Below are 144,179 nucleotides of genomic sequence, written 5' to 3'. Positions count from 1 at the left end.
TGTATCCCAGGGTGTTGTGGGAGGCTAGGGAGGAAATTGCGGGTCCCCTAACTGAGATATTTGAATCATCGGCAGCCACAGGTGAGGTGCCTGAAGATTGGAGAGTGGCGAATGTTGTGCCCTTGTTTAAGAAGGGCAGCAGGGAAAAGCCTGGGAACTACAGACCGGTGAGCCTAACGTCTGTAGTAGGTAAGTTGCTAGAAGGTATTCTGAGAGACAGGATCTACAAGCATTTAGAGAGGCAAGGACTGATTCGGGGCAGTCAGCATGGCTTTGTGCGTGGAAAATCATGTCTCACAAATTTGATTGAGTTTTTTGAGGGGGTGACCAAGAAGGTAGATGAGGGCAGTGCAGTAGACGTTGTCTACATGGACTTTAGCAAAGCCTTTGACAAGGTACCGAATGGTAGGTTGTTGCAGAAGGTTAAAGCTCACGGGACCCAGGGTGAGGTTGCCAATTGGATTCAAAATTGGCTGGACGACAGAAGGCAGAGGGTGGTTGTAGAGGGTTGTTTTTCAAACTGGAGGCCTGTGACCAGTGGTGTGCCTCAGGGATCGGTGCTGAGTCCACTGTTATTTGTGATTTATATTAATGATTTGGATGAGAATTTAGGAGGCATGGTTAGTAAGTTTGCAGATGACACCAAGATTGGTGGCACAGTGGATAGTGAAGAAGGTTATCTAGGATTGCAACGGGATCTTGATCAATTAGGCCAGTGGGCCGACGAATGGCAGATGGAGTTTAATTTAGATAAATGTGAGGTGATGCATTTTGGCAGATCGAATCAGGCCAGGACCTACTCAGTTAATGGTATGGCGTTGGGGAGAGTTATAGAACAAAGAGATCTAGGAGTACAGGTTCATAGCTCCTTGAAGGTGGAGTCGCAGGTGGACAGGGTGGTGAAGAAGGCATTCGGCATGCTTGGTTTCATTGGTCAGAACATTGAATATAGGAGTTGGGACGTCTTGTTGAAGTTGTACAAGACATTGGTACGGCCACACTTGGAATACTGTGTGCAGTTCTGGTCACCCTATTATAGGAAGGATATTATTAAACTAGAAAGAGTGCAGAAAAGATTTACTAGGATGTTGCCGGGACTTGATGGTTTGAGTTATAAGGAGAGGCTGGATAGACTGGGACTTTTTTCCTTGGAGCGTAGGAGGCTCTGGGGTGATCTTATAGAGGTTTATAAAATAATGAGGGGCATAGATAAGGTAGATAGTCAACATCTTTTTCCAAAGGTAGGGGAGTCTAAAACTAGAGGGCATAGGTTTAAGGTGAGAGGGGAGAGATTCAGAAGGGCCCAGAGGGGCAATTTCTTCACTCAGAGGGTAGTGAGTGTCTGGAATGGGCTGCCAGAGGTAGTAGCAGAGGCGGGTACAATTGTGTCTTTTAAAAAACATTTAGATAGTTACATGGGTAAGATGGGTATAGAGGGTTATGGGCCAAGTGCGGGCAACTGGGACTAGCTTAATGGTAAAAACTGGGCGGCATGGACTGGTTGGGCCGAAGGGCCTGTTTCCATGCTGTAAACTTCTATAATAAGGATCTGTTTCTGATTGTTCATATTAAACTAGGCCACCAATTAGAGGACATGCCTTGCTCATTAAGGAGTTCAGGGGTTATTGGAAGAAGGCAGGAGAATGGGGATTCGGAACATATCGGCCAGGACTTAATGGCGGAGCAGTCTCGATGGGTCGAATGGCCTAATTCTGCTCCTATATCTTATGGACACATGGAACCTGTTTGTCTCTGTTTACATTAACCTAGAACCTGACTCTGTGTCTATTAATTTAAACCTGTCTCTGTATTAAATTAGACACAGCCTCAGTTCTGCATTGGGCCATATCTCTGTTCATATTAGATTGGGCCCGGCCTCAGTATTTGCTGCGGTACACCATGCACAATAATGTCGAAAGTGGCTGGGGTGGAAATTGTGAAGAGAAAGAAAAACTGAGGTAACAGTAATAATGTAAAATTCTTCAGCGAGCAATGCTGATCTATGCCCAGATAAACGTCGCCATCTGTCTTGTCAGCACCCTAGTCGTGTGTACATACAACCGCAGATCTCCCTGATCTTCTTGCAGCCATTTCAAATTGTGCAACTTAACTTCTATTGCCTGGGCCTAGTGCAATAAACTAAGGGAATGGACCAGTTGTAATTGTGCAACATAAGCAAAGGACCATTAGATAAATAACTGAGTACTTAATGTTACAGCAACATTCATTCTCTTCACAACGGCCACACAGTAGCTGCAGTGTGTAACATCGACAGGATGCACTGCAACAACTCGCCAAGAATTCTTCAACAGCACCTTCCATACCCGAGACCTCCGAGAATCACAAGGGCAACAAGCACATGAGAACATAATACGCTGCATCCTCCTACACATACAGCTCTCTGGGTAGAAATTGGTCTTGGGCATTGGCAAAGAAGAAATGCCAACTGAAATCTAATTCCGCTAACTGCACTGAAAATGAATATCAAATGTTGCATTGCACACACTGTAGACACTATACATCCCGTTTCAGGCTGTTGCCATATACTGATTTCTTGTCCAAAATATGTATGTAATATATTATATTTCCATCTCAAAGACATGTGGAATAATGCGCCCACAGTTAAAAACAGAGGTATCATCTGGTGCATTAATAAAAGTGAGCACGTCTCGGAAAAAATAGGCAGATTCAGGATCAAATATAGAATCCCTATAGGGCAGAAGGTCACTCGGCTCATAGCATCTGCACCGACCTATGAAAGATCACCCTCCCCCATTCCCCCGCCCTTGCACCATGACCTGCGCAATTTAGAATGGCCAATAAACTTAACCGCCGCATCTTTGGACTATGGGAGGAAACCGGAGCACCCCGGAGGAAAGCCACTCAGACACAGGGAGAAAGTGCAAACTCGGCACGATAGTCAAGAATTGAACCCTGGAGCTATGAGGCAGCAGTGCTAACCTCTGCGCCACCGTCCCGCCGGTAACATAAGCAGAGACTGGGTCTAGTGCAATCTAAACTGAGTTCTGGTCTAGCGGAGTGTCGACTGATACAAATTGAGACACAAACAATGCAGCAATAAGAAGGATATTGTACAATACAAGAATAACAGGCAGGGCCTAGTGTTATATAAACAGGGACATGGGCAGGTGTAGCATTAACTAAAGCAGGATTTACTTTATTAGAATCTAACTATCTAGTAGAGTAATAATTGAGACAGAACCACATGTGATGCAAACAGAATGTTGTTCCAGTTTACGATGCACAGATAAACGTTCTGATGCAGTAACGATTGTGACGCATTTCTTGCCAGATTAACCTAGACATGGATCAGTGCATCATAATTAATGATTTGTGATATAAACAGGATGTGGGCTGGTATATTAACAACTGATATTCAGCCGAGTGCAGGACAACTGAGAGAGAGCCTGTTGCAATGTGATAGAGACACGGCCGAGTTACTTTATACCGAGGCGGGGGCTGGGTGAATGTAAGCTGAGAGATATGTTTAAAATGATTTAATAGGATCTTGGCGTCACCAGTAACGTCAACATTTGATGCCAATTCCTAATTGCCCTTGAGAATGTGGTGTTGAACCCTCTTATTGAACCATTGCATCCCATCCTGAGCAAGTGCTGATCGGAAGGGATTCCAGGATTTTGACCAGTGACAGTGAAGGAACAGAAACATAGTTCCCATCAAGATGGTGTGTGGCTTGGCGGGGAACTTGCAAGGCCTACTGTTGCAATGCATCGGTCGGGCCTGGTCCTTTTAGATGGCTGAGTTTGTGGGTTTGGAAGGTGCTATAGAAGGAGGCAGTTGCTGCAGTAGATTCTTGAATATCGTTCACGCTGCTAGAATTGTACACCCGTGATTCAAGGAGTGAATGTTTAAGCTGGTCGATGGGGTGTTGTCGAGACGGCTGCTTTGTCCTGGATGGCGTCGCGATTCTCTCGAGTTGCTTGAGGGGCACATGTGAGACAAATGGAGAACATTCAGTTAAACTCCCGACTTCTGCCTTACGATGATGGATCTGGGTTAGGAGGTCAGGAGGTGAGATACTCACCGCAGAATTTCCAGCCACTGAGCTGCTCTTGTAGCCATATTATTTAAAAGAGTCTTCCAATTCAGCTATTAATCAATGAAAATCCAGAGGATGTTGATAGTGGGGGATTCAATCACGGTAGTGTCATTTAAAATCCAGGGGAGATGGTTAGAATCTCCCTTTTTGGGATGGTCATTGCCTGACACTTGTCAGCCCAAGCCTGAATGTTGTCCAAGTCTTGTTGTATATGAAGACAGACTGCTTCAGTATTAGAGGAGTCGAATATGGTGCAGAACATTTAGTAATCATCAGCGAACATCCCACTTCTGACCTTATGATGAATTGAGAAGCTAGGGCCGGGGACATTATGCTATGGAGACTATATGTGACAGGGTGATCCTTGACACTCCTCATGAAGTTGCTGATGATCGAATGCGGACTGACAGGGAAATAATTAGCCGGGTTGGATTTTTCATGCCTTTTGTGGACGGGTCATGTTTGGCAATGTTATACATTGTTGGGTACATGCCAGTGCTGTACCTGTACTGGAGGAACTTGTCTGGGGCGCATCCAGTTCTGGAGCACAAACCTTCAATATTGCTGCTGGAATGTTGCCAGGGATAATGCATTTGCAGCGCCGTCTGCCATTTCTTGATATCGTGTGGAGTGAATCAAATTTCCTGAAGACTGACACCCATGATGATGCAGACCACTGGAGGAGGCCGAGATGGACCATCCTCTCGGCACCTCTGGCAGAAACTTTCAGTCTTGTTTTTTGCTCTGACGTGCTGGGGTCCCCCATCATTGAAGAGGGAAATTTTATTGATGCTCCTATTCCGGCTACTTGTTTATTTATTCATTAATATTCAGGACTGGATGTGGCAAAACTGCAGAGATCGATCCTGTAAATTGAAAATAGGATCACATTGATTGTGTGATACAAACATTGACAAGTACTGGTGCCGTATTAATTTAGACAGACTGTTGTGTATTATAAACAAAGACAGAGTCTAGTCTGACAAAAATACAGATGAAGTCCAATTTAAAATTAGCAGAGACAGCAGTAATTATTGAGGCAATGTCTGCTTCATGTAATGCAAGGCATCTCGATTTAAATTCCATCTGCTGGCCAAAAGTTGCAATTGCAGTTACTGTGAAAATGTCGCTGTCAGGTATAATCCATGATGTTGATGTATCCATAATCCATTTCCACAAATGTAATATCGCATCGCCTTCTGCGGGAGGTGCCAACATTTAAATTGTAACTAATTGCAGGTGTCGCTGACTGATTCTCCCACATTGAGATCAGCACCAGAGCAAAGCGGCTCGATTCCTGGTCATGCATTTTTGTTCATCTTTGTTAAATAGAGAAATGTTTACCTGGGCGCTGGATGGAGTCTATGGGAAATGTAACATTCATCTGACAAACATAGTGTTGGGGAGAGTTTATTGATTCATTATACCACCTGGAAAATGGTTGGGGCCATTGTCTCCGAAGCTTCCCAGGAAGTTAACATGGGATTTTAATTTTAAAGGTGAAATGTGGGTGTGCGTGTAAGACAGAGAGAATGCGTGTGTGAGAGACTGTGTGTGTGTGTGTGTATTTGTGTGAAACACATGTTGCGTACAACTAAATTTCACAAAGGCCGCGGCATACTTCTATTTCCAATCGATACACAGCAAATGTTTCCACAAATGTTGCACCTGAAGCTCCCAATTGTCACCTGGGTTGTCATTTTCTCGGTTTGTGTCTATTTCAAGCTGCTAAATCCACTGGTCCTGGTGGTTCACACCAGCACACCGGAGGTGTCGCCATTTTTTTCAGTTTGCAGCTGGTGACTCCCAATTGTTTTTTTAAAAATATATTTTATTCAAATTTTTTGGCCAACCATAACAACAGTACATTGTGTATCTTTTACACAGTAATATAACAATATAAATAACAATGGCCAGTTTTTTAAACAAGAAATAAATAATGTATAAACAACATCAAAATTAAAAAAACAAAACCTTGTCCCAAATAAATACCCTCCAAAAAATACAATTCAGCCGTCCAGTATACAATTACCTATAACAACAACCTATACATATTATACTTATACACTAACATCCCTGAGAGTCCTTCTGGTTCCTCCCCCCCCCCCCCCCCCCCCGGGTTGCTGCTACTGTCTTCTTCTTTTCCATTCCCTCTATCTTTCTGTGAGGTATTCGACGAACGGTTGCCACCACCTGGTGAACCCTTGAGCCGATCCCCTTAGGACGAACTTAATCCGTTCCAGCTTTATAAACCCTGCCATGTCATTTATCCAGGTCTCCACACCCGGGGGCTTGGCTTCCTTCCACATCAACAGTATCCTGCACCGGGCTACTAGGGATGCAAAGGCCAAAACATCAGCCTCTTTCACCTCCTGCACTCCCGGCTCTTCTGCAACCCCGAATATAGCCAACCCCCAGCTTGGTTCGACCTGGACCCCCACCACCTTCGAAAGCACCTTTGTCACCCCCACCCAAAACCCCTGTAGTGCCGGACATGACCAGAACATGTGGGTGTGATTCGCTGGGCTTCTCGAGCATCTCGCACACCTATCCTCTACTCCAAAAAATTTACTGAGCCGTGCTCCAGTCATATGCGCCCTGTGTAACACCTTAAATTGTATCAGGCTTAGCCTGGCACACGAGGACGATGAGTTTACCCTACTTAGGGCATCAGCCCACAGCCCCTCCTCAATCTCCTCCCCCAGCTCTTCTTCCCATTTCCCTTTCAGCTCATCTACCATAATCTCCCCCTCGTCCCTCATTTCCCTATATATGTCTGATACCTTACCGTCCCCCACCCATGTCTTTGAGATCACTCTGTCCTGCACCTCCTGCGTTGGGAGCTGCGGGAATTCCCTCACCTGTTGCCTCGCAAAAGCCCTCAGTTGCATATACTGGAATGTATTCCCCTGGGGCAACCCATATTTTTCGGTCAGCGCTCCCAGAATTGCAAATGTCCCATCTACAAACAGATCTCTCAATTGTGTTACTACTGCTCTTTGCCATGTTCCAAATCCCCCATCCATTCTCCCTGGAGCAAACCTATGGTTATTTCTTATTGGGGACCACACCGAGGCTCCCGTCTTTCCCCTATGCCGTCTCCACTGCCCCCAAATTTTCAATGTAGCCACCACTACCACCGGGCTTGTGGTGTATTTCTTCGGTGAGAACAGCAATGGCGCCGTCACCATAGCTTGTAGGCTAGTCCCCCTGCAGGATGCCCTCTCCAATCTCTTCCATGCCGCTCCCTCCTATTCTCCCATCCACTTACATACCATTGAGATATTGGCGGCCCAGTAGTACTCACTTAGGCTCGGTAGTGCCAGCCCCCCCCCCCCTATCCCTACTACGCTGCAAAAATCCCTTCCTCACTCTCGGGGTCTTCCCGGCCCACACAAAACTCATGATACTCTTCTCAATCCTTTTGAAAAAAGCCTTCGTGATCACCACCGGGGGGCACTGAAACACGAAGAGGAATCTCGGGAGGACCACCATTTTAACCGCCTGCACCCTCCCTGCCAGTGACAGGGATACCATGTCCCATCTCTTGAAGTCCTCCTCCATCTGTTCCACCAACCGCGTTAAATTTAACCTATGTAATGTACCCCAATTCTTGGCTATCTGGATCCCCAAGTAGCGAAAGTCCCTTGTTACCTTCCTCAGCGGTAAGTCCTCTATTTCTCTGCTCTGCTCCCCTGGGTGCACCACAAACAACTCACTTTTCCCCATGTTCAGTTTATATCCTGTAAATTCTCCAAACTCCCCAAGTATCCGCATTATCTCTGGCATCCCCTCCGCCGGGTCCGCCACATACAACAACAAATCGTCCGCATACAGAGATACCCGGTGTTCTTCTCCTCCCCTGAGTACTCCCCTCCACTTCCTGGAACCCCTCAATGCTATTGCCAGGGGCTCTATCGCCAGTGCAAACAATAATGGGGACAGAGGACATCCCTGCCTCGTCCCTCTATGGAGCCGAAAATATGCAGACCACCGTCCATTCGTGACCACGCTCGCCATCGGGGCCCTATACAGCAGCTGTATCCATCTAATATACTCATCTCCAAAGCCAAATCTCCTCAACACCTCCCACAAATAATCCCACTCCACTCTATCAAATGCTTTCTCGGCATCCATCGCCACCACTATCTCCGCTTCCCCCTCTGGTGGGGGCATCATCATTACCCCTAGCAGCCCCCGTATATTCGTATTCAGCTGTCTCCCCTTCACAAACCCAGTTTGGTCCTCATGGACCACCCCCGGGACACAATCTTCTATCCTCATTGCCATTACCTTGGCCAGAATCTTAGCGTCTACGTTCAGGAGGGAAATAGGCCTATAGGACCCGCATTGCAGCGGGTCTTTTTCCTTCTTTAGGAGAAGCGATATCGTTGCCTCTGACATAGTCGGGGGCAGCTGTCCCCTTTCCCTCGCCTCATTAAAAGTTCTCATCAGTAGCGGGGCGAGCAAGTCCACATATTTCCTGTAAAATTCAACTGGGAATCCATCCGGTCCCGGGGCCTTCCCCGCCTGCATGCTCCTAATTCCTTTCACTACTTCCTCCATTTCGATCTGTGCTCCCAGTCCCACCCTCTCCTGCTCCTCCACCTTAGGAAATTCCAGCTGGTCCAGAAAACACATCATTCTCTCCTTCCCATCCGGGGGCTGAGCTTCATATAATCTTTCATAGAATGCCTTGAACACTCCATTCACTCTCTCCGCTCCCCGCTCCATCTCTCCTTCCTCGTCCCTCACTCCCCCTATTTCCCTCGCTGCTCCCCTTTTCCTCAATTGGTGGGCCAGCTCGCCTTCTCCCCATATTCGTACTGTACACCCTGTGCCTTCCTCCACTGTGCCTCTGCAGTACCCGTTGTCAGCAAATCAAATTCTACATGTAGCCTTTGCCTTTCCCTGTACAGTCCCTCCTCCGGTGCCTCCGCATATTGCCTGTCCACCCTCAGAAGTTCTTGCAGCAACCGCTCCCGTTCCCTACTCTCCTGCTTTCCTTTATGTGTCCTGATTGATATCAGCTCCCCTCTAACCACTGCCTTCAGCGCCTCCCAGACCACTCCCACCTGTACCTCCCCATTGTCATTGAGTTCCAAGTACTTTTCAATACACCCCCTCACCCTTAGACACACACCCTCATCCGCCATTAGTCCCATGTCCATTTTCCAGGGTGGACACCGTTCTTTTTCCTCCCCTATCTCCAAGTCCACCCAGTGTGGAGCGTGATCCGAAATAGCTATCGCCGTATACTCCATCCCCCTCACCTTCAGGATCAACGCCCTTCCCAAAACAAAAAAGTCTATTCGCGAATAAACTTTGTGGACATAGGAGAAAAACGAAAACTCCTTGCTCCTAGGTCTGCTAAATCTCCATGGGTCTACTCCTCCCATCTGCTCCATAAAGTCTTTAAGCACCTTGGCTGCTGCCGGCCTCCTTCCAGTCCTGGACCTCGATCTGTCCAGCCCTGGTTCCAGCACCGTGTTAAAATCTCCCCCCATTACCAACTTCCCCACCTCTAGGTCCGGGATACGTCCTAACATGCGCCTCATAAAGTTGGCATCATCCCAGTTCGGGGCATATACGTTCACCAAGACCACCGCCTCCCCCTGTAATTTGCCACTCACCATCACGTATCTGCCCCCACTATCCGCCACCATGGTCTTTGCCTCAAACATTACCCGCTTCCCCACTAATATAGCCACCCCCCTGTTTTTCGCATGTAGCCCCGAATGAAACACCTGCCCCACCCATCCTTTGCGTAGTCTAACCTGGTCTATCAGTTTCAAATGCGTCTCCTGTAACATAACCACATCTGCCTTGAGTTTCTTAAGGTGTGCGAGTACCCGTGCCCTCTTTATCGGCCTGTTCAGCCCTCTCACATTCCACGTGATCAGCCGGGTTGGGGGGCTCTTTACCCCCCCCCCCCTTGTCAATTAGCCATCCCCTTTTATCCAGCTCCTCACCCGGTTCCCACGCAGCTGTGTCCCCCCCAGGCAGTGCCCTCCCGCCCCGCCCACCCCACCCCATACCAGCTCCCCCTTCTCCCCAGCAGCAGCAACCCAGTAAATCCCCCTCCCACCCCCTCCGCTAGATCCCCCACTAGCGTAGTTACACCCCCCATGTTGCTCCCAGAAGTCAGCAAACTCTGGCCGACCTCGGCTACCCCCCGTGACCTCGGCTCGCACCGTGCGACGCCCCCTCCTTCCTGCACCCCTATTCCCGCCATAATTATCATAGCGCAGGAACAAAACCCGCGCTTCCCTTTTGGCCCCGCCCCCAATGGCCAACGCCCCCAGCTCCTCCACCTCCCTTCCTCCCTCCCCCACAACCTGTGGAAGAGAGAAAAGTTACCGGGTCGCAGGATTAACAACATAAAAATCATCTATCCCCCTTTTTTCCCCCCTCTTCGCCCCCCATACTCACCCCACCACTTTGTCTCAAACTTTCTTTTTTAATAACCCGCTTATTCCAATTTCTCTTCAACAATAAATGTCCACGCCTCATCCGCCGTTTCAAAGTAGTGGTGCTTCCCTTGATATGTGACCCACAGTCTTGCCGGCTGCAGCATTCCAAATTTAATCTTCTTTTTATGAAGCACCGCCTTGGCCCGATTCAAGCTCGCCCTCCTTCTCGCCACCTCCGCACTCCAGTCTTGATATACGCGGATCACTGCATTCTCCCACCTACTGCTCCGAGTTTTCTTTGCCCATCTGAGGACCATCTCTCTGTCCTTAAAACGGAGGAATCTCACCACTATGGCTCTGGGAATTTCTCCTGCTCTCGGTCCTCGCGCCATCACTCGGTATGCTCCCTCCACCTCCAACGGACCCGTCGGGGCCTCCGCTCCCATTAACGAGTGCAGCATCGTGCTCACATATGCCCCGGCATCCGCCCCTTCTGCACCTTCAGGAAGACCAAAAATCCTTAAATTCTTCCTCCTCGCATTATTCTCCAGCACCTCCAGCCTTTCCACACATCGTTTATGGTGTGCCTCGTGCATCTCCGTCTTCACCACCAGGCCCTGTATATCGTCCTCGTTCTCGGCAGCCTTTGCCTTCACGACCCGAAGCTCCCGCTCCTGGGTCTTTTGCTCGTCTTTTAGCCCTTCAATCGCCTGTAATATCGGGGCCAACAGCTCCTTCTTCATCTCCTTTTTAAGCTCTTCCACGCAGCGTTTCAAAAACTCGTGTTGTTCAGGGCCCCATATTAAACTGCCACCTTCCGACGCCATCTTGGTTTTTGCTTGCCTTCCTTGCCGCTGCTCTAGAGGATCCACCGCAATCCGGCCACTTTCCTCTCCTTTTTCCATCCGTATCCAGGGGGGATTCCCTTCTGGTTTACTGCACAGTACTTTTAGCCGTTAAAATTGCCGTTGGGGCTCTTATTAAGAGCCCAAAAGTCCGTTCCACCGGGAGCTGCCGAAACGTGCGACTTAGCTGGTCATCGCCGCACCCGGAAGTCGGTGACTCCCAAGTGTGATGATCAATGTTTAGGTTTAGGGACATTATGTCACACTTGGAAGAATCATTGAAGCGAAATATCGGGCTTCCCACTGGGTGCGTGGCTCCGGCTACTTCGCAAAGTGGAAATTCCTTGGTCGTGTGACCATGTCCCATTTAGGGACCATACTGCAAATGTGCAATCCACCTATTTTTAATTGTTTTGGAGAGACTTGGAAGCTCTGTCTTTGAGAGAACTGCCGCATTTCTGATTTTGTCCCGCCAGTAAATATCCATAATGCATTGCGGACAACAAAGATGAAATTGGCTGAGCTATTTTTCTTGACAGCTGTAAGTCTTTGTTTCACAGCCATACAAGGTTCTGAGAGCTCGGGCCTTATAAACCATCAGCTTGCTCCAAAGGGTCAGCTTGATATTATTCCATGGACATTCAATGAGTAAAACAAAGGTCGGATCTGCTTTCCCCATGTCAGCATCACATTCTACTTCAAGGCAGCCTCTCAGCGCGGAAACTCGGCAGCAGATATTATCGCCTGCTCTTATTTTGTGTGACCATTGGCGAAAGTGCAACACCTTGTCCCACGACCACGGTTTTCCTCATACTACTCATTGGTAAGGAAGAACAAGTTACAGGCACCGGAGACATAGTTTCTGTAGATGAAGTTTTGTTTGGATGATTCCGCGTAGAGGAATTCTCTGTGGAGGATGTATTGTGATTATGTCTCCGTTTTGATGACTGGAAGGTTGTAGAGGTTGCAGCCTGGCCTAGTGTGCAAGTGGACTTCATCCATATCTTCAGGGAAGGCGAAGATCAGCAGGATGCTGTCCAATAAAGTTGGGTGTGGGACACGGTCCTCTTTCATTCAATTATTCACTTAGAATCTGTCGGAAGTGGAATCATCAATCTGTACAGTGTTTTGCCAGGGAAAGAGTGAATGAAACAGTGGAGCTTTAGCAGACAGCCAAATGTCTCCAAATCGTATAGTCCCTGCTCTGCTGACGGTGTCGAAAGTTTATTGAGATTGATGAAAGTAAGGTGAAGAGGTAGACGTGTGGCAGAGGGAGCAGATCATGTCCAGAGTAAATCTTGCGACATGAATACCGCACCTTGCTTCCAGCTACATTCGGCCTGCAAGCAGATGAAGTGTTTAAAGTGTGAAACTAGCAGAGGCCTTCCCAGTGCTGCTATGAATGAGATATGTCAATAGTTGCTGCAGTTTCCTCTGCCCACTTTGCTTTCACATATTGGTTATGATTTTACATCATGAATCTCCTGTGGGATGGTTTATATTTTCCAGCAGAGAAGGAGAAGGCCATAAATGTTCAGAAACATAGTAATTATATTCACAGTTTTTCATTTATTTATGAACATAAATAATTAGATTCACCAACTACCATCGTTTCACAAAGATTACAACAGTTTTAAATTAAGTTATACGGTGTGGCCGTCGCAGGCTCGCCATGATTTATTGTCCATCGCTAATTACCCTTCACAAAGTGGCGGTGAACTGCGTGTTTGAACCTCTGCCGTCACTCCAGTGCAGGCACACCGACGATGCTGTTAGGGAGGGAGTTCTAGTCATTTGAACCAGCGACAGCGAAGATTCGGCGATATATTTCCAAGTCCGGATAGTCAGTGATTTGGAGCGGAATGTCCAGGTGGTGATGGTAGAAATGAAAATGTCTGTACCTAATGTGACGTTATTGCACCTTTAAATCCCGATTTGTTATTACACTGTTTTGGAAAGTAATTCAAAGTCTGCAGCTGTCCACTGAGTTTCGCGGTATTTCTGTTTTCACATTAATACGTTTTTAGTCTGGTGTCTTCATTAATTTGGGTGAGGACATCTTGAGTGACTTATTGTACATGAAATGACGACATGTTCCAAATATTACCGTCCCTCCTCAACCTAATCATGTTCCAGCTTTCTGTCATTGAGATGAAGATTCACCATCAGCAGAGAAGAACACCAGCACCACAGGAGTATCTCCAGTTTCCTCCTAGTAACGCCCAGCTGGTCTGTTCCCAATAGTCTGGGGATGGAATTCACACAGAAAATCTTCAGCCACCGATTGTATCACTCTGACGCAAATTATAAAGGACCAGCTTTAATTTGTGAAGTCATCAAGCGCAAAACTGAGAATGTAGAACAGCATCTTTCAGGACCATCTATCCATCCATCCATCAACCCCATTCACTGATTCCTCAATCAACATATTTAGGCATCCAACCAACATCCATCCCTACATCAAAGCAGTAATCCTTTTATCTTTTGGTTGGGTGGTGGGGGAGTATTAATGCCATTGAACCAATAATGCAAAGGCTCAGGCTAATTCTGTGGGAACTCGCGAACAAATCCTACCATGGCCGATGGGGGAATTTGAGTTCAATTAATAAATCTGGAATATAGACTAACTGTGTCCATGGAATCCCCTCTACTTCATCAATGAAGGAAATGTGACATCCCTCCCTGGTCTCACCTACATGTGGCTCCAGTCAGACAGCAACATGTCTGACTCTTCAGTTCCTTCTGAGCTGCCCCAGCAAACCACTCAGTTCAACAGCAATTAGGGACAGGGAACACATGGTGGTCTTGCCAGTGAGTCCCACATTCCATGGAAGCATGTAGGAAAAAAGACAGAATATCCATGTTGATCTGTTACAAATGTCTGATAGTCTAATTGTATTTCTATCCATCATCACAATGTTATGAGATGTGGGAGAGATTTCCAGCCGGCTGTTGTTGCTAAGAGGGACAAGAAAAGCTGGATAACTCTCCTTTCCTGAGATGGGAACAGTTCAGATAGGTTCGCAATTTAAAACGTAAAATGATCTCCAGTACTGTTGCTGGGTAGATTTGTTTATAAATAGTCCTCATTGACAATGTTAAGAGTTTGAAGTTGGCTTGCAGCCAAACGGTCAGTACTGAGGAAACAGATCTCTGAAGAAAAATCCAGATGCTTCCTGTAAACAACTTTGAACATTCGAGCCTGCCTGCTGCAGGCGGCTGGATTGCTGCCAAATACTGTGTGGGGCAGATTAGCCTGAATATTAATGGACAAATTGGGATTTATCCATTCAAACAATAAATGTTTCAGTCGCACATGAAGTAAACGTTTTAAATGGTGTTCCATCTAAATAAATATATTCAGTGAATGCTGTGATCACGCTGAGGTGAGACGCGATCGGAACATTGTAAACTGACCAGATGCTATCTAATTTATATTAGTTCCGAGTAAAGGTCACTGTAGTTATTGAAGTCCGTTTGTTAAGAACCTAATGAAGTGAGAGTGAGTGGTGTTGATGGACCCAATCCACAAGCCCAATAAGACGAGGTACTTAAATAAAATCATAAAACTGCCTTGAACCCGCCTGAATTCCTGGAATATTCTCCGAGTTGTTGACTTCATTTAAACGGAGGCGTCTCTTATACCTGATCAGCACCGTGTTCTGTGCAGTTTAATTTGTGCTGATTTCCATTATTATTTAACAGTCCCTCTCATTGCTGCCAATGAGTGGAGAAATGACCAGTTCATGACCTGCTTCAGTGGAAGATAAAACATTTATTCTTGTGATATTGTGTAATATTCCGCAAAATCCTGATATCCTGTGTTCCCAACATAGCGAATGTTAGACAGCCGGTGGTCAGTGAAATTAGCGGCATTGCTTTGGATGCTGAAGGATGACTTTGCTGATCGCCCTATCCGTTCTGATTCATTCTGTCAAATGTTAATGTCAATTTTATGTTTGCAAGCGGGTTTCTTTTACCGCTAATGTTCACAGGACTGTCTGAGGCTCAGGGGCAGTTCCAGAAATGTAAGGAGAGTCATTGTGTAATGTTAGAGCCTTGTCTGCAGACCCGCAATGCTCAGTGATAGCCATCCGCACTGCAAATGGAATCACCTTGTTCATTCCCGCATTCCGACATAAATCGTCAACAATTCCTCTGATAAATGATACATGTTTACAAATGGAATAGGGACCCGGAGTGTTGCAAATCAGACTGACATACAACTTATTCCCTGACAAAATAATTAGTCTTTTTAAGATCATCTCAATATATTGGAGTAGAAATAAAGGGACTGAATTTGCAATGGAATCGTTATTTTCTTAACAGATGAGCAAACGTAATTTCGCAATGGGGACATTATAAAGAATCGATTCAGAGAAACAAATATCCCGCTACAGATAAATGTCTATTTAATAATAACCCATAGTAAATCTCCGGGTCCATTCTGTAGGGGGGGGGGGGGGGGGGTCCGGGGGGGGGGGGGGGGGGGGTGGAAGGTGGGACGTGGATCCAGTCGCCGCCTCCACCAGGGAATCAACAGGCGGCGCCTGGAAACCCGCCCCCTTCTGCCGGGTATTTAAATGCCGCTCACTGGGACCCGAATCCAACAGTCCGGGAGCTGGTTTGTTCACTGAGTTCCTGACACAACCATTTCCCCCAAATGACCAGAAGGATGAGGTGGGCCATTTCTCTCAGTTTGTTGCTGACTTTCTTATCCCGTGAGTAGTTTTTATTGTCCAAGTCTCTCACTGTTACTGTCTCAGTGTTAGTCTCTCTCTGGAATGTTCCAGAGTCACCAATCATTTCACCAGCATTAATCCTCGGGCTTTTTGATATATTTTTACAGGTGTCCAGTCGGAGGTTGTGTTGACTCAGCCGGGGGCAGAGAGCGGGCGTCCCGGAGGCTCCCTGAGACTGACCTGTAAAACCAGCGGCTTCGATCTCAACAGCTACTACATGCACTGGGTCCGCCAGGTTCCCGGACAGGGGCTGGAGTGGCTGGCTGCCTACTATACTTCATCCTATCAGTACTACGCCTCAGCGATTCAAGGCCGATTCACTGCGTCCAAAGACCTTTCAAACAGCATCTTCGCTTTGGCCATGACGAACCTGAAGACAGAAGACACCGCCATCTATTACTGTGCAGGAGACCACAGCGAGAGGAACCAGGGCTGGACCCGCACAAGAACAGCTCGAGGGGGAATTCAGCAACTTTCATCTTAACCTGAAGGTCAGTACTTGTTTTAAATGTGATGTTAATATCAGCGAGCCAGACCCCAAGCCGTCCGCTACAAAACCAATCTGGAGAAAATGTAATCGTAAAATCTAACAAACCAACCTACTTAATGTGGTGAGACTTTAGTTGTGTTTATCTTCTCTGTTAGCAGTTTTAGCAATTATAGGTCTGGATATAATGTTTTCTTGAATATGTCTGTTACACAGAGGAGACCTTTGTGCATTGTGTTTTGTGAAATGTTGCATGAATTCTAAACGAAGCATCTATTTGAAGTGAATATTGAGCGGCAGGACTGAACAGAGAGTGAGTGCAGTTTTTGTGCGGGTGTCTGTCACTGTGACTACAGCAGTGGGTCACGGTGCTGTCCACAGCGACATCCTCATACAAAAACCTCAGTGAAAGAGTTTGTCCAAATTGGTGATCAGGGCCACAGCAGGATTGTCAACTTAAATGAGGCTTAAATAAAACTCAATATTAGTTTGTAAAAAGGTATAAAAATCTTCCACTTTATCATTGTTGACCGACACGCGAAATGTGCCCAGAAGGTTTAAAAGTGTTCCGATCCTCTTTATAAATGTAATGACCAGGACAAGCTGAAATAACTCACAGATTCGCTCTTGGAAGAGACAGAGTTAGTTTTTTGAACGCGCAGTGAAATTAAATCTCTGTATTTTACAGTTAACAGTCTGCCGCAGTATTTGACACGCTGGGTCTCACTGTGATAACTGGAGCACAGCAGTTACTGTCAATACAAAAAGCCCCTCAGCACTAATTAACTGAGGCTGGCTCAGTGGTCGCTTTTACAATCCAACTTTATTCACAGTGAAGTATTATTCATGTCCAGCACTGACAAAATGACAATAATTAATATGGAAATCTGTGATAATTCTTCACTCATTAGTTAGTGATTTCAATAACATGTTCATGTGTTACTCTGAAATATAAAACATTAGGGTCATTTCTGAACAGCAAGCGATATCCACAAATGCAATTCTAATTTACTGAAAATTCATTACAAGTTTACTTTGCCGCTGGTTTGTGAATATTTAAAATAATGGTGTATTTCTGTCTATTTTGTGCAGGTGCGGTTATTGTACGGAGCTGCCCAGGGAATGTGACACTGTGACATCATGGGCTACTGGGGACAGGGGACCATGGTGACGGTGACTGCAGGTAAGAACCATTCCATTATTTATGAACTGTTTTACTTGAGTCTTTATTTTATTTATTTATTTCTATTTTAACTATGCATTCGTTCACTGAATTGCGGGTTTGCTGGATTCTGTATTGAGATTTTGTTGCAATGTTTCATGTGATTCTGCTGAAAAATGAATTATTCTGCCTCTTGACAAAAGGTGCTGCTGAGGGATTCAGTCCCTGCATGTTATGATTTGATGTTTATTTGCTGAGGATACTGTGGCCGGGTTACTTTAAATACCTAACGCCTGTTAAACAGTTTGGTATTTCTGCAATGTTTAATCTCGGTGACACCTGGTGGCTGCAGATTTTACCGCCTCCTGCACAAGTGTTAGAAATCTACCCAATATTCACAAAATATGCTGAATTATCTGTGTCAATTTATTGAACACTTCCCGCATATTGACAATGCTGATGATATTCTTCCATATTTCTGTTTGTTTTAATTGTTCATTCACTTGCTGAAAGGCGGATTTGGTGGGTTCTAGATATAAATTTTCTTGAAATGCTGTTTGATTCTATTGAAAGTGTTTGAAGAATTGAGCTGGTTCTCCATGAGACGAGTTTCAGCCCCTCGGTGATGTAATTTGGTGTTTTCTGCTGAGGAGATTGTGTCTGGGTGATTTTGAATGAGTAAAGTTTGTGAAACGTTTCTGGCGTTTCTATATTCTTTAAACTCGGTGATATTGAGCGTTTCCATGTTTTGTAATTGAATGAAAATAAGACACGTGTTTGAAACTGCTTGGCACACGATTGTGGGTGGACAACGGTCAGGATTTTAGAGTTTTTTAAAAGTGATGATTGCAGATTAAACTAAGCCACAGTTTTAAATGCTCTTTCCGAACATAATTTGTTCCTGCAATCACAGCCTGGCTTTTCTTCAATGTTCCATCTTGGTGGGATTGATGGATGCAGCTTTTATCTCTCCTGTCAACTGTTGAAATGCGTTTGAAATATGGTCCAACATGAATAAAATGTGGTAAAGTTTCAAAAATATTTTGGACATACCCCACCTGCTCACAGTGATATTACTGTTGTTCTGTATTTCTATTTAGTTTGATAATTCATACATTTGGTGCCGAACTGATTTGCTGGATTCGATATTCAGATGTTTTTGAAATGTTACGTTTGATTCTGTTGAATGTAGAATTGAGCTGCTTCTCAATGAAACGGGTTCAGTCCTCACGATGAGTTTTGGTGTTTTGCTGCTGAGGAGATGGTGTGTCTGGGTGACTTTGAATAAGTACAATTTGTGAAGCGGTTTTCGGTTTCTACGTTGTTTCTGCATTGTTCAAACTGGGTGACATTGAGCAGTTACACGTTTTCTGGTTAAATGTAAAAAGGTTTGCGCGTTTGAATCTCCTTGAAACACAATTGTGGGGAGTAAACGTGGCCGGTTTCGAAAATAAAGAAAGGAATTAAAGATTTGATAGACATTTTTAAATTTTACCTACTGATTACTGATTAAACTAAACCATGGCGTCATTAAGAACGCAATTCGTTACTGCAGTCTGAAACTATTTAATTAAACCGTTTTCAAATTCGTGAGTAAAATTAATATAACTTAAACAATTATAATGCGGTATTATCACCATATTATCCAAATATGTTTCCATATTAATATCATTAATCATCAATCTCCTTCCACAATTCTGCTGTGCTTTGCACACCATCAGCATGACCGGAAAAGTTTGTAGGCTGGGAATATTTTGTGATTATTTATGAAACTGTTTTAATAATAACATACTGATTCTACAGCACTGTTCAATTACACAAGATATATTTGAATTAATTTTTATTTCTCTGATTACGTTTGCAGTTACTTAAATAGGAGTTTTATATCGCAGTTTGGCAATTTATGTATCCGGTTATAGTATTATTTATGTGCAGCAGCAAGAATATTAATTATCTCTTCAACGTCATTTGTAGTTGTCTCTAACCTAATCATAAAGAGTTTTCTCAGAGGTGGAAGTCGCTGACAGTGCAGGAATTGTTCTTATGATTTTATCTGAATTGTAGGAATGTCCAGACTGCACAGTGCTGGAGCTTGACAAGTAAAAGCTTGAAATTCAAAGAGATTAATTTAATTACAAAAAGAGAATATTAGCTTTGCAAAAAATAATAACATCCTGTCTCGCAGAGCTGTGCTGTACACAATATAACATTATTGAAATAAAACAAATTATACAATCGAAGAATAGATTATATCTGAGCCTCAAGCTTATTTCTTCTTAACTCGTAAATTGAACAAAAACATTTCTCCATCATTTTCTAGATATTACACATGTCTGAATTATTCCATCCGATAATTTGAAGTTTAATATTTAATTAAATCCAAATATTTATCAAATTTCAGGCAGGAGCAGGTTTTGAATTGCAGAGAACCATGTTTTATTATTTATATTATAGAGTACAAATCAGCTGACAGGTCAACTAATTGACAATTGGCAATAACTTGCAATGCGACTTTAGTACTAACTAATTCAACATAAATTAACTGCTACAATTGAGTAGCATACTGGCGTGTTATATCAAAGCTATTGGAGAATGTTTAATTGCCCTGAAAATAATTTAGAAAACAATACATTTATTTGCTCCGGTTGATGAGGTGGCCCGCCTCCATTGTTTTGTTGATTGTATTTAATTAAGACATTGGATCAAATCGGGTAATCAGTTTCCAATGTGAATGTTTCCTGGTTTGTTTATTTCTTATCAAACACTGGATCTCTGTCACAGACATTAAACTCCCCTCAATCTGTTCTATTTAATGTGTTCATTCTCAGTGAAAATACATTCTGCCCAGTTCAGACAGGAGAAATAGCTGAAAGGCGAAGGGAGTTTGAAATTTATATCAGTTTAATTTCACAGTGGTTATTAATTTCATTTGTCGTAAGTTGACCATTTATCAATTAGAATCAAGCAGTTTGAATGATTCGATCCCCTGTGTTTCAGAGTGAAATTTGACACACTAGGTACACTCTCATCCGCACACTGTTTCTCCCTCACACACTCCCTCTCTCCCAGAAACCCGGACTATTCCTCAAACACACAGACACTCTCTCTCACAGACACTCTCACATACACGATAGCTCTTCAAAAACACACAGTCTCTCTCACACACATACTCGGTCACACACGCATTGCCTCACACACTCATTCTCTTACATACTCTCTGTCTCCAACTTTCTCTCTCTCCAACTCTCCCTCACACACCAACAGACTGTCACTCGCTCTCTCACAGACACAGGCACATTATCCCTCTCTCTCTTTCAGACAATCTCCCTCTCTCACACTCTCACACACACTCTCTCTTACACGTTTTACCAATCTCACTCACATACACAATCATTCACAGACACACACTCTCGCACACATGCACTCTCGCACACATTATCTCTTGCACACACGCTCGTTCACACACATGCCCTGTCACACACATCTCTCCAACACAAAAACGCTCCTCACATACAGGCTCTCTGACACATCCGTTCTCTCACACATACACTCTCTCACACATACACTCTCTCTGACATGCATGGTCTCTTGCAGGCATGCTCTCTCACACACATGCTCTCACACACACGCTCTCTCACACACACACAGCCTCTCGCTCACACATGCTCTCTTGTACTCCTGCTCTCTCACACATATATCCTCTCTTGCATACATGCTCTCTCATACACATGCGCTCTGATACTCACACTCTCTCGCACATTCACTCACTTGCTCACTCACACTCATGCTCGTTTACACACATGCTCTCTCACACACATGCTTTCTCACACACTTGCTCTGTTGCACACATGCTCTCACACCCATGTACTCTCCCACACATGCTTTCTCACACACACTCTCTCAATCACATATCTCTCACACTCACGCTCTCTTGCACACACGCTCCCTGACACACATGCCCTCTCACTCACATGCTCTCTCATACACTTGCTCTCTCACATACACACTCTCTCATACACTCACTCTCGACACTCATGCTCTCACACACACACACTCTGACACACACGCTCACACCCACACACTCTCTCTCATTCTCTCTTGCACACACGCACTCTGACACACCTCATGGTCTCTCTCGTACTCATGATTTCTCGCACACATGCTCTCTCACACATGCTGTCTCACAGTCATGCTCTCTCACACACATGTTCTTTTGCACACATGCTGTCTCATGCACACGTTCTCTCACACACATGCTCTCTCACACATATGCTCTCTTGCACACATGCTCTCTCACACATATGGTCTGTTACACACTCACACACATGTGTTCTCACACACATGATCTCTCGCACACATGCTCTCACATACATGCTGTCTCACTCACATGCTTTGGTGCATACATGCTCTCTCACACACATGCTCTCTTGTGAAAGCACTCTTTCACTCACATGCTGTCTCACACACACAATTTTGCACATGCAGTCTCTCTCCTGTGCACACTATTTTGCTCCCTCACACACACAGATATCCTGTCGCTCGCAGAAATACACACAATCGCGCTCTCAAACACAGATATTCTCTCACACACAGATACTCTCTTGCACACACACACTCACACGTGTACTCTCTCTCTCCCACTCTCTTGATCCATCTCTCGCAGAAACAATCACACGCATGCATGCAGACACATGCATACACACAGTCACGGGCTCTCACATACCCAAATTCTCCCTCACACACACACACACACACACTCAGACACGCACACACTTTCAGATACACAGGTGAGAGCGACTGAACAAACATCAATAATAATAATCATTATTATTGTCACAAGTAGGCTTACATTAACACTGCAATGAAGTTACTGTGAAAAGCCCCCAGTCACCACACTCTGGCGCCTGTTCGGATACACAGAGGGAGAATTCGGAATATCCAAACCACCGAACAGGTCGATTTTCGGGACTTGTGAGAGGAAACCGGATCACTCGGAGAAAACCCACCCAGACTCCGGGGAGAACGTGCAGACTCCGCACAGGCAATGACCCAAGTGGGAATCGAACCCGGGTCCCTGGTGCTGTGAAGCAACAGGGTTAACCACTGTGCTGCCGTGCCGCCAAATCAAGGCAGCATTGAAACGTGAGACCTCAAGCAGCCCAAACAAAGAATGAATGGATGGGAATCAGGGGAAGAATCTCCGCTGGTTGGAGTCACAACCAGCACCAAGGTGGATGGATTCCATTGCTGGAGGCCAATCAGCTCAGTTCTAGGACATCACTGCGAGACTTCTTCAGGGCAGTGTCCGAGGTCCAACCATCTTCAGCTTGTTCATCAATGACCTTCTTTCCATCATCAGGTCTGAACAGGGGTTGTTGGCAGATGATTGCATCATGCTCAGCACAATTTGCAACTGTGCAGTCACTAAATAAACCTGTAAATAAAGCAACATGGAGGCTCTATGCGGTTCTGGCTGACAAGTGGTAAGTAACAGTCAAGTCACCCAATTGAAGGCAATGCCCACCTCCAGTAAGAACAGATCTAACCACCGCCCCTTGACATTGACTGGCATTACCATCATTGAAAACCACTAACAACCTCCTGGTGATCAACATGGACCAGAAAGTGATCTGGGCGAGTCATAGAAATTTTGAGGCCAGAAGAACAGATCAAAGGTGAAAACCCATCTTCTGACTCCCCAAAGCCTGTCGACTGTCTAAAGATCCGCTGCAGAAGCTCATCGTGTCTCCGTAGGCAGCATTTTCCAAACCGATGACAGCGGCCATTTGGACAAGGACAATAGACACATGGGAACATCACCAACTGGAAGGTCCCCTCCTCACCATTCACCATCATGACTATGTAATATATCTCCGTTCCTGCACTGCCGCTGGTTCAACATCATGTATCGGACTCGGGAAAACACCACATGGACTGCAATGGTTAAAGAAGGAAGCTCAGCATCTTCTCAAAGTCAATGAGGGATGGAAGATAAATGCAGGCCGAGCGTACATCACAAGAATGAATAAACACAACACACTCTCTCTGACACAATATGACAAGACTTTTACGGGCACAAAAATCCCATTTGCAAAATGAAAATCCGTTAAGTCGCAGGAATGTTCATTGTCCCAGTTCTAAATTGTTTTCTCACTCAACTTTTTTCAGCACCACGCACTCACCCACTCTAACTCATCAACCCTAAATCACACATCCCCACTCACTCATCCTCTTTCAGCAAAGTGCATTCACCCACTCTAACACATCAACCCTCACTCACACACGCTCACCCTTTCACACACACACCCTCATTCACACACCCTCACTCACACACCCTCACTCACACACCCTCACTCACACACCCTCACTCACACACCCTCACAAACACACCTTCACTCACACCCTCACTCACACACCCTCACAAACACACCTTCACTCACACCCTCACTCACACACCCTCACTCACACACCCTCACTCACACACCCTCACTCACACACCCTCACAAACACACCCTCACAAACACACCCTCACTCTCACACCCTCACTCACACACCCTCACTCACACACCCTCACTCACACAACCTCACTCACACACCCTCACACACCCTCACTCACACACCCTCAATCATACACCCTCACACACACACACCCTCACTCACACACCCTCACTCACACACCCTCATTCACACACCCTCATTCACACACCATCTCACACACCCTCTCTCACACACACCGTCACTCACTCTCATACCCTCACTCTCACACACCCTCACTCACACACCCTCACTCACACACCCTTACTCATACACCCGCAGTCACACACACCCTCATACACCCTCACTAACCCACCCTCCCACACACACACCGTCTCACACCCTCACTCACACACCCTCTCACACAACCTCACTCACACACCCTCTCACACACAGACTCACACAACCTCACTCGCACGCCCTCACTTACACCCTCATTCACACGCCCTCACTCACACACCCTCACTCACACACCCTCACTCACACACCCTCACTCACACAACCTCACTCACACAACCTCACTCACACAACCTCACTCACACACACACCCTCACACAACCTCACACACACACCCTCACTCACAAACCCTCGCTCACACACCCTCACTCACACACCCTCATACACCCACACTCACATACCCTCACTCACACAACCTCACTCGCACACCCTCACTCACACACCCTCACTCACACACCCTCACTCACACACACCATCACTCACACACCCTCACTCTCATACCCTCACTCACACACCCTCTCACACACCCTCACTTACACATCCTCTCACACACCCTCACTCTCACACTCTCACTCACACACCCTCACTCACACACCCTCACACACACACAAACTCACACACCCTCTCACACACCATCTCACACACCCTCTTACACACCCTCTCACACACACACACACTCACAGCTCCCACTCTCCCACCCACACACACCCTCACTCACCCACCCACATTCATTCGCCCTCACTCATACACCCTCACTCACACACCCTCACTCACACACCCTCATACACCCACACTCACATACCCTCACTCACACACCCTCACTCACACACCCTCACTCACACACACTCACTCACACACCGTCACTCTCATACCCTCACTCACACAACCCTCACTCTCTCATCCTCACTCACACGCCAAACTTACACCTTCATTCACACGCCCTCACTCACACACCCTCGCGCACACACCCTCACTCTCACACCTTCACTCACACACCTTCACTCACACACCCTCACTCAAACAACCTCACTCACACACCCTCACACACACACCCTCATTCACACACCCTCACTCACACACAACCTCATTCACACACCCTCACTCACATACCCTCACTCACCCACCCTCACTCACACACCCTCAAACACACGCCCTCAAACACACGCCCTCACTCACACACCCTCACTCACACAACCTCACTCACACACCCTCATTCACACACATTCATTCACACACCCTCACACACACACCCTCACTCACACACCCTCATACACCCACACTGACATACACTCACTCACACACCCTCACTCACACATCCTCACTCGCACACCCTCTCACACACACCGTCACTCACACACCCTCACTCTCATACACTCACTCACACACCCTCACTCACACACCCTCACTCACACACCCTCACACACACACTCTCATAGATCTCACTCACTCAACCACCCACATTCATTCACCCTCACTCAAAGTCTCACTCACACACCCTCACTCACAAACCCTCACTCACACACCCTCTCACACACACAGTCACTCACACACCATCACTCTCATACACTCACTCACACAACCTCACTCATACGCCCTCACTTACACCCTCATTCACACACCATCACTCACACGCCCTCACTCACACACCCTTACATATACACCCTCACTCACACCCTCACTCACACCCTCACTCACACACTCTCAATCACACACCCTCACTCCCACACCCTCACTCACACACCCTCACTCACACCCTCACTCACACAACCTGACTCACACACCCTCACACACACACCCTCACTCACACACCCTCACTCACACACCCTCAATCATACACCGTCACTCACACACCCTCACACACACACCCTCACTCACACACCCTCACTCACACAACCTCACTCATACACCCTCATTCACACACCGTCACTAACACACCCTCACTCACACACCCTCACTCACACACCCTCACTCACACACCCTCATTCACACACCCTCACACACACACCCTCACACACACCCTCACTCATACACCTGAAGTCACACACGTCCTCATACACCCTCACTAACCCGCACTTTCACACACACATTCACACACACCGTCTCACTCCCCCACTCACACACCCTCGCTCACATACCCTCTCACACAACCTCACTCACACACCCTCTCACACACGCTCTCACACACAGACTCACACAACCTCTCTCACACGCCCTCACTCACACCCTCACTCATACACCCTCTCACACACACCCTCATACACCCTCACTCACACGCCCTCACCAACACGCCCTCACTCACACACCCTCACAAACACACCTTCACTCACACCCTCACTCACACACCCTCACAAACACACCTTCACTCACACCCTCACTCACACACCCTCACACACCCTCACTCACACACCCTCACAAACACACCCTCACAAACACACCCTCACTCTCACACCCTCACTCACACACCCTCACTCACACACCCTCACTCACACACCCTCACTCACACAACCTCACTCACACACCCTCACTCACACACCCTCACACACCCTCACTCACACACCCTCAATCATACACCCTCACACACACACACCCTCACTCACACACCCGCACTCACACACCCTCACTCACACACCCTCATTCACACACCCTCATTCACACACCATCTCACACACCCTCTCTCACACACACCGTCACTCACTCTCATACCCTCACTCTCACACACCCTCACTCACACACCCTCACTCACACACCCTCACTCATACACCCGCAGTCACACACACCCTCATACACCCTCACTAACCCACCCTCCCACACACACACCGTCTCACACCCTCACTCACACACCCTCTCACACAACCTCACTCACACACCCTCTCACACACAGACTCACACAACCTCACTCGCACGCCCTCACTTACACCCTCATTTACACGCCCTCACTCACACACCCTCACTCACACACCCTCACTCACACAACCTCACTCACACAACCTCACTCACGCAACCTCACTCACACAACCTCACTCACACACACACCCTCACACAACCTCACACACACACCCTCACTCACAAACCCTCGCTCACACACCCTCACTCACACACCCTCATACACCCACACTCACATACCCTCACTCACACACCCTCACTCGCACACCCTCACTCACACACCCTCACTCACACACCCTCACTCACACACACCATCACTCACACACCCTCACTCTCATACCCTCACTCACACACCCTCTCACACACCCTCACTTACACATCCTCTCACACACCCTCACTCACACACTCTCACTCACACACCCTCACTCACACACCCTCACACACACACAAACTCACACACCCTCTCACACACCATCTCACACACCCTCTTACACACCCTCTCACACACACACACACTCACAGCTCCCACTCTCCCACCCACACACACCCTCACTCACCCACCCACATTCATTCGCCCTCACTCATACACCCTCACTCACACACCCTCACTCACACACCCTCATACACCCACACTCACATACCCTCACTCACACACCCTCACTCACACACCCTCACTCACACACACTCACTCACACACCGTCACTCTCATACCCTCACTCACACAACCCTCACTCTCTCATCCTCACTCACACGCCAAACTTACACCTTCATTCACACGCCCTCACTCACACACCCTCGCGCACACACCCTCACTCTCACACCTTCACTCACACACCTTCACTCACACACCCTCACTCAAACAACCTCACTCACACACCCTCACACACACACCCTCATTCACACACCCTCACTCACACACAACCTCATTCACACACCCTCACTCACATACCCTCACTCACCCACCCTCACTCACACGCCCTCAAACACACGCCCTCACTCACACACCCTCACTCACACAACCTCACTCACACACCCTCATTCACACACATTCATTCACACACCCTCACACACACACCCTCACTCACACACCCTCATACACCCACACTGACATACACTCACTCACACACCCTCACTCACACATCCTCACTCGCACACCCTCTCACACACACCGTCACTCACACACCCTCACTCTCATACACTCACTCACACACCCTCACTCACACACCCTCACTCACACACCCTCACACACACACTCTCATAGATCTCACTCACTCAACCACCCACAGTCATTCACCCTCACTCAAAGTCTCACTCACACACCCTCACTCACAAACCCTCACTCACACACCCTCTCACACACACAGTCACTCACACACCATCACTCTCATACACTCACACACACAACCTCACTCATACGCCCTCACTTACACCCTCATTCACACACCATCACTCACACGCCCTCACTCACACACCCTTACATATACACCCTCACTCACACCCTCACTCACACCCTCACTCACACACTCTCAATCACACACCCTCACTCCCACACCCTCACTCACACACCCTCACTCACACCCTCACTCACACAACCTGACTCACACACCCTCACACACACACCCTCACTCACACACCCTCACTCACACACCCTCAATCATACACCGTCACTCACACACCCTCACACACACACCCTCACTCACACACCCTCACTCACACAACCTCACTCATACACCCTCATTCACACACCGTCACTAACACACCCTCACTCACACACCCTCACTCACACACCCTCACTCACACACCCTCATTCACACACCCTCACACACACACCCTCACACACACCCTCACTCATACACCTGAAGTCACACACGTCCTCATACACCCTCACTAACCCGCACTTTCACACACACATTCACACACACCGTCTCACTCCCCCACTCACACACCCTCGCTCACATACCCTCTCACACAACCTCACTCACACACCCTCTCACACACGCTCTCACACACAGACTCACACAACCTCTCTCACACGCCCTCACTCACACCCTCACTCATACACCCTCTCACACACACCCTCATACACCCTCACTCACACGCCCTCACCAACACGCCCTCACTCACACGCCCTCACTCACACGCCCTCACTCACACACCCTCACTCACACACCCTCACTCACACACCCTCACTCACACACCCTCACTCACACACCCTCACACACACACCCTCACTCATACACCCTCAGTCACACACACCCTCAGTCACACACCCTCATACACCCTCACCATCCCACCCTCTCACACACACATTAACACACACACCGTCTCACACTACACTCACACACCCTCTCACACAACCTCACTCTCACACACCTTCATTCACACACCCTCACTCTCACACACCCTCACTCTCACACACCATCACTCACACACCCTCGCACACTCACCCTCACTTACACACCCTCACACACACACCCTCACACACACACCCTCACTCACACACCCTCACTCACACACCCTCACTCACACACCCTCACTCACACACCCTCACTCACACACCCTCACTCACACACCCTCACACACCCTCACACACACATCCTCATTCACACACCCTCACTCACACACCCTCACTCACACACCCTCACTCACACAACCTCACTCACACAACCTGACTCACACACATACCCTCACACACACGCCCTCACTCACACGCCCTCACTCACACGCCCTCACTTACACACCCTCACTCACACACCCTCACTCACACACACAAACTCACACACACAAACTCACTCACACACCCTCACTCACACACCCTCACTCAAACACCCTCACGCACACACCTAAACTCACACACACAAACTCACTCACACACCCGCACTCACACACCCTCACTCACACACCCTCACTCACGCACCCTCACTCACACACCCTCACTCACACACCCTCACTCACACACCCTCTCACACACACACACACTCACAGCTCTCACTCACGCACCCACATTCATTCGCCCTCGCTCACTCACCCACATTCATTCGCCCTCACTCATACACCCTCACTCACACACCCTCACTCACACACCTTCACTCACTCACCCTCACTCACACAACCTCACTCACACACCCTCACACACACACCCTCATTCACACACCCTCACACACACACCCTCACTCACACACCCTCACTCACACACCTTCACTCACTCACCCTCACTCACACACCCTCACTCACACACCCTCACACACACACCCTCATACACACACCCACACTCACACGCCCTCACTCACACACCCTCATACACCCACACTCACATGCCCTCACTCACACACCCTCACACACAAACCCTCACTCACACACCCTCACTCACACACCCTCACTCACTCACACACACTCACTCACTCACACACCCTCACTCACTCACACACCCTCACTCACTCACACACCCTCACTCACACACAACCTTATTCACACACCCTCACTCACATACACTCACTCTCCCACCCTCACTCACACACCCTCAAACACACACCCTCACTCACACACCCTCACACACCCTCACTCACACACCCTCACTGACACACCGTCACTCACACACCCTCACTCACACACCCTCACTCACACACCCTCACTCACACACCCACACTCACACACCTTCACTCACACACCCTCACTAACACACCCTCACTAACACACCCTCACACACCCTCACTCACACACCCTCACTCACACACCCTCATTCACACACCCTCACTCACACACCCTCACTCACACACCCTCACTCACACACCCTCAAACACACACCCTCAAACACACACCCTCACTCACACACCCTCAAACACACACCCTCACTCACACACCCTCACTCACACACCCTCACTCACACACCCTCACTCACACACCCTCACTCACACACCCTCACTCACACACCCTCACTCACACACCCTCACTCACACACCCACACTCACACACCTTCACTCACACACCCTCACTCACACACACCGTCACTCACACACACGAACTCACACACACAAACTCACACACCCTCACTCACACACCCTCACTCACACACCCTCACTCACACACCCTCACTCACACACCCTCACTCAGACACTCTCACTCACACACTCTCACTCACACACCCTCACTCACACACCCTCACTCACACACACCCTCACTCACACACCCTCAGACACACACCCTCACTCACACACCCTCACTCTCACACACTCACTCACACACTCACACTCACACACCCTCACTCACACACTCTCACTCACACACCGTCACTCACACACCCTCACTCTCACACCCTCACTCACACACTCACACTCACACACCCTCACACACACACCCTCACTCTCACACCCTCACTCACACACTCACACTCACACACCCTCACTCACACACTCTCACTCACACACCCTCACACACACACACACCCTCACTCACACACCCTCACTCTCACACCCTCACTCACACACTCACACTCACACACCCTCACTCAAACACTCTCACTCACACACCCTCACTCACACACTCTCACTCACACACCCTCACTCTCACACCCTCACTCACACACTCACACTCACACACCCTCACTCACACACTCTCACTCACACACCCTCACTCACACACCCTCACTCACACACCCTCACTCACACACCCTCACTCACACACTCACACTCACACACCCTCACTCACACACTCTCACTCACACACTCTCACTCACACACCCTCACTCACACACCCTCACAAACACACCCTCACTCGCACTCCCTCACTCACACACCCTCATCACACACCCTCACTCACACACCCTCACTCACACACCCTCACACACCCTGACTCACACACCCTCACTCACACACCCTCACTCACACACCCTCACTCACCCACCCTCACTGACCCACCCTCACTCACACACCCTCAAACACACACCCTCACTCACACACCCTCACACACCCTGACTCACACCCTCACTCACACACCCTCAAACACACACCCTCACTCACACACCCTCACTCACACACCCTCACTCACACACCCTCACTCACACACCCTCACTCACATACTCTCACTCACACACCCTCACTCACACACCCTCACTCACACACTCACACTCACACACCCTCACTCACACACCCTCACTCTCACACCCTCACTCACACACTCACACTCACACACCCTCACTCACACACTCTCACTCACACACCCTCACACACACACACTCTCACACTCACACACCCTCACACACACACCCTCACTCACACACTCTCACTCACACACCCTCACTCACACACTCTCACTCACACACCCTCACTCACACACTCTCACTCACACACCCTCACTCTCACACCCTCACTCACACACTCACACTCACACACCCTCACTCACACACTCTCACTCACACACCCTCACTCTCACACCCTCACACACACAGCCTCACTCACACACCCTCACTCACACACCCTCACTCACACACCCTCACAAACACACCCTCACAAACACACCCTCACTCACACTCCCTCACTCACACACCCTCACTCACACACCCTCACTCACACACCCTGACTCACACACCCTCACTCACACACCCTCACTCACACACCCTCACTCACACACCCCCACTCACACACCCTCACTCACACAGCTCACTCACATACCCTCACTCACACACCCTCACTCACACACCCTCACACACTCACACTCACACACCATCACTCAAACACTCTCACTCACACACCCTCACTCACACACCCTCACTCACACACTCTCACTCACACACCCTCACTCACTCACTCTCACTCACACACCCTCACTCACACACCCTCACTCACACACCCTCACTCACACACCCTCACTCACACATCCTCACTCACATACCCTCACTCACACACCCTCACTCACACACTCACACACCCTCACTCACACACTCTCACTCACACTCCCTCACTCACACACCCTCACTCACATATCCTCACTCACACACCCTCACTCACACACCCTCACTCACACATCCTCACTCACATACCCTCACTCACACACCCTCACTCACACACTCACACTCACACAACCTCACTCTCACACCCTCACTCACACACCCTCACACACACACCCTCACTCACACACCCTCACACACACACCCTCACAAACACACCCTCACTCACACACCCTGACTCACACACCCTCACTCACTCACCCTCACTCACACACCCTCACTCACACACCTTCACACACACACCCTCACTCACACACCCTCACTCACACACCCTGACTCACACACCCTGACTCACACACCCTCACTCACACACCCTCACTCACACACCCCACTCACATACCCTATCTCACACACCCTCACTCACACACCCTCACTCACACACCCTCACTCACACACCCTCACTCACACACTCTCACTCACACACTCTCACTGACACACCCTCACTCGCACACCCTCACTCACACACCATCACTCACACACCATCACTCACACACCCTCTCTCACACACCCTCACACACACTCTCACACACACACACTCACACACACACCCTCACTCACACACCCTCACTCACACACACTCACTCACACACCCTCACACACACACCCTCACTCACACACCCTCACTCACACACACTCACTCACACACCCTCACTCACACACCCTCACTCACTCACCCTCATTCACTCACCCTCACACATACACCCTCACTCACACACCCTCACTCACACACCCTCACACACACACCCTCACTCATACACCCTCAGTCACACACACCCTCAGTCACACACCCTCATACACCCTCACTAACCCACCCTCTCACACACACATTCACACACACACCGTCTCACACTACACTCACACACCCTCTCACACAACCTCACTCTCACACACCCTCACACACACACCCTCATTCACACACCCACACTCACACACCCTCACTCACACAACCTGACTCACACACATACCCTCACACACACGCCCTCACTCACACGCCCTCACTCACACACCCTCACTCACACGCACAAACACACACACACAAACTCACTCACACAAACTCACTCACACACCCTCACTCACACACCCTCACTCACACACCCTCACTCACACACACAAACTCACACACACAAACTCACTCACACACCCTCACTCACACACCCTCTCTCACACACCCTCACTCACACACCCTCACTCACACACCCTCACTCACACACCCTCACTCACACACCCTCTCACACACATACACTCAGAGCTCTCACTCACGCACCCACTTTCATTCGCCCTCACTCACTCACCCACATTCATTCGCCCTCACTCATACACCCTCACTCACACACCCTCACTCACACACCTTCACTCACTCACCCTCACTCACACAACCTCACTCACACACCCTCACTCACACACCTTCACTCACTCACCCTCACTCACACACCCTCTCTCACACACCCTCACACACACACCCTCACACACACACCCTCACTCACACACCCTCACTCACACACCCTCATACACCCACACTCACATGCCCTCACTCACACACCCTCACTCACACACCCTCAAACACACACCCTCACTCACACACCCTCACACACCCTCACTCATACACACTCACTCAAACACCCTGACTCACACACCCTCACTCACACACCCTCACTCACACACCCTCACTCACACACCCTCACTCACACACCCTCACTCACACACCCTCACTCACACACCCACACTCACACACCTTCACTCACACACCCTCATCACACACCCTCATCACACACCCTCACTCACACACCCTTACTCACACACCCTTACTCACACACCCTTAAACACACACCCTCACTCACACACCCTCACACACCCTGACTCACACACCCTGACTCACACACCCTCACTCACACACCCTGACTCACACACCCTCACTCACACACCCTCACTCACACACCCTCACTCACACACCCTCACTCACACACCCTCACTCACATACCCTCACTCACACACCCTCACTCACACACCCTCACTCACACACACCGTCACTCACACACACGAACTCACACACACAAGCTCACACACCCTCACTCACACACCCTCACTCACACACCCTCACTCACACACCCTCACTCACACACTCTCACTCACACACTCTCACTCACAGACCCTCACTCACACAACCTCACTCACACACCCTCACTCACACACCCTCACACTCACACCCTCACACACACACCCTCACTCACACACCCTCACTCACACACCCTCGCACACACACCCTCACTCACACACCCTCACTCTCACACCCTCACTCACACACTCACACTCACACACCCTCACACACACACTCTCACTCACACACCCTCACTCACACACCCTCACTCACACACACTCACTCTCACACCCTCACTCACAAACTCACACTCACACCCCCTCACTCACACACCCTCACTCTCACACCCTCACTCACACACTCTCACTCACACACCCTCACTCACACACTCTCACTCACACACCCTCACTCTCACACACTCACTCACACACTCACACTCACACACCCTCACTCACACACTCTCACTCACACACCCTCACTCACACACCCTCACTCACACACCCTCACTCACACACCCTCACACACACAGCCTCACTCCCACACTCTCACTCACACACCCTCACTCACACACCCTCACAAACACACCCTCACTCACACTCCCTGACTCACACACCCTCATCACACACCCTCATCACACACCCTCACTCACACACCCTCACACACCCTGACTCACACACCCTCACTCACACACCCTCACTCACACACCCTCACTCACACACCCTCACTCACCCACCCTCACTCACACACCCTCAAACACACACCCTGACTCACACACCCTCACTCACACACCCTCAAACACACACCCTCACTCACACACCCTCACACACCCTGACTCACACACCCTCACTCATTCCCTCACTCACACACCCTCACTCACACACCCTCACTCACACACCCTCACTCACATACCCTCACTCACACACCCTCACTCACATACCCTCACTCACACACTCACACACCCTCACTCACACAGCCTCACTCTCACACCCTCACTCACACACTCACACTCACACACCCTCACTCTCACACCCTCACTCACACACCCTCACACACACACCCTCACTCACACACCCTCACACACACACCCTCACAAACACTCCCTCACTCACACACCCTGACTCACACACCCTCACTCACTCACCCTCACACACACACCCTCACTCACACACCCTGACTCACACACCCTCACTCACACACCCTCACTCACACACCCTCACTCACACACCCTCACTCACATACCCTCACTCACACACCCTCACTCACACACCCTCACTCACACACCCTCACTCACACACTCTCACTCACACACTCTCACTCACACACCCTCACTTGCACACCCTCACTCACACACCCTCACTCACACACCCTCACTCACACACCCTCACTCACACACCCTCACACACACCCTCACACACACCCTCACACACACTCTCACACACACACCCTCACACACACACCCTCACTCACACACCCTCACTCACACACACTCACTCACACACCCTCACACACACACCCTCACACACACACCCTCACTCACACACCCTCACTCACACACCCTCACTCACACACCCTCACTCACACACCCTCACTCACTCACCCTCACTCACTCACCCTCACACATACACCCTCACTCACACACCCTCACTCACACACCCTCACACACACCCTCACACACACCCTCACACACACTCTCACACACACACCCTCACACACACACCCTCACTCACACACCCTCACTCACACACACTCACTCACACACCCTCACACACACACCCTCACTCACACACCCTCACTCACACACCCTCACTCACACACCCTCACTCACTCACCCTCACTCACTCACCCTCACACATACACCCTCACTCACACACCCTCACTCACACACCCTCATACACCCACACTCACATGCCCTCACTCACACACCCTCACTCACTCACACACCCTCACTCACTCACACACCCTCACTCAGTCACACACCCTCACTCACACACAACCTTATTCACACACCCTCACTCACATACACTCACTCACCCACCCTCACTCACACACCCTCAAACACACACCCTCACTCACACACCCTCACTCACACACCCTCACTCACACACCCTCACTCACACAGCCTCACTCACACACCCTCACTCACACACCCTCACTCACACACCCTCACTCACACACCCACACTCACACACCTTCACTCACACACCCTCATCACACACCCTCATCACACACCCTCACTCACACACCCTCACACGGCCTGACTCACACACCCTCACTCACACACCCTCACTCACACACCCTCACTCACACACCCTCACTCACACACCCTCACTCACACACCCTCACTCAGCCACCCTCACTCACACACCCTCAAACACACACCCTCACTCACACACCCTCACTCACACACCCTCAAACACACACCCTCACTCACACACCCTCACTCACACACCCTTACTCACACACCCTTACTCACACACCCTTAAACACCCACCCTCACTCACACACCCTGACTCACACACCCTGACTCACACACCCTGACTCACACACCCTCACTCACACACCCTCACTCACACACCCTCACTCACACACCCTCACTCACACACCCTCACTCACACACCCTCACTCACATACCCTCACTCACACACACTCACTCACACACCCTCACTCACACACACCGTCACTCACACACACGAACTCACACACACAAGCTCACACACCCTCACTCACACACTCTCACTCACACACCCTCACTCACACACCCTCGCACACACACACCCTCACTCACACACCCTCACTCTCACACCCTCACTCACACACTCACACTCACACACCCTCACTCACACACTCTCACTCACACACCCTCACTCACACACCCTCACTCACACACACTCACTATCACACCCTCACTCACAAACTCACACTCACACCCCCTCACTCACACACCCTCACTCTCACACCCTCACTCACACACTCTCACTCACACACCCTCACTCACACACTCTCACTCACACACCCTCACTCTCACACACTCACTCACACACTCACACTCACACACCCTCACTCACACACTCTCACTCACACACCCTCACTCACACACCCTCACTCACACACCCTCACTCACACACCCTCACACACACAGCCTCACTCCCACACTCTCACTCACACACCCTCACTCACACACCTTCACAAACACACCCTCACTCACACTCCCTGACTCACACTCCCTGACTCACACACCCTCATCACACACCCTCATCACACACCCTCACTCACACACCCTCACACACCCTGACTCACACACCCTCACTCACACACCCTCACTCACACACCCTCACTCACCCACCCTCACTCACACACCCTCAAACACACACCCTGATTCACACACCCTCACTCACACACCCTCAAACACACACCCTCACTCACACACACTCACACACCCTCACTCACACACCCTCACTCACACACCCTCACTCACATACCCTCACTCACACACCCTCACTCACATACCATCACTCACACACTCACACACACTCACTCACACACCCTCACTCTCACACCCTCACTCACACACTCACACTCACACACCCTCACTCACACACTCTCACTCACACACCCTCACACACACACACCCTCACTCACACACCCTCACTCTCACACCCTCACTCACACACTCACACTCACACACCCTCACTCACACACTCTCACTCACACACCCTCACTCACACACTCTCACTCACACACCCTCACTCTCACAGCCTCACTCACACACTCACACACCCTCACTCACACACTCTCACTCACACACCCTCACTCACACACCCTCACTCACACACCCTCACTCACACACCCTCACTCACACAGCCTCACTCACACACCCTCACTCACACACCCTCACAAACACACCCTCACTCACACTCCCTCACTCACACACCCTCACTCACACACACTCACTCACACACCATGACTCACACACCCTCACTCACACACACTCACTCACACACCCTCACTCACACACCCTCACTCACACACCCTCACTCACACACCCTCACTCACACAGCTCACTCACATACCCTCACTCACACACCCTCACTCACACACCCTCACTCACACACCCTCGCACACACACACCCTCACTCACACACCCTCACTCTCACACCCTCACTCACACACTCACACTCACACACCCTCACTCACACACTCTCACTCACACACCCTCACTCACACACCCTCACTCACACACACTCACTATCACACCCTCACTCACAAACTCACACTCACACCCCCTCACTCACACACCCTCACTCTCACACCCTCACTCACACACTCTCACTCACACACCCTCACTCACACACTCTCACTCACACACCCTCACTCTCACACACTCACTCACACACTCACACTCACACACCCTCACTCACACACTCTCACTCACACACCCTCACTCACACACCCTCACTCACACACCCTCACTCACACACCCTCACACACACAGCCTCACTCCCACACTCTCACTCACACACCCTCACTCACACACCTTCACAAACACACCCTCACTCACACTCCCTGACTCACACTCCCTGACTCACACACCCTCATCACACACCCTCATCACACACCCTCACTCACACACCCTCACACACCCTGACTCACACACCCTCACTCACACACCCTCACTCACACACCCTCACTCACCCACCCTCACTCACACACCCTCAAACACACACCCTGATTCACACACCCTCACTCACACACCCTCAAACACACACCCTCACTCACACACACTCACACACCCTCACTCACACACCCTCACTCACACACCCTCACTCACATACCCTCACTCACACACCCTCACTCACATACCATCACTCACACACTCACACACCCTCACTCACACACCCTCACTCTCACACCCTCACTCACACACTCACACTCACACACCCTCACTCACACACTCTCACTCACACACCCTCACACACACACACCCTCACTCACACACCCTCACTCTCACACCCTCACTCACACACTCACACTCACACACCCTCACTCACACACTCTCACTCACACACCCTCACTCACACACTCTCACTCACACACCCTCACTCTCACAGCCTCACTCACACACTCACACACCCTCACTCACACACTCTCACTCACACACCCTCACTCACACACCCTCACTCACACACCCTCACTCACACACCCTCACTCACACAGCCTCACTCACACACCCTCACTCACACACCCTCACAAACACACCCTCACTCACACTCCCTCACTCACACACCCTCACTCACACACACTCACTCACACACCATGACTCACACACCCTCACTCACACACACTCACTCACACACCCTCACTCACACACCCTCACACACACACCCTCACACACACACCCTCACTCACACACACTCACTCACACACCCTCACTCACACACCCTCACTCACACACCCTCACTCACACACCCTCACTCACACAGCTCACTCACATACCCTCACTCACACACCCTCACTCACACACCCTCACTCACACACCCTCACTCACACACCCTCACTCACACACCCTCACTCACACACCCTCACTCACACACCCTCACTCACATACCCTCACTCACACACCCTCACTCACACACTCACACTCACACACCCTCACTCACACTCCCTCACTCACACACACTCACTCACACACCCTCACTCACACACCATCACTCAAACACTCTCACTCACACACCCTCACTCACACACCCTCACTCACACACTCACACTCACACACCCTCACTCACACACCCTCACTCACACAGCTCACTCACATACCCTCACTCACACACCCTCACTCACACACCCTCACTCACACACCCTCACTCACACACCCTCACTCACACACCATCACTCAAACACTCTCACTCACACACCCTCACTCACACACCCTCACTCACACACTCACACTCACACACCCTCACTCACACACTCTCACTCACACACCCTCACTCACACACCCTCACTCACACACCCTCACTCACACACCCTCACTCACACATCCTCACTCACATACCCTCACTCACACACCCTCACTCACACACTCACACTCACACACCCTCACTCACACTCCCTCACTCACACACCCTCACTCACATATCCTCACTCACACACCCTCACTCACACACCCTCACTCACACACCCTCACTCACACACCCTCACTCACACACCCTCACTCACTCACCCTCACTCACCCTCACTCACCCACCCTCACTCACACACCCTCACTCACACACCCTCACTCACACACCCTCACTCACACACCCTCACTCACACACCCACACAGACACCCTCACTCACACACCCTCACTCACACACCCTCACTCACACACCCTCACTCACACACCCTCACACACACCCTCACACACACCCTCACACACACCCTCACTCACACACCCTCACTCACACACCCTCACTCACACACCCTAACTGGACTGTAACGTACACAGCTCAGTTAGCTGGATTGTGACGTACACAGCTCAGTTAGCTGGATTGTGATGTACACAGCTCAGTTAGCTGGATTGTGACGTACACAGCTCAGTTAGCTGGATTGTGATGTACACAGCTCTGCTAGCTGGATTGTGACGTACACAGCTCAGTTAGCTGGATTGTGATGTACACAGCTCTGCTAGCTGGATTGTGACGTCCACAGCTCAGTGAGCTGGACTGTGGCGTACACAGCTCAGTTAGCTGGATTGTGACGTACACAGCTCAGTTAGCTGGATTGTGACGCACACAGCTCAGTTAGCTGGATTGTGACGTACACAGCTCAGTTAGCTGGATTGTGACGTACACAGCTCAGTTAGCTGGATTGTGACGTACACAGCTCAGTTAGCTGGATTGTGACGTACACAGCTCTGTTAGCTGGATTGTGACGTACACAGCTCAGTTAGCTGGATTGTGACGTACACAGCTCAGTTCGCTGGAGTGTGACGTACACAGCTCAGTTAGCTGGATTGTGACGTACACAGCTCAGTTAGCTGGATTGTGACGTACACAGCTCAGTTAGCTGGATTGTGACGTACACAGCTCAGTTAGCTGGATTGTGACGTACACAGCTCAGTTAGCTGGATTGTGACGTACACAGCTCAGCTAGCTGGATTGTGACGTACACAGCTCAGTTAGCTGGATTGTGACATACACAGCTCAGATAGCTGGATTGTGACGTACACAGCTCAGATAGCTGCATTGTGACGTACACAGCTCAGCTAGCTGGATTGTGACGTACAGAGCTCAGTTAGCTGGATTGTGACATACACAGCTCAGATAGCTGGATTGTGATGTACACAGCTCAGATAGCTGGATTGTGACGTACACAGCTCAGTTAGCTGGATTGTGACGTACACAGCTCAGTTAGCTGGATTGTCACGTACACAGCTCAGTTAGCTGGATTGTGACGTACACAGCTCAGTTAGCTGGATTGTGACGTAGACAGCTCAGTTAGCTGGATTCTGACGTACACAGCTCAGTTAGCTGGATTGTGGCGTACACAGCTCAGTTAGCTGGATTGTGACGTAGACAGCTCAGTTAGCTGGATTCTGACGTACACAGCTCAGTTAGCTGGATTGTGATGTACACAGCTCAGTTAGCTGGATTGTGATGTACACAGCTCAGTGAGCTGAATTGTGACGTACACAGCTCAGCTAGCTGGATTGTGACGTACACAGCTCAGTTAGCTGGATTGTGATGTACACAGCTCAGTGAGCTGAATTGTGACGTACACAGCTCAGTTAGCTGGATTGTGATGTACACAGCTCAGTGAGCTGGATTGTGATGTACACAGCTCAGTTAGCTGGATTGTGACGTACACAGCTCAGTTAGCTGGATTGTGATGTACACAGCTCAGTGAGCTGGATTGTGACGTACACAGCTCAGTTAGCTGGATTGTGACATACACAGCTCAGTGAGCTGGATTGTGACGTACACAGCTCAGTTAGCTGGATTGTGATGTACACAGCTCAGTTAGCTGGATTGTGACGTACACAGCTCAGTTAGCTGGAGTGTGACGTACACAGCTCAGTTAGCTGAATTGTGAGGTACACAGCTCAGTTAGCTGGATTGTGACGTACACAGCTCAGTGAGCTGGATTGTGATGTACACAGCTCAGTTAGCCGGATTGTGACGTACACAGCTCAGTTAGCTGGATTGTGACGTACACAGCTCAGTTAGCCGGATTGTGACGTACACAGCTCAGTTAGCTGGATTGTGATGTACACAGCTCAGTTAGCTGGATTGTGACGTACACAGCTCAGTTAGCTGGATTGTGACGTACACAGCTCAGTTCGCTGGATTGTGACGTACACAGCTCAGTTAGCTGGATTGTGACGTACACAGCTCAGTTAGCTGGAGTGTGACGTACACAGCTCAGTTAGCTGGATTGTGATGTACACAGCTCAGTGAGCTGGATTGTGATGTACACAGCTCAGTTAGCTGGATTGTGACGTACACAGCTCAGTTAGCTGAATTGTGACGTACACAGCTCAGTTAGCTGGATTGTGACGTACACAGCTCAGTTAGCTGAATTGTGAGGTACACAGCTCAGTTAGCTGGATTGTGATGTACACAGCTCAGTTAGCTGGATTGTGACGTACACAGCTCAGTGAGCTGGATTGTGACGTACACAGCTCAGTTAGCTGGATTGTGACGTACACAGCTCAGTGAGCTGGATTGTGATGTACACAGCTCAGTTAGCTGGATTGTGACGTACACGGCTCAGTTAGCTGGATTGTGACGTACACAGCTCAGTTAGCTGGATTGTGACGTACACAGCTCAGTTAGCTGGATTGTGACGTACACAGCTCAGCTAGCTGGATTGTGACGTACACAGCTCAGTTAGCTGGATTGTGACGTAGACAGCTCAGTTAGCTGGATTGTGACATACACAGCTCAGTGAGCTGGATTGGGACGTACACAGCTCAGTGAGCTGGATTCTGACGTACACAGCTCAGTTAGCTGGATTGTGGCGTACACAGCTCAGTTAGCTGGATTGTGACGTACACGGCTCAGTTAGCTGGATTGTGACGTACACAGCTCAGTTAGCTGGATTGTGATGTACACAGCTCAGTTAGCTGGATTGTGATGTACACAGCTCAGTTCGCTGGATTGTGACGTACACAGCTCAGTTAGCTGGATTGTGACGTACACAGCTCTGTTAGCTGGATTGTGACGTACACAGCTCAGTTAGCTGGATTGTGACGTACAGAGCTCAGTTAGCTGGATTGTGACGTACACAGCTCAGTTAGCTGGATTGTGACGTAGACAGCTCAGTTAGCTGGATTGTGACGTACACAGCTCAGCTAGCTGGATTGTGACGTACACAGCTCAGTTAGCTGGACTGTGACGTACACAGCTCAGTGAGCTGGATTGTGACGTACACAGCTCAGTTAGCTGGATTGTGACATACACAGCTCAGTTAGCTGGATTGTGACGTACACAGCTCAGTGAGCTGGATTGTGGCGTACACAGCTCAGTTAGCTGGATTGTGACGTACACAGCTCTGTTAGCTGGATTGTGACGTACACAGCTCAGTTAGCTGGATTGTGACATACACAGCTCAGATAGCTGGATTGTGTTGTACACAGCTCAGATAGCTGGATTGTGACGTACACAGCTCAGCTAGCTGGATTGTGACGTACACAGCTCAGTTAGCTGGATTGTGATGTACACAGCTCAGTGAGCTGAATTGTGACGTACACAGCTCAGTTAGCTGGATTGTGATGTACACAGCTCAGATAGCTGGATTGTGACATACACAGCTCAGATAGCTGGATTGTGACGTACACAGCTCAGATAGCTGCATTGTGACGTACACAGCTCAGTGAGCTGGATTGTGGCGTACACAGCTCAGTTAGCTGGATTGTGACGTACACAGCTCTGTTAGCTGGATTGTGACGTACACAGCTCAGTTAGCTGGATTGTGACATACACAGCTCAGATAGCTGGATTGTGATGTACACAGCTCAGATAGCTGGATTGTGACGTACACAGCTCAGTTAGCTGGATTGTGACGTACACAGCTCAGTTAGCTGGATTGTGACGTACACAGCTCAGTTAGCTGGATTGTGACGTACACAGCTCAGTTAGCTGGATTGTGACGTAGACAGCTCAGTTAGCTGGATTCTGACGTACACAGCTCAGTTAGCTGGATTGTGGCGTACACAGCTCAGTTAGCTGGATTGTGACGTACACAGCTCAGTTAGCTGGATTGTGATGTACACAGCTCAGTTAGCTGGATTGTGATGTACACAGCTCAGTGAGCTGAATTGTGACGTACACAGCTCAGCTAGCTGGATTGTGACGTACACAGCTCAGTTAGCTGGATTGTGATGTACACAGCTCAGTGAGCTGAATTGTGACGTACACAGCTCAGTTAGCTGGATTGTGATGTACACAGCTCAGTGAGCTGGATTGTGATGTACACAGCTCAGTTAGCTGGATTGTGACGTACACAGCTCAGTTAGCTGGATTGTGATGTACACAGCTCAGTGAGCTGGATTGTGACGTACACAGCTCAGTTAGCTGGATTGTGACATACACAGCTCAGTGAGCTGGATTGTGACGTACACAGCTCAGTTAGCTGGATTGTGACGTACACAGCTCAGTTAGCTGGAGTGTGACGTACACAGCTCAGTTAGCTGAATTGTGACGTACACAGCTCAGTTAGCTGGATTGTGACGTGCACAGCTCAGTTCGCTGGACTGTGACGTACACAGCTCAGTTAGCTGAATTGTGACGTACACAGCTCAGTTAGCTGGATTGTGACGTACACAGCTCAGTTAGCTGGATTGTGACGTACACAGCTCAGTTAGCTGGATTGTGACGTACACAGCTCAATTAGCTGGATTGTGACGTACACAGCTCAGTTAGCTGGATTGTGACGTACACAGCTCAGTTCGCTGGATTGTGACGTACACAGCTCAGTTAGCTGAATTGTGAGGTACACAGCTCAGTTAGCTGAATTGTGACGTACACAGCTCAGTGAGCTGGATTGTGACGTACACAGCTCAGTTAGCTGGATTGTGACGTACACAGCTCAGTCAGCTGGATTGTGACGTACACAGCTCAGTTAGCTGGACTGTGGCGTACACAGCTCAGTTAGCTGGATTGTGACGTACACAGCTCAGTTAGCTGGATTGTGACGTACACAGCTCAGTGAGCTGGATTGTGCCGTACACAGCTCAGTTAGCTGGATTGTGACGTACTCAGCTCAGTTAGGTGGACTGTGACGTACACAGCTCAGTTAGCTGGATTGTGACGTACACAGCTCAGTTAGCTGGATTGTCACGTGCACAGCTCAGTTCGCTGGATTGTGACGTACACAGCTCAGTTAGCTGGATTGTCATGTACACAGCTCAGTTAGCTGGATTGTGACGTACACGGCTCAGTTAGCTGGATTGTGACGTACACAGCCCAGTTAGCTGGATTGTGACGTACACAGCTCAGTTAGCTGGATTGTGAAGTACACAGCTCAGTTAGCTGGATTGTGATGTACACAGCTCAGTTAGCTGGATTGTGACGTACACAGCTCAGTTAGCTGGATTGTGATGTACACAGCTCAGTTAGCTGGATTGTGATGTACACAGCCCAGTTAGCTGAATTGTGACGTACACAGCTCAGTTAGCTGGATTGTGATGTACACAGCTCAGTTAGCTGGATTGTGACGTACACAGCGCAGTGAGCTGGATTGTGATGTACACAGCTCAGTTAGCTGGATTGTGACGTACACAGCTCAGTTAGCTGGATTGTGACGGACACGGCTCAGTTCGCTGAATTGTGACGTACACAGCTCAGATAGCTGGATTGTGAGGTACACAGCTCAGATAGCTGGATTGTGACGTACACAGCTCAGTGAGCTGGATTGTGACGTACACAGCTCAGTTAGCTGGATTGTGACGTACACAGCTCAGTTAGCTGGACTGTGACGTACACAGCTCAGTTAGCTGGATTGTGACGTACACTGCTCAGATAGCTGGATTGTGACGTACACAGCTCAGTTAGCTGGACTGTGACGTACACAGCTCAGTTCGCTGAATTGTGAGGTACACAGCTCAGATAGCTGGATTGTGACGTACACAGCTCAGTGAGCTGGATTGTGACGTACACAGCTCAGTTAGCTGGATTGTGACGTACACAGCTCAGTGAGCTGGATTCTGACGTGCACAGCTCAGTTAGCTGGATTGTGACGTACACAGCTCAGTTAGCTGGACTGTGACGTACACAGCTCAGTTAGCTGGATTGTGACGTACACAGCTCAGTTAGCTGGACTGTGACGTACACAGCTCAGTTAGCTGGATTGTGATGTACACAGCTCAGTTAGCTGGATTGTGACGTACACAGCTCAGTTAGCTGGATTGTGACGTACACTGCTCAGATAGCTGGATTGTGACGTGCACAGCTCAGATAGCTGGTTTGTGACGTACACAGCTCAGTTAGCTGGACTGTGACGTACACAGCTCAGTTAGCTGGATTGTGACGTACACAGCTCAGTTAGCTGGATTGTGACGTACACAGCTCAGTTAGCTGGACTGTGACGTACACAGCTCAGTTAGCTGGATTGTGACGTACACAGCTCAGTTAGCTGGACTGTGACGTACACAGCTCAGTTAGCTGGATTGTGATGTACACAGCTCAGTTAGCTGGATTGTGACGTACACAGCTCAGTTAGCTGGATTGTGACGTACACTGCTCAGATAGCTGGATTGTGACGTGCACAGCTCAGATAGCTGGTTTGTGACGTACACAGCTCAGTTAGCTGGACTGTGACGTACACAGCTCAGTTAGCTGGATTGTGACGTACACAGCTCAGTTAGCTGGATTGTGACGTACACAGCTCAGTTAGCTGGACTGTGACGTACACAGCTCAGTTAGCTGGATTGTGACATACACTGCTCAGATAGCTGGATTGTGACGTACACAGCTCAGTTAGCTGGACTGTGACGTACACCGCTCAGTTAGCTGGATTGTGACGTACAGAGCTCAGTGAGCTGGATTGTGACGTACACAGCTCAGTTAGCTGGATTGTGACGTACACAGCTCAGTTAGCTGGATTGTGACGTACACAGCTCAGTTAGCTGGATTGTGATGTACACAGCTCAGTTAGCTGATTGTGACGTACACAGCTCAGTTAGCTGGATTTTGACGTACACAGCTCAGTGAGCTGGATTGTGACGTACACAGCTCAGTTAGCTGGATTGTGACGTACACAGCTCAGTGAGCTGGATTGTGACGTACACAGCCCAGTTAGCTGGATTGTGACGTACAGAGCTCAGTTAGCTGGATTGTGACGTACACAGCTCAGTTAGCTGGATTGTGATGTACACAGCTCAGTTAGCTGGATTGTGACCTACGCAGCTCAGTTAGCTGGATTGTGACGTACAGAGCTCAGTTAGCTGGATTGTGACGTACACAGCTCAGTTAGCTGATTGTGACGTACACAGCTCAGTTAGCTGGATTGTGACGTACACAGCTCAGTGAGCTGGATTGTGATGTCCACAGCTCAGTTAGCTGGATTGTGACCTACGCAGCTCAGTTAGCTGGATTGTGACGTACACAGCTCAGTTAGCTGGGCGGCTGGTTCGTGATGGAAAGCGACCCCAACAGCGCGGGTTCAATTGCTGTATCGGCTGAGGTTCTCATGAAGACCACCATTCTCAAACTTGCCCCTCATCTGAGATGTGCTGACCCTCAGGTCAAATCACCACAAGTCAGCTCTGAAAAGGAGAGCAGTCTCTGTGATTATGGCGACATTTACATTTTATTTTACATGATGGCTGAAATAATGGGGAAAACCCTCTGCTCCTCTCATTCAATTCAATGAAAGTTACATCATTCAGGTGGCATCAAAATGCTATTTTTTGTCATGTGATAGAGATGGAGAGAGAGATGTGAGTTTCTATTGAGGGGCCATAGAGATGGTGATCCCCAAATGATAGACGCTGAAATGTGGATGTAACGTTTAATGAGAAAATATTCGGATAAACGCATGGTCACATTTTGAAGTGCTTGTTAACTTATACATCACAAATAACAGAGTCTAACTTGTTGAATGGACCATTCTCCCCCAGCGACACCGTCTCCGCCCACTCTCTACAGCCTGGTCTCCTGTCAGCAACACAACAGTGACGGCTCCGTGACCTTCGGCTGTTTGGCGATGGACTACTCCCCAGAAATCACCAGCCTTACCTGGAAGAAAGATGGGCAGCTGATCACCACTGGAGTTAAGAAATACCCGTCAGTGAGAAACAAGAAGGGAACCTACACCCTGAGCAGTCAGTTAACCATCACCGAGTCAGAGGGGGGATGCAGCGAAATCAGCTGTGAGGTTCGACACAGCGGCTCAGACAAGAGCATTGGAATGGAATGTAAGTGTTGTGGAATCTGTGAGAAACAGACGCTTTGATTACTTTATTTACATCTTTGGTCATAACACATTTATGGTTCTCTGCATAGTTCTGATTCCTGCGAGAAATAGTGACCACAGAGAAACTGTTAAAATACAATTAGTAATTTTATTGATTACATCTTCTTCAAGAAATGTCTAACTTGTGTTTCTTGAAGGTGGAGTCAACACTCCAAATGTTCTCCTCACCGTGAGTTCCAATGAAGAAATCTCAAGACAGAAATTTGCAACCATGGTCTGTTCAATCAACGATTTCCATCCAAAGTCAATGACGGTGAAGTGGCTGAAGAATGGACAAGCCATGGGTTCAGGATTTGTCACCTCGCCCCCCTGTGAAGTGAATGGGAACTTCTCGGCGAGCAGTCGGCTGACAGTCTCCGCTGGGGAATGGTTCAGCAAAGCGGTCTATACCTGCCAGGTCACTCATCAAGAGGTCACACAAAGTCAAAATATCACTGCGTCTGGTAAGAGACACAAACAGAGGAAACAATAAATCATCCTGCACTCTGATGTTAATCCAAATCAGGAATTTACTGAAGTTAGTGTAAAGCACAGAACAACTTCTAATTTACTGCCATGTAGTTTGTGTTTCATTCTGATGTAAGAGCTGCATGAGGGTTGCTTATCATTCACGATTTTATGAATATAGAAATAAATTTATCCCTATAATTTGAAGTAATTTAGTGAGTGAGGTGAATGAATGAAATGAAAATCGCTTATTGTCACAAGTAGGCTTCAAATGAAGTTACTGTGAAAAGCCCTTGGTCGCCACATTCCGGCGCCTGTTCGGGGAGGCTGGTATGGGAATTGGACCCGCGCTGGTGGCCTGTCTTGGTCTGCTTTAAAAGCCAGCGATTTAGCCCCGTGCTAAACCAGCCCCTGGTGGACTTGATACCAGCTTTATCCTGAGACGGCTGATTATATTTGAGAGTCAGTGGGTGTCTCAAACACTTAACTGATAACAGCTCCGGGGGAAAGCGTTGGAAAGTTCATCCAACCTATTTATGGATCAGCCTCCAGTACTTCGTTCCTGAGATCAGGAATGGAATACTTATATTGGGAATGCTGAAATACTGATTCGTTCGAACGATATCGGGGCTGACTGTATTTCACAATGAGAATAGTTTTCACAAACCAAACTGATTTTCCATTGCGTATAGAAGATTAAAGGCGGTCTTTAGAGGTTGATGTTTCGAAGTTGATTCATTCCCATTTAGAGTTCAGGCTGAATCCTGCTGTCCTGATTCTGAAGATCAAACTTGGGTTGATTTCCACTTTTTTCATTCGCAGATCCTTCCCTTTGCACTGATGCCTCAGTAACAATACTGCCACCACAAATAGAACAGGTCTTATTGGAGGCGACAGTAACCTTAACCTGCGTCATTTCGAATGCTCCTTATGGAGTCAACGTGTCCTGGAGTGAAGCGAAGAAGCCGCTGAAATCAGAGATTGCCGACCAGCCTGGGGCAGATACTGAAAGCGTGGTCAGCAAATTAAACATCTCGACACAAGCCTGGCTGAGTGGTGCTGTGTTTGACTGTGTGGCGAGCCATCAGGACCTGCCAACTCCTTTAAGAATTTCAATCCACAAAAAAATAGGTGGGTAGAGAGATTGAAGCAATAAGTGAGTCATTGTGTCTATTTCTAGTGTCAGTGCAGCGGTCAGTATTTAGCATTCAGGGTATTTATGGTCCATTCTGATTGGGAATTCCACTAACTAAATACTCTGGGCGATTAGCGTTTAAGGGGGAAATTGATATGCAGATGAACGAACAATGAATTGAAAGCAGTGATATTGGGTTTAGATGGAGCGAGACCATAGACCACAAGACTGAGGAACAGACGTTGGCCATTGGGCCCATCAACACCGGTCCAGCCTGCAGTGAGGTCATGACTGATCTGATGTGATAACCTTCAATTCCTCTTTCCCAACTTATCCCCATATCTCTTGACGCATTCACAGATTTAAAGTATGTCTCCCTCAACCTTGAACATACTGAACAACCCAGAATCTACAGCCCCCCGGGTTAAATAATTCCACAGCTTCCCTACTCTCTGAGAGAGGAAATTCCACCTCATCTCTGTCTGAAATGGGCGAACCCTCACTTTGTGATCATGCACGCTGGTCCTAGACGCTCCCACACGGGAAAACAACCCCTCAGCATCTATCCTAAGGAGCTCCCTGAGAATCTTTCATGTCTCAATTAGGTGGCCTTCATTCCTCTAAACTCCAATAAGTACAGCCCAGCCTACTTAACCTCAGCTCATAAGAAAATCCCTCCATACTCGGGATCAACCACGTGATCCTTCTCTGGACTGCCTTCAAAACCAATCTGTCTTCCTTAGATAAGGGCGCCGAGACTGTTCAAAGTATAACAGGTGCAGTCTAACTAATGCCTTGTATAGTTTTAGCCAGACTTCCCCATGTTTATATTCTATTCCCTTTGAAATAAATGTCAACATTCAATTTGTCTCCATATTACCTGCAGAACTTGCTTTGTGTGGTTTTTGCACGAGGACCCCCAATTCCCCCGTTACTTCAGAATTCTACAGTCTTTCTCCATCTGAATAATATTCCGTTATGTACTTCCTCCTACCAAAGTGTCTAACCTCACATTCTCGGTCCCTCTGTGTATTTTCTGTGATCCTCACCACTTGCCTTTCTACCTATTTTTTGTCATCTGCAAACGTGGGAATAGTACATACATTTATTAAACACAGTTTTGAAATCCATGTATATTACATCTACTGGCTCCCCTCTCTCTCGCCTTCTCGTTATCACCTCAAATAAGGGCAATAAATTTGTCAGCATGATTTACCCTTCACGAGGCCGCGCTGACTCTGTTGATTATATTGAGTATTTCTAAATGCTGAGCGATTGGATCCGTTATAATGGACTCGAACCGTTTCCCACTGACAGATGTTAAGGTCACTGGCCTATAGTTACCTGTTTTTGATTCCCTCCCTTTTCAATAAGGGTGTTACATTGGCAGTTTCCCAATCCTCTTGGGGTAAGGTGGGAGGAGCCTGGTGTGGAGCTTATACACCAGCACAGAACAGTCGGGCCGAATGGTCCGTTCCCCTGCTATCCACATTCTGAAACTTTCGAATCCAATATCCGTAAATTCTCAGGGAAAAGGATTGTGTCCACCTCAGCTCCGAGCTGGGAAACCGGACAGATCCCAAAGTGGAAAATGGAAACCTTTAAAATCCAACATAAAACACATTTCTCTCACATCTAACCCGCGGTTCCATTGTCTCCAGAATTCCCCATTTTATTGACATTTATTGTACATTTTCTGCAGATCCCAATCCGCGGGAACCGTCCGTCTCTGTCCTCCTGCCCTCGGCTGAAGACGTCTCCGCTCAGAGATTCGTCTCCCTCAGCTGCTTAGTGAGAGGTTTCTCCCCCCGAGAGATCTTCGTCAAGTGGACCGTCAATGACAAGCCGGTGAATGCCGGGAACTACAAGAACACCGAGGTGATGGCGGAGAACGGCAATAGCTCCTTCTTCATGTACAGCCTGTTATCCATTGCAGCGGAGGAGTGGGCCAGCGGCGCTTCTTACTCCTGTGTGGTGGGACATGAAGCCATCCCCTTGAAGATCATCAACAGAACGGTTGATAAATCCAGCGGTAAACCCAGTTTTGTGAACATTTCCCTCGCTCTGATGGACACCGTTAATTCATGTCAATGAGAATCTATCAATTGCATTTCGAACTAAATAAAAAAATTAAAAAGTTTTTTTTCCTCCAATTGTGATTTAAATGCACAGCCGCTTAATTAATGGAGCTTCCACTTTGCTGATATTAGATCTGTTCAATGAGACCCGGATTTCTACAGGTCTCAGCCCCAAGTCTCATACAACCAGAGCTCCCAGCTCAGATACACCCTGGGTTGGAGACAGAGTAAAATTCATTCATTGCAGGATTCACAAAATATATTCATTGACTTTCTTCCCGCTGAGGAGAAATCGGACACTTTCCCATTTCAGACAGACAAACACATCACATTTAGATCTCGGTGTTCCTGCTTCTCCCATTGCCCATCCCTTTAAAATTGATGTCAGCTTAAAATTGCTGCATCACACCCACTGGGAACTGAATTGATAATCAAACAGAAACAAGGACCAACAATCACCCATCACGGAGAGGGGAAAGAGAAATTGTTAATCCATTATATCTCCACCTTTCCTACAAAATCAGGAGGAGCCCCCAGTTAATCCACTGTCCCCTCACCTCCCCAACAGAGACAGGAGGAGGCTCATTAGTTAATGCACTCTCCTGCCACTTCCTCAAAAGAGAGAGGAAGGGGCATCAATTAATCCACTGCAACCACACTTCCCAAAACAGAGAGGGGGAGGGGTTATAGTTAATCCACTGCACTGCACCCCCACTTCTCCAACAGAGTGTGGAATGGACGTTAGCTAATGCCCTGCACCCCAACTCCCTAACAAAGAGGAAGGGACTTAGTGAACCCACTATACCCCTCACTTCCACACCAAAGCATGGGGGGCAGTAGTTAATCCAGTGTATCACAACGCCCCAACAAATAGTGCGAGAGGAGCATTAATTAACCCTGTACCCCCATTTTCCCACCAAAGAGCTGGGGCATTAGTTAATTCACTGTACAGCCGCTTCCAACAAAGAGAGGGGTAGGGCCTAAATAAATGCACTGTCCGCCCACTTCCCCAACAGAGAGAGGGGGATGGGCAATATCAACCCATTTTACCTCCACTTTCCCGACCAAAAGAGGAGGAAGGTGATGAGTGAACTCTCTGTATCTCCACCTCCTCAGCAGGGGGAACCCAAAGAGAATTTGTTCAGCTGGCCAGAGAGGGAGAGACTATTAAATCACTATCCACCTACTCCCCAAGCAGGGAATTTGGGAGTGGATGTGTCTCTACACTAAGGACTCAGTTACTGACATTACAAGACGGCTTGTAGCTTACTGGCTGAAGATTTTAAAAGCCCATCATGCTAAAGATGTTCTTAAACTATCTATGCACGCAACAAATTTTTGTTTAGCACCCTTGTTCCTCTTATCCATATGCAACAACTGATTTCCCAAAATCCAAATCCAGATGGTGATTAAATTCTGCCTGGGTTTTCGCTGTTCTCTCCTGAGACACTTCCTTGTATTTTTGCATTCGGTCAATGATGTCAGCTTGCAACTCACAGAAAACACATTTATAAGCAGAAAGTTCAACATATTCTACATCGGTACCAATAATACCCACAACTGGCAAAGCTACAGGCAGCTGATACAAATACACAGACAGATAAAGACACAAACACTAAACATACAGGCACACGTACACACACCCACAACCATATACATAGCACACATAGACACAAACACACACATAGATGTACACATAGAAACACATGCATACATATACACATAAACGAACAAAAATTTACAAACATGCACATAAACACAAACAAGCACACGTTTATGTACACAGAGACACTCGTGTACACACACACACAAATCCACACACACAGGCCGGCATGCACAAACATCCACGTGTCCACACAGATACGCAAATATGCAAACACAAACATATAAAACCATACACGCAGACTGACACAAGAATATGAAACACAACTGTGAGCAATAACATATACATAATAGTAAAAATAATGTTTATTGTCACAAGTTGGCTTACATTAACACTGCAAGAAGTTACTGTGAAAAAACGCTAGTCGCCACACTCTTGGCACCTGTTCGGGTAGACAGAGGAAGAATTCAAAATGTCCAAATTACCTCACAAGCACATCTTTTGGGACTTGTGGGAGGAAACCGGAGCACCCGGACGAAACCCACACGGACACAGGGAGAACGTGCAGACTCCGCACAGATAGTAACCCAAGCCAGGAATCGAACCTGGGACTCTGGCGCTGTGAAGCAACAGTGCTAACCACTGTGCTACCGTGCCGCCCGTAATCGCACAATTTCACAATGACAGAAATATTTCCATTAAAACAGAGACAATAATCCACATTAACACACTAATGGGCACATGTAGTTACATATTAACAGATTCGTACACAGGTTCATACAAACACACATTAGTGCACATGGAGGCATCAATACACAGCAATAGATAGTTATAAACAAACATCAACGCATAAATAGCACTGCTGCCTCACAGCGCCATAAACCCGGGTTCAATTCCAGCCTCGGGTGATTGTCCGTGTTGAGTTTCCACGATCTCCCGTGTTTCCTCCCGGTGCTCCAGTTTCCTCCCACAGTCCAAAGATGTGCAGGTTAGGTGGATTAGCCATGCTATATCACCCCTTCGCGCCCAAAACGTTAGGTGGTGCTACGAGGTTCTGGGGATAAGGCAGGGCGTGCACCGTGCACCTCGGTAGGGTGTTCTTTCGGAGGGTCGGTGCAGACTCAATAGGCCGAATGGCCTCGTTCTCCACTGTAGGGATTATATGATGATGATTCTGTGATGAAATACACGCATTGACACACACACACGCATTTATCCAGGCACAAACATTAAGACACTGGCATGCATGATGAACGCAAAAAGACACATTAACACATATATTACTGGACAGGGAAGTATAAACACATATTAACACAGGCAATAATATATAAACATAGATTTCAACACATACAATATAACACTCATATATACACATTGACAGAAGACAAACAAAGTTCACACACAGGCGCTGACACACAAATACACAGGCCAATACTCATTGACACGATGAACACACAGTGAACCTACACAGACATCTGGACACACAACAGAGGAGTAAATCAAAACACGGAATTTCGCATCTACACAGACACAAAAGATAAAGAACAAACACAAACTTCAGGCAATGGCGGCACGGTGGCATAGTGGTTAGCGCTGCTGCCTCACGCCACCATGGACCTGGGGTTGATCCCGCTCCTGGGTCTGTGTCCCAGTGGAGTTTTCACATTCTCCCCATGACCAGTGGGTCTCACCCCGACAACCCAAAGTTGTGCAGGGTAGGTGGATTGGCCAGGCTAAATTGCCCCTTAATTAGAAAAAAAAAGTTAAAGACATCAATTTCTGAGTGTCACGAACTCAACAGTAGATATGCAATGACAAATATATTAAAGAATGAATTAGCAGCGGGAGAAAATGAAACGAGAATATTAAAAATAAATCCTGGATTAATAAGCAATCTGATTATATTTATTTGCTCTATCCTCATAGATACCACAGACCACACCTGGACTGAAGACGATGAGGATGATAACGGGAACATCTGGACAACCGCTTCCACATTCATCACCCTATTCTTCCTGAGCATTTCCTACAGCGCTGCAGTCACTCTGGTGAAGGTGAGAAGATTCAATCCACTCACACTTCAAACTGACAGAAGCCGTTTCAAAAATCTCTAAATGTTTGATTGATTAAAAACTCTAACATCAATGTCCCAGATCATAAACATCTGCTTCATCATTTTCTCTCTCTTTTACAGATCAAGTGATCGGTTAACTTTCGGACGCTGTAGACTTTCCCCAGCTGTTTATTATGATCTGTGTGTGACAGAAATACAATATCTCCTCTTGGTGACTAACAGTAAAATCTTCTCAGTTTATTATTCTGCATCTGTAACTGAGACAATCATGGACAGTTTTTCTGTTTCCCAGTTTGAAATGTACGAGATAATTTTGGCTGTAATGTAATTGTAGCTAATAATTTCCCTCAATATCATGTCTAAATAAAGTAACTTATCTCGTTCCTTACTCATATCTTTGGCCTTTCCTTTACATTGAGCTCCTGTTCTCTCTTTCTGGTGTCTGTTACAGTTGTACATACATTTGGCAGCTCAGAGGGCATGTGTTCTGTTCTCACTGTGACCCTCAATCGTTATGTTTCCTTTCGTCAACTTCAAAATAAACTTTTGTGGAATATTTTCTCTGAAATTTTAATAAATATTGAATGAAAAATGAAGAAAATAAGACTTGTCTGAATCCTTTCTCTCAGGCCAATCGGCACCGCTCCATTTCCCCGATTACACAGTTTTCTCCCCTTTCCCAGACAGATATTTCTCACCAGTCCTGTCTGGGATGTGTCTGAACTCAAGGCCCCTCCGTGAAAGAGCCACTGCGCCACCAAGCGGCCCATCCGGGTAAACACACCTTCACCTTTGCCTTTTTCTGGTTAAACTCCAGCGACAGGATGATTGCACAGCTAAAGAATTCCACAGATTCACTGCGCTCTGAGAGAAGAAATGTCGCTTCATGTCTGTCTTAAATTTGAGACCCCTTACTTTGAGATTATGCCCTCTGGTCCTGGACTCTCCCACAGGAGGAAACGTCCTCTCAGCGTCTACCCTGTCAACCCCCCTGAGAATGCTTATGTCTCAAAAAGGTCACCTCTCATTCGTCTCAACTCCAATGAGTACAGGCCCAAACAACTCAACCTCTTCTAATCAGAAAATCTCTCCATATCCGGGACTAACCTTTCGTTAATTGGATTAGGCCAGTTTTCAGAGGCTAGATTCACAGTATAAAAGTGACCCACCGACTGTGCTGAATTTGGTGCATTTGAGTGCTATAGTGAGAGTTTGGTGACTGAGGGAGTTGGGTGAGGAGGGAGTAAGGTGCTCCTTTTATTTTGTTTCTTACATTTCCTCAAAGAGCGAGAAGGGAGCCAGGAGTTTACAGAGAGTGCAACTGACTGGGAGCAGAGTCGGAGGGCGGAGGTCCAGTTGGTCCACAGGGCAGCTATATTCTGTACGGTAAGAGGGGATGGAGGCTAGGCCAGTTGCATGCTCCTCCTGTAGGATGTGGGTGGTGAGGGATACCACCAGTGTCCCCGCTGACTATACCTGCGGGAAGTGCACCCAACTCCAGCTCCTTGGAGACCGTGTTAGGGAACTGGAGCTGGAGCTGGATGAACTTCGGATCATCCGGGAGGCAGAGGGGGTTATAGAGAAGAATTACAGGGAGGTAACCACAACCAAGGTACAGGACAAGAGTAGCTGGGTTACAGTCAGGGGAAAGGAAACAAACAGGCAGACAGTGCAGGGATCCCTCGTGGCTGTTCCCCTTCAAAACAAGTATACCGTTTTGGATGCTGTTGGGGGGGGGGGGGGGGGGGGGGGGGTGACCTACCGGGGGAAGGCCCTAGCGGCCAGGTCTCTGGCACTGAGTCTGACTCTGGGGCTCAGAAGGGAAGGGGGGAGAATGGAAAAGCAATAGTAATAGGAGATTCAATGGTTAGGGAAATACATAGGAGATTCTGTGGTCGCGAGCGAGAATCCCGGAAGGTATATTGCCTCCTGGTTGCCAGGGCCAGGGATGTCGCGGATCGTGTCTTCAGGATCCTTAAAGGGGAGGGGGAGCAGCCAGAAGTCGTGGTGCACATTGGTACCAAGGACGTAGGTAGGAAAAGGGATGTGGAGGTAATAAACAAGTTTAGGGAGTTAGGCTGGAAGTTAAAAGCCAGGACAGACAGAGTTGTCATCTCTGGTTTGTTGCCGGTGCCACGTGATAGCGAGGCTAGGAATAGGGAGGGAGCGCAGTTGAACACATGGCTGCAGGAATGGTGTTTGAGGGAGAGCTTCAGGTATTTGGATAATTGGAGTGCATTCTGGGGAAGGTGGGACCTGTACAAGCAGGACGGGTTGCATCTGAACCAGAGGGGCACCAATATCCTGGGAGGGAGGTTTTCTAGGACTCTTCGGGAGGGTTTAACCTAATTTGGCAGGGGAATGGGAACCGGATTTGTAGTCCAGCAACTAAGTTAGCCGATATTCAGGACGCAAAAACGTGTAGTGAGGCAGTGGGGAAGGGAACACTGACAAAGGAGAGTACTTGCAGGCACGGAGATGGGTTGAAGTGTGTATACTTCAACGCAAGAAGCATCAGGAATAAGGTGAACTTCAGGCATGGATCGGTACTTGGGACTACGATGTGGTGGCCATCAAGGAAACTTGGTAGAAGAGGGGCAGAAATGGTTGTTGGAGGTCCCTGGTTATAGATGTTTCAATAAGATTCGGGAGGGTGGTAAAAGAGGTGGGGGGGGACTGGCATTGTTAATTAGAGATAGTATAACAGCTGCAGAAAGGCAGTTCGAGGAGTATCTACCTACTGAGGCAGTATGGGTTGAAGTCAGAAATAGGAAAGGAGCAGTCACCTTGTTGGGAGTTTTCTATAGGCCCCCCAATAGTAGCAGAGATGTGGAGGAACAGATTGGGAAACAGATTTTGGAAAGGTGCAGAAGTCACAGGGTAGTAGTCATGGGTGACTTCAACTTCCCAAACATTGAGTGGAAACTCTTTAGATTAAATAGTTTGGATGGGGTGGTGTTTGTGCAGTGTGTCCAGGAAGCTTTTCTAACACAGTACGTAGATTGTCCGACCAGAGGGGAGGCCATATTGGATTTGATTCCTGGTAATGAACCAGGGCAAGTGCTAGATTTGTTAGTGGGGGAGCATTTTGGAGATAGTGACCACAATTCTGTGACTTTCACTGTAGTAATGGAGAGGGATAGGTGCGTGCAACAGGGCAAGGTGTACAATTGGGGGAAGGGTAAATTCGATGTTGTCAGACAAGAACTGAAGTACATAAGTTGGGAACATAGGCTGTCAGGGAAGGACACAAGTGAAATGTGGAACTTGTTCAAGGAACAGGTACTACGTGTCCTTGATATGTATGTCCCTGTCAGGCAGGGAAGAGATGGTCGAGTGAGGAAACCACAGTTGACAAGAGAGGTTGAATGTCTTGTTAAGAGGAAGAAGGAGACTTATGTAAGGCTGAGGATACAAGATAGCCAGGAGGGAACTGAAGAAAGGGATGAGGAGAGCTAAGAGAGGGCATGAACAATCTTTGGCGGGTAGGATCAAGAAAAACCCCAAGATCTTTTACACATTTGTGAGAAATATGAGAATGACTAGAGCGAGGGTAGGTCCGATCAAGGATAGTAGCGGGAGATTGTGTATTGAGTCTGAAGAGATAGGAGAGATCTTGAACGTGTACCTTTTTGCAGTATTTACAAATGAGAGGGGCCATATTGTTGGAGAGGACAGTGTGAAACAGACTGGTAAGCTCGAGGAAATACTTGTTAGGAAGGAAGATGTGTTGGGCATTTTGAAAAACTTGAGGATAGACAAGTCCCCCGGGCCTGACGGGATATATCCAAGGATTCTATGGAAAGCAAGAGATGAAATTGCAGAGCCATTGGCAATGATCTTTTCGTCCTCACTGTCAACAGGGGTGGTACCAGGGGATTGGAGAGTGGCGAATGCCGTGCCCCTGTTCAAAAAAGGGAATAGGGACAACCCTGGGAATTACAGGCCAGTTAGTCTTACTTCGGTGGTAGGCAAAGTAATGGAAAGGGTATTGAGGGATAGGATTTCTGAGCATCTGGAAAGACACTGCTTGATTAGGAATAGTCAGCACGGATTTGTGAGGGGTAGGTCTTGCCTTACAAGTCTTATTGAATTCTTTGAGGAGGTGACCAAGCATGTGGATGAAGGTAAAGCAGTGGATGTAGCGTACATGGATTTTAGTAAGGCATTTGATAAGGTTCCCATGATAGGCTTATGCAGAAAGGAAGGAGGCATGGGATAGCGGGAAATTTGGCCAATTGCATAACGAACTGGCTAACCGCTAGAAGTCAGAGAGTGGTGGGGGATGGCAAATATTCAGCCTGGATCCCAGTTGCCAGTGGCGTACCGCAGGGATCAGTTCTGGATCCTCTGCTGTTTGTGATTTTCATTAATTACTTGGATGAGGGAGTTGAAGGGTTGGTCAGTAAATTTGCAGACGATATGAAGATTGGTGGAGTTGTGGATAGTGAGGAGGGCTGTTGTCGGCTGCAAAGAGACATAGATAGGATGCAGAGCTGGGCTGAGAAGTGGCAGATGGAGTTTAACCCTGAAAAGTGTGAGGTTGCCCATTTTGGAAGGACAAATATGAATGCGGAATATAGGGTTAACGGTAGGGTTCTTGGCAATGTAGGGGAGCAGAGATCTTGGGTTCATACATCTTTGAAAGTTGCCACTCAAGTGGATAGAGCTGTGAGGAAGGTCTATGGTGTGCTAGCGTTCATTAACAGAGGGATTGAATTTAAGAGCCGTGCGGTGATGATGCAGCTGTACAAAACCTTGGTAAGGCCACATTTGGAGTACTGTGTACAGTTCTGGTCACCTCATTTTAGGAAGGATGTGGAAGCTTTGGAAAAGGTGCAAAGGAGATTTACCAGGATGTTGCCTGGAATGGAAAGTATGTCATACGAGGAAAGGTTGAGGGTGCTAGGCCTTTACTCATTAGAATGGAGAAGGATGAGGGGCGACTTGATAGAGGTTTATAAGATGATATGGGGAATAGATAGAGTAGACAGTCAGAGACTTTTTCCCCGGGTTGAACAAACCATTACAAGGGGACATAAATTTAAGGTGAATGGTGGAATATATAGGGCGGATGTCAGAGGTAGGTTCTTTACCCATAGAGTAGTGGGGGCATGGAATGCACTGCCTGTGGAAGTAGTTGAGTCGGAAACATTAGGAACCTTCAAGCGGCTATTGGATAGGTACATGGATCACGGTAGAATGATATAGTGTAGATTAATTTGTTCTTAAGGGTAGCACGGTAGCATTGTGGATAGCACAATTGCTTCACAGCTCCAGGATCCCAGGTTCGATTACAGCTTGGGTCACTGTCTGTGCGGAGTCTGCACCTCCTCCCCGTGTGTGCGTGGGTTTCCTCCGGGTGCTCCGGTTTCCTCCCACAGTCCAAAGATGTGCAGGTTAGGTGGATTGGCCATGATAAATTGCCCTTAGTGTCCAAAATTGCCCTTAGTGTTGGGTGGGGTCACTGGGTTATGGGGATAGGGTGGAGGTGTTGACCTTGGGTAGGGTGCTCTTTCCAAGAGCCGGTGCAGACATGATGGCCTTCGTCTGCACTGTAAATTCTACGATAATCTATGATTAATCTAGGACAAAGGTTCGGCACAATATCGTGGGCCGAAGGGCCTGTTCTGTGCTGTATTTTTCTCTGTTCTATGTTCTAACCTAGTGAACCTTCTCTGGACTGTCTCCAATGCCCGCATATCTTTCCTCAGGAAAGGGGACTAATGTTGTTCACAGTATTCCAAGTGTGGTCTAACTATTGCCTTGTATAATTTCAGCTGGACTTCTCTATTTTTATGCTGCATTCCCTTTGAAATAAAGGCCAACCTTCCATTTACCTTCCCAATGACCTGCTGAACCTACACGCTAGCTTTTGTGATTAATGCCCGAGGACCCCCAGGTCCCTCTGTGCTGCAGTTTTCTGTCATCTTTCTCACTTTAAATAATATTCAGCTCCTTTATTCTTCCCATCAAAGTGCATACATTTTCGTTTCCCTACATTATATTCCATTTCTCAAATTTTTGCCCACTCAACTAACCTGTTTATAGCCGTGTGTAGACTTCCCACCTATTTTTGTGTCAACCACAAAGTTTGCAAAAGTGCATTCGCTTCCCTTGTCCAAGTCATTAATATATATGGTAAATAACTGTGGCCCCAGTATGGATCCCAGCGGCACTCCGCTAGTTATGTTGCCATTCTGAAAATGCCCCCTTATCCCAATTTTCTGTCTTTTATAATAATAATAATTATTGTCACAAGTAGGCTTCCATTAACATTGCAATGAAGTTACTGTGAAAAACCCCGAGTCGCCACACACCGACGCCTGTTCGGGTACACTGAGGGAGAATTCAGAATGTCCAATTCACCTAACAACCACGTCTTCGGGACTTGTGGGAGGAAACCGGAGCACCTGGAGGAAACCCACGGAGACACGGAGAGAACGTGCATTATCATGGTCAGTTCCCCAACACTATGAGCTCTTATCTTATTATGTAGCCGGTTGTGTGGTACCTTATCAAACACTTTTTGCAAATCCAAGTATATTAGATCTACTGGCTCCCCGTCATCTATCCTGCTTGTTACCACCTCAAAAATTTCTAACAAATGTTTCAAACATGATTTCCCCTTCATTAAGCCATGCTGACTCTGATGATATTATGCTTTTCAAAATGTTCTGCTATTACATCCTTTATAATGGACTCTTAACATTTTCCCGATGACAGATGTTAAGTTTATTGGCCTATCGTTATTGGTTTTTGTCTCCCTCCTTTATTAAATAAAGATGTTGCATGAGCAGTTTTCCAATCCTTCGGGACTTTTCAAGAATTTGACCAGGGCATCCACTATCTCTGCAGCTACTTCCTTTACTATCCTGGGATGCAACCCATCAGGCCGGGAACATAGCAGACTTTTGCTCCATTAGTTTCCGAATACTTTTTCTCTGGTGTAGTTATTGTGTTTATTGCCTTCCCCTTTTGCCTTTGATTATTTAGTATTTGTGGAATGCTATTACTGTCTCCTACCGTGAAGACTGACTCACAGTATTTATTTAACTCCTCTGCCATTTCCTGACTCCCATCATTATTTCCGCAGTCTCATTCTCTCAGGAACCGACGTCCACTTCAGTGCCTCTCTTCATTTTTAAGAAATTAAGGAAACTCTTGCTGTCCATTTCTATATTACTTCCTAGTTTATCCTCATGGTATATGTCCTCCCTGTTTTTGCTCATCTCCTGTTTTTTTTCTGAAAACTTTCCCAAACCTCTGGGAATATATTTGCCAAGATACATTTTGACTTTGAGTTTAACACTATATTTAACTTGGCAGCGCTGTCTCACAGATTAGTTAAGCAACAACCTGACATAGTCATACTCACAGAATCATACCTTACAGACAATGTCCCAGACAGCACTGTTACCATTCCTGGGTATGTCCTGTTTCACCGGTAGGACAGATCCAGCAGAGACAGCAGCACAGTGGTATACATTCAGGAAGGAGATGCCCTGGGGGTCTTCAACATGGACTCTGTTGAGAACAGGAAGACAACATGAAGTCCCACGGCTGCAGGTTAAATATGGGCAACATACCGGCCACCATCCGCTGATTACAATGTACCGGCCACCATCCGCTGATGAACGATGTACGCCTCCATGTTGAACACCACTTGGAGGAAGCACTGAGGGTGGCAAGGGAGCAGATTATGCTCTGGGAGGGGTACTTCAATATCCATCACTAAGAGTGTCTTGGTAGTACCACCACAGACCGAGCTGGCCGGGCCCTAAAGGACATAGCCGCTAGACTGGGACTGCAGCAGGCGGTGAGGGGACCAACCAGAGGGAAGAACATATTTGACCTCATCCTCACCAATCCGCCTGCTGCAGATGCATCTGTCCATGACAGTATCAGTAGAAGTGACCACCGCACAGTCCTTGTGGTGACAAAGTCCCGTCTTCACATTGAGGATATACTCTCCATCGTGTTGTGTGGCATTACCACTGTGCTAAATGGTATAGATTTCAAACAGATCTTGAAACTCAAAACTGGGCGTCTATGAGGCTATGTGGGCCATCAGCAGCAGCAGAATTGTATTCAACCACAACCTGCCACCCTCATGGCCACCACTCTACCATTACCACCAAGCCAGGGGATCAACACTGGTTCTATGAAGAGTGCAGGAGAGCATGCCAGGAACAACATTCGACATACCAAAAAATGAGGTGTCAATCTGGTGAAGCTACAACACAGGACTTCTTGTGTGCCAAACAGCATAAGCTACAAGTAATAGACAGAGCTAAACGGTTCCATAACGAACACATCAGGTCCAAACTCTGCAGTTCTGCCACATCCAGTCACGTATGGTTGTGGACAATTAAACAATTCACTGGAGGAGGAGGCTCCACAAATATCCCCATCCTCAATGATGGAGGAGCGAAGCACATATGTGCTAGAGGCAAGGCTGAAGCATTTACAACACCATCAGCCAGAAGTACCGACTGGATGATCCATCTCAGTCTCCTTCGGAGGTCCCCAGCATCATAGATGTCAGTTTTCAGCCGATAAATTCACTCCACGTGATATGAAGAAACGGCTGAAGGCACTGAATACTGCAAAGGCTATGGGCTCTGACAATATAGGGACAATATTACTGATGTCTTGTGCTCCTGAACTTGCCGCACCCCTAGCCAAGCTGTCCCAGCACAACTAGAACACTGGCATCTACACTGTCGAAAATTGCCCAGGTGTGTCCTGTACACAACATGACAAATGCAACCCAGCCAATTATCACACTGTCAATCTACTCTCCATGATCAGCAAAATGATGGAAGGAGTCATCAGTAGTGCGATCAAGTGGCACTTACTCAGCAATACCCTTCTCTCGGATGCTCAGTTTGGGTTCCGCCAGGGTCAATCTGCTCCTAACCTCATTACAACCTTGGTTCAAACATGGACACAAGAGTTGAATGCGAGAGGTGAGAATGACTGCTCTTGACATCAAGGCAGCATTTGATAGAGTATGGCATCAAGGAGCTCTAGGTAAACTAGAGTCAATGGGAATCAGGGGAAAAACTCTCCACTTACTGGAGTCATATCTGGCACAAAGGAAAATGGTTGTGGTGTTTGGAGGTCAATCATCTCAGCTCCAGGACATCACTGCAGGAGTCCCTCAGGGTAGTGTCCTAGGCCCAATCATCTTCCCAGGTCCACAGGTCATTATCCTGGGTATCTGGAGCATTAGTCCAGCGACAAGACCACTACGCCAACATCTCCCCTATACACCACCTCTGAAACTGGGGTAACTGAGTGAATCGCTTCTCACACATGAAGCAAATGAATGGTCTCTCCCCAGTGTGAACCCACTGGTGATTCAGCAGGATGGATGACTGAGTGAATCTCTTCCCACACACAGAGTAGTGAATGGTCTCTTCCCGGTGGAATCTGGTGTTTCAGCAGGCTGAATGATTGAGTGAATCCCTTCCCAGACACAAAGCAGCTGAATGGTCTCTCCCCAGTGTGAATTTGGTGGTGTTTCAGTAGGCTGAATGAGTGAATCACTTCCCGCACACGGAGCAGGTGAATGGCCTCTCCCCACTGTGAATTCGCTGGTGAGTCAGCAAAAGCTTGTTACTTTTAAAGCTCTTTTCCCAGCTGGAGCATTTAAACGGCCTCAAGTCAGAGTGAAGAAGTCGGTTTGAAGTGAGGTCAGTTAGTTGACAATCCCTTCCCACAAATAGAGCAGATGAACAGTTTCTCGCCGGTGCGAGTTCTCTGGTGTTTATGTAAGTTGGATAGCTGAGTGAATCCTTGACCACATTCTGAGCAGATGAATGGCCTCCCCCGGTGTGACTCCATTGATGAATTTCCAGCACAGACAGGGATCTGAATCTCTTCCCACAATCCCCACATTTCCACGGTTTCTCCATGGTGCCAGTGTCCTTGTGTCTGTCCAGATTGGCTTCAAGAAGACCACCATCATACCGGTGCCAAAGAAGAACCAGGCAGCGTGCCTCAATGACTACCGTCCTGTGGCCCTGACTTCAGTCATAATGAAGTATTTCGACAGGTTGGTCATGAAGCGCATCACCTCCATACTCCCAGAACGCCTTGATCCACTGCAATTCGCATACCGCCACAACCGGTCCACAGCAGATGCCATTTCTCTGGCCCTACACTCATCCCTAGAGCATCTCGACAGCAAGGACTCCGACATCAGACTCCTATTTATTGACTACATATCCGCCTTCAACACCATAATCCCAGCCAAGCTCATATCAAAGCTCCAAAACCGACAGTCTATCCCTCAATGCCAGCAAAACTAAAGAGCTGGTCATTGGCTGCAGGAAGCAAAGTACTGTACACACACCCCTGTCAGCATCAACGGGGCCGAGGTGGAGATGGTTAGCAGTTTCAAATTCCTATGGGTGCACATCTCAAAAAATCTGTCCTGGTCCACCCATGTTGACGCTACCACCAAGAAAGCACAACAGCGCCTAAACGTCCTCAGGAAACTAAGGAAATTCAGCATGTCCACATTAACTCTTGACAACCTTTGCAGATGCACCATAGAAAGCATCCTATCGGGCTGCATCACAGCCTGGTATGGCAACAGCTCGGCCCAAGATCGCAAGAAACTTCAGAGAGTCGTGAACATAGCTCAGTCCATCACACAAACCTGCCTCCCATCCATTGACTCCATCTACACCTCTCATGGCCTGGGGAAAGCGGGCAGCATAATCAAAGACCCCTCCCACCCGGCTTACTCACTCTTCCAACTCCTTCCATCGGGCAGGAGATACAGTAGGCTGAGAACACGCACGGAGAGACTCAAAAACAGCCCCTTCCCGCTGTTTTTTTAAAATAACATTTTATTGAAGTATTTTTTGGTATTGTAACAACAAAATAAACAATGTACATGAAACTATATACATAGTGCAAAAGCTGTTACCCTCCCTTCCAGGTCCCACCTTTAATAACCCCCTACTTTAAGCTAAACTAACCCCCCCCCCCCCCCCCCCCCACACCTTCTGCTGATGATCAATTTTCCACGAAGAAGTCGACGAACGGTTGCCACCTCCGGGTGAACCCTAACATTGACCCTCTCAAGGCGAACTTGATTTTCTCCAAACAGAGAAAGCTAGCCATGTCCGATAGCCAGGTCTCTGACTTCGGGGGCTTTGAGTCCCTCCAAGCTAATAATATCCGTCTCCGGGCAACCAGGGTAGCAAAGGCCAGAACGTCTGCCTCTTTCTCCTCCTGGATTCCTGGGTCTTCTGACATTCCGAAAATCGCCACCTCTGGACTCAATGCCACCCTTGTTTTTAACACCCTGATCATGACATCTGCAAACCCCTGCCAAAATACCCTCAGCTTCAGACATGTCCAGAACATGTGGACATGGTTCGCTGGTCCTCCCGCACATTTTGTACACCTCTCTCCCACCCCCAAAAATATGCTCATCCAGGCCCGACTGAACGAACTTGAATTGTATCAGGCTGAGCCTGGCGCATGTTGTGGACGCATTGACTCTACTCAACGCATCCACCCATAGACCATCCTTTATCTCACCTCCCAGCTTCTCCTCCCACTTGCGCCTCAGCTCCTCGGTCTGCATCTCCTCTGACCCCATAAGTTCCTTGTAAATGTCAGAGACGCTCCCTTCACCTACCCATCCTCTGGAAAGTACCCTGTCCTGAATTCCCCTTAGCGGTAGGAGCAGGAAGGTTGACACCTCTTTACGTAGTAAGTCCCCCACCTGCAGATACCTGAATTCGTATCCCCTCACCAACCCAAACTTCTCCTCCAGTGCCATCATACTCGGAAAGCTCCGCTCTATAAACAAATCCCCCATCCTCTCAATCCCTGCTCTCCGCCATATCCGGAACCCCCAATCCATACATCCCGGGGCAAACCGGTGATTATTACAGATTGGGGACCAGACCGATGCTCCCTCTGCTCCCACATGTCTCCTCCATTGCCCCCGGACTCTCAGGGCCACCACCACCACGGGGCTGGTGGAGTATCGTGCCGATGGGAATGACAGAGGCACAGTTACCAATGCCCCCAGACTGGTGCCCTTGCATGAAGCCACCTCCATACGCTCCCATGCCCACCCCTCCCCCACCACCCACTTCCTGATCATGGCTATATTCGCCGCCCAGTAATAGTTACTAAAGTTTGGCAGCGCCAGCCCGCCCTCTCCCCGACTCCACTCAAGCATTACCTTCCTTACTCGTGGGGTCTTGCCAGTGATCACTTTGTTGACCCGTTTAAAAAAGGACCGCGGAATAAAAATTGGGAGACATTGAAACGCGAACAGGAATCTTGGGAGGACTGTCATCTTCACCGTCTGCACCCTCCCAGCCAGTGACGACGGAAGCGCGTCCCACCTTCAGAAATCATCCTTCATTTGGTCTACTCGCCGGGCCAAATTTAATTTATGCAGCCGGTCTCATTCCCGCGCCACTTTGATGGTTAAGTACCTAAAGCTTCCCCCTACTAATCTAAACGGCAGCTCCCCCAATCGCCTCTCCTGTCCCCTTGTCTGGACCACAAACATCTCACTTTTCCCCATATTTAACTTGTACCCCGAAAACCAGCTAAATTCCCGAGAATCCTCATAATTTCTTCCATCCCCTCTATTGGGTCCGATACATACAGAAGCAGGTCGTCTGCATAGAGCAAGACTCTGTGCTCCACCCCCACCCCACCCCCCCTCCCGGACCAGCCCCTTCCAGCCCCTAGAGGCTTTCAGAGCAATCGCCAGTGGCTCTTTTGCCAGCGCAAACAACAGTGGGGAAAGGGGGCATCTCTGTCTCGCCCCTCTGTGCAGACTAAAATAGTCCGATGTTGTCCTATTCATCCATACACTTGCCACAGGAGCCTTATACAGCAACCTGACCCAGTCAATAAAACCCCGCCCAAATCCAAACCGTCCCAGTACCTCCCACAGATAATCCCATCAAAGATTACCTGATCAAAGACCTTTTCTACATCCATTGCGATCACTACCTCCAACTCCCTACCTTCCGGGGGAATCATGATCACGTTTAACAACCTTCTTACATTGGCCACCAACTGCCTACCCTTAACAAACCTCGTCTGGTCCTCCCCAATAACGTCAGGAACTCAATCCTCAATCCCGGAGGACAAAACTTTGGCCAGCAATCTGGCATCTACATTCAACAGGGAGATAGGCCTATAGGATCCACACAGCTCCGGGTTCTTGTCCCGCTTAAGGATCAGCGAAATCGTGGCCTGTGACAACGTCGGGGGCAGCACCCCTCTTTCCTTTGTCTCATTGAACATCCTCAACAACACCGGCCCCAATATCCCAGTGAATCTTTTATAAACCTCCACTGGGTACCCGTCCGGCCCCAGGGCTTTACCCGACTGCATGGCCTTCAAGCCCTCCACTATCTCTTCCAGCCCGATCGGGGCCCCCAGCCCTTCTACCACCTCCCCGTCCACCTTTGGGAAATTCAGCCCCTCCGAGAAGTGCCTCATCCCCTCCGGCCCCGTAGGGGGTTCTGACCTATACAGCCTACTGTAGAAATCCCTAAATGCCTTATTCACCCCTGCCGAATCTCCAACCAGGTTCCCATCTCCGTCATTTACTTTCCCTATCTCCCTGGCTGCCTCCCCCTTTCTAAGCTGCTGTGCACGCATTCTACTGGCCTTCTCTCCAGACCCATAGATCGCCACCCTCGCCTTTCTCAGCTGCTCCACCGCCCTCCCTGTGGTTAACAAGCCAAACTCCGATGTAGCCTCCGCAATTCCTTTAAAAGCCCTGCCTCTGGGGTCTCCGCCTACCTCCTATTGATCTGTAGTATCTCCTTTACCAGTCGGCCCGTCTCTGCCCTGTCCACCTTCTCCCTCTGGTCTGCGATTGTGATCAGCGAGTACCCCGTGTCCACCACCCCTGTCAATAAGGCCCTACTCACCTACTCAAAAACAAAGAAGTCAATCCGGGAGTACACTCTGTGCACGTGTGAGTAGAAGGAGAACTCCTTCACCCTCGGCTGCCCAAATCTCCATTTGGCACGTACATATTTACTAATACCACCTGCACCCCCTCCAGTTTCCCACGGACCATAATGTATCGACCTCCCACATCTGAGACTATTCTACCCGCCTCAAACACCAACCGCTTATTGATCAGGATCGCGACCCCTCCAGTCTCTGAGTCTCGTCCCGAGTGGAAGGCCTGGTTGACCCAGCCTTTCCTCAACCTAATCTGATCAGTTACTCTAAGGTGCATCTCCCGCAACATTACCACATCCACCTTCAGTCCCCTAAGATGCGCGAACACACATGCCCTCTTGACCGGTCCATATAACCCTCGAACATTCCAGGTGATCAACCTAGTTGGGGGGCTCATTGCCCCCCCTTTCACCGATCAGCCATCCCCTTTTTTGGGCCCACCTGCAGCCCATGCTCCGCACCTCCACCAGCCCGCCCCCAGACAGCCTCCACCCCCAACCTCCTCTCTGTCCCTTAGCCCAAATCCCTCCTTCGTCAGCAGAACATTCACCCCCTCCCTCCCCCTAGTAACAACACTCTGTAACCCAAACCCTTTAATAAACCGAACATATGCAACCCCCCCCCCCCACTGCGCTTCCATGAGCAAGCCCACCCAGCTCGCTTGGTGGCCCCCATCCCTGGCGCTGGATAGTCTCCCACCTATTGTTCCCTCACCACCCTCCCCTCACTCATACAAACTAACTCCAACATCATACAATCCCCACACAATTGCCCGACAGAAAACACCAAAATCTAAAGAAGCAGACCTCCATCCCCCAACAGTGCAAATGAAAACCTTAACTCACTCAGCTCTACCGCTGGTCCCAAATCAATGCAAAATGCATTACAAACAGCTTCCAGAAATAAGAAACTTTTTTAAAAAAAAGAACAGAAAAACCAAAAAAAAACATGAACATTGCAGCAAAGTTCAAAAGTTTTCGGTCCACCACCAGTCCTTTCCTTTTCACGAAGTCCAGCACGTCCTCAGGTGACTCAAAATAAAAGTGCTGCTCCTCATGCATGACCCAAAGATGGGCTGGAGACAACAGTTTGAACTTCACCTTTTTCTTAAACCTGATCTGGTTGAAGCCTGCTCTTCTCCTGGCCACCTCCACACTCAGGTCCTGATAGATCCGCAGGATACTGTTATCCCACTTACAGCTCCGTGTCTGCTTGGCCCACTGTAGAATGCGCTCCTTATCCAAGTACCTGTGGAATCTCACGACCATTGCCCTCAGGGGGTCTCCCATTCATGGCTTCCTCGCGAGCGCTCTGTGAGCCCTGTCCACCTCCAAGGGTCGGGGGAATGCCCCATCCCCCAGCAGCTTCTCAAACATGTCCGTGATGTATGCCCCAGCGTCCGCTCCTTCAGACCCCTCCGGGAGCCCAACAATTCTCAATTTCTGCCGGCGAGACCTATTCTCTTGGTCCTCCACCTTCTCCAGGGGCTTCTTCTGCTGGTCTCTCAGCATCCCCACCTCCAACTCCACCGCAGTTTGATGTTCCTCCTGCTCAGCCAGTGCCTTCTCTGCCTTCTGGATCGCCCAATCTTGGGCGTCCAATCTAAGCTCCAGCCGCTCAATTGACTCTTTTATTGGGTCCAAGGTGTCCAGTTTCTGCTTAGCAAGGCCTTCCTGAATAACTTGCATCAGCTGCTCCAGAGGCTGCTGGGTCGACAAACCAGAGGTCCGGTCCTCCGCCATGCTGTCTCCTGCTGCAGCTTCAGCCCAAGCCTTCTCTGTCTTTCTGTTTCTGCCTTGATGAGCACGTCTAGTCCTTCTCTCCATGCACCAATGTGGGAATTCAGTACACAATTGCCTCTGTCATCAGTTTTACAATTCAAGTCCGGTAGAAAATTGGGGGAAAAGGCCCAAAATGCTGACTCGAGTGGGAGCCAGCAAATGTGTGACTTACTTCTTCATAGCCGCCCCCAGAAGTCCTCTTCTTCCCGCTGTTACCAGACTCCTAAACAACCCTCTTATGGACTGACCTCATTGACACTACACCTCTGTATGCTTCATCCGATGCCGGTGCTTACACAGTTAAATTGTGTGCCTTGTGTTGCCCTATTATGTATTTTCTTTTATTCCCTTTTCTTTTCAAGTACTCAATGATCTGTTGAGCTGCTCGCAGAAAAATACTTTTCATTGTATCTCGGTACACGTGACAATAAACAAATCCAATCCAATCCAACCCAATGATCAGTTGAATCCGAGTCCACACACAGAACACGTGTACAGTCTTTCCTTGCTGTGAATGGTGTGATGTTCTTTCAGGCTGTGAAACTGGTTAAATCTCTTTCCACAGTCAGTTCACTGGAACTTTCTCACTCGGGTATCGCACTGATATTTGAAATCTTTGCCCACAGACAGAACAGACAACACATTGAAAGTTTGTGCTTTTTAGGTCGTAATGAATTGAATGACACTGTCAGATCTCAATATGATGTTTGGTTTGAGTTGCCCAGCTGCCAAACCTCCCATTTTAATGCTCTGAAAAAGAGGTTTCCAAAAATGATCACTGTACGAATAGGATAGAAATTCACAACAGATCATTCTAGTTTCTATAGAACCTTCTTTCCTCTCTTGCTCTCCCCAAGCATGTGGTCCAGTCAAATAAAAAGACCAAAATCAGCTAGAAATCCCAACAAAACTGTAGGGAACCTTCCTAACTGAACCAGAATATTGTTCCCAGTGTCTCTGAAACAGCTGTCCGCTGAGGTGTGGTTGTGGAAGGTGTCAAGCATTCCACTGGTTGTGGGAGGTGTCAAGCATTCCGGTGGATACCGCATGCTCCCTCTGCAGAGCCACTGGGAATAGACAAAACCACGCAACACAGTCGGCGCCAGAGTAACCACCCACCCACCTCCAAGGTCCTCACCCAGCTACAATTCACTGTTTTAACCAGGCCCAAGATTAGATTCAAGATCTTACGCTCAGCACAAGAATACTAGATATTATAGATTGTAAGATCCACAAACTCTGCCAAGATGGCTGCAACTTAACAGGTTATTATGGGCATTGAACTGTGGGCAATATTCGATTCTGTGACCAATAATTAGTTCAACACAGATCTGAATAAGGAAACTTTGAGCCACCTGTGAAGTTTAAATGTCTCGTTGTGTCAGGATGAACCAGCATTTGAGGAATATGAAATCTCTGGACTGTTTGTCTCCAAGTGCCGTATTGAACACAGGAGAATGAGCTCGAATTGGGATAGAGATAAGCGTGAGTGAGCATCGTAAACTGCTATTGTATCGGAGTGTTCTGGGTCCCAGAGTTTTAACTCTGCAGTTAATTGTCAGGGATGCAGTATAATAAACCCTGAACAAAGCAAATGTGTGTGTGAGAAGCATCTGAAGCACCAGGAACCAGCTGAACCAGCAGAGCTGAATGTCTCCCAGTGCAGCCACAGTACTGAACTTATTTCAGCTTCCAAGTCCACCTGAGAACCAACCTCCTGGCGATTCATCAACAAGAAGCTTCAGAGCCTCATGAGAATTATTTGTTTCTAAAAACCCTTGGCTCCAACTAAAGGACCAGCTCAACAAGAAGACAACAGACCTGCAGCGATATAAAGATTGCAGTCTACATTCCATTTTGATCATTACAGCTTCAACTTGATCTGTACCTAATTTCTGTGTATGTGTCAGTGAGTGTGAAATAGACGAGAAACTGAGATGTTCAAACATCCAGGAAATTGTGTGATAATAAATAACCTCCTTTCCTTTAAAAAATCACCAGTAAGCTTGCTGCTGAAATGTATTTTAAATAAAGAAATATCACTCTGAGGGGACGAAAATATCACACAAACATCCTGATAATGAACTGGAAAGGACCACGAAATGTAATCAAACGCTGTATAACCCCCTTCAGGTAGCTATATAGATGCTGCAGCCTCTCACACTGAATGTATCCGTGATTCAGGCTACAAAGATCAGCTGGAGCCTGGGAGTGGGTGAAACTGAGTAAAAACCTGTTTCGCTGCCTTTTTCTCACCGGCACTAGGACCCGGCTGGGAACAGAAACCTTCAGGCCCCGCCCACTAGCTGTTGCGTCAACAAGACGCCAGCGCATGCGCTCTGTTTCCCCAAGATGGCGGCTGTGAACCAGGGCCTGGTCCCGGGAGAGAGCTGACCGGCGGTGATGTGACCTGAGGATCACCGCACCTCAGGCAAGGGGCCAGGTTGGGAAGGCGGTGCCTTCAGGAATAACTGGGAAGGTGATGTTTGGTCAGTTGCTGCAGTCTGTGTAGTGAAGGTGCTGTCACAGTGGTGTGAGGTGAGGAAGTACAGGATTATCACCCAGCAATGATCAATTAAGGGGAATGTAAATCCAGCTCCGGCTGCTTTCAGATTGGAAAGGGAGCTAAGGTGTGTCCTCAGAGCTGGTGAGTGTTGTGGCTTTGGCAGTTTCTCTATAGACTGAGGGCTGAGCGGTGACAGGCCCGGGTTACCGGCCGCCATCTTTACAGAGGACAAGGAGCCGCAGGGCGCATGCGCTGCGAGCCTGGACCGGATGCCAACTCTCCCGGATTCACTGACTGGAGTCTCCAGGATTTTTTTTTTCTCATAAATTTAGTATATCCAATTAATTTTATCCAATTAAGGGACAATTTTGTCTGGCCAATCCACCGACCCTGCACATCTTTGGGTTGTGGGGGCAAAACCCACATAAACATGGGGAGAATGTGCAAACTCCACACAGACAGTGACCCAGAGCAGGGATCGAAGCAAGGGTCCTCAGCGCCGTGAGCCATCAGGGATAGCCCACTGTGCTGCCCCCAAATTTTATTTTGATCATTTGTGGAAGTCACTGGCTGGGTCAACATTTATTGCCCATCCCTAATTTCCCTTGAACTGAGTGGCTTGCTCGGCCATCTCGGAGGGCATTTAAAGAGTCAACCACATTGCTGTGGTTTGGAATCGTGTCAGCCAGACGAGGTAAGGATAGATTATTTCCTTCACTGAAGGACATGAGTGGACGGATGTGTCTTTACAACAATTGACAATGGTTTCATGGTCATCAGTAGACTTGCAATGAATTCAAATTTTACCTTCAGTCTCGGTGAGATTCATACTTAGGAAATCATGAGGACAGTGGAAAATATTTTTGGATCTTTGGAAAATGATTAGGATAGTAAAAAATATTTTTTTGAACATTTCTCTTCAGCGGATATAAATTATTGAAAATGGGATAAAGGTTGATTGGCTGACAGTCAAACACTGTCCTGTGAGGTAATTAGTCCTTTTGCTTCCCAATTGGCCGAGGAAGGCAGTGTGTCACAAGGATGGATGTGTTGACCGATTAATGGCTGGAGGATGGGGGCACGTCATGTGATCAAACCTCCAGGAATACATTTAATCAAAGTTGGCGAGGAGAGAATGTTGTGAATTTCTATCTTAAACTGACAGTGAGGTTTCTGTAAATTTACAGGATACTGGAATTGGAGGTTTAACAGACGGGAAACGCAAACCAAACGTCACATTGCAATCTGACAGAGTCACTCGGTTCATCAGAACCTGAATATCAGCAGCATCTGGGTGTGGAAGGTAAAAGGTTTGTCTGTTCTGTCTGTGAGGGAAGATTTCAGGTCTCCGTGTGATTAGAAAAGCCCCGAGAGTCACAAACCCTGGTTCGACCAAACCTGGAGAACTGTGTTCAGTTCTGGACAACAAACCTGAGGAAGGATAGAATGGCCTTGGAGGGAGTGCAGCACAGATTTATCTGAACCCCCGGGGTTAAATTACAAAACTAGATTGCACAAAAAAATCTGTAATTGTGGGACAGAGAAAAGCATTCGGTCCATGCCAGCTCTCTAATCGACATGGTAGCACCATTGCTTCACAGCGCCAGGGAACCCGATTTCTTTCCCGGCTTGGGTCACTGAATGGGTGGAGTCTGCACGTTCTCCCCGTGTCTGCGTGGGTTTCCTCCGGGTGCTCCGGTTTCCTCCCACAAGTCCCAGAAGATGTGCTTGCTAGGTGAATTGGACATTCTGAATTCTCCCTCTGTCTACCCAAAAGGTGCCAGAATGTGGCGACAAGGGGCTTTTCACAGGAACTTCATTGCAGTGTTAATGTAAGCCTACTTAGAACATAGAACAGTACAGCACAGAACAGGCCCTTCGGCCCTCGATGTTGTGCCGAGCATTGTCCAAAACCAAGATCAAGCTATCCCACTCCCTGTCATTCTGGTGTGCTCCATGTGCCTATCCAATAACCACTTGAAAGTTCCTAAAGTGTCCGACTCCACTATCACAGCAGGCAGTCCATTCCACCCCCGAACCACTGAGTAAAGAACCTACCTCAGAAATCCCTCCTATATCTCCAACCCTGAATCTTATAGTTATACCCGTTGTAACAGCTACCTCCACCCGAGGAAATAGTCTCTGAACGTCCACTCTATCTGTCCCCCTGATCATCTTATAAACCTCCATTAAGTCACCTCTCATCCTCCTCCACTCCAAAGAGAAAAGCCTTAGCTCCCTCAACCTTTCCTCATAAGACCTATTCTGCAAACCAGGCAGCATCCTGGTAAAATCTCCTTTGCACCCTTTCCAATGCTTCCACATCCTTCCTATAATGATGTGACCAGAACTGCACACAATACTCCAAATGTGGTCTCACACAATCATGTATAGTTGCAGCATAACCCCGCGGCTCTTAAACTCAAGCCCCCTTTAATAAACGTTAACACACTATAAGCCTTCTTCACTGCTCTATCCATTTGAGTGGCAACCTTCAGAGATCTGTGGACATGAACCCCAAGATCTCTCTGTTCCTCCACATTCCTCAGAACCCTGTCATTGACCCTGTAATCCGCATTCAAATTTTTTCTACCAAAATGGATCACCTTGCACTTATCAGGGTAAAACTCCATCTGCCATTTTTCAGCCCAGCTCTGCATCCTATTAATGTCTCTTTGCAGCCGACAACAGTCCTCCACCTCATCCACTACTCCACCAATCTTGGTGTCATCAGCAAATTTACTGACCCACCCTTCAGCCCCCTCCTCCAAGTCATTGATAAAAATCACAAATAGCAGAGGACCCAGCACTGATCCCTGTGGTACACCGCTGGTAACTGGTCTCCAGTCTAAACATTTTCCATCCACCACCACCCTCTGTCTTCTATGTGATAGCCAGTTACTTATCCAATTGGCTAAATTTCCCTCCATCCGACACCTCCTTACTTTCTTCATGAGCCGACCATGGGGAACCTTATCAACGCCTTACTAAAATCCATGGAAACAACATCAACTGCTCTACCTTCATCTACACACTTCGTTACCTCCTCAAAGAATTCAATCAAATTTGTGAGGCAAGACCTACCCTTCATGAATCCGTGTTGACTATCCCAGATTAAGCTGCATCTTTCCAAATGGTTAAAAATCCTATCCTTCAGGACCTTTTCCATTATCTTACCGACCACCGAAGTAAGACTAACTGGTCTATAATTACCAGGGTCATTCCTGTTCCCTTTCTTGAACAGAGGAACAACATTCGACACTCTCTGGCACTATCCCTGTGGACAGTGAGGACCCAAAGATCAAAGCCAAAGGCTCTGCAATCTCATCCCTTGCCTCCCAAAGAATCCTTGGATATATCCCATCTAGACCAAGGGACTTGTCGACCCTCAGGTTTTTCAAAATTGCAAATACATTCTTCCTCATCTACCTCCTCCAGCCTACCCGCCTGTATCACACACTCATCCCCAAAAACATGGTCCCTCTCCTTTGTGAACACTGAAGAAAAGTATTCATTCAACGCCCCTCCTATCTCTTCTGACTCCATGCACAAGTTCCCACTACTGTCCTTGACAGGCCCTACCGTCACCCTTATTTCTCACATAAGAGTAAAATGCCTTGGGGTTTCCTTGATACAACCCGCCAAGGACTTCTCATGCCCCCTCCTAGCTCTCTTAAGCCCTTTTTTCAGCTCATTCCTTGCTACCTTATAACTCTCAAGCGACCCTACTAAACCTTGTTTTCTCATCCTTACATACTCTTCCTTTTTCCTCTTGACAAGACATTCAACCTCTTTTGTGAACCATGGTTCCCTCACACGGCCATTTTCACCCTGCCTGACAGGGACATGCCTATCAAGGACACGCAGTATTTGTTCCTTGAACAAGCTCCACTTTTCATTTGTGCCTTTCCCTGACAGTTTCTGTTCCCATCTTATGCTCCCTAATTCTTGCCTAATCACATCATAATTACCCCTCCCCCAATTATAAACCTTGCCCTATCGTCTGGCCCTATCCCTCTCCATTGCAATAATGAAAGACACCGAATTGTGGTCACTATCTCCAAAGTGCTCTCCCACAAACAAATCTAACACTTGGCCCTGTTCATTACCCAGTATCAAATCCAATGTGGCCCCCCCTCTTGTCGGCCTATCCACACTGTACAAAAACTGCCCCATCCGAACTGTTCGACTTATAGAGGTTCCAATCAATATTTTGAAAGTTAAAGTCATCCATGACAACTACCCTGAGACCTCCACACCTATCCATAATCTGTTTTGCAATTTCTTCCTCCACATCTCTATTACTATTTGGGGGCCTATAGAAAACTCCCAACAATGTGACCGCTCCTTTCCTATTTCTAACTTCAACCCACATTACCTCAGTAGGCAGATCCCCTTCAAACTGCCTTTCTGCAGCCGTTAAACTATCCTTGATTAACAATGCTACTCCTCCACCTCTTTTATCACCTTCCCTACTCTTACTGAAACATCTATACCCCGGAACTTCCAACAACCATTCCTGTCCGTGTTCTAACCATGTCTCCGAAATGGCCACAACATCGTAGTCCCAAGTACCAACCTACGCTCCAAGTTCACCTACCTTATTCCGGATGCTCCTTGCATTGAAGTAGACACACTTCTACCTATCTTTCTGTCTGCCGGTACACTCCTGCGACCTTGATACCCTCCTCAGTACCTCACTACTCTCAACACTGGCTTCTGGACTACAGCTCGTTTTCCCAGCCCACTGACAAATTAGTTTAAACCCCCCCAAAGAGCCGTAGCAAATTTCCCTCCCAGGATATTGGTGCCCCTCTGGTTCAGGTGCAAACCGTCCTGTCTGTACAGGTTCCACCTTCCCCAGAATGTGTTCCAATTATCCACGTACCTGAAACCCTCCCTCCTACACCATCCCTGCAGCCACGTGTTTATCTGCACTCTCTCCCTGTTCCTCACCTCACGAGCACGTGGCACCGGCAACAAACCAGAGATGACAACATGGTTTGTCCTGGCTCTCAGCTTCCTCCCTAGCTCCCTTAGTTCCTGGTTTAAATCCCCGTCCCTTCTCTTACCTATGTCGTTGGTACTGATGTGTTCCACAACTTGTGACTGCTCCCCCTCCCCTTTAAGGATTCTGAAAACATGGTCCGAGGCGTCATGGACCCTGGCACCCGGGAGGCAACATACCATCCGTGAGTCTCTTTCGCTGCCACAGAACCGTCTATCTGCCCCTCTAACTATCGAGTCCCCAATAACTATTGCTCTCCTGCTCTCCCTCCTTCCCTTCTGAGCTACAGGGACGGACTCAGCGCTGGAGATCCGTTCACCGTGGCTTACCCCTGGTAGGTCGTCCCCCTCAACAGTATCCAAAACGGTATACTTGTTACTGAGGGGAACGACCACAGAGGGATCCTGCACTGACTGCTTCCTCCCAGCCCCTCTCACAGTCACCATCTTGATTCTTCGGCGTAACTACATCCCTGAAGCTACTTTCTATGACCACCTCTGCCTCCCGAATGATCCGAAGTTCATCCAGCTCCACCTCCAGTTCCTTAACGCGGTTTCTGAGGAGCTGAAGATGGGTGCGCTTCCCACCAGTGAAATCAGCAGGGACACTGACGGCGTCCCTCACCTCAAACATTCATACTTGTGAGACTAATAAAGATTACTGTTATTATCTGGGACAATCCAGTCAGTATCATTCTCCTGCTTTATCCCTGTATCCTAACAGCTTTATTTCTCTCAGGTTTCTATCCAATTTTTAACAAAATCATTCATTGGTGTCTATTTCTGCTCTGTCATAGGCAGCAAGGTTCAGGTAATTGCCACTGGCTGTGTAAAAACCTTCTTCCTCATACCTCCTGGACCATTTACATGCATAGATACGGAGCAACGTAGAAAATAGGAGCAGGAGGGGACCATTTGGCCCTTCGAACCTGCTCCACCATTCATTACGATCAGAGCAGATTGGGCTCAATAGTCTAATCCCGCATTCCCCCAGATCCTTTGATCCCCTTCACCCTCAGTGCTGTATCTAACTACTTCTTGAAAACATGCAATGTTTTGGTCTCAATTCTTCCTGTGGTGATGAATTCCACAGGCTCACCACTCTCTGGGTGAAGACATTTCTCCTCACCTCTGTCCTAAATGGTCTGTCATAGAACATAGAACATACAGTGCAGAAGGAGGCCATTCGCCCATCGAGTCTGCACCGACCCACTTAAATCCTCACTTCCACCCAATCCCCGTAACCCAATAACCCCTCCTAACCTTTTTGGACACTAAGGACAATTTAGCGTGGCTAATCCACCTAACCTGCACATCTTTGGACTGTGGGAGGAAGGCGGAGCATCCGGAGGAAACCCACGCAGACACGGGGAGAACGCGCAGACTCCGCACAGACAGTAACTCAGCAGGGAATCGAACCTGGGACCCTGGCGCTGTGAAGCCACAGTGCTAGCCACTTGTGCTGCCCGTGCTATCCCGTATCCTCAGACTGTGACCCCGGGTTCTGGACACACCCACCATCGGGAACATCCTTCCCGAATCTAATCTGTCTCGCCCTGTTAGAATGTTATAGGTTTTTTAAAAATATAAATTTAGAGTGCCCAATTCTTTTTTGTCCCAATTAAGGGGTAATTTTAGCATGGCCAATCTACCTACCCTGCACATCTTTGTGTTGTGGGGGTGGGACCCACACAGACACAGGGAGAATGCGCAAACTCTACATGGACAGTGACCCAGGACCGGGATCGAACCTAGGTCCTTGGTGACGTGAGGCAACAGTGCTAACCACTGCGCCATCGTGCAGCCCATTTGCCTTCTTTACCGCATGCTGTATTTGCATGCTTCCATACAAACTAGGAGCAGGCCACTCGGCCCCTCGAGCCTGCTCCTTACACACAAACTAGGAGCCAGCCTCTCGAGCCTGCTCCTTACACACAAACTAAAGTCAGCCCCTCGAGCCTGCTCCTTACACACAAACTAGGAGTCGGCCCCTCGAGCCTGCTCCTTACACACAAACTAGGAGCTGGCCCCTCGAGCCTGCTCCTTACACACAAACTAGGAGTCGGCCCCTCGAGCCTGCTCCTTACTCACAAACTAAAGTCAGCCCCTCGAGCCTGCTCCTTACACACAAACTAGGAGTCGGCTCCTCGAGCCTGCTCCATTATACAATAATTTTAACCTCAACTCCATATTCCTGCCGACCCCGATAACCTTTCACCCCCTTGCTTATCGAGAATCTATCCATCTCTGCCTTAAAAATATTCAAGGACTCGACTTCCACTGCGTTTTAAGGACGCAAGATCTAAGTCATAGAATCCCCACAGTGCAGAAGGAGCCCAAGTCAGCACCAACCCTCCGAAACCCCCCCCCCCCCCCATCCCACCCTGCCCCATCCTCACATCCCACCCAACGTGCACATCCTTGGAGATGAAGAGGCAATTTAGCACCTAACCTGCAAATCTTTGAACTGTGTGAGGAAACCGGAGCACCCGGAAGAAACCCACACAGACAAGGGGAGAATGTGCAAACTCCACACAGTCATCCAGGGTCAGGCGTGAACCTGGGTCCCTGGTGCTGTGATGCAGCAGCGCTAACCACTGTGCCACCCCCTCTTTTACAACCCTCGAGCGAAAAAAAAATCCTCATCCCCATCTGAAATGGGTGACCCCTCACTTTCCAACAGTGACCCCCTTGTTCCAGATTCTCCCACAAGAGGAAACATCCTCTCCACATCCACCCTGTCAAGACCCGTCAGCATCTTATATCGTTCAATCCAGGTTTTACCCAAAACTTTGAATCTGTGTCCCGGCTGCTTGTACGATCAGTGAATGGAAACAGAGTGTCTTTGTCCACCCGATCGAAACCTGGCATAATCTTGTGTCCCTGAATCAAATCTCCCCTCAACCTCCTTTGCTGGAACCATTCTGGTAAATCCCCTCTACACCTTCTCCAAGAACCTTCACATCCTTCTTGAAGAGTGGTGACCAGAGCTTTATAAAGATTCATAGAATAGAATTAGAACCATAGAATTCCTACAGTGCAGAAGGAGGCCATTCGGCCCATCAAGTGTGCACTGATTCACTGAAAGGGCACCCTGCCTAGGCCCACACCGCTACCCTGTCCCTGTAACCCCATAGCCCCACCAAACCTGCACATCCCTGGACACTAAGGGGCAATTTATCAAGGCCAATCGATCTAACTTGCTCCCCTATCAGCCTCCCCAAACAGGCGCCGGAATGTGGCGACTAGGGGCTTTGGGGCTGGTATAGCACAGTGGGCTAAGACAGCTGGCTTGTAATGCAGAATAAGACCAGCAGCGCGGGTTCAAGTCCTGTACCGGCCTCCCCAAACAGGCGCCGGAATGTGGCGACTAGGGGCTTTTCACAGTAACTTCATTGAAGCCTACTTGTGACAATAAGTGATTATTATTATCATTATTTTTTGGTCTGTTGGAGGAATCCTGAGCACCGGGTGGAAACCCACGCAGACACTGGGAGAAAGTGCAAACTCCACACAGACAGTCATCAAGGCCAGAATTGAACCCGAGTCCTTGGCACTGTGAGGCAGCAGTGCTAATCACTGTGCCACCAGAAGCATAGTTTCTGTGTCAGTTATGAAGCTCAAGGTCGAATTTGCTTTGCCAACTACTCTCTTAATATGTCTTGTAGATATACAAAATCCCTCCTCACCTCTTCCTCTCTCCTCCCAAAGAGGCCAGTTGGGTTTTTACAACAATCCAGCTGTTTTTATGGTCCCTTGAAATGACCAGATTCATTCAGCTCAATTTCACAACCTACCTTTGTGTTTTTGTGGGTTCTCTCTCACTCCCTATTTTCTGTTTTCAATCAGTTTCACAGGGTGTTCGAAGGTGAGACTTCAAGATCCGGAAACACAAACCAAGCATCACATCAGGGTCTGACAGAGTCCTCAATTTATCATTTCTGAATATCATGAGATTTTGAACATGGAAGGAAAAAGCATCGTTCACAGTGGGGAGAAGCCGTATACGTGTTGTGTGTGTGGACGAGGATTCAGTCAATCATCAGGCCTCACAAGACACAAATGCAGTCACATTGAGGAGAAACCGTGGAAATGTGCGGACTGTGGGAAAGGATTCACTTATCCATCCAAGCTGGAAACTCATCGACGCAGTCACACTGGGGAGAGACCATTCATCTGCTCCACGTGTGGGAAGGGATTCACTCAGCCATCCGCTCTGTCCACACACCAGCGACTTCACTCCAGGGAGAGACCATTCATCTGCTCCACATGTGGGAAAGGATTTACTATTTCAGCCCACTTGCTGAGTCACCAGCTAGTTCACACTGATGAGAAACCGTTTCAATGTCCAGACTGTGGGAAATGCTATAAAAGATCTGGGGATCTGATGTGCCATCAACGTGTTCACACTGACGAGAGACCATTCAGGTGCTCTCAGTGTGGGACTGGGTTCAGACGATCATCTAACCTCACTGTACATCAGCGAACTCACACAGTGGAGGGGCCATTCGTCTGCACCAAGTGTGGGAAGAGATTCACTCAGTCATCCGACCTGCAGAAGCATCAGCAAATTCACACTGGGGAGAGACCGTTTCAATGTCCAGACTGCGAGAAGTGCTATAAACGTTTTGGGGAACTGTTACAACATCAACGTGTTCACACTGACGAGAGACCGTTTAGGTGCTCTCACTGCGGGACTGGGTTCAGACGATCATCTCATCTCACTGTACATCAGCGAACTCACACTGGGGAGAGGCCATTCATCTGCTCAGAGTGTGGGAAGGGATTCATTCAGTCATCCGAACTTCTGAATCACCAGCGAATTCACACTGATGAGAGACCATTTCATTGTCCAGACTGCGGGAATTGTTATAAACGTTCTGGGGAACTGATGCGCCATCAACATGTTCACACTGACAAGAGACCGTTTAGGTGCTCTCACTGTGGGACTGGGTTCAGACAATCGTCTCATCTCACTGCACATCAGCGAATTCACACTGGGGAGAGGCCATTCGCCTGCTCCTGGTGTGGGAAGGGATTCACTCAGTCATCCGCCTTGCAGAAGCACCAGCGAGTTCACACTGGGGAGAGACCGTTCACCTGTTCCAAGTGTAGGAAGGGATTCGCCACTTCATCCCTCCTGCTGAAACACCAACGAGGCCACAAATAACAACAGTGATTGGATTTTGCTGTTCCTCACATTCAGGACTGAACCATGTTCATTTGGGTCTCTTTCTGCTGATAACAAAATCCAGCCCATTTACAGGGGCTAATATTCTGGCTAAAAGTCAAATAAATTAGATGTGTGTGACATACGCAGTGTGCTGAAACTTTTTAATTACTCTGACACAAGTTAGTTCCTTTTGAAGTAATCTCGCTCTCCCGTCTCTTCCATCCTCACCTCCAACAAGAAGTGTGAGGAGCTTCTTTGTGACTGAGATTGAGTAAATCCGATCAGCCGCCTCTACTGCTTCCCTCCCTTCCACGAGCCCACCGGACCAAACTGTCTCTAAATGTCATCCTTTCCCGAGCCCTGAACCCACATCTTTCTCTAGTTTCTCTCCCATCTCCCCTCATGCCCTCTCAGAGCTCATCTTGTCCATGAGACCCAGCTCCTGCTCCATCGACCCTATTCCCACTGAGCTACTGATCAGCCAACTACCCTGTGTCCATGGATATTGTCAACATTTCTCACTCTTCAGGTACTGTCCCTCTGTCCTTCAAATCTGCCATCATCACCCCCTCAATAAAACAAACCCTTGACCCTGCCATCCTTACAAATTACTGCCCCATCTTCAACCTCCCTCTCCTCCCAAACTCTTTGAACATGTTGTCCCTCCCAAATCCTTGCCCATCTTTCCCAGAATTCCCATGTTTGAATCCCTTCAATCGGGTCTCTGCCCTGTCACAGTGAAACACAAGAGACAAACAGAATCTTACCCGGAGAGAAAGACAGTCAATCCGGGAGCTTGGATCCAACACGGATATGTTCATAAGACCAGAAGCAAGGGTAGCAGCACAGTCATTATCGAGAGACAACAATACCTGCTGGAGACAGACAGACAACCAAACAACACGAATCACAACACCAAGCTACCTAGACCCATATACCCGAGACAGGAAGGAGAATTGAGTCAGACTGGAAGAACACAGACTCCAGACATATTAACCAAAGAAAACAGGTAGAACCAAGGAAGTTCTACCTACTCCCTAAAATACCCAAACATCCAAACACATGGACAGTACCAGGGAAATACCACCAGACAGACCCACCGGGCCAAGACTGTGGGAGAGAAAATCCAACAGAATCATAGAATTTACAGTGCAGAAAGAGGCCATTTGGCCCATTTAGCCTGCACCGGCCCTCAGAAAGAATACCCTACTTAAGCCCATCCCAGTAACTCACCTAACCTTTATTTGGACACTAAGGGGCCAATCGACCTTAACTCTTTGGACGGTGGGAGAAAACTGGAGCACCCGGAGGGAACGCACACAGACACAGGGAAAATGTGCAAACTTTACCCAGTCACTCAAGGCTGAAATTGCTGAAACATCAACACACTGCTCCTGGTGGTTGATGGTATAGTGGTTCAATAAATATAAACAGTGGATTAAAAAGGTGTGTAATATATAGTAAAACAGAAAATGCGAGATTAACTCAACAGGTCTGGCAGTATCATCGAATCCTTAAAGTGCAGGAGGCCATTCGGTCCATCGCGTTTGCACCAACCCTACAAAAGAGCGTCCCACCCAGGTGCACTTCCCCCACCCTCTCCCCATAACCCCACTTCACCTTTGGACACTAAGGAGCAATTTAGCATAGCCAATCCACCAAGCCTACACATTCTCGTGGGAGAAAACTCGAGCACCCAGAGGGAACCACACAGACACGGGAAGAATGTGCAAACTCCACACAGTCATCCAAGACCGGAATTGAACCCTGGTCACTGGCGCTGTGAGGCAGCAGTGCTAACCATTGTGCCACATCTGTGATGAGAGAAACAGAGTTAATGTTTGTTGTTCCTTGTAACAGTTCTGTAGAAGGATAAATGGATTCTAAAAAAAGCCCATTGAAGTCGAAATAAGATATTTTTGTCCATTGAAGCGGTTTGACACAGGAACAAATTTAACTCTGTGTGAAGCCCCAGTTTCATTCACACAAAGCCCGCAGTCTGATTGGCTGAAGGACCAGAATCCATCCCGTCCTCCCAATCTTCCCGTTGGTCATCCCCTCTCAGACAGGAAATGAGGTCGTGGAACCCGTGCGCACGTGGCTAATGGGAACAACTCAAAATAATGCAGTCTCAGCCAATGAAGGAGATCTGAGAGCAGCCACGCCCCTCATTCACTCCAATTGGGTGGAGGACCAGCTGCTGTCATTCGGTCCTGCAGTCCCGCCTCCTCTTCCTATTGGTGCAAAGCTACCGTCAATCACTCGCCGGGCATTGTGATGTGGAGCATGTGCAGTGCGGCTCATGCCCAGGGACAGACGCTTGTTTGTCTCATCTTGAGGCCATGATGTTGGGTGGGGTTACTGGATTATGGGGATAGGGTGGAGGTGTGGACCTTGGGTAGGGTGCTCTTTCCAAGAGCCGGTGCAGACTCGATGGGCCGAATGGCACTGTAAATTCTATGAAATGTGGAGATGCCGGCGTTGCACTGGGGTGGGCACAGTAAGCAGTCTTACAACACCAGATTAAAGTCCAACAGGTTTATTTAGAATGACTAGCTTTTGGAGCACAGCTGAGGAAGGAGCTATGCTCTGAATGCTCGTGATTCGAAACAAATCTGTTGGACTTTAACCTGGTGTTGTAAGACTTCTCACTGTGCCCACCCCAGTGCAACGCCGGTATCTCCACATCCTGGTGTTTAGTAAATTACAGCATGATTTAATCAATGACAGAGAGGAGTGATTTCTGCTGACTGGGGAGTAAGGACTTGGGACATTGCCTAAAAACTGTAGCCAGGTCACAGAACTCAGTGTGAAATGAGGAAACACTTGTTGACACAAAATCTGGGACACATTTGGAATTCTCTCCCATAAATGACAATTCCTGTGGCAATCCCTGGTGAATCCACTATCTTTCATAGAATTTACAGTGCAGATGGAGGCCATTCGGCCCATCGAGTCTGCACCAGCTCTTGGAAAGAGACCCTACTCAAGGTCCACATCTCCACCCTATCCCTATAACCCAGTAAACCCACTAAGGACAATTTTAGCATGGCCAATCCACCTAACCTGCACATCTTTGGACTGTGGGAGGAAACCCACGCAGACACCGGGAGGATGTGCAGACTCCACACAGACAGTGACCCAAGCCGGAATCAAAACTAGGACCCTGGAGCTGTGCAGTAATTGTGCTATCCACAATGCTGTTATGCTGTCCCCTTATTTGTTGCCGATCCCGAATTGCTCTTGAACTGAATGGCTTACTGGTCTATTTCAGAGGGCAGATTTACTGCTGTGGCTCTGGAGTCACATGTAGGTCAAACCAGGTAGGGTTGGCAGATTTCTTAAAGGCCATTAGTGAACCAGATCAGTTTAAACACAACCAGTGATAGCTGCATGGTCACCATTACTGATTTGAGTTTTCACTGTTTTATGAATTAAATGTAGTTGTTTGGTAACCGGGAATATTCCACTAGCTCCTCAGACCATTACCCTAGGGGACTCAGTAATACCCACCCAGGGACATTCCCACTCCACCACCATCTCATCCCTGGCTCCCAACCTCCTGCTTTGTTCACAATCCCCGCCCCCCCCGGATTCACTTCTCACTCTTTGTGACCTCAATACAAACATGTTGGACTTTAACCTGGTGTAAGGCTTCTTACTGTGCCCACCCCAGTGCAACGCCGGCATCTCCACATCATGACCTCAACTGGACCGCCTTTTCCAGCTCTGGGGCTCGTACGGCGCATGCTTCAGTCAGTGCTGAGCCCCCAGCCCCCCTTTCACTCCGATTGGTGGGAGGACCAGCCGCTGCTGCTCGGTCCTCCGGCCCTGCCCCTTCTTCCTATTGGCCTGGCCCTGCCGTCAATCACTCCCCGGACATTGTGACGTTGAGCATGCGCAGTGCAGGCGGTGTCCAGGGACAGACGCTTGTTTGTCAGATCCACAGGCGGTGAGGGAAATGGCGGAATGGAGGGAGAGACGGAGCTGAGCGGTGGACGGGGAGGGTCCTTGAGTCCCCGATGTGGCTCTGACACCGGAATAAGAAGCGCCGGTGCCGGGTTTGTATCTGTGCGGCGGAGGCGGCGGGACCGCGTCTGGAGTGAGAGGCCCGGGTTAAGGGCGCATGCGCGGTGCTCCCTGTCAGCAGGAGGAGAGAATGTTGTGAATTTCTCTCCTGGACTGACAGGGATGGATTCTGCAAACTCCTTTTACAGGGGGTTGGGAGGCTGGATTTACACAGAAAACTCAAATCAAAGATCACATCAAGTTCTAACATTGTCACTCTGTTCATCAGAACCTGAACATGATCAGAATTTTTTTTTTTTTAATTAAATATTTTATTGAAAATTTTTGGTCAACCAACACAGTACATTGTGCATCCTTTACACAATATTATAACAACACAAATAACAATGACCTATTTTATGAACAAAACATGAATAAATAATAAATAACAAAAATGAAAACTAGCCCTAATTGGCAACTGCCTTGTCACAAGTAACACTCTCCAAAAATATAATTTAACAGTCCAATATATAATTATCTGTAGCAACGACCGAAACATACTATACAGTATATATTAACAACCCTGAGAGTCCTTCTGGTTCCTCCTCCCCCCCCCCCACCCCCCCCCCCCGCGATCCTGGCCTGCTGCTGCTGCCTTCTTTTTCCCATTCCGTCTATCTTTCTGCGAGGTATTCGACGAACGGTTGCCACCGCCTGGTGAACCCTTGAGCCGACCCCCTTAGGACGAACTTAATCCGCTCTAGCTTCATAAACCCCGCCATGTCATTTATCCAGGTCTCCACCCCCGGGGGCTTGGCTTCTTTCCACATTAGCAATATCCTGCGCCGGGCTACTAGGGACGCAAAGGCCAAAACATCGGCCTCTCTCGCCTCCTGCACTCCCGGCTCTTGTGCAACCCCAAATATAGCCAACCCCCAGCTTGGTTCGACCCGGACTCCTACTACTTTTGAAAGCACCTTTGTCACCCCCATCCAAAACCTCTGTAGTGCCGGGCGTGACCAAAACATATGGGTATGATTCGCTGGGCTTCTCGAGCACCTCGCACACCTATCCTCCACCCCAAAAAATTTACTGAGCCGTGCTCCAGTCATATGTGCCCTGTGTAATACCTTAAACTGAATCATGCTTAGCCTGGCACACGAGGACGACGAGTTTACCCTGCTTAGGGCATCTGCCCACAGCCCCTCCTCGATCTCCTCCCCCAGCTCTTCTTCCCATTTCCCTTTTAGTTCATCTACCATAGTCTCCCCTTCGTCCCTCATTTCCCTATATATATCTGACACCTTACCATCCCCCACCCATGTCTTTGAGATCACTCTGTCCTGCACCTCTTGTGTCGGGAGCTGCGGGAATTCCCTCACCTGTTGCCTCGCAAAAGCCCTCAGTTGCATATACCTGAATGCATTCCCTTGGGGCAACCCATATTTCTCGGTCAGCGCTCCCAGACTCGCGAACTTCCCATCCACAAACAGATCTTTCAGTTGCGTTATTCCTGCTCTTTGCCACATTCCATATCCCCCATCCATTCCCCCCGGGGCAAACCTATGGTTGTTTCTTATCGGGGACCCCCCCAAGGCTCCAGTCTTTCCCCTATGCCGTCTCCACTGTCCCCAAATCTTCAGTGTAGCCACCACCACCGGGCTTGTGGTGTAGTTCCTCGGTGAGAACGGCAATGGGGCTGTCACCATAGCCTGTAGGCTAGTCCCCCTACAGGACGCCCTCTCTAATCTCTTCCACGCCGCTCCCTCCTCCTCTCCCATCCACTTACTCACCATTGAAATATTAGCGGCCCAATAATACTCACTTAGGCTCGGTAGTGCCAGCCCCCCCCTATCCCTGCTACGCTGTAAGAATCCCTTCCTCACTCTCGGGGTCTTCCCGGCCCACACAAAACCCATGATGCTCTTTTCAATCCTTTTAAAAAAAGCCTTCGTGATCACCACCGGGAGGCACTGAAACACAAAGAGGAATCTCGGGAGGACCACCATCTTAACCGCCTGCACCCTCCCTGCCATTGACAGGGATACCATATCCCATCTCTTGAAATCCTCCTCCATCTGTTTCACCAACCGCGTTAAATTTAACCTATGCAATGTGCCCCAATTCTTAGCTATCTGGATCCCCAGGTAATGAAAGTCCCTTGTTACCTTCCTCAGCGGTAGGTCCTCTATTTCTCTACTCTGCTCCCCTGGATGCACCACAAACAACTCACTTTTCCCCATGTTCAATTTATACCCTGAAAAATCCCCAAACTCCCCAAGTATCCGCATTATTTCTGGCATCCCCTCCGCCGGGTCCGCCACGTATAGTAGCAAATCGTCCGCATACAAAGATACCCGGTGCTCTTCTCCTCCCCTAAGTACTCCCCTCCACTTCTTGGAACCCCTCAACGCTATCACCAGGGGCTCAATCGCCAGTGCAAACAATAATGGGGACAGAGGGCATCCCTGCCTTGTCCCTCTATGGAGCCGAAAATATGCAGATCCCCGTCCATTCGTGACCACGCTCGCCACTGGGGCCCTATACAACAGCTGCACCCATCTAACATACCCCTCTCCAAAACCAAATCTCCTCAACACCTCCCACAAATAATCCCACTCCACTCTATCAAATGCTTTCTCGGCATCCATCGCCACTACTATCTCCGTTTCTCCCTCTGGTGGGGCCATCATCATTCCCCCTAACAACCTCCATATATTCGTGTTCAGCTGTCTCCCCTTCACAAACCCAGTTTGGTCCTCGTGGACCACCCCCGGGACACATTCCTCTATTCTCATTGCCATTACCTTGGCCAGGACCTTGGCATCTACATTTAGGAGGGAAATAGGTCTATAGGACCCGCATTGTAGCGGGTCCTTTTCCTTCTTTAAGAGAAGCGATATCGTTGCTTCAGACATAGTCGGGGGCAGTTGTCCCCTTTCCTTTGCCTCATTAAACGTCCTCGTCAGTACCGGGGCGAGCAAGTCCACATATTTTCTATAGAATTCGACTGGGAATCCATCCGGTCCCGGGGCCTTTCCCGCCTGCATGCTCCTAATTCCTTTCACCACTTCTTCTACCTCGATCTGTGCTCCCAGTCCCACCCTTTCCTGCTCTTCCACCTTGGGAAATTCCAGCCGATCCAAGAAGCCCATCATTCTCTCCCTCCCATCCGGGGGTTGAGCTTCATATAATTTTTTATAAAATGTCTTGAACACTCCATTCACTCTCTCCGCTCCCCGCTCCATCTCTCCTTCCTCATCCCTCACTCCCCCTATTTCCCTCGCTGCTCCCCTTTTCCTCAATTGGTGTGCCAGCAACCTGCTCGCCTTCTCCCCATATTCGTACTGTACACCCTGTGCCTTCCTCCATTGTGCCTCTGCAGTGCCTGTAGTCAGCAAGTCAAATTCTACATGTAGCCTTTGCCTTTCCCTGTACAGTCCCTCCTCCGGTGCTTCCGCATATTGTCTGTCCACCCTCAAAAGTTCTTGCAGCAACCGCTCCCGTTCCTTACTCTCCTGCTTCCCTTTACGTGCCCTTATTGATATCAGCTCCCCTCTAACCACCGCCTTCAACGCCTCCCAGACCACTCCCACCTGGACCTCCCCATTATCATTGAGTTCCAAGTACTTTTAAATGCACCCCCTCACCCTTAGACACCCCCCCTCATCTGCATTTAAGCACCTTGGCTGCTGCCGGCCTCCTTCCAGTCCTGGACTTCGACCTATCCAGCCCTGGTTCCAACACCGTATTAAAATCTCCCCCCATTATCAGCTTTCCCATCTCTAGGTCCGGAATGCGTCCTAGCATCCGCCTCATAAAATTGGCATCATCCCAGTTCGGGGCATATACGTTTACCAAAACCACCGTCTCCCCCTGTAGTTTGCCACTCACCATCACGTATCTGCCCCCGTTATCCGCCACTATAGTCTTTGCCTCGAACATTACCCGCTTCCCCACTAATATAGCCACCCCCCTGTTTTTCGCATCTAGCCCCGAATGGAACACCTGCCCCACCCATCCTTTGCGTAGCCTAACCTGGTCTATCAGTTTCAGGTGCGTTTCCTGTAACATAACCACATCTGCCTTAAGCTTCTTAAGGTGTGCGAGTACCCGTGCCCTCTTTATCGGCCCGTTCAGCCCTCTCACGTTCCACGTGATCAGCCGAGTTGGGGGGCTTCCTACCCCCCCCCCTGTCGATTAGCCATCACCTTTTTCCAGCTCCTCACCCAGTTCCCACGCAGCTGTATCTCCCCCAGGCGGTGCCCCCCCGCCCATCCTCTCCCATACCAGCTCCCCCCTCTCCCCAGCAGCAGCAACCCAGTAATTCCCCCCTCCCACCCCCCCCGCTAGATCCCCCGCTAGCGTAATTACTCCCCCCATGTTGCTCCCAGAAGTCAGCAAACTCTGGCTGACCTCGGCTTCCCCCCGTGACCTCGGCTCGCACCGTGCGATGCCCCCTCCTTCCTGCTTCTCTATTCCCGCCATGATTATCATAGCGCGGGAACCAAGCCCGCGCTTCTCCCTTGGCCCCGCCCCCAATGGCCAACGCCCCATCTCCTCCACCTCCCCTCCTCCCCCCATCACCACCTGTGGGAGAGAGAAAAGTTACCACATCGCAGGATTAGTACATAAAACCCCTCTTTGCCCCCCACATTCGCCCCACCACTTTGTTCGAACGTTCTTTTTAATAACCCGCTCATTCCAGTTTTTCTTCCACAATAAAAGTCCACGCTTCATCCGCCGTCTCAAAGTAGTGGTGCCTCCCTCGATATGTGACCCACAGTCTTGCCGGTTGCAGCATTCCAAATTTTATCTTCTTTTTATGAAGCACCGCCTTGGCCCGATTAAAGCTCGCCCTCCTTCTCGCCACCTCCGCACTCCAGTCTTGATAAACGCGGATCACCGCGTTCTCCCATTTACTGCTCCGAGTTTTCTTCGCCCATCTAAGGACCATTTCTCTATCCTTAAAACGGAGGAATCTCACCACTATGGCTCTGGGAATTTCTCCTGCTCTCGGTCCTCGCGCCATCACTCGGTATGCTCCCTCCACCTCCAACGGACCCGCCGGGGCCTCCGCTCCCATTAACGAGTGCAGCATCGTGCTCACATATGCCCCGACGTCCGCTCCCTCCACACCTTCAGGAAGACCAAGAATCCTCAGGTTGTTCCTCCTTGCGTTGTTTTCCAGTGCCTCCAACCTTTCCACACATCGTTTCTGATGTGCCTCCTGCGTCTCCGTCTTCACCACCAGGCCCTGTATATCGTCCTCATTCTCGGCTGCCTTTGCCTTCACGACCCGAAGCTCCCGCTCCTGGGTCTTTTGTTCCTCCTTTAGCCCTTCGATCGCCTGTAGTATCGGGGCCAACAGCTCTTTCTTCATTTCCTTTTTTATCTCTTCCACACAGCATTTCAAGAACTCTTGTTGTTCAGGGCCCCATGTTAAACTGCCACCTTCCGACGCCATCTTGGTTTTTGCTTGCCTTCCTTGCCGCTGTTCTAAAGGATCCACTGCAATCTGGCCACTCTCTCCTCCTTTTTCCATCTGTATCCAGGGGGGATTCCCTTCTGGTTTACCGCACAGTGTTTTTAGCCGTCAAAATTGCCGTTGGGGCTCCTATCAAGAGCCCAAAAGTCCGTTTCACAGGGAGCTGCCGAAACGTGCGACTTAGCTGGTCATCGCCGCACCCGGAAGTCAACATGATCAGAATTTGAGTATAATTGAGCTCCAGGGCAGTCCCGCTCACTGCATGTGTAGTGGGTGTTACAGTCAGATCAGCCAGGTTCTTATTCGATGGTGGAGCAGGCTGGAGGGAGTGAGTGATGTCTCCCAACACAGACAGAAAGGTCCACTTTTCTCCTGGAGTTTGAGACAAATCAGTTTTCAAAATGATGCAGTTTCAGCCAATGAGGGAGATCCGGGCTCAGCCCCGCCCCTCATTCACTCTGATTGGTTGGAGGACCAGCTGCTCCTGCTCGGTCCTCCAGCCCCACTGCTCCTTCTTATAGGTCTAGAGATGCCGTCAATCGCAGCTCGGACATTGTGAGCTGGAACACGCGCAGTGCGGGCTCTTGCTCTGGACTCGGGTGGATAAGAGCTTCAAAAGCAGAAAGAACCTGATGCAACACCAACACACTCACACTGGAGAGAGGCCGTTCACCTGCCCCATGTGTGGGAAAGGATTCACTCAGTCATCCACCCTGATCAGGCACCAGCAGACTCACACTGGAAAAAGGCCATTCACCTGCTCTGTGTGTGGGAGGAGATTCATTCAGTCATCCACCCTGCTGAGGCACCAGCGGGTTCACACTGGGGAGAGGCCATTCACCTGCTCTGTGTGTGGGAAGGGATTGACTCGGTTAAGCACCCTCGCTGCACATCAACGTGTTCACATTGATAAATGACCTCTTGTTATGAATGTGAGAAGTACAAGTGAGGTGCAGACACACCAACGCACTCACATTGGGGAGAGGCTGGTCACCTCTGTGTGTGAAAAGGGTTCACTCAGTCACAGCACCTATTGTGAGAGCAGTGAGTTTACATGTGATTGCAGGGGTGGGATTCTGCTGTTCATCACTTTTATTGTTTGTTTCTGCTGATAGTAAACTCCAGCCCTATCTTGGAGGTTATTGAAATTTTAGATGAAGACATTCTCTCTCTGTCTGCGTGGGGCTCACCCCCACAACCAAAGATGTGCAGGGTAGGTGGACTGGCCACGCTAAATTACCCTTAATTGGAAAAAAATGAGTTGGGTACTTTAAATCTATTTATTTTTAATTCTAGATGAATGTCAGCTTGGTCAGCTGTTGAGCAAATACACAGTGTTATGTTCCATTTTTCTCCAATGTAAGAGGAGATTAATTGATGTCCTGTTGCGGACTGCTTCATTTTTGGGCACTTTTCTAATCCTACATTATTTCAGATCTCACAGCTTCAGTCACTCTTGTGGACAATTCCCAGCTCTCCATATCTTGCAGACTGATGATAATCATAATCTTTATTATTGTCACAAGTAGGCTTACATTAACACTGCAATGAAGTTACTGTGAAAAGCCCTGAGTCGCCACATTCCGGCACCTGCTCAGGTACACTGAGCGAGAATTCAGAATGTCCAATTCACCGAACAGCATGTCTTTCGGGACTTGTGGGAGGAAGCAAGTGCACCCGGAGGAAGCCCACGCAGACACGGGGAGAACGTACAGATTCCGCACAGACAGTGACCCAAGCCGGGAATCAAACCTGGGACACTGACGTTGTGAAGCAGCAGTGCTAACCACTGTGCTACCATGCTGCTCATGAGACTGTGTTACACTGTCAGTGTGCTCCTGTACTGCTCTGTATTTAACAGGAGCCTGCAGACTGATGAGACTGTGTTACACTGTCAGTGTGCTCCTGTACTGCTCTGTATTTAACAGGAGTCTGCAGACTGTTGAGACTGTGTTACACTGTCAGTGTCCTCCTGTACTGCTCTGTATTTAACAGGAGTCTGCAGACTGATGCGATTGTGTTCCACTGTCAGTGTGCTCCTGTACTGCTCTGTATTTTGCCTGTAATAGAAAATGACTGAATTTCTGTTCCAGTGGAACCTTTGCTGTTCTGAAATGTGGGTGAATATTTTTGTGCCTCACATCCTTGCTCATATTGCTGCAGTTGGGTGGAAGGGGATGTGTAAAGAGCTGGTCTCTGTGTGGAAATGTGAACCAAGGAAATGGTATGTGTGTGTGTGACAGAAACACAGCCTTGTGCTCACACTCAGAACAAAGATATCCTTATGGTGAGGGTTTGAAAGGGTCAGATCACAAATGTAGTGAAAAAGTTAAATATAAGTATCACCAGTGTAGCTGCAGCTTGTTAGATCAGAGCTGAGAAATGGGAGCTCTGAATCTCTATTATCTCTGTTTCCCAGAACAAGTAACTCTACTCTCTCTGTATTATTGCAGAACTGTTAATAAAGTCAGTAACAGACAATCTGTTGTTGGGAGTTTGATTCTCTGGTCTCTGAACCACAAGATTCAATGTTTAAAGTCAACAAGATGAACAAGGAAAGAGATCAGGGCCCAAAACTCCAGCTGGATATTCACAGGAGAAAGTCTGTTATCAAACACCTCGAATGGACAGAACAGAGAAAAATCCCAACTGTCAGAAATTCTCAAATCATTTGTAAATTTCTTTCAAATGTTGACAGGTTCCTGCAGTCAGTTTCCATTCAATTGAAATTAATGAAAGATGAGAGACTGGGTTGGAAGCAGAGCTGGGCCCACTTGTACTGGGACCCCAAAGCCAGACATCACTTACTCTGACACAGCAAATCCAGGGACCACTCACACTGAGACACCAAATCCAGGGTCCATTTACACTGAGACATCAAATCCAAGGGCCACTTACACCGAGACACCAAATCCAAGGGCCACTTACACCGAGACACCAAATCCAGGGACCACGTACGCCGAGACACCAAATCCCAGTGCAGGAGAGGCTGGTTGTTGGGCAGTGTGAGCTGATCATGGCTGGATAAAGACTAAGGCAGATGTCAAGACCCTTGGAGTGAAAACAGGTCTGGAGGGAATGGGTCAAAAAACCTGGGGAGTTGCATCTTGCATGAATCGTGAGTGTGACCCAGTGGCAATTATGAACAGTAAACAAACCTATCACTGATTTGATGAGATGAAATACCGTGTCCCAGGTGTTGTAAATACTGTACATACTGTAGATCAGCCTGCTTGCTGCCCATGTCTAAGTGATATCTTATCAGAATAATGTGCTTATGTAGTAAATAAAGTATCCAAACCTCTCATTGTGCTTCATGCCCAGCATCTTGCCTAACCGTGGATCTTCTGTTTTGCTAATTGCTCTATGGCGGCTGTTACCCAGAATCCCCTGCGTTGCAGAAAGTTCCCGATCAGTGAGTGTACGAGGCCAGTGCGCAGGTGCAGTGTGGGTGTGTGCTCTGAGCATGCTCAGTGTCAGTCATGGTGAGAGAGTGAGGAGAAACTGGGTTGAAAACAACAGTGAGCTGTACCCCTGTGAGAAGGCCATCTCCCAGTCTCTGTTAGACTCTCCTGCAGCTAACTGTCATGGTTGAGTTGGACAAGGAACTCTCATCATATGAGCTGGAAAAGGCCATTGATTGTTGAGCAAGCAGAAAGGTGCCCGGCAAGTCAAAGTCCCATCGACTGTTACACCTTCCTGCCTGCCCCTTTTGGGCTGTGAGACTGGTCCACAGAACATGTGTGATGCAATAAAAACAGCAGTGACAGAGGAGACAGCATCAACTACAGGGACATCTCACTCCTTAGTCAGGGGAAGACTTTCACTTGGGTGATGTTTAACAGATTCATCTACTTGCAGACTGAGTGTATCCAGAAGCACAGTGCGGTTTCTGTGCTGACAGATCTACAGTGAACATGATCTTCTCCACACACCAGTTACAAAAGAGAACAATTGGGATTTGATCTAAAGCGTCAGTGCTGAGAAAGTGAAATGTTCTAATTACTGAGTGAAAGTAAACCTTTCAGTGTGAATCACAATTTACTGGTCCAATTGGAAATGGTACCAAAACGTTTCAATCTCTGAAGATAAACTTCAGCCTTGAAGTTACGTTTCGGAGTTCACAAGCTGTGGGAAGCTTTGTGAATGGTTCCTCTTCCCTTTTGTAAACAAGCAGAGAAGTTAACCCTTTCCCTGACAGCACGGCAACAATTTGAAATAAAGACTTTGACTTTTAAAGATTTGGCTTCATCCCATTTGTCGGGGTCATATTCCCGTGCAAATCATCACGGGCGGGATGGAAATTTGCTGGAACATTTTTCTGTATAATCCTAATCTTTTTTGTCACAAGTAGTCTGACATTAACACTGCAATGAAGTTACAGTGAAAAAACCCCAGTCAGCACATTCACCGCGGTGCCTGGTCAGGTACACAGAGGGAGAATTCAGAATTGTCATGTGAGAGTACCTTTAAGAACTGTGTGTTTATCCAATAGCTGTAGTGGATGTACCTTTAAGAAATAGGTGCTTATCAAATAGCTGCAGTGAAGACAGACAGCCCAGTTCCACCCACTCTGATATCACTGCAGCTATTTGATAAACACCCAGTTCTTAAAGGTACTTCCACTACAGCTATTTGATAAACACTCCCCGAACAGGCGCCGGAATGTGGCGACTAGGGGCTTTTCACAGTAACTTCATTGAAGCCTACTTGTGACAATAAGCGATTTTCATTTCATTCATTTTTCATTTCATAAAGGTACAGCTGGTCTTCCAACCAATCGGAGTGAATGAGGGGCGGGGCTGATCCCGGATCTCCCTCATTGGCTGAGACTCTGTATCATTTTGAGTTCTTCCCATTGGCCTCATGGGCACGGGTTCCAAAACTTCATTTCCTGCCTGAGCGATGTTGACCAATGGGGGGATTTGGAAAACCAGATGGACTCTGGTCCTCCAGCCAATCAGACTGCGGGTTCGGTGTAAATGAAGATTGAGCTTCACACAGACTAAAACTTCTTCCTGTGTCAAATCTCCGAGTAAAATACTTTCCACTTCAATGGACTTGAAATTAGAGTCCATTAACCCTTCCACAGAACTGTTACAACAAGGAACAACAAACGTTAACTCTGTTTCTCTCACAACAGATGTGTCACAGTGGTTAGCCCTGCTGCTTCATAGCGCCAGTGTCCTGGGTTCAATTGCGGCCTTGGGTGACTGTGTGGACATTCTCCCCATGTCTGTGTGGTCCCCTCCGGGTGCTTGTTTTCTCCCACTGTCCAAACATGTGCCGGTTTGGTGGATTGGCCATGCTAAATTGCTCCTTAGTGTCCAATGGTGTAGTGGGGTTATGGGGAGAGGTTGGGGAAAGTGCACCTGTGTGGGGAGCTCTTTTGTAGCGTTGGTGCAAACTCGATGGGCCGAATGGCCTCCTTCTGTACTGTAGGGATTCTATGATGCTGCCAGACATGTTGAGTTAATCTAGCATTTTCTGTTTTTACTCGATATTGTACACCTTTTCAACCCACTAATTATATTTATTGAACCACTGTACCATCAACTACCAGGAGCAGTGTGTTGATGTTTCAGCTATTCTGGCCTTGGGTGACTGTGTGGAGTTTGTACATTCTCCCCGTGTCTGTGATGGTTCTCTCCGGGTGCTCCAGTTTTCTCCCACTGTCCAAAGATGTGGTTAGGTGGATTGGCCCCGCTAAATTGACCCTTAGTGTCCAAACAAAGATTAGGTGGCATTACTGGGTTACGGGGATAAACAAAGAATAGAGAAAAGTACAGCATAGGAAAAGGCCCTTCGGCCCTCCAAGCCTGCTTCGACCATGCTGCCCATCTAAACTGAAATATTCTGTGCTTCTGGGGTCCGAATCCCTCTATTTCCATCCTACTCATGTATTTTGTCAAGATGCCCCTTAATAGGTGGAGGCATGCGCTAAGTAGGGTTATCTTTCCAAGGGCCGGTGGAGGCTGGATGAGCCGAATGGCCTCCTTCTGCACTGTAAATTGAATGATTCTGCAGGATTTTTTCTCTCACAGTCTGATCCGAAGAGGCTGTCTGGTGGTATTTCCCTGATGGTGGCACAGTGGTTAGCACTGTTGCTTCACAGCACCAGTGTTCCGAGTTCAATTCTCGCTTGGGTCACTGTCTGTGCAGACACTTTCTCCCAGTGTCTGTGTGGGTTTCCTCCGGGTGCTCTGGTTTCCTCCCACAAGTCCCGAAAGATGCACTTTTTAGGTGAATTGGACATTGTGAATTCTCCCTCGGTGTACCCAAACAGGCGTCAGAGTAGGTTGACTCGGGGCTTTTCACAGTAACTTCACGCAGTGTTAATGTAAGCCTACTTGTGACAATAATAAAAATTCTGTCTTTGGGTATTTTAAGGAGCAGGTAGAACCTCCTTGGTTCTACCTGTTGTCCCCTCAGATATTCCCATCTGTTTTTGGTTAATGTGTCTGGAGTCTGGGTTCTTCCAGTCCGTCTCCAATTCTCCTTCCTGTCTCGGGTATATGGGTCTAGGTAGCTTGGTGTTGTGATTCGTGTTGTTTAGTTGTCTGTCTGTCTCCAGCAGGTATTGTTGTCTCTCGATAATGACTGTGCTGCTACCCTTGTCTTCTGGTCTTATGAACATATCCGTGTTGGATCCAAGCTCCCGGATTGTCTGTCTTCTCTCCGGGTAAGATTCTGTTTGTCTCTTGTATTTCACGACTGTGACAGGGCAGAGGCCTGATTGAAGGGATTCAGACATGGGAGTTCTGGGAAAGATAAGCAAGGATTTGGGAGGTGACAACATGGACAAAGAGTTTGGAGAGAGAGGTTGAAGATGGGGCAGTAATTTGTAAGGATGGCAGGGTCAAGGGTTTGTTTTATTGAGGGGGTGATGATGGCAGATTTGAAGGACAGAGGGACAGTACCTGAAGAGAGAGAAATGTTGACAATATCCATGGACACAGGGTAGTTGGCTGATCAGTGGCTAAGTGGGAATAGGGTCGATGGAGCAGGGGCTGGGTCTCATGGACAAGATGAGCTCTGAGAGGGCATGAGGGGAGCTGGGAGAGAAACTAGAGAAAGATGTGGGTTCAGGGCTTGGGAAAGGATGACATTTAGAGACAATTTTGTCCGTGGGCTCGTGGAAGGGAGGGAAGCAGCAGAGGCCGCTGATCGGATTTACTCAATCTCAGTCACAAAGAAGCTCCACAAGCTCCTCACACTTCTTATCATAGAATTTACAGTGCAGGAGGAGGCCATTCGGCCCATCGAGTCTGCACCGGCTCTTGGAAAGAGCACCCTACCCAAGGTCAACACCTTCACCCTATCCCCATAACCCAGTAACCCCACCCAACACTAAGGGCAATTTTGGACACTAAGGGCAATTTAGCATGGCCAATCCACCTAACCTGCACATCTTTGGACTGTGGGAGGAAACCGGAGCACCCGGAGGAAACCCACGCACACATGGGGAGGATGTGCAGACTCCGCACAGACAGTGACCCAAGCCGGAATCGAACCTGGGACCCTGGAGCTGTGAAGCAATTGTGCTATCCACAATGCTACCGTGCTGCCTTCTTGTTGGAGGTGAGTATGGAAGAGACAGGGGAGAGCGAGAGTACTTCAAAAGGAACTAACTTGTGTAAGAGATATTAAAAAGTTTCAGCACACTGCGTATTTAACACAAGTTTAATTTATTTGACTGTTACACAGAATATTAGCCCCTGTAAATGGGCTGGAGTTTGTTATCAGCAGAAAGAGACCCAAATGAACACGGTTCAGCCCTGATTGTGAGGAACAGCAAAATCCAATCACTATGGTTACTTGTGGCCTCGTTGGTGACTCAGCAGGTGGTATGAAGTGGTGAATCCCTTCCCACACTTGGAGCAGGTGAATGGTCTCTCCCCAGTGTGAACTCGCTGGTGCCTCTGCAGGGCGGATAGCTGAGTGAATCCCTTCCCACACCAGGAACAGGCGAATGGCCTCTCCCCAGTGTGAATTCGCTGATGTACAGTGAGGTTAGATGATCGACTGAACCCAGTCCCGCAGCGAGAGCACCTGAAGGGTCTCTCGTCAGTGTGAACACGTTGATGGCTCATCAGTTCCCCAGAGCTTTTATAGCCTTTCCCGCAGTCTGGGCATTGAAACGGCCTCTCCCCAGTGTGAACTCGCTGGTGACTCAAGAGGTGGGTTGAAATAGTAAATCCCTTCCCACATTCTGAGCAGGTGAATGGCCTCTCCCCAGTGTGAATTCGCTGGTGCTTCTGCAGAGTGGATGAATCACTGAATCCCTTCCCACATTCTGAGCAGGTGAATGGCCTCACCCCAGTGTGAACTCGCTGGTGTCTCAGCAGGTTGGCTGAAATAGTAAATGCCACCCCACATTCTGAGCAGGTGAATGGTCTCTCCCCAGTGTGACTGCGTCGATGAGTTTCCAGATTGGATGGGGAAGTGAATCCTTTCCCACAGTCCCCACATTTCCACGGTTTCTCCACAGAGTGACTGCATTTGTGGCTTGTGAGGCGTGATGATTGACTGAAACCTCGTCCACACACACAACACGTGTACGGTTTCTCCCCGCTGTGAACGATGCTTTTTCCTTCCATGTTCAAAGTACGATGATATTCAGGATATGATAAATTGAGGACTCTGTCAGATCCTGATGTGATGCTTGGTTTGAGTATCCGGACTTTGAAGCCTCCTCTTCGAACACCCTGTGAAACTGATTTAAAACAGAAAATAGGGAGTGAGAGAAAACACCAAAAACACAAAGGCAGGTTGTGAAATTGAGCTGAATGAATCTGGTAATTTGTGGGCCCAGCACTAGGATAATGTGACCATGAAAACTGCTGGATTGTCGTAAAAATCCAACTGACCTCTTTGGGAGGAAAGAGGAAGCGGTGAAGAGGGATTTTGTATATCTCCAAGACATATTTAGAGAGTAGTTGGTGAAGCAAATTCGATCTTGAGCTTCATAAATAGTAATATTTTGATAATGAAACAATGCTTCTGGTGGCACATAGAACATACAGTGCAGAAGGAGGCCATTCGGCCCATCGAGTCTGCACTGACCCACTTAAGCCCTCACCTCCACCCTCTCCCCGTAACCCAATAACCCCTCCTAACCTTATTTGGTCACTAAGGGCAATTTATCATGGTCAATCCATCTTAAAATGCTCTCTGAGATGCACTCAGTTCAAGGGCAATTAGTGATGGGCAGTGAATGCTGGCCCAGCCAGCGACACACACATCCCGTGAATGAACAGAAAAGAAAATCTGCCATCCTTACCTGGTCTGGCCGACACGATTCCAAACCACAGCAATGTGGTTGACTCTTTAAATGCCCTCCGAGATGGCCGAGCAAGCCACTCGGTTTGAGGGAAATTAGGGATGGGCAATAAATGTTGGCCCAGCCAGTGACTCCCACAAATGAATAAAATGAAATGCTGGAGACTCCAGTCAGTCAATCCGGGAGAGTTGGCATCCGGTCCAGGTTCGCAGCGCATGCGCCCTGCGGCTCCTTGTCCTCTGTAAAGATGGCGGCCGGTAACCCGGGCCTGTCACCGCTCAGCTCTCACTCTGTTCGGTGCTGTTTAAGACGGGACCGTTAACATTTTACTCGGGAGTTGAAGCCTCCACGGGGTATTTATGAAGCCTCCTGGCTCACTCCGCAGCTTCTATCGCTCCCCGGCCACCCACCGGCTCCAATCCTGAAAGTCGCTTGATTGCTTCTTCCCCGCTCCTGCACCGTCAGCAACAACCTGAACTGCGCATGCACGAGTCACAGCCCGATTGGCGCATGCTCCAGTCATAGCTGGACTCTGCGCATGTGCGAGGAGCTTCTGTGATGTGGATTGAACACATTCCCAGCTGCAATGCATGATGGGTAATAACTCCGCCATTGAAATCGACATTGCTGATAGAAATTATTCTTTGCGAACCGATTCTGATTGGTACCATTGTGCCAAGGCATCAAATGTATTAGATAAATTAATAGGGCACCTACATAGACAGGCCCTCCACCACAGGTCTGTCCTGGGTGTGATTGACAACAGACCAAACACGAACAGTGAGATGTTAACGTGTTGGAGTCTGAGCAGGTTCAGGTGAACAGTGATTTGTGTCCCCCTGGACCGAATAGTTAAACTGCCCCTCGCCAATAACAATGTGCTGACATTGGATAAAATGGTTTGGGGCTTTTAAAGTTGGAGTGTTAACAAGTGGGAAAACTGAGGAAATCCCTTTGCACATGTGAAGTGTGTGTGATCGATCTCCACCTGAACTGCTCCTGAACTGCACATTAGATTAATTAATGACTAACTCATATTTATTCTCATCCAGTGGAAACATTTTCCACTTGTCTATCATATCAAACCTTTTCATAATCTTACAGGATCAGGTCATCCTTCATTCCCTTTTCCTGAGAAAAGGTTTACACCCTGTCCAATCCCTCTTGCCGGGTATAACCTGCCAGTTCAGGCATAATTCAAATATCTCTTCCTGCATCTTCTCCAGTCCTTCGAGATCCATTTTACAATATGGAGACTTTAACTAATCTGAGCCGCAAACTCACCGTTGTCCCCAAATGCCTGTATGTTGCAGTGTTTTAGTCATTTTACTGTTAGCTGAACGCAAGATGGGACAGAATAAGATCCAACGAGCCAGTCTGTAATACTGTAGAACATCTACAAACTTGCCTCTTCCCCGTACTGCTAAACAGTTGACTTTTTCACTCTCCTCCACAATAGTCCTCAACACCGGCGCCCTGCAAGGGTGCGTACTTAGCCCCCTACTCTACTCCCTGTACACACACAACTGCGTGGCAAAACTTGGTTCCAACTCCATCTACAAGTTTGCTGACGATACGACCATAGTGGGCCGGATCTCGAATAACGATGAGTCCGAATCCAGGAGGGAGATAGAGAACCTAGTGGAGTGGTGTAGCGACAACAATCTCTCTCAATGCCAGCAAAACTAAAGAGCTGGTAATTGACTTCAGGAAGCAAAGTACTGTACACACCCCTGTCAGCATCAACGGGGCCGAGGTGGAGATGGTTAGCAATTTCAAATTCCTAGGGGTGCACATCTCCAAAAATCTGTCCTGGTCCACCCACGTCAACGCTACCACCAAGAAAGCACAACAGCGCCTATACTTACTCAGGAAACTAAGGAAATTCGGCATGTCCACATTGACTCTTACCAACTTTTACAGATGCACCATAGAAAGCATCCTATCGGGCTGCATCACAGCCTGGTATGGCAACTGCTCGGCCTAGGACCGCAAGAAACTTCAGAGAGTCGTGAACACCGCCCAGTCCATCACACGAACCTGCCTCCCATCCATTGACTCCATCTACACCTCCCGCTGCCTGCGGAAAGCAGGCAGTATAATCAAAGATCCCTCCCACCCGGCTTACTCACTCTTCCAACTTCTTCCATCGGGCAGGAGATACAGAAGTCTGAGAACACGCACGAACAGACTCAAAAACAGTTTCTTCTCCACTGTCACCAGACTCCTAAATGACCCTCTTATGGACTGACTTCATTAACACTACACCCTGTATGCTTCATCCGATGCCAGTGCTTATGTAGTTACATTGTATATGTTGTGCTGCGCTATTACGTATTTTCTTTTATTCCCTTTTCTTCTCATGTACTTAATGATCTGTTGAGCTGCTCGCAGAAAAATGCTTTTCACTGTACCTCGGTACATGTTACAATAAACAAATCCAATCCATTCCCGTGCCACCTCGATGCCTAGATATTAATAAGAACACAAGAACTAGAAGCAGGAGTAGGCCATCTGGCCCCTCGAGCCTGCTCCATCATTCAATGAGATCATGGCTGATCTTTTGTGGACTCAGCTCCACTTTCCGGCCCGAACACCACAACCCTTAATCCCTCTATTCTTCAAAAAACTATCTATCTTTATCTTAAAAACATTTAGTGAAGGAGCCTCTACTGCTTCACTGGGCAAGGAATTCCATAGATTCACAACCCTTTGGGTGAAGAAGTTCCTCCTAAACTCAGTCCTAAATCTACTTCCACTTATTTTGAGGCTATGCCCCCTGGTTCTGCTTTCACCCGCCAGTGGAAACAACCTGCCCGCATCTATCCTATCTATTCCTTTCATAATTTTATATGTTTCTACAAGATCCCCCCTCATCCTTCTAAATTCCAACGAGTACAGTCCCAGTCTACTCAACCTCTCCTCGTAATCCAACCCCTTCAGCTCTGGGATTAACCTAGTGAATCTCCTCAGCACACCCTCCAGTGCCAGTACATCCTTTCTCAAGTAAGGAGACCAAAACTGAACACAATACTCCAGGTGTGGCCTCACTAACACCTTATACAATTGCAGCAAAACCTCCCTAGTCTTAAACTCCAACCCTCTAGCAATGAAGGACAAAATTCCATTTGACTTCTTAATCACCTGTTGCACCTGTAAACCAACTTGTTGGGACTCATGCACTAGCACACCCAGGTCTCTCTGCACAGCAGCATGTTTTAATATTTTATCATTTAAATAATAATCCCTTTTGCTGTTATTCCTACCAAAATGGATAACCTCACATTTGTCAACATTGTATTCCATCTGCCAGACCCTAGCCCATTCACTTAGCCTATCCAAATCACTCTGCAGACTTCCAGTATCCTCTGCACTTTTTGCTTCACCACTTATCTTATGTGCCGTCTGCAAACTTGGACACATTGCCCTTGGTCCCCAACTCCAAATCATCTATGTAAATTGTGAACAGTTGTGGGCCCAACACTGATCCCTCAGGGACACCACTAGCTACTGATTGCCAACCAGAGAAACACCCATTAATCCCCACTCTTTATTTCTATTAATTAACCAATCCTCTATCCATGCTACTACTTTCCCCTTAATGCCATGCATCTTTATCTTATGCAGCAACCTTTTGTGTGGCACCTTGTCAAAGGCTTTCTGGAAATCCAGATATACCACATCCATTGGCTCCCCGTTATCTACCGCACTGTTAATGTCCTCAAAAAATTCCACTAAATTAGTTAGACACGACCTGCCCTTTATGAACCCATGCTGCATCTGCCCAATGGGACAATTTCCAACCAGATGTCTTGCTATTTCTTCCTTGATGATAGATTCCAGCATCTTCCCTACTACCGAAGTTAAGCTCACTGGCCTATAATTACCCGCTTTCTGCTTACCTCGTTTTTTTAAACAGTGGTGTCACGTTTGCTAATTTCCATCTGCCGGGACCACCCCAGAGTCTAGTGAATTTTGGTAAATTATCACTAGTGCATTTGCAATTTCCCAAGCCATCTATTTTAGCACTCTGGGGTGCATTCCATCAGGACCAGGAGACTTGTCTACCTTTAGCCCCATTAGCTTGCCCATCACTACCTCCTTGGTGATAACAATCCTCTCAAGGTCCTCACCTGTCATAGCCTCATTTCCATCAGTCACTGGCATGTTATTTGTGTCTTCCACTGTGAAGACCAACCCAAAAAACCTGTTCAGTTCCTCAGCCATTTCCTCATCTCCCATTATTAAATCTCCCTTCTCATCCTCTAAAGGACCAATATTTACCTTAGCCACTCTTTTTTGTTTTATATATTTGTAGAAACCTTTACTATCTGTTTTTATATTGAGCAAGTTTACTCTCATAATCTATCTTACTCTTCTTTATAGCTTTTTTTAGTAGCTTTCTGTTGCCCCCTAAAGATTTCCCAGTCCTCTAGTCTCCCACTGATCTTTGCTACTTTGTATGCTTTTTCCTTCAATTTGATACTCTCCCTTATTTCCTTAGATATCCACGGTCGATTTTCCCTCTTTCTACCGTCCTTCCTTTTTGTTGGTAAAACCTTTGCTGAGCACTGTGAAAAATAGCTTGGAAGGTTCTCCATTGTTCCTCAACTGTTTCACCATAAAGTCTTTGCTCCCAGTCAACCTTAGCTAGTTCTTCTGTCATCCCATTGTAATCTCCTTTGTTTAAGCACAAAACACTAGTGTTTGATTTTACCTTCTCACCCTCCATCTGTATTTTAAATTCCACCATATTGTGATTGCTCCTTCCGAGAGGATCCCTAACTATGAGATCATTAATCAATCCTGTCTCATTACACGGGACCAGATCTAGGACCGCTTGTTCCCTCATAGGTTCCATTACATACTGTTCTGGGAAACTATCGCGGATACATTCTATAAACTCCCCCTCAAGGCTGCCTTGACCGACCTGGTTAAACCAATCCACATGTAGATTAAAATCCCCCATGATAACTGCTATACCATTTCTACATGCATTGGTTATTTCTTTGTTTAGTGCCTGCCCCACCATAATGTTACTATTTGGTGGCCTATAGACTACTCCTATCAGTTACTTTTTCGCCTTACTATTCCTGATTTCCACCCAAATGGATTCAACCTTATCCTCCATAGCACCTATGTCATCCTTAAATAACAGAGCTACACCACCTCCCTTACCATCCACTCTGTATTTCCAAATAGTTTGATACCCTTGGATATTTAACTCCCAGTCGTGACCATCCTTTAACCATGTTTCATTAATGGTCACTAAATCATAGTCATTCACGATGATTTGTGCCATCAACTCATTTACCTTATTCCAAAAACTACGAGCATTCAGGTAAAGTACACTTATGTTGGCTTTTTTACCTCTGTTCTGAATCTTAACACCTCGATCAGTAACCTCTCCTAAGTTATATTTCCTCTTAACCTTTATCCTAATTTTCCTTGTCGTTGAACCCATATCTTCATGTAACAACCTGCCGCGTCGCTTGCCATTAATGTTTTCACTTCCCGTTTTATTCCTTTTAGTATTCCTGGTCCTACTCAGAGTTCCCGTCAGTCACTGTACCTTGTACTGTCGCATTTTTTGATTTTTGACTGTGGCTTCTCTGCCTTACACTTTCCCCCTTACTGTCCCCTTACTGCCTTTTGTTTCTGTCCCTGTTTGAAAATGAAATGAATGAAATGAAAATCGCTTATTGTCACAAGTAGGCTTCAATGAAGTTACTGTGAAAAGCCCCTAGTCACCACATTCCGGTGCCTGTTCGGGGAGGCTGTTACGGGAATTGAACAGTGCTGCTGGCCTGCCTTGGTCTGCTTTAAAAGCCAGCGATTTAGCCCTGAGCTAAACAGCCCCTGCCCTTACTACCTTACAACTTCCTGCATCGGTTCCCATTACCCTGACACATTAGTTTAATCTCTCCACAACAGCTCTGGCAACCCCCCCCCAGGATATCGGTTCCAGTCCTGCCCAGGTGCAGACCATCCGGTTTGTACTGGTCCCACCTCCCCCAGAACCGGTTCCAATGCCCCAGGAATTTGAATCCCTCCCTCTTGCACCATCTCTCGAGCCACGCATTCATCCCATCTATCCTGACATTCCTACTCTGACTAGCTTGTGGCATTGGTAGCAATCCTAAGATTATTACCTTTGAGGTCCTACTTTTTAGTTTAACTCCGAACTCCCTGAATTCAGCTTGTAGGACCTCGTCCCGTTGTTTTACCTATATTGTTGGAGCCTATGTGCACCACGACAGCTGGCTGTTCACCCCCCACTCCCCCCCAGAATGTCCCGCAGCCGCTCCGAGACATCCTTGACCCTTGAACCAGGGAGTCAACACACCATCCTGGAGTCTCGATTGTGTTCGCAGAACCGCCTGTCTATTCCCCTTACAATTGGGTCCCGTATCACTATAGCCCTGCCATTCTTCTTCCTGCCCAGCTGCGCAGCAGAGCCAGCCACGGTGCCATGAACCTGGCTGCTGCTGCCTTCCCCTGGTGAGCCATCTCCCTCAACAGTATCCAAAGCGGTATATCTGTTTTGCAGGGAGATGACCGCAGAGGACACCTGCACTGCCTTCCTACTCTTGCTCTGTCTTTTGGTCACCCATTTTCTATCTCCCTCAGTACCTTTCACCTGCGGTGTGACCAACTCGCTAAACGTGCTATCCACGACGTCCTCAGCATCGCGGATGCTCCAAAGTGAGTCCATCCGCAGCTCCAGAGCCGTCAAGCGGTCTAACAGGAGCTGCAACTGGACACACTTCTTGCACATGAAGGAGCCTGGGACAGTGGACGTGTCCCTGAGCTCCCACATAGCACACCAGGAGCATGACACGGGTCTGAGATCTCCTGCCATGTCTTCAACCTTCTGTTAACTTCAACAATTACAATTTCCCAAAAAATAAATAAATAATTAAACAACAAAGAAAAAAATATATATATATACCAATGAAAAGAAAAAGAAAACAGAAACACTACTTACCAGCCACTTACCAGGGATGAAAAGCACCTCCTCCCCACCCAGCTTTGAATTCCCACCGAGATTCAAATTCCCAAACTCACTCTTGGTTCTGTCTCACTCTGGCTGTGTCTTCTATGGCTCACTGGGAGAACTCACTGACAGTGAGTTTACAAGTTGCTCTTTTAAATTTTTTAATTAATATTGAAAGCATCCCCTTACCATCCTGAACGACAGCTCCCCCAATCGCCTCCCCTTCCCCGGACTGCAAACATCTCACTTTTCCCCATATTTAGTTTATATGCCGAAAACCGGACAAATTCCCCCAGAATCCTCATAATTTCTTCCATTCCTTCTAGGGGGCCGGAACATACAGGAGCAGGTTGTCTGCGTAAAGCGAGATTCTGTGTTCCACTCCAACCCGGCCAGCCTCTGGAGGCTCTCAGCCCAATTGCCAGCGGCTCTATGGCTAACCCGAACAGCAGCGGGGAGAGGGGGCATACCTGTCTCGTCCCCCGATGCAGCCGGAAATAGTTCGATGTTGATCTATTCATTCGTACGCTCGCAACAGGAGCCTGATACAACAGCCTGACCCAGTCAATAAAGTCCCGCCCAAATCCAAACTGCCCCAGTACCTCCCACAGATATTCCCATTCCACCCGATCAAGAGCCTTCTCTGCGTCCATTGCGACCACTACCTCCACGTCCCAACTTCTGGGGGCATCATAATCACATTTCTTATTTAAAAATAAATTTAGAGTACCCAATTCATTTTTCCCAATTAAGGGGCAATTTAGCGTGGCCAATCCACCTACCCCTCACATCTTTTGGTTGTGGGGGCGAAACCCACGCAAACACGGGCAGCACGGTAGCATTGTGGATAGCACAATTGCTTCACAGCTCCAGGGTCCCAGGTTCGATTCCGGCTTGGGTCACTGTCTGTGCGGAGTCTGCACATCCTCCCCGTGTGTGCGTGGGTTTCCTCCGGGTGCTCCAGTTTCCTCCCACAATCCAAAGATGTGCAGGTTAGGTGGATTGGCCATAAGTTGCCCTTAGTGTCCAAAATTGCCCGTAGTGTTGGGTGGGGTTACTGGGTTATGGGGATAGGGTGGAGATGTTGACCTTAGGTAGGGTGCTCTTTCCAAGAGCCGGTGCAGACTCGATGGGCCGAATGGCCTACTTCTGCACTGTAAATTCTATGATCTATGATCTGATGTGCAAACTCCACACAGACAGTGACCCAGGGCTGGTATTCGAATCCGGGTCCTCAGTGACGTAGTTTTGTAAACTCTTTTTCCGGGACAATAGAAGATTTGTATTCGGGAAATTCAGACTAAATATTGCATTAAGATCAGACAGAAATCAGTTGATTCACCAGGATCTGAATATCATCCTTCGAATGTGGAAGGAGAAATGTTTCTCTGTTCTGAGTGAGAAAAGATTTCAAACATCAGTGTGACTGGAAAAGCACCAAGACCCACACAACACACAGCCGAGTGAGCGAGTTGAGTGAACTGACTGTGTAAACTGGGTTTGAATCCTACTACCGCAGGTGATGGAATTTAAACTCAATATAATATCTGGAATTAAAAGTCTATGAAACCAGCTGGTTCACTGATGTCCTTTAGGGAGGGAAATCTGCCGTCCTTACCCAGTCTGGCCGACATGTGACTCCAGACCCATAAGCAATGTGGTTGACTCTAACCAGCCCTCAAGGGTAATGAGGATGGGTAATAAATGCTGGCACAGCCTTCGATGCCCACGTCCATTGAATTTAAAAAAAAATTGTTTCATTAATTATAACTCAATTAATGATCACTACTTATTTAATCATCTGGACAGACATATAGCTAATTAATACAGTAAATTTTAATGAATACATTTGGTTAATACCAGATACACTGGTAACACTGAGTAGTACTAAACTCGGTATGCTTCACCCGGTGTCTGTCTCTATGTATTTTCATTGTTTATTTATCTATGTCCTAGATTTTTTCATGTATGGAACAATCTGTCTGGACTGCTCGCAGAACAATACTTTTCAGAATGGCATGTGGTGCAGTGGTTAGCACTGAGACGACGGCGCTGAGGACCCGTGTTGGAATCCCGTCCCTGGGTCACTGTCTCCAAACTCCATGTGGAGTTTGCACATTCTCCCCGTGTCTGCGTGAGTTTCACCCCCACAACCCAAAGTTGTGCAGGTTTAGCGGATTGGCCATGTTAAATTGCCCCATCATAATCGGGTACTCGAAATTTATATTAAAAAAAGCAATACTTTTCACTGTACCTCACTGAGCCTTCTTAAAAATTATTCATTCACGGGAGGTGGGGGTCACTGGCTGGGCCAGCATTTACTTCTCATTCCAATTGCCCTTGAACTGTGTGTCTTGTGAGGCTATTCCAGAGGGCACTTACAAATCAATCACAACATTGCTGTGGATCTGGAGTCACATGTAGGCCAGGCCACATAAGGAGAGCAGATTCCCAAAGGACATGAGTGAACCAGACGGGTTTTTACAACAATCCACAATCTCATTAGACTTTTAATTTCAGACTTTTATTCAATGTGAATATCTGTCATGGCCAGATTCGATCCCAGATCCCCAGAGCATTAATCTGGGTCTCTGGATTACTAGCCCAATAAATAATACCATTACACCACTGCCCAGCCCACAATGTCTAGTAACTTCTCAAAATTACAAAGTAATTTATTTTTTCAAACAAATTCTGAAAGCTCTGCAGTTTCTGGAAACATTTTGATTGAAAGTGTTATTTTTTAAAATAAAGATCTAGTTTTTACAACATAATTACCTAATACACCAATTCACTAATGATAATCAATGTTCACTACAGAATAATCATTAATGTAATTATTGTTTTTTGCTCTGAAATCAATACATAGTTAATATAGAAAAGGTACAGAAGGTGAAATGGCTACAGGAGGCACATGTTTGAGGTATAAAAGGGCTTCCTTGTCCTTGTTACTAATGACAGTGAATACACTTTGAAAATAACAGTTTTAAAACTAAATGCGATTACACATGCGTACTTACAGCTTCTTACATCACAACAGTGAATATGTTTCAAAAGTACTCCACTGGCTTTCAAAGACTTCAGAAGGTCCAGTGGCAGTACAAGGTTTTATAGAAATGTACATTTGTTCTAATAGTCCGCAAACTAGGATATGCCCCTGTCTCTGGATCTCTAAAGGCTTAATTACCTGCAAATGCTCGCACCCCTGTCTCTGGAAAGACTTAATTAGTTGCAAATGCTCGCATTCAAAGCCTGGTCTTGGATCTTTATCCACATATATATTTCTAGAACCTACATCTTCATTCACCTGAGGAAGGAGCAGTGCTCCGAAAGCTAGTGATTTGAAACAAACCTGTTGCACTTTAACCTGGTGTTGCAAGACTTCTATCTGCAGGATGATTCTGAAGGGTTTGCTCCAGTTCAGAGGACAGGTCCGGAGGACTGACCGAGAGCGGCTGGTCCTCCAACCAATCAGGGTGAATGGGAGGCGGAACAAAGCCGTGGCTCTCGCTCACTACGCATGCGCTCCGACGCGTACTTCGTCCAATCGGGCCTGTCTCGGGGAAAAGCCCGAGCAGCGTTCGCCGGTTCAACTGCCGTATCCGAGCTTCGTATTCGGGGCTGAGGGCCGACACGGAGTGTTTATGAAGCCTCCCGACCCCTCAACCGGCTCTATCCATCCCACATAACTCACCGAGCGGGATCTGACCAGGGAACAATTTCAACCCGACCGCCTGAATCCTGAGCTATCATCGGCACTGCGCATGCTCCAAATCACGTGGGCGGCCGGGGCTCAGCCCCGCCCCTCATTCACTCCGATTGGTTGAAGGACCAGCCGCTCCGCTCGGTTTCCTAGTTACGCCTCTCTCTTCCTATTGGACCAGAGCTGCCGTCAATCATTCCCAGGGCCTGGTGAGCTGGCGCATGCGCAGTGCCGATGCTGGACTCGGCCGGGAGGTTTCACTGAAACCCGGTGGAGGCTCCAAACCCCAATAAGAAGTTTCCGGGCCCGGGTTTGCATCGAGCGGGGGGACAGCTGCGGCCTGCTCCCGGTGACAGGCCTGAGTTAACGGCTGCCGTCTTTACAGAGGCTGCAAACCCGCAGGGGGCAAAACATCAGAGATAGAGTTAGTTGTGAAACCAATGGGATGTAAAACAGGAGGTCAGGGTTACAGTCAACAACAACAACTTCTATTTATATAACACCTTTAACATCATAAATCATCCCAGTCAACAACAACAACTTCTATTTATATAACACCTTTAACATCATAAATCATCCCAGTCAACAACAACAACTTCTATTTATATAACACCTTTAACATCATAAATCATCCCAGTCAACTTCACAGGAACATTATAAAATAAAGTGAGACACCCAGACACAAAAGGAGATATTAGGACAATTGACCAAAAACGTGGACAAAGAGATCAGTTTTAAAGAGAGTCTTCAAGGAGGTGAGTGAGGTGGAGTCGGGGAGCTTTAGGAAGGGAATTCAGTGCTTGGGGCAGAAGGAACTTAAAACCATGGCGAAGTAATTAGAATCGGGGGTGTACAAGAGTCCAGGATCAGAGCTGTGCAGATATCTCAGGGGGTTGTGGAGCTGGAGGAGATGACAGACACAGGGAGAGACGAGGCCATGGAGGGATTTGAAAACAAGGGTGAGAATTGACTGGGAGCGAATGCAAGTTCGGAGCACAGGGATCATAGGGGAAAGGAACTTGCTGTGAATTAAGACATGGGTAGCAGACTTTTGGATGGCTTTAAGTTTACAGAGGTAGAATGTGGGAGAGCAGCCAGGTGTGTGATGGAATTGTCGAATCGGGGGGTGACGATGGTAAATTGCCTTAGTATCTAAAAAGGTTGGGGGGGGGTGGTTACGGGTGAAGGTGGAGGTGTGGGCTTAGCTAGGGAGCTCTTTCCAAGGGCCAGTGCAGACTCGATGGGCGGAATGGTTTCCTTCTGCACTGTAAATTCTATGAGGTCAGAAGCTCATATTGGATCAAGTATGAAACCAAGTTTACAAAGAGACTGGCAAAGTCTCAGACTGTTGCCAGGGAGAGGGATAGAGTCGGTATGTCAGGAATGGAGATTGGACTTCCGGGTGCGGCGATGACCAGCTAAGTCGCACGTTTCGGCAGCTCCCGGTGGAACGGACTTTTGGGCTCTTAATAGGAGCCCCAACTGCAATTTTAACGGCTAAAAACACTGTGCGGTAAACCAGAAGGGAATCCCCCCTGGACACGGATGGAAAAAGGAGAGGAAAGTGGCCGGATTGCGGTGGATCCTCTAGAGCAGCGGCCAGGAAGGCAAGCACAAAGCAAGATGGCGTCGGAAGGTGGCAGTTTAATATGGGGCCCTGACCAACAAGAGTTCCTGCGGCGCTGCGTGGAAGAACTTAAAAAGGAGATGAAGAAGGAGCTGTTGGCCCCGATATTACAGGCGATTGAAGGGCTAAAGGAGGAGCAAAAGACCCAGGAGCAGGAGCTTTGGGTCGTGAAGGCAAAGGCTGCTGAGAATGAGGACGAAATACAGGGTCTGGTGGTGAAGACAGAGATGCACGAGGCACAACACAAAAGGTGTGTGGAAAGGCTGGAGGTGCTGGAGAATAATGCGAGGAGGAAGAATTTAAGGATTCTTGGTCTTCCAGAAGGGGCGGACGTCGGGGCATATGTGAGCACGATGCTTCACTCGTTAATGGGATCGGAGGCCCCGACGGGCCCATTGGAGGTGGAGGGAGCTTATCGAGTTATGGCGCGAAGACCGACGGCTGGAGAAATTCCTCGAGCCATAGTGGTGAGAATTCTCCGATATAAGGACAGAGAGATGGTCCTCAGATGGGCAAAGAAAACCCGGAGCAGTAGGTGGGAGAACGCGGTGATCCGCGTATATCAAGATTGGAGTGCGGAGGTGGCGAGAAGGAGGGCAAGCTTTAATCGGGCCAAGGCGGTGCTGCACAAAAGGAAGGTTAAATTTGGAATGCTGCAGCCGGCTAGACTGTGGGTCACACATCAAGGGAAACACCACTACTTTGAAACGGCAGAAGAGGCGTGGACATTTATTGTCGAGGAGAAACTGGAATAAGCGGGCTAGAAAAAGAACGTTTGGGACAAAGTGGTGGGGTGATTACGTGGGGTGAAGGGGGGGGAAATGGGGGAAGAGATGATTTCCCTGTAAGTTTTCTCTCTTCCCCATGTCATGAGGGAGGGGGGGAGGGAGGATGGGGAGCTGGGGGCGGGGCCAAATGGCTTTGTTCCCGCGCTATGGTAATCATGGCGGGAACAGGGAAGCAGGAAGGAGGGGGCCTCGCACAGTGGGGGCCGAGGTCACGGGGGGAAGCCAAGGTCGGCCAGAGTTTGCTGAATTCTGGGAGCAACATGGGGGGTGCAATTACGCTAGAAAGGGATCTAGCGGGGGGGGGGGTAACTGGGTTGCTGCTGCTGGGGAGAAGGGGGAGCTGGTATGGGGTGGGGTGGTCGGGGCGGGAGGGCGCCGTTGGGGGGGAGATACGGCTACGTGGGAACCGGGAGAGGAGCTGGATGGAAAAAGGAGATGGCTAGTCGACAAGGGGGGGGGGGGGGGGGGGGTGGTAAAGATGTGAGAGGGCTGAACGGGCCGATTAAGAGGGCACGGGTACTCGCACACCTAAAAAAACTTAAGGCAGATGTGGTTATGCTGCAGGAGACGCATCTGAAACTGATAGACCAGGTCAGACTTCGCAAAGGATGGGTGGGGCAGGTGTTTCATTCGGGGCTAGACGCAAAAAACAGGGGGGTGGCTATATTAGTGGGGAAGCGGGTAATGTTTGAGGCAAAGACCAGAGTGGCGGATAGGGTTCTGGGTGGGGGTGGCAAAGGTGCTTTTGAAGGTGGTGGGGGTCCGGGTCGAACCAAGCTGGGGGTTGGCTATATTCGGGGTTGCAGAAGAGCCGGGAGTGCAGGAGGCGAGAGCGGCTGATGTTTTGGCCTTTGCGTCCCTAGTAGCCCGGCGCAGGATAGTGTTAATGTGGAAGGAAGCCAAACCCCCGGGTGTGGAGACCTGGATAAACGACATGGCAGGGTTTATAAAGTTAGAACGGATCAAGTTCGTATTAAGGGGTTTGGCTCAGGGGTTCACCAGGCGGTGGCAACTGTTTGTCGACTACCTCACAGAAAGATAGAGGGAATGGAAAAGAAGAAGACAACGGCAGGAACCCAGGTGGGGGGGGGGGGGGGGGGGGGGGGAGGGGACCGGACGGACTCTCAGGGATGTCATTGTATATGTATAGACACTTGTTATAGGTAATGTATATTGGATTGTTGGATGGTATCTTTGGAGAGTAACTATTTTTGACAAGGCAGTTGCCACTCAGTTTTGTTTTTGTTTATATATTATTTATTTATTTGTTTAAAATTGGCCACGGTTATTTATATTGCTTTGTTGTTGTTCAAAAGAAAAACTATGTACTGTTATGTTTGGCCACAAAATTTTGAATAAAATATATATTTTTAAAAAGGAATGGAGATTGGAGCAGGGACTGAACAGTGGATTGAGTCTTCTCCATATTTGATTGAAGTTATTTAGTCAGCAGGAAGAGAACCAGAATGGACCCTGAGTCTGATATCCAGTATAACTTAGTTCGAGAGGGAGAGGAAGAACAAAGGAAACCCTGGAAGATTTGGAGAAACAACCTTTGCGATTGCTCATCAAATCTCCACACAAGTCAGTTCTGGACTCAAAGTTAACATACGTTATTCTGTCTGCTCAGTCAGGGTGATTCAGATTAATGTCTGTCACAAGTCATGGATGAAGTGACTTATAAAGCATATTCTTATCTCTAATTATATAAATTTGGTAACAGGATACAGAAATAATGATCTCATACTTTATTTGGATTTCAGTCCCAGGGAGGAGGAAGAGTGTGTGGGACGGGGATTTACAGCTTTGGGGACAGAAGAGAGAAAAATATGTTCCCCCAAAACTGGAAATAACTGTTCTGAATTTCTATCGTGTGCTGATAATGTGACCTTTGTCAACTCCATTTACATGGCATTAGGAAAGCGTTTTCAGACATGAAACAGAAACCAAATATCACATTAAGATCTGACAGTGTCACTCAATTGATCAAGACCAGAATATCCTCAGACTATGAATGTGGAATCAAAATGTTTGTGGGAAAATATTTCAAACATCAGTGTGACTGGAAAAGCACCGAGACACACACACACCCGAGTGAGAGTGTTCCAGCGAACTGACTGTGGAAAGAGCTTTAACCAGTTACAGCGTGAAAAACACACTATTCACTAAGAGGAGAAACCATACACGTGTTCTGTGTGAGGACGAAGCTTCACCTGATTGTCTAAAGAGGAAACTCACAAAGACACTGACTCCATGAAGATACCATGGAAACCGTGGGGTATGATTTTCGCTTAGGGGTTTCCAAAATGCAAGAGGTCCCGTGTTCATATCCCGGACGAGCTCTGCAAAGCGCTTGACTGGGGAGGTGATGGTGTCGTGGTATTGTTACTGTGAGTAATCCTGAGACCCAGCACAATTCTCTGAGCTTCATTGTGACAAAGTTTCGAGTCACTGGGAAATGCAAACCCTATTGGGGCTGGTTAGCACACTGGGCTAAATCGCTGGCTTTTAAAGCAGACCAAGGCAGGCCAACAGCATGGTTCGATTCCCATATCAGCCTCCCTGAACAGGCGCTGAAATGTGGTGACTAGGGACTTTTCACAGTAACTTCATTGAAGCCTACTTGTGACAATAAGCAATCTTCTTCATTGTGCTCATTTGGGATTGAGCACAGTCAGCATTGAAATGAAATGGGATAGATTTACAGGTAGAGATTTGAGAATGATATTTTCATTATATTTGATTCCTTTTTGTTCTGTGTGTGAAACATTCTGGCGCCTTCATCCCGTTCGTGTTGAAGAAAGAGGGACGCCACAGGATCTGTACCGAGCCTCGTTTTTCTCAAGTCCCCGAGTGTTTTTTCCTATTTCGTTATCATGAAGACAGATTTTTTAAAAGATGGCTCTATTAAATCTCTGCCATTTCCTCTAATTCAGTCACAGAATCGCATGCAACTGTCTTTATGCGCATGTTTCATATGATAATTAAAGCTGTAAACCAATTCAATTCTGTTGTGGACTGACGAACCGCTAATATGTGAACTTTGTCAAAATGCGGACATATTTGCCATCTCATTGCTTCAGGACAATTCAGCATTTCTGATTTTGCTGAATGCATTTTGAGGCCGGGGTAAAAGTAAATAGAATTGGCTGCAGCACCCGAGATCCCGATAACATCCTGCAACAAACTTAAATCATTCTAACTTGTCTCACGGTTAAGGTGAAAGATTTGATAATGTTTCTGTCCGGTTTTCAATCGGCGAATGTGATGACCAGGACACCACAAGTGCGGCACAAAGCCCAGTGTGCTCGGTTGCAGCTTCACAACAGTCAGCTTTCAAATCAAATGAGAGAATGTTACTTCACAACAGATTTGAAATGGAGGTGCCAATTTTATTTGATCCTTCCTTGAACAAGATGTGAACAATTCCGTTGGTCAAATCCCGTCAGTGAAAAAGAAAGGCGGTTGTCAGCAGATCCGCACAGAACCTCCTTTCCTCATCTCTCTTTCTGCTTTGCCTCCACAGGAAGACCGAGAACAAGTGATTTGTAACCATCTCTGCCATTTCCTCTGCTTCAATTACCATATTGCTGGCGTCTGTCTTTATGAGCAACATTACTGTTAGCATGAAATCAGATATTGCTGGATAGATTTAGCTGGTCTGCCAACATCTGTGGAGAGAAACAAAGTTTACCAGTACACTCATTTAAATGATCATTCACAGCAGTATAGGAGGGTAGGGTAGGAATGGACAGATAGATGGATTATATAGTTGGAAAGTGGCACAGGAGGTGGGCAGAATAGAAGACCAGGTAGAATAGACAAGAATAGAATAGAATACCTACAATGCATAATGAGGCCATTCAGCCCATTGAGTCTGCACTGATCCTTTGAAAGAGCACCCTAACCAGGCTCCCGCCCTATCCCTGAAACCCCGTAACTAAACCTAACCTGCACATCTTTGGACACCCTGGGGCAATTTAGCATGGCCAATCCACCAACAGATATGGAATCCCTTCAGTGCAGATGGAGGCCATTCAGCTCATCAAGGCTGCACCGATCCTCTGAAAGAGCTCCCACTCCCTACCTAGGCCCACTATCACACCCAATCCCCGTAACGCCACCTAACCTGCACACCTTTGGACACTAAGAGGCAATTTAGCACAGCCAATCCACCAAACCTGTACATCTTTAGACTGTGAGAAGAAACCGGAACACCCGGAGAAAAACCATGCAGACACAGGGAGAATGTGCAAACTCCCAAGGCCAAATTGAACCTGGGTCCCAGGTGCTGTGAGGCAACAGTGCTAACCTCTGTGTCACCGTGCCGCATGGACAAATTTGTCATGGACATAAGTCAAAGGGGTCATTAAGGAATGAAGAGCATTAACGGTGGAAAAATGGTGAGACAGCCGAATATGAAATGGAAGCAACTGAACAGCGAAGGGCAGATGGGGGAGGCTGTAAAGTGTCTAACAGGAAGAAGAGTTGCTGTTCTTCCAATTTACATTGGGCATCACTGGAGCATTGCAGCTGGCCTCGGATGGACATGTGTGTTTATTTCAGATTTCAGCAGCCGCAGTATTTTGCTCTATTAGTATTCGACATTTTTGACAGAGTTACTATGTTAATTGTCATCTGTAAACCCATTATATTAAGTTGTTGACTGAACAAACTTACTTTGTGTGCCGAGTCCAACTACAAACATCTTTTGCTGCTCTGTGTGTTCTGATTTCTGGAACCACCCAAAGGGAGGTACTAGACTTGGTATTGTGCAATGAGATGGGATTAATTAGTAACTTCATGGTGAAGGCAGCCCTAGGTGGCCACGATCATACATGTTCGAATTTTACATTCAGTTTGAGGGAGAGAAGAGTGCGTCCAAGGTTCGTATTTTGAATTTGGGAATTTATGAACGTGAAGGACAATTATGAGAGCATGAAATCTGAGCAAGCTGGACTGAACTGTAAGTAAAAGTACACATAAATTACAAGTACAGCCTATCACTGCTCAGAAAATATGTGTAAAACATAATCTGACCTCGAGCCACTTCATTGAAAACCTGTTGTTCTCAGAAACGCTATTTTTCATGTCATAATTGACAGATTATGAGTAAAACATCCCACTGTTTCACTGTAGGGAAAGGACACACCATTGTAGATGCCCCATAATGTTAGAGATCGGCTTGTTGAACCTGCTCATTCCATCTTATATTCAGCTAATGGGGGGAAAAACTTAAGCACTACAACTTGCAGGCGTTTGGGGACAATGGCGCGATTGCTGCTCTAATTAGCTCAGATCTCCTTATTATAAAGTGTATTTAGAAGCACTGGAAAGGATGCAAGAAAGTTTTACTGGAGCAATTCTATACTGACAGGTTATACCCATCATGATAGATTGAGCAGGCTAGGGATGTTTCCTATGGAAAAGTGAATGATTGAGCAATATAACCGTATAGAAGTGTTTTACAGGGTAGACAACTGGAAGATGTTGTCACTTGTATAAGGATAAAAATAAATATAACTTAGTAATGCATCTAAGGAGCAATTCTCTTTAACTAATAATAATAATAATAATTGCTTATTGTCACAAGCAGGCTTCAATGAAGTTACTGTGAAAAGCCCCTAGTCGCCACATTCCAGCGCCTGTTCGGGGAGGCAGGTACGGGAATTGAACATGCGCTGCTGGCCTCGTTCTGCATCACAAGCCAGCTGTTTAGCCCACTAGACATTAAAATAGAAAATACTAGAAATACGCAGCATATCTGGCAACATCTGGGGATTGAGAAACAGTTGACCTTTTAGATCTGTGCTGATGCAGTGTAGTTCTGATGAACGATCTTAGACATGAAATGTAAACCATGTCACTCTCTCCACAGACACTACCAGATCTGTGAGTATTTCGATTCTGGCTTGGGTCACTGTCTGTGCGGAGTGTGCTCGTTTTCCCCGTATCTGCGTGGGTTTCCTCCGAGTGCTCCAGTTTCCTCCCACAAGCCCTGAAGGACATGCTTGTTAGGTGAATTGGACATTCTAAATTCTCCCCCAGTGTTTCCAAACAGGCGCCGGAATGTGGCGACTCGGGGATTTTCACAGTAACTTCATTGCAGTGTTAATGTAAGCCTACTTGTGACTCTAATAAAGATTATTATTAGATTATTATTTTTGTTGTTAATTCAGATTTCCATCATCTGTAGTATTTTTTGGCTTTTCTTAGACTGAACAGTGCTAAGAATGTGGAACTCATTAGTAGAAGGGTTTAAATTCCCTGACTGAGCTTCAATCACAGGTGTAAAATCCCACCACAAAATTCTTTGGATTTGGATTTGTTTATCGTCACGTGTACTGAGGTACAGTGAAAAGTATTTTTCTAAGAGCAGCTCAAACAGATCATTTAGTACATTAAAGAAAAGAAAATAGAAAGAAAATACATAAAAGGGCAACACAAGGTCCACAATGTAAATACATAGACACCGGCATCGGGTGAAGCATACAGGAGTAAAGGTTAGTGATAATGTTCGTGTTCAATTAGTTTTAAAAGATCAGTACGATTATAAGAGATGTAAAAAGGGGATCTGTTTGGTAGAGCTCACAGAGAGTCGCCACGCTCCGGCGCCATCTTGGGTCCAAGGTGAATGTGCCTCCAGGCGAATGTGGAAATGAATTAACTCGGTCATCCTATTTGCTGACATAACAGCTCAGTCACACTGAAGGAAGAATCATAGAATCTACAGTGCAGCAGGAGGCTATTCGAGCCTGCACCAGCCCTTGGAAAGAGCACCCCAGTTAATCCCATGCCTTCACCCTATCCCGGTGACCCACCTAATCTTTTGTACACCAATATATCGCGGCCAATCCACCTAACCTGCACATCTTCGGACTGTGGGAGGAAACCGGAACACCCGAAGGAAACCTTCAGAGACACAGGGAGAAACTGCAATCTTCCCACAGTTATCCGAGGCCGGAATTGAACCCGGGTCTCTGGCGCTGTGAAGCAGCAGTGCTAGCCACTATGTCACCGTGCCGCCCATTTAGTATCATTCAGATACTTCATATGCACTTTGGTTGCTATATCAATTAATTTAATAATGTGACATCTTGGCACGTGGCTCCAATTGAAATCGGATCACAAAGCAACAAATTCGATTGATCAATATTGCGTTTTAATGGTTGGATAAAGACCCAGCATTCTCCGCGTGGAAGACTGTGTCCTCTTCAGCCCGCAGGAGCTTCTTGCGCAGGCGCACCACCAAGCTGGAAGTGGAGAATGCGCAGTCTCTGACGAGAGCATGCGCAGTGCGGCCTCTGAATGGGGCATGCGCAGTGAGGTACGTGCCTGGACTTGGGCGGCGAGGGGAAAAATGATCCGGTGAACTGAGTCACGGGGTCGCGAGGTGTGGGGGCAGAGACAGCGGAGTGGCTGGGAAGGGGGCTTTATAAACACAGCATGAATGCCTCAAACCCCGAATAAAAAGCTCCTGATCCTGTGTTTGCAAAGGACGTTGTTAGGCTACTGTGCGCCACAGGCCCAGAATAACGGCAGCCATATTGCAGCAGGGCGCATGCGCAGTGCTCCCTGGCCTGTCAGCAGGAGGAGAGAATGTTGTGACTGACAGTGATGGATTCTGGAAACTCCTTTTACAGGGGGTTAGAAGGGGAGGATTTACACAAAGCAAATTCAAACCAAGACAAATTTTATGTCACCTCAATTTATATCTTAGACTAACAGTTGAAGGTCTTTGTAACTTTCTTTTTCAGGAAGTTAAAAGTGGAGCATTGATCGATGGGAAACTCAAACCAAGTATCACATTGTGATCTGACAGAATCAGCGACACATTAGAACCTGAATATCAGCAGCATCTGAGCGTGCAAGGTAAAATGTTTGTCTGTGAGGGAAGATTTCAGGTCCCAGTGTGACTGGAAAAACCCCGAGATTCAGAAACCCTGGTTCGACCACACCTTGAAAACTCAACTCTGGGCAACAAACCTTGGGAGAATAGAATGGCCTCAGAGGGAGTGCAGAGCACAGATTTCCTTGAGTGATCAAAGAATCCTTACAGTGCAGAGGGGGAGGGGGGGGTGGCATCCAGCACCAACCCTTCAAAATGAGCACTCTACCCATTTATGCTTCCTCCATCCACCCCACCCAATACGCATAACCCAGAACTTGAACTGCACATCCTTGGACATTACGAGGCAATTTAGCATAGCCAATCCACTAACCTGCACATCTTTGGACGGTGAGGAAACCGGAGCACCATGCAGACAAGGGGAGAATGTACAAACTCCAATAAAGGCTGGAATTGAACCCAGGTCCCTGATGCTGTGAGGCAGCAGTGCTAACCACTGTGCCGCTGCTGAATCCTAAAGTTAAATTATACGATGAGATTACAGAAAATAGTCATAGTCATTGTGGCACAGCGGAGGCTATTCGGCCCATTGAGTCTGTGCTAGTTCGCAAGAGCAGTCCAGTCAGTCCCATTCCCCTGTTCCATCCCTCTATCCTCGCAGGTTTGTTTCCATTAAATATTTATCCTTTATGCCTTTTGAAAATATTCATCGTGTCCATTTCTGCCCTCCCCTCAGCCACAACTTTAGGGTCATTACCATTGACTGCAAAATCGATCCCCTTCACATCTCCCATATCTTTTACAAAACCTAAATATGTCCCCGAGTTCTTGTGCAACCAGTGAATGGGAACAGATTTTCTTTGTCTATTTTACCTAAACCCATCAGAATCTTCTACACCTGAATTAAATCGCCCCTCAACCCCCTCTGTCGGAACCATTCTGCAAAATCTCTTCTGCACCTTCTCAAGGACCTTCACATTCTTCCTGAAGAGTGGTGACCAAAAATGGAAGCAATACTCAAATTGTGGCCTTATCAGAGCTTTATAAAGCAGTAAAACTTCTCTTTTGTGCTCATTAACACCATTAATCAGCTCAAGAGTTAATTTAAAGAAGCAAAATACTGCAGGTTCTTGAAATCTGAGATAAAACAGAAAATTCTGGATAAACTCTGCAGATCTGGCAGCATCTGTAAAGAGAATCAGAGTTTTTAAAACATATTTCTTTATTCTCCTTTTTTGCATTTTCTCCCAAGTTTACACCCATCAACAATAAACAATAATCAGTAACAAATATGTCAATCCCCATATTAATAACAACAATCCCATCCTCCCACCAAACCCAAAACATTAACCCACATGTTCACATGAACAACTGACAAAAAGGAATCAGGAATCCCCCATTAACACCCATCGCCCCCTCCCCCCCAGCCCTCCCACCCCCCCCCAACTAATGTTCGATGTTATCCAGTTCTTGGAAGTGCATAATGAATAATGTCCATGAATTGTCGAACCTCTATGTCCTTCCCCTCAGTTCAAACTTAACCTTCTCAAGAGTCAAAAATTCCAACAGATCCCCCCGCCGCGCCAGGGTGGAGAGGTTGCTCTCCAACCCATCAGGTTCCGTCTTCGGGCGATCAACGAGGCGAAGGCTACAACATGTGCCTCCGCACCCGTTTCCAACCCTGGCCGGTCCAACACCCCAAATATGGCATCCTACAAATATGGCGACCTGGCAGCCCCCCCCCCCCCCCCCCCCCCCCCCCGCGCGCAGCGTTCACACACATCTTCAACTCCTTCAAAGAATCGTCTCATCCTCGCCCTCGTGAGGTGTGCTCTGTATACCACCGTACCAGCCTCCCTGAACAGGCGCCGGAATGTGGCAACTAGGGGCTTTTCACAGTAACTTCATTTGAAGCCTACTTGTGACAATAAGCGAATTTCATTTCATTTTTCATTTTCATTTCAGCCGTATCAGCTCCAACATCGCGCACGAGGTGGAGGTATTCACTCTCCGGAGCACCTCACACCAGAACACCTCCTCCATATCCTCTCCCAACTCTTCCTCTCATTTTCCTTTGATCCCTTCCAGTGATGCCTTCTCCTCTTCCAAAAGAGCTCCGTAGACCGCTGACACTACCCCCTTCTCCAGTCCCCCTTTCATCAGCACTTCCTCCAGTAATGTGAAGGAGAGAGAATCAGAGTTAATTTTCAGATCTAAATGATCTTTCCACAGAACTGCTTTGCTAACTACTCTCTGAATATATCCTGTCACTTCAGAGATAAAAACACTTAGAAACCCCAGTCCCCTGTGTCCCTGCACAGTCTTTAGCACTATTCCATTAATTATATCTTTCCCCGACTTCCGGGTGCGGCGATGACCAGCTAGGTCGCACGTTTCGGCAGCTCCCGGTGGAACGGACTTTTGGGCTCTTGATAGGAGCCCCAACGGCAATTCTAATGGCAAAAAACACTGTGCTGGAATCCAGAAGGGAATCCCCCCCCTGGACACGGATGGAAAAAAGAGAGGAAAGTGGCCGGATTGCGGTGGATCCTCTAGAGCAGCGGCCAGGAAGGCAGGCACAAAGCAAGATGGCGTCGGAAGGAGGCAGTTTAATATGGGGCCCTGAACAACAAGAGTTCCTGCGGCGTTGCGTGGAAGAACTCAAAAAGGAGATGAAGGAGGAGCTGTTGGCCCCGATATTACAAGCGATTGAGGGGCTAAAGGAGGAGCAAAAGACCCAGGAGCAGGAGCTTCGGGTCGTGAAGGCAAAGGCTGCTGAGAATGAGGACGACATACAGGGCCTGGTGGTGAAAACGGAGATGCACGAGGCACAACACAAAAGGTGTGTGGAAAGGCTGGAGGTGCTGGAGAATAAAGCGAGGAGGAAGAATTTAAGGATTCTTGGTCTTCCCGAAGGTGTGGAAGGGGCGGACGTCGGGGCATCTGTGAGCACGTTGCTGCACTCGTTAATGGGATCGGAGGCCCCGATGGGTCCGCTGGAGGTGGAGGGAGCCTATCGAGTTATGGCGCGAAGACCGAGGGCTGGAGAAATTCCTCGAGCCCTAGTGGTGAGATTTCTCCGATATAAGGACAGAGAGATGGTCCTCAGATGGGCAAAGAAAACTCGGAGCAGTAGGTGGGAGAACGCGGTGATCCGCATATATCAAGATTGGAGTGCGGAGGTGGCGAGAAGGAGGGCAAGCTTTAATCGGGCCAAGGCGGTGCTGCACAAACGGAAGATTAAATTTGGAATGCTGCAACCGGCAAGACTGTGGGTCACGCATCAAGGGAAACACCACTACTTCGAAACGGCAGATGAGGCGTGGACATTTATTGTCGAGGAGAAACTGGAGTGAGCGGGCCATAAAAAGAACGTTTGGGACAAATTGGGGGGGTGAATATGTGGGATGAAGGGGGGGAAAAGAGGGAAGAGATGCCTTCCCAAGTTGTTAATCCTGCGACCCTGTAACTTTTCTCTCTTCCCCATGTCGTGGGGGAGGTGGGGGGAGGGAGGATGAGGAGCTGAGGGCGCCGGCCATTGGGGGCGGGGCCAAAAGGGAAGCGCGGGCTTTGTTCTCGCGCTATGGTAATCACGGCGGGAACAGGGAAGCAGGAAGGAGGGGGCCTCGCACAGTGTGAGCCGAGGTCACGGGGGGAAGCCGAGGTCGGCCAGAGTTTGCTGACTTCTGGGAGCAACATGGGGGGTGCAATTACGCTAGTTTGGGATCTAGCGGGGTGGGGGGTTAACTGGGTTGCTGCTGCTGGGGAGAAGGGGGAGCTGGTATGGGGGGGGGGTGGTCGGGGCAGGGGGGGCGCCGCTTGGGGGAGATACGGCTACGTGGGAACCGGGTGAGGAGCTGGATTAAAAAAGATGGCTAGTCGTCAAGGGGGGGGGGTAAAGAGCCCCCCAACCCGGTTGATCACGTGGAATGTGAGAGGGCTGAACGGGCCGATTAAGAGGGCACGGGTACTCGCACACCTAAAGAAACTTAAGGCAGATGTGGTTATGCTTCAGGAGACGCATCTGAAGCTGATAGACCAGGTCAGACTTCGCAAAGGATGGGTGGGGCAGGTGTTTCATTCGGGGCTAGACGCAAAAAACAGGGCGGTGGCCATACTAGTGGGGAAGCGGGTAATGTTCGAGGCAAAGACTATAGTGGCGGATAGTGGGGGCAGATACGTGATGGTGAGTGGCAAATTGCAAGGGGAGGCGGTGGTATTAGTGAACGTGTATGCCCCGAACTGGGATGATGCCAACTTTATGAGGCGTATGCTAGGACGAATCCCGGACCTAGAAGTGGGGAAGTTGGTAATGGGTGGAGATTTTAATACGGTGCTGGACCCAGGGCTGGACAGATCGAGGTCCAGGACCGGAAGGAGGCCGGCTGCAGCTAGTGTGCTTAAGGACGTTATGGAGCAGATGGGAGGAGTAGACCCCTGGAGATTTAGTAGACCTAGGAGTAAGGAGTTTTTGTTTTTCTCCTATGTCCACAAAGTTTATTCACAAATAGATTTTTTTGTTTTGGGAAGGGCACTGATCCCAAAGGTGACGGGGACGGAGTACACGGCTATAGCCATTTCGGATCATGCTCCACATTGGGTGGACCTGGAGTTAGGGGAAGAAAAACAACAGCGTCCACACTGGAGAATGGACATGGGATTATTGGCGGATGAGGGGGTGTGCTGAAGGGTGACGGGGTGTATTGAAAGGTACTTGGAACTCAATGATAATGGGGAGGTCCAGGTGGGAGTGGTCTGGGAGGCGCTGAAGGCAGTGGTTAGAGGGGAGCTGATATCTATTATGGCACATAAAAGAAAGCAGGAGGGTAGGGAAAGGGAGCGGTTGTTGAAAGAACTTCTTAGGGTGGACAGACAATATGCGGAGGCACCGGAGGAGGGACTGTACAGGGAAAGGCAAAGGCTACATGTAGAATTTGACTTGTTGACTACGGGTAATGCAGAGGCACAATGGAGGAAGGCACAGGGTGTACAGTATGAATACGGGGAGAAGGCGAGCAGGCTGCTGGCCCACCAACTGAGGAAAAGTGGGGAGCAGCGAGGGAGATAGGGGGGGGGGGTGAGAGATGAGGAGGGAGAGATGGAGCGGGGAGCAGAGAGAGTGAATAGAGTGTTCAAGGCATTTTACGAAAGATTATATGAAGCTCAGCCCCCGGATGGGAAGGAGAGAATGATGTGCTTTCTGGATCAGCTGGAATTTCCTAAGGTGGAGGAGCAGGAGAGGGTGGGACTGGGAGCACAGATTGAGACGGAGGAAGTGGTGAAAGGGATTGGGAGCATGCAGGCGGGGAAGGCCCCGGGACCAGACGGATTCCCAGTTGAATTCTATAGGAAATATATGGACCTGCCGGCCCCGCTACTGATGAGAACCTTTAATGAGGCGAGGGAAAGGGGGCAGCTGCCCCCGACTATGTCAGAGGCAACGATATCGCTCCTCCTAAAGAAGGAAAAAGACCCGCTGCAATGCGGATCCTACAGGCCCATTTCCCTCCTGAATGTAGACGCTAAGATTCTGGCCACGGTAATGGCAATGAGGATAGAGGATTGTGTCCCGGGGTGGTTCATGAGGACCAAACTGGGTTTGTGAAGGGGAGACAGCTGAATACAAATATACGGAGGCTTCCCACCAGAGGGGGAAGGTGCTGAGGAGATATGGTTTTGGAGATGGGTATATTAGGTGGGTACAGTTGCTGTATAGGGCCCCGATGGCGAGCGTGGTCACGAATGGACGAGGGTCTGACTATTTTCGGCTCCATAGAGGGACGAGGCAGGGATGTCCTCTGTCCCCGTTATTGTTTGCACTGGCGATTGAACCCCTGGCCATAGCATTGAGGGGTTCCAGGAAGTGGAGGGGAGTACTCAGGGAGGGAGAAGAACACCGGGTATCTCTGTATGCGGATGATTTGTTGCTATATGTGGCGGACCCGGCGGAGGGGATGCCAGAGATAATGCGGATACTTGGGGAGTTTGGGGATTTTTCAGGGTATAAACTGAACATGGGGAAAAGTGAGCTGTTTGTGGTGCATCCAGGGGAGCAGAGCAGAGAGATAGAGGATTTACCGTTGAGGAAGGTAACAAGGGACTTCCGGTACTTGGGGATCCAGATAGCCAAGAATTGGGGTACATTACACAGGCTTAATTTAACGCGGTTGGTGGAACAGATGGAGGAGGACTTTCAGAGATGGGACATGGTGTCCCTGTCATTAGCAGGTAGGGTGCAGGCGGTTAAAATGGTGGTCCTCCCGAGATTCCTTTTTGTGTTTCAGTGCCTCCCGGTGGTGATCACGAAGGCTTTTTTCAAAAGAATCGAGAAGAGTATTATGAGTTTTGTGTGGGCTGGGAAGACCCCGAGAGTGAGGAGGGGATTCTTGCAGCGTAGTAGGGACGGGGGGGGGGGCTGGCACTACCGAGCCTATGTGAGTACTACTGGGCCGCCAATATTTCAATGGTGTGTAAGTGGATGGGAGAAGGGGAGGGAGCGGCGTGGAAGAGATTGGAGAGGGCGTCCTGCAGGGGGACTAGCCTACAAGCAATGGTGACGGCACCATTGCCGCTCTCACCGAAGAAATACACCACAAGCCCGGTGGTGGTAGCTACATTGAAAATTTGGGGGCAGTGGAGACGGCATAGGGGAAGGACGGGAGCTTCGGTGCGGTCCCCGATAAGAACCAATCATAGGTTCGTTCAGGGGAGAATGGATGGGGGATTTGGAGCATGGCAAAGAGCTGGGGTAGTACAACTGAGAGATCTGTTTGTAGATGGGACGTTTGCGAGTCTGGGAGCGCTGACGGAAAAATATGGGTTGCCCCAAGGGAATGCATTTCGGTACATGCAATTGAGGGCTTTTGCGAGGCAACAGGTGAGGGAATTCCCGCAGCTCCTGACGCAGGAGGTGCAGGATAGAGTGATCTCAGAGACATGGGTGGGGGATGGTAAGGTGTCGGACATATACAGGGAAATGAGGGACGAAGGGGAGATCATGGTAGATGAGCTGAAAGGGAAATGGGAAGAAGAACTGGGGGAGGAGATTGAGGAGGGGCTGTGGGCTGATGCCCTACGTAGGGTAAACTCATCGTCCTCGTGTGCCAGGCTAAGCCTGATACAATTTAAGGTGTTACACAGGGCGCATATGACTGGAGCACGGCTTAGTAAATTTTTTGGGGTAGAGGATAGGTGTGCGAGATGCTCGAGAGGCCCAGCGAATCACACCCACATGTTCTGGTCATGCCCGGCACTACAGGGGTTCTGGGTGGGGGTGGCAAAGGTGCTTTCGAAGGTGGTGGGGGTCCGGGTCGAACCAAGCTGGGGGTTGGCTATATTTGGGGTTGCAGAAGAGCCGGGAGTGCAGGAGGCGAGAGAGGCTGACGCGTTGGCCTTTGCGTCCCTAGTAGCCCGGCGCAGGATATTGTTAATGTGGAAGGAAGCCAAACCCCCGGGTGTGGAGACCTGGATAAACGACATGGCAGGGTTTATAAAGTTAGAACGGATTAAGTTTGTGTTAAGGGGTTCGGCTCAGGGGTTCACCAGGCGGTGGCAACCGTTCGTCGATTACCTCACAGAAAGATAGAGGGAATGGAAAAGAAGTAGACAACAGCAGCAACCCTGGGGGAGGGTGGGGGGAAGGAATCGGACGGACTCTCAGGGATGTTATTGTATATGTACAGGTATTTGTTATAGGTAATTGTATATTGGATTGTATTTTTGGAGAGTATTTATTTTGGACAAGGCAGTTGCCATTCAGTTTTGTTTTTGTTTATATATTATTTAGTTACTTGCTTAACACTGGCCACTGTTATTTATATTGCTTTATTGTTGTTTAAAAGAAACACTACGTACTGTTATGTTTGGCCAAAAATCTTGAATAAAATATGTTATTTTTTAAAAAATTATATCTTTCCCCTCCCTAACCCCTTTGCCACCTGATTATGAGGGTTGTAATCCTTGGAATTTAGAAGATTAAAAAGGAATTGATCAAAGTTTTCAGGATGTTAATTGGAATTGTCAAAGTTCTCATGTTGAAGATATATGAAATACTTGTTTCAATCATTCAGCCTCTACTACTCCCTTTCTCCTTCCTTCTCGCAGAGTGTCAGAGTCTAGTGTAGATCCAGACCAGTTGGCAGGTTCCCTTCCCTGAAGGACATTAATGAACCAGTTGTGTATTCACAACAATCCAGCAGTTTTCATGGTCACATTTTCCTGGTGCCGGCCCCACAAATGACCCGATTCATTCAGCTCAATTTCACCACCTGCCTTTGTGTTTTTGTGGGTTCTCTCTCACTCCCTATTTTCCATTTTAAATCCGGTTCACAGGTCATTGGAAGAGGAGGATTTGCAGTCGGGAAACTTCATCAGATCAGGATCAGCACCGGTTGCTCCATTTACCGGAACGTGAATATCATCATACTTTGGACATGGAAGGAAATAGCACCATTCACAGTGGGGAGAAACCGTACACGTGTTCTGTGTGTGGACGAGGCTTCAGCCAAACATCAGGCCTGTCGAGACACAAACGGAGTCACTCTGGGGAGAAACCGTGGAAATGTGGGGACTGTGGGAGGGGATTCATTTCCCCATCAGAGCTGGAAACACATCGACGCAGTCACACTGGGGAGAAACCGTTCTCCTGCTCCAAGTGTGGGAAGAGTTTTACTATTTCTGCCAACCTGCTGTGACACCAGCGGGTTCACACAGAGGACAGACCATTTCAATGCTCAGACTGCGGGAAGTGCTATAAAAGTTCCCAGGAACTGATGCTGCATCAACGTGTTCACACTGACGAGAGACCGTTCAGGTGCTCTCACTGCGGGACTGGGTTCAGGCGATCATCCCAACTCACTGTACACCAGAGGATTCACAGCGGGGAGAGGCCATTTATCTGCTCCAAGTGTGGAAGGAGATTCACTCAGTCATCTGACCTGCTGACGCACAAGAGAATTCACACTGGGGAGAAACCCTTCCCCTGCTCCACGTGTGGGAAGGGATTCACTACTTCATCCACCCTGCTGAGACACCACCGAGTTCACACAGACAAGAGACCTTTTAAATGTTCAGACTGTGGGAAGGGCTTTAAATGTTCCTGGGAACTGATGTACCATCAACGTGTTCACACTGACGAGAAGCCATTCAGATGCTCTCGCTGCGGGACTGGGTTCAATCATCACAACTCACCGACCACCGCCGAATTCACACTGGCCCAAGACCTTTCACCTGCTCCGAGTGTGGGAAGGGATTCACTCAGTCATCCAACCTGCTGACCCACCAGCGAGTTCACACTGGGGAGAGGCCGTTCACCTGCTCCCAGTGTGGGAACGCTTTCACAACCTCGTCCAGCCTGCTGAGACATCAGCGAGTTCATAAATAACTACAGTGATTGGAATTTTCCGTTAATCACACCCAGGACTGAGCGTGTTCATTGGGGTCTGGTTCTGCTGATGGTAACAAACTGCAGCCCACTTACAGGGACTCATATTCAGGCTAAAAGTCAAATAAATTAGATTTGTGCAAAATACGCAGTGTGTTGGAACTTTTTGATATCTCTGATACAGGTTAGTTCCTTTTGAAGTTCTCTCGCTCTCCCCTGTCTCTTCCACCCTCACCTCCAACAAGACGTGTGAGGAGCTTGTGGAGCTTCTTTGTGACTGAGATTGAGTAAATCCGATCAGCTGCCTCTGCTGCTTCCCTCCCTTCCACGAGCCCACCGGACCAAACTGTCTCTAAATTTCATCCTTTCCTGAGCCCTGAACCCACATCTTTCTCTAGTTTCTCTCCCCTCTCCCCTCGTGCCCTCTCAGAGCTCATCTTGTCCATGAGACCCAGCTCCTGCTCCATCGACCCTATTCTCACAAAACTGATCACCCAACTTCCCCATGATCACTGACTTGGTTGAATCTTTCCTCTATCAGGTACTGTCCCTCCCCTTCTGCCATCATTCTACCCTTGTCAAAAAGCAAACCCTTGACTCCACCATCCTTACAAATTACAGCCCCATCGCCAGCACCCCTGACCTCTCCCAAATCCCTGTCCATTTTTCCCAGAACGCCATGTTTGAATCCATCCAATCAAGTTTCTGCTCTGTCACCGTGCTGAAACAACTCTTATCAAAGTTACAAATGACATCCTCTGTGACTGTGACAAAGATAAACTCTCCCCTCTGTCCTCAGCCTGTCTGCAGCCTTTGACAAGGTCGACCACACCATTCTGCTCCGTCACCTCTCCACTGTCACCCAGCTGGGTGGGGCTGCTCTCTCCTGGTTCCATTCTTCTCCATTAGCGTCAGAGAATCACTTCTAATGTCTTCCCTTCCCACTCGCACAGTTACCTCTGGTGTTCCCAAAGGATCCAGACTTGTCTCTTCTTTCTCGTCCACATGTTCCCACAATAACACCATCTGGACACAGTGTCAGTTGTCAAATTTACACTGACAGCTCCCAGCTCCACCTCACCACCACCTCTCTGCACGTCTCCACTTCTGTTAAATTCTCAGCCTGTTTGTCTGATATCCAGTGGTGGATGTGCAGACATTTCCTCAATTAAATATTGGGAAAGCCAAAGTCATTGTTTTCATTCCCGAGCTCCCAGCTCCATTCCTCTCCCTGGTAATGTCTGACACTAAACCAGACCTGTTTGCACACCTCATGTTTGAATCCGAGATGCACTGCTGGCCCTTGTGTCTGTGTGTCCCAGGCTTTCTCAGTCAAAATTATTTCAAAACTTTCCCCAGAGAGAGATCAATCATTCTCCTTTCATAATCAGATACGTGGAATAAGTCATTCTGAAAGATCTTGTTAAGATTGTGACGTTGAATTTTCTGCCTCTGCAAATCCTCTCCCTCTAACTCCCAGTAAAAGGAGTTTACAGAGGTTTTCGGTGTAAATGCAGGATAGAAATTCAGGACCATTCTAGTTTCTATGGTACATTCCCCCAAATCTATGAATCTCAGTCCCACACACACCCCTCCCTCTCTGCTCATTGTTCCAGATTCAGTCTCCAGTCTCCTCCTGATACTTGAAATGAATGTAAACCGCTTATTGTCACAAGTAGGCTTCAAATGAAGTTACTGTGAAAAGCCCCTAGTCGCCACATTCCGGCGCCTGTTCGGGGAAGCTGGTACGGGAATTGAACCATGCTGCTGGCCTGCCTTGGTCTGCTTTCAAAGCCAGCGATTTAGCTCTGTGCTGAACAGCCCCTGATACTTTTCCCCTCTCCAGATTCTCCCTCCTCCTGTCCTTAAACTGGTGATTCAGGCTGTGGCTCAATCGCACTCCTTCACTTTCATTCTAACAAATAACTCACTCACTCAGTGATCAGATCTGACTGAACTATGTCACAAGATGTGTCTATCTGAGTTACATTTATACGGACTCACTCACTCAGTGATCAGATTAGGTCTGACTGAACGATAACACCTTATATTTACATCACGATTTTAAACATTATTAAATGTCTCAAGCAGTTTCACAGGAACATGAGGACGAATTGGGTCAGATGACCAAAGTCTTGGTCAGAGAGTTTTGTTATAAGTAGAGTTCTAAAGGTGGAAAATGAAGTGGAAAAGTAGAGAGGTTTAGGGATGAAATTCCAGAACTTAGAGTACAGCCAGCTGACGGCACGGCCCCCAATTGGGATGTGATTAAAGTCAGGGATAAAGGACATCCGGGAATGATGCTCCATGTATGTGGGCCTCATAGCCCAGGCTCAAGTCCCATATCTGAACTTTGGGATAGAGTTTGACCATCCCTGGTCTCAGAGAAAACCCCACGATAAACATCTTGTAAGATCCTGGTTTATTTATAACATAAAAAATTCGGACCAGTTGACTGTGTACTTAATGGGGATTGACTTTAACGGATTTAAAATCCTCTGGATTTCAGGGTTACAACAAGAATATGTTTCAGTCGAGATTTAAATATATAAATATTGAAAAACTGAACAGAAATGGGGAAAGACAGCAGCTCAATCATTTCAAAGTGAGAAATGAATGGTCTCTGTTTCAGGTGGGACTCCTTCAGAATGAACACTTCCCACCATCAGCACCAACTCCCCCTCCCCCTCCCTGTTGACTGAACATTCCTTCACCCACTCATCCTCCCATTGCACATCCACCCAATGGCTCCCAGCCTGGATTCACATTCAACATGGAGTCAGTGAAAGGCTGAGCTGGTCCCGGGATGTAAGAACGAACAAGAGCTGGAAGTGGTTCCAGTCAATACAGTTTGTGCATCATTGTTAAATAAAGAAACTTCTATTCTTGTCAAATCCCCATTTCAGACACTTGGTGAATTACAACTTGGAGCCCAGACCCTTCATGTTGCTTCTACTTGGTGGATCATAGAATTTGCAGTGCAGAAGGAGGCCATTTGGACCATCCAGTCTGCACCGGCTCTTGGAAAGCGCACCCGACCCAAGGTCCACACCTCCACCCTATCCCCATTACCCAGTAACCCCACCCAACACTAAGGGCAATTTTGGACACTAACGACAATTTAGCATGGCCAATCCACCTAACCTGCACATCTTTGGACTGTGGGAGGAAACCGGAGCACCCGGAGAAAACCCACGTGCACACGGGGAGAATGTGCAGACTCCGCACAGACAGTGATCCAAGCCGGAATCGAACCTGGGACCCTGGAGCTGTGAAGCAATTGTGCTAATCACTGTACTACTGTGCCCTATGAAAATGAAAATCGCTTATTGGCACAAGTAGGCTTCAATGAAGTTACTGTGAAAAGACCCTAGTCGCCACATTCCGGCGCCTGTTCGGGGAGGCTGGTACGGGAATTGAACCGTGCTGCTGGCCTGCGTTAAAAGCCAGCGATTTAGCCCAGTGAGCTAAACCAGCCCCTGTGTGGTTTCAGCAGAGGTAGAGACAGGCTGCCCACATCCCTGCTCTCACTGCTCAGAGGCTTGTCACAGAATCATAGAATTTACAGTGCAGAAGGAGGCCATTCTGCCCATTGAGTCTGCACCGGCCCTTGGAAACAGCACCCTGCTCAAGCCCCACACCTGCACCCTATCCCCTTTATCCCCATAACCCAACCTAACCTTTTTGGACACTAAGGGCAATTTAGAATGGCCAATCCACCTGACCTGCACATCATTGGAGGGTCTCCAATGGCTTTCAGAGCTCCGGAGGGTCCTGGGACAGACTGACCCATCTGTACCTGTGCCGGGCAGATTCAGCTGGAGACGGGGCGGCGTGTTGGATACTGCCTGTGGGTTTGGGGACAATGGGTCTAAGGTGGGAGCCCTTTGCTGGAGATCAGTGACGTGTTGACAGTATCTGTCATCCTGTTCAAGGCAGCAGACATCTCCGGCACGGCCGAGGTCATGACCTGCACCGACCCATTTCAGAGCCGTGCTTGAAGCTCCATGGAGGCAGCCACTCTCTCCATGACAGACAGTCTCTGGAACCTCCTCCAGCCCTACAACCCTCCACGCTCCCTCACTCCTCCAATTAGGGGAGAAGGTGGCATTGTGTTAATGTCACTGGATTAGTGATCCAGAGGCCCAGGCTAATGCTCTGGAGACACGGATTCAAATCCCAAATCCAATGAATAAACCTGGAATTCTAAAGTTAGTCTCAGCGGCCGTGACAATTATCATCGATTGTTGGAAAAACCCATCTGGTTCACTAATGTCCTTCAGTGAAGTAAATCTGCCCTCCTTACCTGGTCTGGCCTACATTTGACTCCAGACCCAAAGCAATGTGATTGACTCTAGTGCCGAGCTGGCCACTCAGTTGAAGGGCAATTAGGGATGGGTAACAAATCCCGGCCTTTCCAGTGACGTCCACATCCCATAAAACAATCCAAAAAAAAATCCTCACCCCCTTCAGCTCCTCGACTTGCTTCACTCCACCATTGGCAGAGGCACTTTCACCTACCGAGGTCCTAAGGGCTGGAAACCCCTCACTAAACCTGTCTGCTTACCTTTTCCACCCAGCTTCTGACCCTCTGTGAAGGGTCTCCGACATTTTAAGCTGTTGATGGGTAAATGCCAGTTGTTGTTGTCACTGCCTCACATTGGAAAACTCAGGAATGTCACAAAAACACTCGGAAACTTCAGACCGAAGATTCTCAGCTGGAAAGTTCACCTTCAGTCAGGAACAGATCACAGCTTTGCATCATCTCTGATTGGACAGCACAGTTTGTAAAAAAATTCACCATCTAATAATGTTTATAAAATGTCAGAAATTCATTGACTGTGACTAGAATGAGCTCGCTCTGGCTCTCAGTAACAAAGCTTCCACAGCAGCTTGCTGGGTGACACACACAGCACAGGCCTGTTCTCTCTGTCACAAACCCTGAAACCAGGTTTCTAAACTGGAGACGGTTGGATCTGACGACCCAAATATAAACCAACTGTCTGAGTAAAGGTTAAAAAGGTTCGACAGGAAAATCACTTTGGACAGGAAAGATTGTCAAAGTGATCGGTGCTGGATTCAGACTAACACCAAACACACTGACTGGATCCAGAGGAAGGAGAACACAAGAGACTCCAGCCCCGGAGATCAGCTCCATCTGTCCCAGTGTCTGATCCGGGATCAGTAAACCATTCCGAGGAGACTGTCACCTCCAGCCCTGGAGATCAGCTCCATCTGTCCGAGTGTCTGATCCGGGATCAGTAAACCATTCCGAGGAGACCGACACCTCCAGCCCCGGAGATCAGCTTCATCTGTCCGAGTGTCTGATCCGGGATCAGTAAACCATTCCGAGGAGACTGTCACCTCCAGCCCCGGAGATCAGCTCCATCTGTCCGAGTGTCTGATCCGGGATCAGTAAACCATTCCGAGGAGACCGACACCTCCAGCCCCGGAGATCAGCTTCATCTGTCCGAGTGTCTGATCCGGGATCAGTAAACCATTCCGAGGAGACTGTCACCTCCAGCCCCGGAGATCAGCTCCATCTGTCCGAGTGTCTGATCCGGGATCAGTAAACCATTCCGAGGAGACTGTCACCTCCAGACCCGGAGATCAGCTCCATCTGTCCGAGTGTCTGATCCGGGATCAGTAAACCATTCCGAGGAGACTGTCACCTCCAGCCCCGGAGATCAGCTCCATCTGTCCGAGTGTCTGATCCGGGATCAGTAAACCATTCTGAGGAGACCGACACCTCCAGCCCCGGAGATCAGCTTCATCTGTCTGAGTGTCTGATCCGGGATCAGTAAACCATTCCGAGGAGACTGTCACCTCCAGACCCGGAGATCAGCTCCATCTGTCCGAGTGTCTGATCCGGGATCAGTAAACCATTCCGAGGAGACTGTCACCTCCAGCCCCAGAGATCAGCTTCATCTGTCCGAGTGTCTGATCCGGGATCAGTAAACCATTCCGAGGAGACTGTCACCTCCAGCCCCGGAGATCAGCTCCATCTGTCCGAGTGTCTGATCCGGGATCAGTAAACCATTCCGAGGAGACCGTCACCTCCAGCCCCGGAGATCAGCTCCATCTGTCCGAGTGTCTGACCCGGGATCAGTAAACCATTCCGAGGAGACCGACACCTCCAGCCCCGGAGATCAGCTCCATCTGTCCGAGTGTCTGATCCGGGATCAGTAAACCACTCTGAGGAGACTGTCACCTCCAGCCCCGGAGATCAGCTCCATCTGTCCGAGTGTCTGATCCGGGATCAGTAAACCATTCCGAGGAGACCGACACCTCCAGCCCCGGAGATCAGCTCCATCTGTCCGAGTGTCTGATCCGGGATCAGTAAACCATTCTGAGGAGACTGTCACCTCCAGCCCCGGAGATCAGCTTCATCTGTCCGAGTGTCTGATCCGGGATCAGTAAACCATTCCGAGGAGACTGTCACCTCCAGCCCCGGAGATCAGCTCCATCTGTCCGAGTGTCTGATCCGGGATCAGTAAACCATTCCGAGGAGACTGTCACCTCCAGCCCCGGAGATCAGCTTCATCTGTCCGAGTGTCTGATCCGGGATCAGTAAACCATTCCGAGGAGACCGTCACCTCCAGCCTCGGAGATCAGCTCCATCTGTCCGAGTGTCTGATCCGGGATCAGTAAACCATTCTGAGGAGGCTGTCACCTCCAGCCCCGGAGATCAGCTCCATCTGTCCGAGTGTCTGATCCGGGATCAGTAAACCATTCCGAGGAGACTGTCACCTCCAGCTCCATCTGTCCGAGTGTCTGATCCGGGATCAGTAAACCATTCCGAGGAGACCGTCACCTCCAGCCTCGGAGATCAGCTCCATCTGTCCGAATGTCTGATCCGGGATCAGTAAACCATTCTGAGGAGGCTGTCACCTCCAGCCCCGGAGATCAGCTCCATCTGTCCGAGTGTCTGATCCGGGATCAGTAAACCATTCCGAGGAGACCGTCACCTTCAGCCCCGGAGATCAGCTCCATCTGTCCCAGTGTCTGATCCGGGATCAGTAAACCATTCCGAGGAGACCGTCACCTCCGCCCCGCAGATCGGCTTCACCTGTCCGAGTGTCTGATCCGGGATCAATAAACCATTCCAAGGAGACTGTCACCTCCAGCCCCGGAGATCGGCTCCATCTGTCCGAGAGTCTGATCCGGGATCAGTAAACCATTCCGAGGAGACTGTCACCTCCAGCCCCAGAGATCAGCTTCATTTGTCCCGGTGTCATATCCGGGATCAGTAAACCATTCCGAGGAGACTGTCACCTCCAGCCGCAGAGATCAGCTCCATCTGTCCGAGTGATTGATCCGGGATCGGTAAACTATTCCGAGGAGACCGTCACCTCCGGCCTCGGAGATCAGCTCCATCTGTCCGAGTGTCTGATCCGGGATTGGTAAACCATTCCGAGAAGACTGTCACCTCCAGCCTCGGAGATCAGCATCCCCCTGATCGGGGACCAGTAATCCATTCTCACATGTTGTGGGTCACATGTATTTCCTGCCGATTTAGCTGGTGTACCAAATCTACACTGTCGCTTTTTCACAAATTGCTTTAAAATCACCAATGACTTGGATCCCCTTTTTGGGTAAACTCTTGACTCCTGGACTAAAATCTTGCAGTTTTCAGCATTCATCACGAAATGAAATGAAAATCACTTATTGTCACAAGTAGGCTTCAATGAAGTTACTGTGAAAAGCCCCTAGTCGCCACATTCCGGCACCTGTTCGGGGAGGCTGGTACGGGAATTAATCTTGTTGACTCTAAACACAGTTGTAAAGGAGCCTTCTGTCTGTATCTCGGAGCTCTGAACCATGGAAGAGAGTGACTGGGGCATGTTTCTTACACACCTCAGGGTTAACCCACACATTCAGTCCTGGATCTGATTGACAGCAGCAAAAACAGCCGAATCCAATCCCTGGACAGACTCATGAAGTCGCTGGTGTCTCAGCATAAGTTGTAAGTCAGTGAATCTATTCCCGCACTCGGGGCAGGTGAACAATCTCACTCCAGCGTGAACTCGCTGGTGAATCATCAGCTCATTGCTGCTTCTAAAGCTCTGTTCACAGGCAAAACATTTAAAAGGTTTTAAAAGGTTTCTCGAGGAATTAAGGGCTATGGAGAGAGAGCGGGTAAATGGAGTTGAAATCAGCCATGATTGAATGGTGGAGTGGATTCGATGGGCCGAATGGCCTTACTTCCGCTCCTATGTCTTATGGTCTTATATATCAGAGTGAATTTGTTGGTGTTTCAGCAGGTTGTATGACTGAGTGAATTCCTTCCCACACACAGAGCAGGTGAACGGTCTCTCCCCAGTGTGAATTCGCTGGTGCATCACTAGGCCATTGCTGCTTCGAAAGCTCTGCTCACAGTCAAAACATTTAAAAGGTTTTATATCAGAGTGAATTTGTTGGTGTTTCAATAGGTGATAAGACTGAATGAATCCCTTCCCACACACAGAGCAGGTAAACGGTCTCTCCCCAGTGTGAATTCGCTGATGTACAGTAAGTTCAGATGATCGCCTGAAGCCAGTCCCGCAGTGAGAGCACCTGAATGGTCTCTCGTCAGTGTGAACACGTTGATGACAGGTCACTTCCCCGGACGTTTTAAAGCACTTCCCACAGTCTGGACATTTAAAAGGTCTTTTATCAGTGTGAACTCGCTGGTGTGTCTGCAGGTTAGATGTAGCAGTGAATCCCTTTCCACACAAGGAGCAGGTGAATGGCTTCTCCTCACTGTGAATGTGTTGGTGTCTCAACAGATACTTTTTGCTTTTAAATTTCTTCTCACAGTCACAACATTTGAAAGGTGTCTGATCAGTGTGAACATACTGGTGTGTCAGCAGGCTGGATAACTGAGTGAATCCCTTCCCACAGGTGGAGCAGGTGAATGGCCTCTCCCCAGTGTGACTGCGTTGATGCATTTCCAGTTCAGAAGGGTAACTGAATCCCTTCCAACAGTCCCCACATTTCCACGGTTTCTCCATGGTGCCGGTGTCCTTGTGTCTCTCCAGGTTGAATGACAAGTTGAACTCTCATCCAGACACACAACAAGTGTATGTTTCTCCCCACTGTGAATGATATGATGGTGTTTCTGTCTATGTAATTGGTTAAAGCTCTTCCCACATCAGTTCACTGGAACATTCACTGTCTGTGTGGGTCTCGGTGCTTTTTCAGTCACACTGATATTTGAAATCTTTTCCCACAAACTGAACAGACAAACATTACTCCTTCCACATTCAAAGACTGTGATATTCAGGTTCTAAAGAATTGAGTGACTGTCAGATTTTGATGATTGGTTTGAGTTTTCTGTCGGCCAATGTTCCGCT

General features: G+C 48.3%; 1 protein-coding gene, 4 long non-coding RNA genes and 1 gene segment (V, D, J or C); 4 read left to right on the top strand and 2 right to left on the bottom strand.

Moving 5' to 3' along the window:
• Positions 1 to 17,700: 17,700 nt before the first annotated feature.
• On the top strand, positions 17,701 to 53,657 carry LOC140418799 (Ig heavy chain C region-like). The segment is given in 5 exon segments: positions 17,701 to 17,751; positions 49,580 to 49,876; positions 50,073 to 50,378; positions 51,205 to 51,513; positions 53,220 to 53,657. Coding segments are annotated over 5 exon segments (1,347 nt in total).
• A 1,888-nt stretch (positions 53,658 to 55,545) lies between these two features.
• Positions 55,546 to 115,242, bottom strand: LOC140418796 (uncharacterized). The gene is made up of 4 exons (XR_011945342.1): positions 115,190 to 115,242; positions 64,661 to 64,799; positions 56,755 to 56,942; positions 55,546 to 56,347 (listed from the first exon to the last, which is right to left on the bottom strand). It is a non-coding gene; the product is annotated as an uncharacterized lncRNA (long non-coding RNA).
• Positions 75,370 to 85,854, top strand: LOC140418770 (uncharacterized). Of its 5 annotated transcripts, none has more exons than XM_072502378.1 (3): positions 75,370 to 75,464; positions 76,727 to 76,842; positions 84,396 to 85,854. In XM_072502378.1, exon 3 carries the CDS (start codon positions 84,511 to 84,513, stop codon positions 85,714 to 85,716), a length of 1,206 nt encoding a protein of 401 aa, XP_072358479.1. In that variant the 5' UTR covers positions 75,370 to 75,464; positions 76,727 to 76,842; positions 84,396 to 84,510; the 3' UTR covers positions 85,717 to 85,854. The 5 variants fall into 5 exon arrangements, with proteins under 5 accessions (XP_072358479.1, XP_072358480.1, XP_072358478.1 ...); XM_072502379.1 differs by having other exon boundaries at positions 75,378 to 75,512; XM_072502377.1 differs by having other exon boundaries at positions 75,418 to 75,571.
• Positions 89,634 to 122,292, top strand: LOC140418793 (uncharacterized). Of its 2 annotated transcripts, none has more exons than XR_011945338.1 (3): positions 89,634 to 89,780; positions 101,793 to 101,897; positions 121,140 to 122,292. It is a non-coding gene; the product is annotated as an uncharacterized lncRNA (long non-coding RNA). The 2 variants fall into 2 exon arrangements; XR_011945337.1 differs by having other exon boundaries at positions 101,790 to 101,897.
• LOC140418788 (uncharacterized) lies at positions 102,887 to 115,182 on the bottom strand. The gene is made up of 2 exons (XR_011945328.1): positions 114,848 to 115,182; positions 102,887 to 103,931 (listed from the first exon to the last, which is right to left on the bottom strand). It is a non-coding gene; the product is annotated as an uncharacterized lncRNA (long non-coding RNA).
• Positions 122,293 to 124,964: 2,672 nt separating the features above from the next.
• Positions 124,965 to 134,991, top strand: LOC140418791 (uncharacterized). The gene is made up of 2 exons (XR_011945333.1): positions 124,965 to 125,485; positions 133,794 to 134,991. It is a non-coding gene; the product is annotated as an uncharacterized lncRNA (long non-coding RNA).
• The last annotated feature ends 9,188 nt before the right edge of the window (positions 134,992 to 144,179 follow it).

This window comes from Scyliorhinus torazame, chromosome 5 (assembly GCF_047496885.1).
Source record: "Scyliorhinus torazame isolate Kashiwa2021f chromosome 5, sScyTor2.1, whole genome shotgun sequence".
Classification (NCBI taxonomy): Eukaryota; Metazoa; Chordata; class Chondrichthyes; order Carcharhiniformes; family Scyliorhinidae; genus Scyliorhinus; species Scyliorhinus torazame.
Note: the sequence above shows the minus strand (reverse complement) of the source record. Positions and strands in the feature narration are given on the sequence as shown.

Excerpts from the sequence above, each read along its gene's own strand:
- LOC140418770 (XM_072502378.1), top strand. The coding sequence starts at position 84,511 with ATGGAAGGAAAAAGCATCGTTCACAGTGGGGAGAAGCCGTATACGTGT.